This window comes from Spermophilus citellus, assembly GCF_964194105.1.
Source record: "Spermophilus citellus genome assembly, chromosome: 16".
Taxonomy (NCBI): domain Eukaryota; kingdom Metazoa; phylum Chordata; class Mammalia; order Rodentia; family Sciuridae; genus Spermophilus; species Spermophilus citellus.
Window position 1 is genome coordinate 13,151,149 of NC_138196.1, and position 144,179 is coordinate 13,295,327.

Below are 144,179 nucleotides of genomic sequence, written 5' to 3' on the forward strand. Positions count from 1 at the left end.
GTTGTGCAGGATTCCCCTCTACTGTCTTCCAGGTGTTGTGGAGGGTCCCCTCTACTGTCTTCCAGCTGTTTTACAGTTCAGTTCCCGTCTGGCAGCTTAGGGTTTCTGTATTTTTTCCTATTTATGATATCAGCTTTTTTTATTAAACTTCTAATTTTTTTTAATTCATTGTTTTCCTGATTTTATTTAGTTATTTATCTGTGTCATCTTGCATTTCATTGAGCTTCTTTAAGATATTTATTTTGAATTCTTTTTTGGTTAATTTGTTTATTTCCATTTCTTTGTAGTCAGTGATTGGAGTTTTGAGTTTCTTTTGGTGGTCTCATGGTTGTGTGATTTTTCATTATGCATGTAGCCTTGCATTGGTTTCTGTGCATTTGAAGGAGCATGCCCTTCTCTCAGTCTTTAAAGATTGTTTTCTGCAAGTACAGCTTTCCCTTTAGTCTCTGGGCTAACGGACTCGCCCATGGGATCACAATTGAGTGGGGTTTGATCCAGGTCATGTGGTGACAGCAGACCATAGTTGGCAGGCCTATTCCCAGGGTCTCTAGGGGTACAGGTGCTATCTTGTGCCCAAGGGGATTGTTGTGTCTCTAGGAGTTTGATCTGTGGGGCAGGTGCTGAGATAATGGTCCCCATGATGTTCACTGACTATGGACCCATTACCAAGTGTGCTGACGGATCTGGCCTCCTCTAGGTCTCTGGAATAGCTCATTGGATGGGACCCTAGGCTGGCTATACTGCCAGTGATCATGACTGAGTTGGGCTGCAACTGAGACACAGGGAGATCATGTGGCTGGCTGTGAGCTGCGGTTTGCTGCCATTGCCCAGCGTCCAGAGAATATCCTGCCACTTACCACTAGCCAGAGGAAAGATCAAAACTCAAAATTCAAGGTGTGTTTTGTACTGAATGTGTACAACTGTTGTAGCATCATAAAGTTGAAAAATCATAAGTCATCATAAATCAGAAACCGTCAATGATGATAAACTTGGCATAGAGGAAGCAGATAAATGAAGAATAGTGATGGGGTGGAAACTGCTCAAGTTAATAGCTTCCAAAGAAATTCTAATCTTTAGTATAGAAATAGAATTATTTGCATTGAGATCATAAGTTTTCTGAGCTGCTCAGAGCCCTGACACTCAGAGAGGTGTCCCATATACATTCCCAGCCAGTTTGCAAAAATGTCATCTTCATGACCCAGCACAGTGCATGCATCATCACAATTCAGATTCTGGCACAGAGTAAGAAGTATGTTCTTTTGAGTCATAGCATTTTTCCTCATTAGATACCATCTACACAGCATTAGCACCTTTTGAACATTTGTAATTGTTATAAGTAAAAGAAATCACAGAGGGGAACGTAGCTCAGTGGTAGAGTGCTTGCCTAGCATGTGCCAGGCCCTAGGTTCAATCCCAGCACTGAAAAAAAAAGTTGGCAAAGAAGGCAAACGTGACAGAGGGAGGGCTCAGACTCAGCGCTTGCTTTGGTTAGAAGGAAGACTTGAGAAAGGGCAGAGTCTTATCTTCTGCACTAAACAAAACAAAACAAACCTGACGGAGAGTGTTTTCTGACCATTAAGGTTTGTAAAACGTTATTTTTATCGTTTTTAGATATTGCTGGACCTTTATTTGATTTATTTATTTGTATGCAGTGCTGAGAATCAAACCCAATGCCTCATACATACTAGGCAAGAGCTCTACCACTGAGCTACAGCCTCAGCCCCTACAAATCTTTTAATAAAAAAAATAAAGTAAATCAAAAGCCTTGGAGTGCTCATCATAAACTACTTTTTCAGATACAGAAACTAACTTTTATAGAGCACAGCTTATCTCTCAGGGGTTTTGCTTTGTATTTTACACATTTAAAAATTTTAAAATCCCTAAGAGAAGGTTGGTTATACAGTCCACCTCATAGACATGGACACTAAGGCTCAGAAAGGTTGAGTGACGTGCCGACATTCACACAGTGGAGGTGTAGCCTAGGCTTCAAGTCCAAGGCAATATGTGTCCCTGCAGAGCCTCCCAGGCTGTCAAAGGTGGTCTGTGGCCTGGATTTTGAAGCTGCTTTCATAGAACATGCTTACTTAAAAATACCAGGAGCCAAATCTCTTTACACATAGTGTCAGAGTAACAGTCACAGGTGGTCTTGGCAGGATGTAAGTCACCATCATCACCCTTGGAGTCTGAACACACTCTGCAGATTCCTGTGACGGCAACACCAGCTAACACAAGAGTAGTAAACTAGTGCAGTGTAGAACAGCTTGCAACACACTTTCACACCTTCTCTCTGTATGCCTATACCTAGGCTCATCGCAGGTTCCAAGTTCAGTGCCAACTCTCAGATTGTAATTCTGTACTGAAGAGAACTCTGAGGATTATTCCAGAGTCAGTAAGAATCGGGGCTATGGTTGATTAGTCATGTCTGCCATGACAAGGGAGCTGGGACTAATGGTACATCTGTCAAATGCCTGCTATTGCTGTCCTCCTTACTAATGAATAAAGGCTTTGTCTATGGTCACGTAAGCAAAACTCAGGTTTCCTTCAACCTGTTGTCATTGCCATTAAACCACATTGCACAAGGACACAGGTGAGTGCTCTGAAGTTTAGTATTCAAAGACACTGGAATTGACTATGAAGTTTTGAGCTCAGTAAAGTTTAATCTGGCACAAAATTAAATATTTTCTACAGTAAAATGTCAATAAAATTCAGGAACAGTCATTAGGAAAGGCCTCAGGTGTGGGAGTACAGCACGGACAGGAGAGACCAGCTGGCCATCTTCAGCGGCCTGCAGTAGCCTGGCTCACTCATCTCTGGGCCCTCTAAGGAGCTCAACACACCATCGTAAAGGCCAACAACCGTTTGGACAGTGCCAGTGGGGTGTGGACACGACCTGATAAATCGCCTCTGGGCTTCAGGCTGACGCAGCATGGTCGCGGCCAGTCCTTTAGTGAATTTAGAATCTCCAGCCCATGGCAGAAGCCCGGTCAGCTTCTCAAAGAACTTTCTCCTGAGCAGCTCTCGGCTCTTCACCGGGGATGCCACTGGGAACCCAGCCCACAGCACCTGCTGCCACCTCTGAGGAACGTGGGCAGCAGGGCCGGGAGGGCAGGAGGGGTACCCGGGAGAAGGTTTCTCCATCTGGAGCACCTTCCAAGCACGCTTCAGGGTTGCCAGGGAGCCCCCTGGGCCTGCGTCACATCAGCATCCTCTGCCCTGCTCGGCCACCGCAGGGAGGGGAGAAGTATGAGCTCTTGAACTGGCCCAGTTCCTGAACACCGCATCCCACCAGTGGCAGGACTTCCCTGGTCCCTTTCTTAACAGTGCAGTGCGCAGGAAGACGTGCAAGGGTCAGGTCCCAGCCTGTAAAGGAGGACTCTCGTCCACCAAAGAAGAGCGCAGGCATGTGGCTCAGTGGTGGCGAGATTGGCCAGCATGTGCCAGGCCCTGAGTTCCATCCCGTGTGGTGTGGACAGACCAGGGCAGAAACAGGGAGAAGAAAAAGAAAAGGGAGAGCAAACTGTCTTTCAGGGCCCAGAGACCACCATTGCCACAAATGCTCAGTCTTTGAGGGCACCGTTTGGAGGGGAACCCTGGTTTTCCTCATGGTGGAGACTGCTGCAGTCTGGCTGGGCACAAATCAGGAGCCACTCAAGCAGGAACAAACTTTATTTCTGAACTCACAGGAACGCCACCCACGCGGCCCTTCCAGGAACATCACACACCCACGGGAACTCCCTCCACCGGAACTTCACCAACCAAGGTGAACTCCCCAGGAATCCCCGCCAGAACTCCAAAGTAGCAGGCGCCCCAGGCAGACAGCAGGGGTCTATATACAATTGAATACACAGCTTAACTTAACCATCAATCTCAATTGCTCACCTCTCAACCACTCCTTCTGGCAAGATGCCATGCATCATCCCGACTTGGCTGTGGCCCTCAACAGGAGACAAGATAGACAGGCTCTCTCGTGTGCTGGCGCCACAAGCCAGACTGTTGGCCCATGGACACTTCCTCTGTGGCGCTCTCCCGGAACCTCTGCACCGGCCCCTGCTGCATCTCATAGTACAGTCCATGGCCACAGCCACGGCCTGCTCGACCTGCGGCCGCTCACCATGGGCCTCTGCTCTCTGCTCTGTATGCGAGTCTGTTTCCCAGGGACTGAAATTGGCTGGGCAGGGCCACTTCTCCCGGCCTCCTCCCGGCCCTGCAGTGGCTCTTCCTGGGGCAGTTCTTGACCCTGAGGGCTCGTCAGCCACCTGGGGCCCATGGGATTGTGTCCTTCTGTGGTGTCTGGTTTAGGTGAAGAGGTCGCGGGTGCTTCTGTAGGGCAGGCTCTGTGCCCCACGGGCAGGAGCAGGCTGCGAACCTGCGATCCGGGAGTGTCCTTGGGCTGGAGTGTCCTGGAAGTCCTGATACTGTGTGTGACAGAGAGGAAGGAAGGAGATCAAGGAGGAATGGGGACTGCTTAAAAAGAACCCTGGAAGGACGTCACTTGTTCCTTCACTCTTCCTGTGCGTGAGGGGCAAACCAGCCCACAGAGCTGGACACTAACTGCCCCGCCCCTGCCAACCCCCAGCCCACAGGCGCTGGACACTACTAACTGCCCCACCCCCACCCACAGGAGCTGGACACTAACTGCCCCCCACCCCCACCCCCACCCACAGGAGCTGGATACTAACTGCCCCCCATGCCCCCACCCATCCACAGGAGCTGGATACTAACTGCCCCCCTGCCCCCACCCCCACCCCCAGGCGCTGAACACTAACTGCCCCCCCACCCGCCCCCACCCACCCCACAGGCGCTGAACACTAACTGCCCCCCACCCCCACCCCACCAGACTCGGCCCTGGGATAAGGGAGCCAGCGAGGTGGGAGGCAGCCAGCCGCACCCCTCAGAGGCCCTACGGAGTGGCCAGGTCACATAGCTGGAATGCCTGCCAGCCCTCCCCCATTGCCAGGGAGACCCTGGGCAGAGAAGAAGGAGGGTCTCCTGGTGTGTCCAGCGGTTTCCAGAGGCTTTCCTCTCGGCCTGTGTGCAGCCCTTCCCCAGCTGCAAACACCACCCACACTGGAGCCCAAGGAGGTCAGGGGAGCAGCTGACCCCTGGGCCCCTGGGCTAAGGAGGAGGAGCTGGCTCTGCCTCAGGGCTGCCAGGCAGAGCTGCCACAAGGAAATTATGAGGTGAATTAAACTTTAATTTGATTTTTATTTGGCTTCAGCCACCAGTAAATGCACAGCAATTTCCCGAGCCCAGCCACTGGTTGGAGGAATGTGTGGAGAACATCTGTTTGTTAATAGCACAACATAAAAGCCAGGCTACGTCGGCAGAGGGGCTGGCTTCCCGGGCCACCCGCTCTCTCCTGTCCTCTGTGCCTGCAGCAGCCCGGCAGCAGGAGCCACCGCACTGACTTGTAATCAGCTTAACTGCCCGCTGGCCTGAGGCCTCTGGCTCCCTGCTGACTGGTGTCTGCAGCAAGGAAGACCAGCAGGGTGGGCGGGGCAGGACAGGCGAGGGAGGAGGGTGAGGCACCCCTGCTCCTTGCTGGCCCGCTCTGCAGTGTGCACTGGGACCCGGTGCCAAGCCAGGGCAGCGCAAAGAGACGGGCAGGCACAGGGAAAACGTGGACCACGTCTGGTTTTGCACGGAATTCTTTCTGCAAGAACAGAAAAATAGAGAGATTTCTTGTTTCCCCCAAATCTCTCCTTTTGCCCATTCATCTTGCTGAGATGCTAGTCACAAATGACAGCAGATGTTATGAGTAAACTTGTATGAGATACCCAAAGTATGCAAATTCACACAGAGTAGATCAATAGTTGCCAGGCCCTAGGAGGGGAGAGAAATGGGCACGAATGCTCATGGGTGTGAGGTTAGGGTTAGGGTTAGGGTGATAATGGACTGCAATCAGCTGGCGCTGACAGTGGAACAACCTTGGGCGTACATTCAAGAACCACAGAATTGCACCCTTAAGCAGGTGCACTTCATGCTACATGAGCTCTATCTCAGTAAAGCCCCAGGAAGGGCTGGCGAGTGGCTCCAAGTGGAGCTCTTGTCTAGCATGGGCAAGGTCCCCAGCTCAATCCCCAGGCTCCTCCTCTCCCAAGAAAAGCTGCAAAATAATTTTCGACCCTGATAACTGAATGTGACCCAAGGGTCTGAGGGTCTGTCCCACCTGTCGGTCATTTAATTCTTGACCCTTCATCTCCAGTTTAAGGGATTTGGAATGGCTCGCTGTCCTCCACAATGACGGGTAAATGTCCACCCTCTGCACCGGACGCACAGAGCAGCGCGAGCCGCTCATGCTGACCGGAGGTACGCTCTCAGGGGCCTCTACGCCAGGCATCCCGGCAGGATGTTTCCCTGGAGGTCCAGGACGTACGGGTGCTGAGGCTGCGAGAGATGGGACAAGGGAAGGAAGTTATTAAAACTTTGCAGAAAAAAATTCTTAGAAAAGAATCTGGGAAGATGACCCTAAAGAACAACAAAAGGCAAATGTGACCCGAGAACCCAGTGCCCAGGTCGAAGGTCAACAGGGAAGAGCACCCACTGTGAAAAATCAAAATTACCTTCTCTTAAAGAACGGCACAAATTCAAAATGTAAATAGGTTCATTTATTTCCATTCCTTTTGCCCAAGCATAGCCTGTTGGTTATTGTCGTTATTTTTAAAGGGACAACACACTATAACCCAATTGTAACCCATGGCTTTCAGTTCCTGTTGTACAAAGCGATTGTTCACGTCACCACACACACTTGATGAATATCTCATTAATCAGGCAACTTTTTGATCAAAAAGAGTTGGCGTGAGTTGTCGAGTGGGTTGTTTTAGCTCAAGGCTGAAACAATAGTCTTGGACAGAGTGCCAGAGAGTGGGAAGGTTTTATAAATTCCAAAAGCTGGCTTTGAACATCAAAAGTCAAAGCAGGAAGGAAGCCTGCATGCGGTTCATCCACGAGGCCCAGAATAGGTAGGAATGCGTGACGAAGCCGGCAGCCTCCCGAGGCCTGGATTACTGAGATGAGGCACTTACTGCAGACCGTGAACCCACTTCATCCTGCCGCTGCTGTGGAGCAGGCACTGGGCTGGCTGTTTTGTAGTGAGGCTTTGGAGATGGAGGAGGGAATGTTGACTGCTCTGCTGGTGCAAACCAGCACTCAGCTTGGTGCCCGTCAGCACTCTGAGTAGCACAGAGAGGACCGAGAGGGTAAGCCAGAGAGAAGGACACTGCTGAGCTCTCCTGGGGGCACTCTCAGAGTCCTGCCTGCCCCAGCCCTGTCCTCACAGGCCTGATCCAGCCTGGGGGTAGAAAGTGTGTGTGGACCCACCTGCAGGGTTTAAGAGGCAGGCCTCCTGCCTTGTTCCTGGGGAGCCGGTGGGGGCAGGCATGGTGAGGCCCCAACAGAAGTATCCTCCCCCCACCAATCTGGCTTGGTGCCAGAGCATGGTCACTGCAGCTTAATTAGCTGAATCGAGGACCACCTCCCAGTGTCTAACAGCCTCCAGGGCTGGAGATTAAAGTGGAGGAGGGTGAGCCGGTTACCTGACCCAGGGGCCTTGGGTTGGGGTGGGAGGGTTGCAGTAGGGCACCTGGTGTTGGAGGCAGGGGCTGCCTCGGCCTCCTCAGAGCAGGAGGACAGAGGCCCACGCCCTGAGGGTTTGCAGATGAAGAGACAGCCCCAGGCAAAGGTCAGCCACCTCTCTCTCCCCCCTCCGCAGAGCCCTCCAGGACTCCTCTTACTCCCCGTTTTCTTAGCGTGGCTGTGCTCTGCCCTCCTCCTCAGGGGCAGAACTGGAACAGACGGGCTCTTCCCCACCCCTAGATGGTAAGACTAGATCTTCCACTTGGCAAAAAGGTCAGTTGCACCTACTTAAGGGGGGTTAGGATGCACTTTCCAGCACGGCCCCTCTCAGGCAGGAGAGGCCTGCAGATTTCAGGCTCACAGTGCATCTGGCTGGGCTCAGCGCCACCCTCTTCAGGACCTGTGCCAACGGAGCTGGGTCTGCAGCAGTTTGGAAGAGCTGCAGGGTCTCCATCAGTGACCAACGTGCCACCAGGTGACTCACGTGGTACCACTTCCATCTCTTCCACTCAACACACTGGCCTGAATTAATCACAGTGTCTCTGTTCTCCCAGCTGGGGCCAGGAAGTGGTCCTCCTCCCAGTCCAGGGGTCGTCATCTGAAAATATGTGGTCAGCTCTGATAACCACCTGAGTGGAGGAGGAGTTCTTACCCACCACTGGAACTAGGATTATTAGTAATAATAGGGCTGGGCTGGGGCTCAGCGGAGGGCGCTCGCCTAGCGCGTGTGAAGCCGCGGGTTCCATCCTTAGCACCACATAAAAACAAATGAATAGCGTAAAACTGTAGAAAAGAATGATGATTTAAAAATAAACAAGATCAGTCCAGCACACCTGTATAGAGCGTGGAAACTGTGACCTTGATTTTGACCTGCCTTTGTAGAAGGCAGTCTGATCTCTGCCTGATTATTCACCCTCTTTGACTCTTGCAGTTTCCTTAGGGTTGGGGCAAATATTATATAAAGAGACACAATGAGTAGTTATTATTTTTAACATGTTATTTTTTGTTTTTTCTTTTCTTTGTAGTTTACAGTCCTAATTAAGTAAGAGCACTGGGTGGTTGGACTCCAGCTAAAGTATTTCTTTTAAAAATTCAGTCGGATACCAATATTCAGCCTGTCACATATTTCACAGTGGTGGCTTCGGGGGATTTTCTGAGTGTGGGTACCTTGCCTGCATCCTGAATGGTCAAAGCCATCAGGTAGAACCAGAGGTCCGTGACCGCAGGTGGTCTGCCTCCATCTTGTGAGCTGTGTGGCGGGTTGTTGGAGTGATTCCCTCCCTGGCCTTGACCCACTACGTGAGATTGGGGAGAAGGGGAGAAGGGAGGCCCCAGGGGTGACCAGCCGAGTGCAGGTCACACACCACAGGCCAGCCTCTGGCGACAGGAGTGTGGGTCCCAGCGGACACTGCCAGGACCTCCACCTGTCAACAAAGGACCTCGGATCAGACCCAGGCAGTCCAGGCCCTGTCCTGTAGGGCATGGGGGTCCCCAACGGAACCTGGAGACCAGCGCCGTCCACTGCTCCCTCGTGGGCTCTAAGCAGGGAGTGAAGGCTCGCTTTCCTCCCTGAACCCCCCAGCCGGTTGCTCTCCTTAGGCCACTTCCCTCTGCCCTGGGTCCTAGGCCCCTGGCAGAGTGGGATGGAGACCAGCCGGCCCTAAACTCAGAGGAGAACTGTCAGATACCTCCCTCCTTCTTTGCTCTGTCCTCAAGGAAGAGGTCCAGCTTGGGCAGCAATGCAAGGGACAACTTCTGGAAGGCCCTCCCCTGTCAGATTCTGTGTGTGTGTGAGTGTGTGTGTGTGGTGGGGGGGCGAGCCTCTGTGTTCTCTTCAGTCCCTGAGGACCAGGTATCACAGTGCACACAGGATGCTAGACACCGACAAAGGTGCCCGTCAAGGTGGCAGGCTTGGCCTAAGGTGACGTGTTCGTGTGGAGCCGCTGCTGGTTCAGGAAATCCTCAACCCGATGGTGCTCTATGCTGAGCTCAGGCAGAGGAGGAGGAGGCCCCTCAATTAGTTCTGCATCAAACCACCCATCCCCCACACACCCCTAGGAGTAAAGCAGAACAGAGGCACAGAGAGATTCTCTTCTGTGGACCAGTCCCCAGCTCACACTCTGCAGAGGGAATAAAAGATGTCCTTCAAGGAAGGACAGCCTCAGAAACCGCGTCCGTTCTCTTTTAAAATTAATTTTAAAATCCAGTGGCATGGCTGGAGAGAAATCTTTTAGCCTATCATACAAAGCATCGGATCAGGTCAACCATAAATAGCAGAGTCCGTCTCCTAACTTAGTTTGAAGGAGCCTATTTGGGGTGAAGCAATCTTTCTAATGAAGTGAATTAATTTTTGGCACATTGGCTCTTGGCAAGCTGATCATTTGGTGACTTGACTTCTGGCAAATTGATCTTTTTTCTTAAAATTTTTTTAGATGTGGATGACCTTTATTTTATTCATTTATTTATATGTGGTGCTGAGAATCGAACCCAGTGCCTCACACATGCGAGGCAAGTGCTCTACCACTGAGCCACACCCCTAGCCCGCAAATTGATCTCTGATAAACTGATTTTCATTAGGTTTACCAGAACTCCTTTGGGTGTGTTACCATTGTTGGCCAGGCTGGGGCTGAATCTTCTGTAGTCGCGGCCACTCCTGGCTCTTAGATGATCTGTGAATCCCTATTTGGAGGGCAAGCACTTAACTCCTGGGCCACTGGCCCTGGCGCTCAGCCACCCCCTCTGTGCTGCTGAGCTCTCCACCCCACAGAGCCTAAGCGACAGGCCTCCCGGGCTCGCCTGAGGCATTGATTCTCAGTGAGGTCTTCCCACAGTCTGGGAAAGGTAGAGGAGCATCTAAGCACCAGACTCTCATCACGGTGATGGACGGGAGAGGGGACCAAGGGTGCTCCTCTGCCTGAAGTGCACTGGGTAACCCCCCAACTATTCTGGGCCCCCCATGCCTTGGAGACGTATCAGTGAAAACCCTGCAGATGACCATCTGGGCCTAGACTGGAACTCTGCTTTACTTGTGAACAGAACACATTTGGTGTGGTTTTAACATCTTAGATTTTCTAGTATCATGACCACCATGTGACTCCGGGAGGAGAGTATTTTGTTTTGTTTAGAATTTCACCAACAGTCGTTCAGGATTTTGGAAGCTCGTGTCTCTGACAGCTACGCTTCTGGAACACTGAGTCACCCATTTAACCCTAACTCTGTCAGCCTGCACTCACCGCCCTTGCACCATCATGACTTTAAGTGAAAGGACAAGCAGGTGACTCCACCTTGTCCTCTGGGCTCCCTGGGCACTGAAGCCTTAGGACTTAGGTGGATTTCCCTGACCATGATTTTCCTTTATTGTTTCTTCATGTTACAGCAGGACTTATAATAGTGGCAGTTATGTGTGTAGTCAGGCTAGGTACAGAATCTCACTTCCAGATGATAATGTGGACACTGTGAAATACTTCTCATAGAAGCAAAGGATTGTCTGAGGGGTCGTGATCCTGGTGGGACCAGACTGATGCTGCACTCCTGTTGGCTGGGGCTGCAGAAGGCTTTAGTGTTAGCTATCATACCCAGGGATCCTGCCAGGGATTCCTCTCCACTGCTGGAGGGTGGTGTGTGGCAGGCTGTGCCCCCCCCTCCCCCCCCGCGCCCCCGACTTCAGCTTGCAGCTTGCAGCTGACCACCGACTTCTCCTTGGGTTTTTTTTCTTATCTTGCAAATGTGAAGACTGGAACTCACGGGCTTCACTCTGGGATGACCCTACAGCTCTCCCTCTGCCACGAAGGAGCCCACGCAGCACCCAGCGTCCCCCGCAGCTAAGATGACTTCAGAGATTCTATTTTGAGTTTCTATATGGGTTTCTCTGGGGTCGGTGTGGACCAGCCATGGCTGGAAGGGGACCTCAAGGTGGCCACTGGCTGTGTCACCTGGGCTTGGCTCTCCGTCCTGTCCTCAGGATCCAGGCATTCTTGAATAGACTGGCACCTCTCCCGAGGCACCAAGAAGCCATGTCAGGAGCATGGCCAGAGATAGTGGGCAGCTGGCCCCCAGGGGGGTTATTCAGAGAGAAATGGCCATCATGTGACACAGCTGGGCAAATTGTGGCTCAGAGCTGGTCATCAGAGCCCTACCAACTCCCATTAGTACTCCGCCTCCCTCCTTGTCTCTTTTATAGTGACCACTGATTTTTGTGGGCTTCAGCCGTAGAATATCCCTTACCTTCCATCAGGTATCAACACAGATTCTGCCTCGAAATCGCCTGCATTTCTCCTTAAATATCATTTTCTTGTCCTTTCCCACCCCGTCCTTAGCCCGCCCAGTCCCTCCACTTTGGTGTCAGTCCCAGCCATTGCCTGCTGTGTGAGGGTTAGGTGTGACATCCGTGGGGTCCTAGAACTGAACAGTCAGAGCCGGCAGGGCTGCCTCCAGGAAAGCCCAGGCCACTAAGGAGACCTGCTTCCAACTGGGAAAGCCACCGCACTGCCATCCCGAGATGGGGCACGTGGAGGACTGTGCTCACAGGGTACCTGTCTGGGCCTGGAGGGCGTGGTGGGGTGGAGGATGGCGGTTGGGATCTGCGTGGGAAATGCGGGCATGTTTCCTGCCTTAGAAGTCTGGGCCACCCACCTTTATGAAGGACTCTGTTTTTCTCCAAGCTACACTTTCCCTTAGTTAAAAGCTGATCCCAATTTCAGGACTGCTTCCTTTATGGCCTTCCTGCGTGAAAACTTCTTATCTCATTCTCCCTGCCGGGGAAGACCCCAAGTTCGGCCTGCAGTTCTGTGGGTACAGACGTCTTTGGTAGCATATTTCCTATTAACCAGACTTGCAGAAGACAGGTGTAGGAATCAGGACCGCAGATTGTTTCATGGGGATGCACTTAACTGGCCTCTCCAGGGACTTCTTCCTGGCCCATGGGGCCCTGGGAGCTGCATTCCACTGTTCACAACTGGCCCTGGAACAATGGCAGCTCTAAGAAGGTGGACGTTGATTTTTCTCTCATGTAAATGAATTTTGGATATGGACAATCAACACCATTAGCTGGCTCTGCGGGGTCATGATGCGCCGCTCCAGTAAGCCATCTTCCTCTGTGGCTCCTGTTCTCAAGGCCACTGCAGGGTCACAAGTTAGACACTGCATTTCCCGCCATTGAGTCCATTGTTCTGGGAGGAGGAAGAGGAAGAGGGAAGGCCTCTCAGTTGCTTCAACACTCCCTGTAAGGTTTTCCCCTGGAAGCTCTGTGTATGAGGATCTAGAAGTTAGTCAGAGAGTTCTCAGTCTCTGTAAGAGAAGCTGGGAAAGGCAGTTTTCCACTGGGCATATTGCTGCTCCCCTCTCGCCCCAATCAGAATTATGTTACTACAAACATAGATAACAGCAATCTCAGCCATTGTGTGGAAATAGGATTGGACCTCGACAGAGCCCCGGTCAGATGAGAGATCAGCCACCCGGGTGTCTGGAGAGAAGCTGTGCTGGGGCTGGGGAAGAGATGGGCTGGCGAGCACCCGAGCACCCGTCCCCCTGGAATGCAGCGTCCACTCCTTCCTGGGTGACTGAGTAAGCACTGAGAAAGTGTCACGCACTCCCCGTGGGCTCTCCCCTTAGGCTCTCCCTGTGGGCTCTCCCCTTAGGCTCTCCCCGTGGGCTCTCCCCTTGGGCTCTCCCCTTGGGCTCTCCCCTTAGGCTCTCCCCGTGGGCTCTCCCCTTAGGCTTTCCCCTTGGGCTCTCCCCGTGGGCTCTCCCCGTGGGCTCTCCCCTTAGGTGCGCCACGCACACTGAGCCACACAGACGGTGAGCCTGCGCTGGCCTTGCTCTGAAGGGTCCACGGAGACTCCGTGTGGCTGGGAAGAGTGCCTGAAGTTTCCTCCCTGGCTGACAGTGTCACCCTAGAAGAGGGAGAGAAAAAGCAGACCCTCATGACTCATTAAGGAGGTTTTAACCCTCCTTTCCACACAGTCTTTAATCCAGAGATCAGTGACCATGGAGGAGGAGGGACTGGGCTGGGATGAGCTGAGAGAAGCAACCCTTCCCCTGGGCCTCCGGGAGGAGGGGGCTGCTCCAGATTTGATTAAAGTGCATGGGACACATTTGCAAGCTAGAAGCCACAGGTCTGCACCCTGCGGGGATCCTGTCCCTCCCTTGGCCTGCCACTCTCAACCTGCCCCTCAGGGTGGGAGCGGCCTCTTCTCATGGTTTCTACTGGGCACTTGAGGAGATTATCTAGGCTGCCAGTGTCTGCGCCCACCTCACTGGGTCAGCCCATGCTCTTGGGCCGGCCTCGTAGGTGCTGAACAGAGGAACTGGAACTTCACACACCACACACTCACTATACTCACAGAAGGTGTCCCACGCCTCGCCACTCCACAGCGACTGGCCAAGCTGGTGGGGAGAAAGGCCTTCTCCTCGGAGTCTGGGTCGCAGCCTGACCAACCACTGCAGTCAAGGGGAACACCATCTGGTGGTTCCTCTCGAAAAATGCACATGAATTTACATTTTCCTCTTGGTGTTGTTGGGTTTACATTAATTGTTGAACTCAGCCGTATGCCACAGACACTTGGAAGTGTGGCTTTCTGTGTTGTGTGTGTGCTCCAGGGTGAGCAGCATCCAGTGTGAGCTCTCTGGTGGCTTCAGACATGTCCTGAGACTGCTCATAGCTCGCTGGGTTTCACAGAGTGTGTAGTTTGTGTCAGAATCACCCACCTCTACCACTGGAGTGCAAAGACAGCACAGACGTGCCTAGCGAGTGTGAATGAGCAGATCTCCGTGGTTTCCACACAGCAGCAGGCACTGGGGAGGAGATTCTGGGAGATGGCAGAGTAGGAATCTGTGTCCTCAGCCGGACAAGAAATACCCCGGCAGAATCTATCCTGTGGAACTGTTTTGGAAGTCGAGTATGTGGAAGGCTTTTGACTTCCAGGGAGGCTTGGGCAGGAAACTGCAGTTGATATTGGTCCATTTCAGCTCTTAGCAGAGTGGTAGCTACCACCCTCCCACCCCGGTCCATGGCAGGCAGGTGTCCACGTGTCCCCGAGCGTCGTGCCTGCAGCTTGTGGGTCCTGTCCTGATGGCTGATGCCGACCCAGAGGCATGGGTCCCCCTCACTGCCACATCTCACCCTGGTGCAAGCCTCGCTGTCCCCTGAAGGGATTCTCCAAGGGTCCAGAGACCAGAACCCAGGTTTCCTTCCCTCTTTTTTTTCTTGAGTCAGATACTAAAGACTAAGGTGTTCACGGCAACTGTACATGTGGGGGAAACAGAAAGTGACCAGGTGTGGCCAGGACAAGACCTGAGAAGAGCTCAAGTTCACACCTTAGGCTGATCCTCATCACAAAGAGCCTAAAGTAACAATAACAAAAAAGAGCACACTTCAAGGAAAGGGAGGGGCTCGTTTCCAGGGTTACTACATTATCAGATTCAAACATTTAGTTAAAAAAATCACAAGGCATCTTAGCCATGATTATTGAAAAAAAAGAAGAAAAAAAATCCCACTCATTTAAGGAAAAAACCAAACCAAGAGAAACTGTTTCTAGGCTGCCAGTGTCAGAGAAAGATCTGATGGCAGATCTCCTAGACAAAAACTTCAAAACAACTATTTTGAAGACACCCAATCAAGAAAAGGAAGTATGAACAAAATGGAAATATCAATAAAGAGACTCACCCTGAAAAGAAATAAATAAGAAACTCTGAAGCTGAAAAGTGCGATAATTGAGACAAACAAAAATCATCAGAGGGATTCAGTGACAGATTTGAGCAGGTAGACGAAAGAATTAGTGATCTGGAAAGTGAGACAATGATGCTGTTCACTTTGAGGAAGAGGAAGAAGTAAAGTCTAAACAGAATCATGTAGAACATAAGCAGCAGGGACAAGGGAGGAAATCAGATGGAAGAAGAAAGAACGAAGTGGAATAGAAAAACAAGAGAGTCAGTCTTCAAAAGCTTGTCTTAAAACATCAACAAAAGTGACAGAACTTTAACCAGATGAACCAGGAAAAAAGAGAGAGAACAGAAAGACATCATTGCCACCCTCATGGGATAAGAAAGGCCCATAAGGAATTTTATGAACAGCTGCAGGACACGATGAATCAGGTAACCTGAAGGAAATGGACAGATTCAACTACTGACTCAAGAAGAAAGGGAAACCTGAATTGACCTGTTAAGGTGGGCTGACTGCTCATTTAACACTTCCCCACAAAGAAAAGTCCAGGCCCAGATGGCTTCCCTGCTGGATTGAACCAAATGTTGAAAGAAGGATTAATACTGATCCCTTACGCACTCATCCTCAAGAGGAGGAAGGAGCACTAGCCAAACACCCGCTGTGGCCCGTGTGTACACTAATTCCCAAACCCAAGAATGCTGTCCCAAGAAAACACTCCAGCATCGGGGCAATATTCAAGCCTTCACCCGTGTCACAGACGTCCTTGTCTTGCTGATACAGAATTCACACACACTTTATGGAAAGCAATTTGGCCTCACGTCGCAGATGTTTTTGTTCTTATTTTAAAGTATATGTACACTGAAATAGTAACTTCATCTGGATTTATGCTGAAGAAATGATTGGGCAGACCCACAGCCATGCAATTCATCTCAGTGTTGTTTATAACAGAAACCCAGAAGAGATCATCGCTCAGTAACAGAGAAGATAAAATAATTTAGTCCTAGCCAAAAGATCAAGCACTATAAAGTTACAAAAATTCATGTTGCAAGGAGATGTCTCATATGGTAAAATGTTAAGTGAAATTCACTTTAAAAATAGCCTATATGATCTCAAAAAGTAAGATTTTATATTCCTCAATAAATGTCGATTGTGGTCATTGCCCAGTGGTATAATTACAGGTAGTTTCTATGTCTTTCCTTTTTGTGTTTTTCTGTATGTTCTGCGTGGGTTTCCGTGAAATTTTCTTTTTTCTCTTTTTTGGAGGGGAGAAAGTCAAAATTACGGAAAAAGGTAAAAGGTGTGTCACCGCAGCTCTCATTTCAGTACCTGTATTCTCTGGTTGATCCAACTGATATCAGTGTTAGTTTTGTCTTTTCCAACCAGAAACTGTATGTCTTACAGGAAACCCTTTTGATAGGAGAAGTTTCCTATTCTTCTGAGTGTTTTTCAGAGCAGCTAAATTAACCCCTTTTAAACAGAGCTCTACACAGTGAAGCGGAAGGCTGCAGGAGTTACTGATGGCACCAGCACCCTGGCTGCAGCCTCCTGAAATTCAAAAAGGAGATCATGACGGTCTGTGATGGACACAGACCTCTCCTCTGGGCACTGGAGCAGGGCAGTGACTGCAGAACAGCACCAGGGGCTCCAGGCTCTCTGTCCATCTCAGGTTCCCGAGCACCCAGGGCCACAGCTGCATCAAGCCCGCTCACGGTGGATCACTCAAAGGCCATTTGCACTTGACGTGCATATTCTCAACCAAGAGTCTTAATGTTTGTGGCAGGCATGAAAAATCAGAGGACACCTATGGAGAACTTAAAACCAAATGAGACACACTTCCCAGGAAGTACAGATGCTCACAAATCAAATACATACCTTCCTCCAGAGAAAACAAACCAACAAGCAGCAGGAAATAACCCCAGATATGATCTGGACAGCCAACCAGGGAGCATCAATATTATTACCAACTGAAAACTATGTGTCCAGGTTTATTTATGGTGGTAGCCCTTGATCTGGGGACCTGGGGATGGCAGAGAGGCCTGAGTTCTTCCACACTCCACTCCACGCCTGCGGAGCGTTTGGTAACTGTCAGGCCGTGGGGGTGCGGGAGGCATCGGCTCTGGGTCGGGCCACCCTGACAGCCTAGATGACTGAGATTCCACCTTTGCTTGTGGCATCTGTGGCTACGGACGTTACGTAGAGTCACAAAGCAGAGGCAGGTAGACTGAGAGAGTTTATGGAAAAACACAGGTATGGCTGGGGGTACAACCAATGTAGCTAAGGAGCCCTTGGCAAGTTCAGGAAGGAATTCCTGAACATTGCCATAAAACTTAGGTGTAGACTAGCATAATTTTATTTAAGAACAAGAAGCATGAGAGTGTCATGTCTGATAGCATTTTAACTCTGCGGTCATCTTGACTTTTCCTTGCCTCTGTTGGAATGGCACCAACACGGGGTCCCAGTCACCCTCCGTAAGTAGGTGCACCAGTTGGCTCAACAGCATCTCCAGGCTAGCAGGAAGGACGTCTTGAAGGATCTCGGTGCCGTCACACTGCCCGCCTCCCGTGTCCTGTTTGGTACCACTGCTAACCTCCGGCGGGGTCAGGAGGGCATTCGTCTGGACAGAACTCGGTCTGCAGCTGAGACATCAGTGAGACTTCCAGGTCAGGCCTGGGTGCCCAGGTCAGGTCATTATTACAGAGCAGTAAAGGTGTTTATTATTTTGGTACCTGCAACTTTAATAATCATCCAGTTTGCAATCGTGTTGAGAAAAAGGGTCCCGTGACCATTCTCACCTACAACTGCTTGCTCTCTGATCCAATCGGAAGCCTCCATCACCGTGGTTCAACAGCTGACATTTGGACTTGAGAAATGGGTCTGCTCCTGGTACTGGGGGGCCAGGATGAGGAAAGGGAGCTGTGTTCTGTCCTGCAACCCCCCAGGCCCTGCAGACCAAGAAGGTTGAAACAAAGGGAGGAAAGGGGGGGGTCGGAGCCCTTTCCTGACCTGCAAGGCCCCAGCTGTCCTTGTCATTCTTCCACAAGTCACAGGCTCCAGACCCTCCACTTTCCTCCTTGTAATTCACTTTCTGCGTGTCCTTGTCATCCCAAAGGAACCTGGCTAACGCATGCTACCAGATGATCCCAAATCCACAGCCATTTTAGCGGTGGCCAGGGCTTTAACTGAAAAGGAAGAGCCTCGCTGGGATTTCAAGCCCAGGGCCTCCGGGCTCCGAGCGCCCTCCTCTGTTGAAGAACCCGCTAGATTTGCAAGCAAAGTCCTCAGAGGAAGACAGGCCCTGGCCCAGAATTTGCATTTCTTTGGCTTGACCCAGGGAAAGAAGGGGATGGAGAGGCTGGTGGGGGAGGTCTTCGAGGGCTGGTTTAAAATTACTTCTTGTTTGTTTATGAATAAAATATATTTTAGTGCATCTCTATTGATAGGCTTGTTTTCAGACCTAATTGTCTAAATTTTGGCCTTGCCTGGGATCCTCATTCATCTTGACTCCACTACTATCCAACAGGCAGCGACGCTGGGGGATGAAGACTGTCCTAACATTTCTCTTTGTCTATACACACATGCACACATGCATGCACATGCACACACATGCAGACACATACATACATGTGTGTGCGCGCACACACACACACGCAGAACATCTGTGTCCTGTGTCAGCTCTGCTGAAGCCCCTCCTACTCCCTGCCGCCCACGGCAGCCTTTGTAATAGATGGAGAACTACCTTGCACCTGTGCTGGCAGCTTTAAAAGAGAGAGAGCTGTCTGAAAGACGCACAAATATTGTGACTCCCCGCGATGAGAGCTTCTCTCCCAGGAGCGAGGAACAGAGTGCAGACGTGCAGATGGAAATCTTAACCTCTTTGAACATCCCGTCTCTAAGTACAGCTCCTGTTTGGAGCAGTCCCTGGGGCTGTGGGCTTGTCATCTTCCCGAGCTGCGCTGTTTATTAGTGAGTTGGCTGCATGCTGCCGGGAGGAAGGCCAGTTGTGCTTTGTTCGGGGACCAAGTCTTCTGAGTGGCCAACTGGCCCCAGCCCTGCCTCCACATCCAGATTTCTCTACAATCACAGTGTTAACCTCTCCCTGGGCAAAATGGTGTGGTAGAAAAGTGGTTTTAAAGTCAGATACATCTAGGCTCAGATTCTTGCCGTCCCCCTCCTGTGTGATCCTGGGGACATGACTTCAGCCCTTGCCAGTCCCTTCATGCTGCTGTAACAAAAGCACGTAGACTGGGTAATTTATAAACAGTACCCTGTGCTGCTCACAGCTCCGGGGGCTGTGACCCAGGAGCCAGTAGATTCTGCGTCTGGGGAGGACTCTCGCTTTCACGGAGGATGCAGCAGGGCGAGGCTGGATGGGGAGCAAGCACCATTCCACGGGTAATGATCCCGTCCACAAGGACAGATCCTCAGGGCCTGCTCCCCTGTGGAGGACCTGCCTCTGGGTGCCATTGACTACTGCATTGGGGATTAGCTCTCAATATATGAATCTGGGGGACACAGCGCACAGCACCCCTCTCAATCGGAGGCTTCCATCTGTAAGGTGGGATAGTGACCCGTGTCACAGCCTTGCCATGCTGGGCAGTGGAGCTGAGTGAATCTGACCACGTGGTCGTCACTGGGCTTTTCAGATGGCATCCCCGAAGGAAGTGCCAGGAGGGTCTCTCTTGCTGTGCACCTTCTCTGGGGCCCCTGGGGCTGGGTCCGGGACGTTACTGGCATTGTCTTTGAAATGATCCACCTGGTCTCAATGTCCCACAAAAAGCAGGGAGTCCTGCCTGCTATCTGTCCTTCTGCCTGTGAATGGGCTTTTAGTCCCTCTGGGTTCCTGTGAGGAAGGCTTGGTTCCTCCAGAGGCCCTTGGCAGTCTCCTGGGCGAGAGGCCCAGAGCAGGGCAGGACAGTTGTTACCAATGGCCTCTGGAGCCAAGCTCCTTCCCCTGTCTCGTCCTCCTCCCTGTCTCTGCTCTGCCTGGAGAGCAGGACATGGGTCAAGACAGGCTGTGCTGGAGAGCTCGCAGCGTCCCCGGGCCCGGACAGTGAGGCTTCCAGGAGCGCCGGCTCCACGGCCAGCGCGGTGAGCAAAAGCGGCTATTCTCCAAGCAGGTGGCTGAACCACTCCACCCTGGACTTGAGTCCTGCCTGGAGTCCCCTCCAACTATGAATCCTGTGACATTCTCTTCCCATTACACCTAACCGTCTTGCTCACCCATAGGGAAGAAAGAGAGCGAGCAAGTCAGAGAGAGAAGGAAGGAAGGACGGACGGACAGGCACTCTGAGCCTCAGCAGAGACAAGCTGCCTCCTTCAGGCCCCAGGATCCTTGCTGAATCAGCCAGTGGACCCTTAGCCCGTGTTTTCGGTTAGATGCACAGGCACCCTCCCAAGCACCCTCAGAGGCTGCCTGCCCTGTGAGGTGCGTGGTCTGAAGTCAGACTCCAGGGGACTCCCTCAGGCTGGGCATGGAGTAGCCCTGTGGCCCAGGTAGTTCATCATTCCTCCTCCCAGAGCCCCAGGGTCCCAGGGGTTGCCCAGGGGAGCAATCTTTCCCCTGGGCCCTGGCCTGACCGGTCCAGGTTTCCTGTCACCTGCCTGAAGCCATGCCACCCCATACCTGTCCCCGTCACTTCCTTCAGAGTATTTCCTGTCTTCATCCAGAGAAGGCTTGGTATCAAGTTGTGGGAGATGCAGCTCAGAATGACCCTTTCCCCAGGAGCTTCCCTGCTAGTGGGGACAGACACAATGCACAGGCCGACAGACGTGAACAGTGTTCTAGATCTCGAAAGGCCTGTTTGTCCACTGTTTCCTGTAACAGGACGGCCAGCTCCCTGAGGCCAAGTTTGATCTGCCTTGATTTCTGCTGAATTTCCAGTGGCTGGCACGGTGTTTGTCTATCATGTGCTTCAAAAATTAATAATAACCAAGGATAGGATTGGGGAGAGATCAAGTTGATAACAGTAGACACAAAGTGGATAATCCTTGCTAAAGCTCTCAGTGTAGTGCCTGGAACTCAGTAAACACTTTGTATAAGTGTTGGCAGTTTTTCAATTAGATCACAAAGCTGTGTTCTTAACTACTTACCACACCATGTCTATAATAACAATTATAACTGATCATTGTTAGAGAATTATATGGAGCCACGTGGAACCACTAAATTCCCCTGCGTGCTATGAACGGCCTCGGCACATTAAAATAATCTTACTTAATTGTAGCACCACAGACATGGTGAAAGTTAGGGAGGTTGAAGTACCAAATGCCTATGAAGAAAAGCAGACTGGGGTGAGCCCACAGTCAGGCACAGAGTGCTGTGTGACGTTGGAGGAGGAGGAGACTGAGTGGCCCAGTGGCTTGGAGGGATTTAAGTGTGGGCTGCTGCTAGAAGGACTTGGAGGGCAGCACCCCAGCAGGGAAACAGGGCAGGGCCACACAGAGGGACAGCTGAAAGTGCTCCAGATGGGGCCCACATGCAGCCAGAGGGGGACGGACGGTGGCCATGCACAGGAACTTAAGACTCCCGGGTTGGGAGACCTCAGAGTCCATACACACAGTAGTAAACAGAAACAGAATTGTGAGCTGTGGGGAGATTAATTGGGTCCTGGGATAGGGAAGGGGTGGTGAGGTGGAACTAGTTTATAAGTCCACTGCAACCGCCAGGGGCGGGGAAGAGGCCTGGCTTTGGGGGGTGGTGGCAGAATGAAGGGAGTGGACTCGTGGAGGAGCCATCCGGCTGGCCCAGGTGCAGGTGGGAGTGAGGAGGTGGGAGACCTGGCCGGGCTCTTCTGATTCGCTTGACAACTCTTTTGTTGTTGCTGTTGCTGGTTCTGGGAGGCGCTCTAGGTCTGAACTACCTCCAGCCCTTTTGAGTTTGTATTTTGAGACAGGGTCTCACTAGGTTGCTGGGACTGGCTTGGAACGTGCCACCCTCCTGCCGTGGCTCCCAAGTAGCTGGGACACAGGTCTGCACCATGGCACCTAGCTGCTTCTTGTGAGGGACTTGAGCCTTTCCCTGACTTGAGACTGTCCCCTCTCCATGGCTTCATATGGTGTTCTCTTGGTAGCAGCAGAGCAGACGACCCTAAGGGACAGGTGTGGCACTCAGGGTGCTTCTCACAAGGCAGCTCTACACATACTTTAAGACAGATGGTGGCACGAATTTGTTCTTCAATTGTCATTGGTTAATGACTCTCCAGGGGTCCGCCTCAGGGAGCCCAGAGAAACACACACTCTTCTGGTGACATTCCAAACACTGGAAGCAGGTTCTCCCCACCCTGTTATCAACACTCTCACGGGCTGACTGACGCATGGATTTGCGGGTAGGAGGCAGGCAGCCGCCAGGGTAGGAGAGGCTGGAGTTCTGTGACTCCGTCCCCAGCCCTCTCTGTCGCTGGGGTTCCTGAGGGAGCTGCCCCTCCTGGCCCAGAGGTGGAGCCCAGCCCTGGGTGCACAAGATGCCTCCGGGTCTCCCAAACCAGCTCACAGCCAGGAAGTCGGGAGTTTTCTCCAAGTGAGCTATAGTACCTTAGGAGAGGGCAGAGGCCAAACTTCAGATTTGTTCTCCTTATTTGTTTTCTTGTAAAACAAACTCAGCGTCTCCAACAGTTGATTCCATGTAGCTGAAACTCGGTGCCAAGTGCTGATCTTAGGGCGGGTGGGTTTTGTGTTCAGTGCAGAGCGTCTCCCTCATCCAAGACACGTCCTTGGAAAGGGCTGCGTGATGTTCTTTCCTCTCAGTGCGTCACCCTTGGTGTGGTGGCGCGGCCTCTCCAGACCCACTTTTTGTCCCTCAGACTCCTCCACTTACTGCCTTCAGTCAGGTTTGGCGGTGGGAGCTACTACATGAGACCACAGTGGGGGGACAGGGGTCGGGACATTTATTTCCCTGACCTCCAGGTGGTCAGGGGCCCCTCTCCCTTGGTCATGGCTCTTGTGGGGCTCTGGAAACAGCTTCCTCACTTTGTCCCTCAGCACGAGGGTGGGGCCACTCTCTCCCTCTGACCCCTTTCCTCTGGTGCTCTGCAAACGTCCCACCTGGAGCTCTCCTCAGTCACCACTGTGGATGTTCCCGCTGCTTCCTGTGGGGCTTTTACCAACAGGCAGACAGCACGCGGGACTGCCACTGTCACCCTCGGTTAGGTATGATGCAGAAGTCACACTTGGGAGTCTAACAGTTCAATCCCAGATATTTCCTCAAGTTCATCATAAATCAGATACAATTGTTATTGATGTGGTTTCCAAAACTAGACTCTGGACTCCAGGAATAAGCCGAATCCAGAGTCTTGAATTCTCAGACAGACTCCCTGGGCGGCAGGGTCCCCAGCAAGGCCAGCAAAGGACCTCTCTGGCTTCCCCTGCTAGTAAGCCAAGCTGGTCTACAGGTGCCCCTATAGCCTGAAATCTCAACACAAGTGGGCAGTGCACATCCCGGCTGGAGGAAGGCTGGTGACTCTTCAGCTCCACACCCCTCAACTGCTTGGTCCACATTCAGAGAAGTGAGTTGGAATGGACCAGGAGTGAGTTGTGAGATTTCTCCTCTACCTTGACATGACGGGGACCCATCTGTGTGTTGTGTGAGTGATGTTAAAAATGAGGCCTGGGCAGACACCTGGGTTAACTGGCTCCGTGGAGACGGCACAGGGCCCGTCCAGTGAGATCCTCAGTCCTCCCTTCAGAAGATGCTCCTTTTGTGGGTGCCCAGCTGCTCATGCCTGGGTCAGAAGCCTCCCCACAGCATGAAGGAGAGGAAACCCCGAGCTCCTGGAGGCCCAGGGCCCGTGGGAGCAGCCTCTTGGTGCAGAGGGTGCCAGAAGGGCACCTTTGTACACAGTGGGAGTACACAGGCCCAGGGGAGCCCACTGAAGCCATGGTGAACAGGGAGAAGGAAAGGGGGGAATGGGGGGAATGGGACAAAGACTGAGCCCCCTGCCCCTCCCCAGCAAGCTCCTGTCGATCATGAGGGGAGATGGGGCCGCAGCAACTGAGCTGCAGGTACAGGGAGGGGGAGGCAGGAAATGAACTCAGCGGCTCCGACAGCAGCTGCATGCTGTACAGGGATCGGGCATCATGCTGGCACCCTTCACCCGAGCATTTTCATCTTTGAGGCCATGAGGCACGTGATGCTGAGCCAATCCATGCAGGAAGGCTTCCTCATCTCCACGTCCCGGGCAGCTCAGGTTAGAGAAAGGGATCCCAGGATCACCAGTTACTGTTTGCCCACTGGTGGATTCCTCCTTACTCTTGCCCTCTCAATAATCAAGTCACGGCCAGCTGTGTCCCTGGGCTGGTCTTCATGGTTACTAAAGACATCTCAGACCCCTGCATGGCACAGGCCTGTTCAAATCTGGCCAGGGTCTGTGGCCCCACAGCAGCTCTGGAGAGCATCCCACCAGTGGAGGTTGTAAGGTGTTCAAAGTCCTCTGCTTGCTCCAGCAACCCAACCTGTGTCTTAGGGGCAGAAATGTCTTGGTGATAAGGGTAAAGACTTCTGGCCAGCTCAGCCCACCCACAGGGCAAGGAAGGACCAAGTACACTCTCATTATCCAATCAGTCTTCAAGAAATGAAAGCAAGGATGGCCGCAAGGTTTTATAAAAACTCACCTCCACCTGGTACTGTTGGGCTTTTCTGGTCTCCCTCGGGCTGGTTTTGTGTTCCTGTCATTCCAAGGGACCCTCTCTGTACCCCAGACCTTGCCGCTCACACACTAACCTCACTCTTTCCCTAGTTCCTTCTGTTGCTCCCAGGCGAGGTGGGAGTGGGTCCTGAAATGGCCTCTCAGCTGCCCTCCATCCTGGACCACATCTTCCTTTATTGTATAACAACGAGACAGTGGTGGCATTGCCTGGAGGCACAGATTTTGTGAAGCAAGGTGAGGCTGGCCCATAAAAACCCACCATGACTTCTGAAGTGAGTTTCCCCTAACATCTAAAGAGCTAAAGTGACCAGAGTGCAGAAGGAAGATTTCACAACAAACCAATTTAATGGAGATCCAAGATATTAAACAGAGCTGGGCATTGCTGACAGATTTCCTGAGACTTCTTATGAAACCACTTGAACAGAACCAAGTCCTGCCTTATGGCCTTCTGGATGTACACTGGACTCTCCAACAAACTGCAATTCCTTTCACACTCTCCTCTCCAGTCCAGGACACACACTGTCGAACACATAAGCACCAAAGCACAGAGGGCCCTGGATGACAGAAAACGGCCCGAGCTGGCCCAGCATGGCTCCTCTCCTCCCACCCTGCACCCCGGTGTCCTTCCACTCAGGCACTGCCACTCTGCCTATTGGAGAGATCCTCTCTGCATCCTCGGCCCCTGAGGGGTGGTGGCAGGGTGTGCCTGAGCCCTGTGCTCCGCTGAGCGGCAAGTGGCCCAGGCCCTGTTCAGTCCTCCCTCCTCCTCGGCAGCTTAGTCCTGGTCTCCTCTTGCCGGCGTCTCCAAGCAGCGATGATGGCTTCCTCGTCCATCTCCTCCTCTTCCTCTCTGTCTGTGCTTCTCCGATACTGGCTCCTCTTCCCAGAGGCAAACCTGCCCTCCTCTCTGTTTTCTGTCCTCTCTTTCTCGCCTTCCTCTTCAGACCTCATGAAGCTCTGGGTGAATTTCCTCTTGGCTCCGAACTCAGAGAAGTCCGACTTGGATGACTCTTCCACGTCCTCCCAGTCCCTGGGCCTAGCCCAGTCCCAGCGCCATGGCTCTGGGGACTCTTTCCCTTAGGAGGGCTCAGGGGTCCGGCAGAAGGAGTAGGGCTCCGGGCTCTCCTCTCGGGAGCTGGAGGTCTCACTGAATGTGGACCTGGAGAACTTGTGGGTCTCTCTGCCCTCCCTGGTGGAGGACGAGGAGAAACGGGAAGTGCTCCTCACAGAGCTGCCTCCGTGTCGTGGTAGGAGGAAGTGTCCTGCTCCTCTGACCGGGATTTGGAGAACTTGTAACTGCAGGATTTGGACTCGGTTTCCCGGTGCAGGGAAGATCTGCTGTACCTCTCCCTGGATCTGCCAGACCAGTCACTCTGGGGAGGAGAGTCTTCCTTGGTCCTGAGGCCACTGAGCCACTTATTGATGCTGCTGTCCATCTCCTTGCCATTTCTGCTGCCTCTCCTACAGTGGTCAGAGACCACCAGGGAGGAGGAGGCATCCGTTTCAGGCTTTTGGGAGTTACTGCGGGAAGAGAGTCGGAAGCTCCTGATGGCGTTGTCTGTGTCCCCATCCCTATCACCGGCACCATCATCCTCTTCCATGACCTTCTTCTTCTTGAACAGGGAGCTGCGTTTGTTGTCAGAGGCCAGCTTCTCCATTTTGTACTCGGACATCTTCTCCCTCAGCTCCATCTGCATCTCCGTCTCCTTGCAGCCGAGCTCCTTTAGGTCCACATTGTCAGCAAAGAGGCTGTAGATGGGCTTGCTGGTCCCCCTCACCCTGCTCCCAGCCCCTTCGGCCCTGGAGCTCAGTGAGGTGCTGGAGGACAGCACGGACTGGGAGTCGGAGCTGGGCCTTCCCTGGCTCTGACCCAGCAGGTGGTCACCCAGAAGGGAGCTGCTCTGTCCACTGAGAATGGAGACTTGGTTGTCCCCCAGGCAGCTGGTGGCTGGACCTGCCCTCATGCTTGCCACGGACGGTGAACGAGACAGCAGCAGCATTTCACCCTTCTTCTGAGCCAGGGTCTCACTGACCACGCTGGCAATCCAGTTCTGGATGCTGGCGATGGAAATGGTGTCTCTAGGCCTCACTGGCAGGCTGGGCAGGGGGGTGCTGGGGTTGGCGGCTGAGCATACCCCAATGCTGCTGGCAGCCTGGGACAGTTGTGAGTGGTGTCTCTGGGCGCTCAGTACTGACCCTGTGTCCCCATTAGACTGACCGAGCAGGATGCAGAGCAGAAGGCGGAGAGGGGATGCTCCCACTGGCCACGAAGCTGTCCACCTCCCAGCTGGCCGTGGACTCCTCTCCAGCAGCTCCAGCCTCCGCTGTCTCTTTTTGGCCAGGACGGCGCCCTCCGCCTTGCCCAGCTCCATCACCTCCTCCTTGTTCTCTCTGCTCACCTTCTTCTGGTGCCTCAGCTTCCAGGCCTGGTAGGCCGTCAGGTTGACGTCCGGGGGGTTCCTCTCCCTGGGGGTATCCTCAGGGCCCTGCGCCTCACCGCTGCCCTCTCCCGCCCCTAGGTCTTTCTTGTGAAATCCAAACTGGATTCTCTTGATCTTCTACCTCTCCAGGGCAGTGAGCTTGTCCTTGTTCCTGCTGCAGAAGTTGTAGAAGGAGCTGGCCTCGGAGCACACGCTCTGCTGGTCATCCTCGGGCACCGTGCTCCCAGCCTCCGAGCGCGCGTCCTCCTCCTCCCTCCTGCTCCTGGAGCAGAACTCCCGCGTGGCCTCCCTCTCAATCTCCAGCAGCTTCTTGTTCCACAGGTCCCACGTGCTCTCGGTGGACACCGAGTCCGAGCGGCGCCAGGTGCCTGGGCTGGGGCCGCCGAGTTCCAGCTGCCGCAGGACGCGAGCCTCCCGGCTGAGCGCGCTCTCGCTCTCAGAGACGCTGCTCTGGCTCCGCGAGCGCCTGCGCCTCCTCGCGGACTTGCCCTCCTCCTGGACCTCCTCGTCCTCCTCCTCCAGGGCCCACCGCTGGTGGCCCTGGGCGTGGTACCTCTCGTTCCAGCTCTGCCACTCCTGGACGATCCTCTCCACACCCTGGTCCTCGAGCTCCTGCTCTTGCTCCTGGCTGGCCTGGCGCGAAGAGGCCGGCCCTGGACACTGTCCACCCCCGGCCACAGCTCATTTAGTACATGGAAATTTTCTTGCTAACTCTTAAAGCACTGATACAGAAAGCTGTTCCTGTGTGACACAGCTTAGAGCTACTTTGACCAGGAAAAACCACAAAGAGAAAACTGAGACCAGATTGTGTGTCTGAAGGTTCAAGCAAATAGTACAAACCACATTTGATATGTAGCTCTATTTCCATCCCTCTTTATAGTGCAAAACAAAGTAAAACCAGAAAATTCAAACTGTTCTTGTGTGCAAATTTTTGATTCTCAGAGTCCAAATCTTGGGGGATAAAGTGGGTTTAGTGAAAGGGTGAACCCTGCCTATTATCAAAGAAATCCAGTAAAAAATTATTGCAGCTCATTCAGTACATTGGGATTCTCCTCCTAGATCCTCAAATGAGTTACTAATAATGGTTCCTGTAAACATTTGATTTGAAATACTTAAACCAGAAAGAACAACACATTGAGCACTGAGTACTGATGGTATATGTCAAGTTTCAATCAGGTAGGAGAAACAGTTTTTGATTTGCAGCTTTATATCCATCCACCTGCATAGTGCAAAAGGAAGTGAAACCTAAAATTTCAAACTGTTCCTGTCTGCAAACCATTGAATCTTGGAGAATCAAACATGGAGATCAAAATGTGTTTAGTGAAAGGAGGAATACTGCCGAGTATCAGAAAATCCAATGAAAAAAATTTTTCCTTTTTTTTAGTACATTGGAATTTTTCCAGTAGCTCCTAAGTCATTGATAGAGAAAGCTATTCCTGCATACCTCTGTTTAGAGATAATTTTACCAGTAACAAACCACAGAGGGAACACTTAGTCCTGATTGTGTGCATGAAGTTTCAAGAATCTAGCAAAAACCATGTTTGATTTGTTGGGATCTTTTTATTTAACTCTATTGTGCAAAACAAAGTGAAACTAGAAAATTCAAACTGTTCCTCTATGCAAACATTTTAAACTAGGAGTCCCAAACTTAGGGTACACTGTGGGTTTGGTGAAATGATGAACTCTGCTAAGTATCATAGAAATAATTGAAAAAAATTTGCAGCTCTTTTATATATTGTGATTCTTCTGCTAGCTCTCCAAACAAGTTAGTTAAAACTTTTCTTGAATGCTTCTGCATAGAAGTAATTCAACCAGAAACAAACCACAGAGTGAACATTAAAAATTGATTGTTTTTGCCATGTTTCAAGCAGCATCACAAACCTTTTTGGATTTGTAGCTCTATTATCATCCACCTGTATAGTGCAATGTGAAGAAAAACCTGAAAATTCAAACTGTTTCCATTTGCAAATCTTTTGTACATAGGAGAAGCAAAATTGGAGAAGGAAGTATGTTTAGTTAAAGGATTAATCCTACCAAGGATAAAAGAAATCCAATGATTTTTTTTTGCAATATTTTTCTGCAAACTTCTAAACTGCTGACAGAGAAAGCTTTTCCTCTATGACACTGCTTAGAGCTACTTCGACCAGGTACACACCACAGAGTGAATACTTAGAAATGATTAATTGTGTGTGAAGTTTCAAACATCTACCACAGTGTTTAATTTGTAGATCCATTTTCATCAAATTTTATACTGCAGAACAAAGTAAAACCTGAAAATTCAAACTGTTTCTGTTTGAAAACATTTGAACCTAGGGGTCCCAAAAATGGGGTACACATTTGGTTTAGTGAAAGTGTGAAAAAAGCTGAGTATCAAAAAAATTCTAATAAAAATGTGTGGCAGTTCTCTCAGTAAATGGGAGTTTTACTGCTAACTCCTAAAATGATGACAGAGGATTCTGTTCCTTCATGCCTCTGCTTATAGCTATTCTGACAAGGAACACACCACAGAGATAAAATTTAGAACTGATTGAGCGTGTGAAATTTCAAGCATCTAGGAAAAACTATGTTTGATTTGTAGCTCTATTTTCATCATCTCTACAATGAAAACTGAGAGTTAAAACTGTTCCTATATGCAAAATGTTAAACCTAGGAGACACAAAATTGAGGGAAAAGTAGGTTTAGTGAAAGGCTAAACCCTGCTGTGAATCAAAGAAATCCAATGAAACAATTCTTGTACCTCTCTGTACACTGGGATTCTCCTATGCACTCCTAAAGTGAGTTAGTAAAAATGGTTCATGCGTGCTTCTGCTAAGAAGTATTTCAACCTAAATAAACTACAGAGTGAGGACTTAGAACTGAGGGTTTATGTCAACTTTCAAGCAGCTAGCAGAAACCTTGTTGATTTGCAACTATATTTTCATACAAATGTATAGTGAAAAATGAAGTAAAACTTATGAAATAAAACTTTTCTTGTCCGCAATTTGTTGAGTCTAGGAGAACCCAAATTAGAGAAAAAAGTGTGTAGTGAAAAGATGAATTCTGCTGACTAAATAAGAAATCGTAAAAAAAAGTTGTTTCAGCTCTTTCAGTACATGGGAATTTTTCTCCTAGATTCAAAAGATCTGATAGAGAAAGCTATTCCTGTGTGCCTCTGCATAGAGCTACTTTAACCAGAAAAAAAAAAAAAACACAGAGTGAACACTTAAAACTGATTGTTTGTGTGAAGTTTGTAGCACATAGCAAAAACTGTATTTGATTTGTAGGTCTATTTCAATCAATCATATAATGCAAAACAAAATGAAACCTGAAAATTCAAACTGTTCCTGAGTGCCAATAATTGAACCTAAAAGTCCTAAACTTGGGGCACAATGTGGGTCTAGTGATAGGGTGAATGATGCCAATTATCAATAAAATGCAAGCAATGATTTGTTGCATCTCATTCAGTATATTAGGATTCTCATTCTAGCACATAATGTGTGTTTTTAAAAGCTGTTCCTGAGTGCTTCTGCTTAAAATTCCTTCAATAAGAAAAAAAAAAACATAGAGCATGCACTGATAACTGATTGTTTAAGTCAAGTTTCAAGCAGCAGCAAAAACCGTGTTGGATTTGCATTCACCTCTATAGTACAAAATGAAGTGAAAGCTGAAAATTCAAACTGTTTATGTCTGCAAACCCTTTGTACCAGGACAACCAAACATAGAGAAAAAAGTGTTTAGTGAAAGAATATATCTCCCAGCTCCTAAAGAACTCATAGAGAAAGCTGTTCTTGCATGGCTCTGCTTGGGGTTACTTTGTCCAGAAACAAAGCACTGAGAGAACCTTTAGGTCTGATTGTGTTTTCGAATTTTAAATCATCTAGCTTAAATCCTGTTTGATTTGTAGAACTATTTTCATGCCTCTTATAGTGGAAAACAAAGTGAAACCTGAAAATTCAAACTTTTCTGGTGTGAAAAACATTTAACATAGGAGTCCCAACCTTGGGCTACAAAGTGAGTTTATTGAAAGAGTGAACTCTGCTGAGTATCAAGGAAACCCCACGAAAAAATTGTTGCTGCTCCTTCATTACATTAGGTTTATCCTGCTGGCTCTTAATGTGAGTTAGTAAATTGTGTTCCTGTATGCTTCCACTAAGAAGTCCTCCCACCAAAAAAAAAAAAAAAAAAAAAAAAAAAAAAAAAAAAAAAAAACAGAGTGAGCACTCAGAACTGATTGTGTTTGACACGTTTCAAGCAGAAAGCACAAACTGTGTTTGAAATGCAGCTCTACTTTCATCAACTTGTATAGTGCAAAAAGTAGTGAAACCTGAAACCTAAAAATTCAAACTGTTTCTTTGTGAAAACCTTTGAACCTAGGAACCTCAAAATTGTGGTACAAAATGTGTTTTGGGAATGAAGAAAACTGCCAAGTATCATATTAATCAATAAAAAAATTGTTTCAACTCTTTCAGTACTTGAGAATTTTCTTTCTACCTTCTAAAATGCTTTTAGAGAAAGCTCTTTCTTTTTGCCTCTGTTTAGAGATTCTTTGACCAGGAAAAAATTCCAGAGTGAACCATTGGAACTTATTCTGTCTGTGAACTATCAATCATATATGATAAACCATGTTTTATTATTAGCTATATTACCATCAATCTATATAGTGCAAAACAAAGTAAAATCTGAAAATTCAAACTGTTCGTGTGTGCAAACTGGTTAAACTAGGATTTCAAAAATGGGCTTTAAAGTGGGTTTAGTGATAGGGTGAACTCTTCAGAGTATCAATGAAAACCAATTTTTAAAATTGTTGCACTCTCAGTATATTGGGATTCTCCTACTAACTCTTTAAGTGAGTTACTATAAGCTATTCCTGCATGCTTCTGCTTAGAAGTACATCCACTGATAACAAAAACAGAGTGAGTAATGAGACCAGTTTGTGTATGACAACATTCAAGCAGCTAGCACAAACTGTGTTTGATTTGCAGCTCTATTTTCATCACCTATATAGTGCAAAACAAAGTGAAACCTAAAAATTCAAACTGTTCCTGTCTGCAAACCCTTGAATCTAGGAGAACCAAACTTGGAGAACAAAGTGTGTTTAGGAGAAGATGAAAACTGCCATGTATTCAAGGAATACAGTGAAAAAAATTGTTGCAGCACTTTCAGTATATTGAAATTTTTCTGATAGCATCTAAAGCCATGATAGAAAAGGGCGTTTCTGCATACATCTGCATAGAGCTACTTTGATAAGGAACAAACCACAGAGTGAACAGTGAGAATTGATTTTGTGCTTGAAGTTTAAAGCATCAAGCAAAATCCGTGTTTGATTTGTAGCTCTATTTCAATCCATCTCTATAGTGTAAAATGAAGATTAACCTGAAAATTCTAACTGTTACTGTCTGAAAACCATTGAATCTAGGAACATTAAATGTAGAGAACAAAATGAGTTTAGTAAAGGGATGAGTCAAGCCAAATATCAAAGTGATCCAATAAAAAAAATTTGCACTTCTTTTGGTATGTTCAATTATTTCTGTTAGCTACAAAAGCACTAATAGAGAATGCTTTCCTGGGTGCCTCTGCTTATAGCTAATTTCACTAGGAACAAACCACAGAGTGAACACTTAAACCTGATTGTGTGTATGAAATTTTAAGCTTCTAACACAAACCGTGTTTAATGTGTAGCTCTATTATCATTCATCTCTTTAGCCCAAAACAAAGTGAAACCTAACTGTTCAAACTGTTCCGGTGTGCAAACTATTGAACCTAGAAGTCCCAAACTGAGGGAACAAGGTGGATTTAGGGAATGGGTAAATCCTGCTGAGTATCAAAAATCCAACAACAATAAAATGTTACACCTCTTTCATTACATAGGATTTCTCCTGCTACCTCTTAAAGTGAGTTAGTAAAAATGGTTCCTGCATGTTTTTGCTTAGAAGTGCTTCCATCAGGAAAAAAAAAACACAAAGAGAGCAGTGAGACCTGATTATGTATGACATGTGTCAAGGAGCTAGCACAAGCAGTTTTGATTTGCATTTGCATTTCATGCAAATGTATAGTGAAAAACAATATAAAACCTGAAAAATAAAATTAAAATATAAAACCTGAAAAATAAAAATAAAAATGTTCCTGTCTGTAAACCATTTAAACTAGGAGAACTAAACTTGCAGAACAAAGTATGTTTAAGGAAAGCATGAATCCAGTTGAGTATAAAAGAAATGAAATGAGAAATGTGTTGTAGCACTTTCAGTACATTGGAATTTTCTTTTTAGCTCCTAAAGAACTAATAGAGAAAGCTGTTCTTTTCTGTCCTTGCTTAGAACTTCTTTGATCATGAACAAACCACAAAGAAAGCAGTTAAAACTCATTGTGAGTTTGAAGTTTCAACCATCTCGCACAAACCTTGTTTGATTTATACCTCTATTTGCATCCAACCCTATAATAAAAAAAGTAAAACCTGAAAATTCAAGCTGTTAATGTGTGCAAACCCTTGCACCTAGAAGTCCCAAATGGAGGGGTATAAAGTATGACTAGTGAAAGGATCCACCGTGCCAAGTATTAAAGAAATACAATAAAACTATTGTGGTAGCTCTCAGTACATTGAGATTCTCCTGCTAACTCCAAAATTGAGTAAATATGAGCTCTTCCTGCGTGCTTTTGCTTAGAAGTACTTCCAATAGGAACAAAGCACAGAGTGAACAATGAGAACTGATTGTGTATCCCAAGTTTAAGAAGCTAGCACAGACCATGTTTAATTTGCAGCTCTATTTTTATCAACCAGTATAGTGCAAAAGAAAGTAATAACTGAAAATTCAAACTACTTTTATCTGACAAAGGTTGAACTTAGAAGGATCAAACTTGCATAACAAAGTGTGTTAAGTGAAAAGATGAATACTTCTGAGTATCAAAGAAAGGCATGAAAAAAAATTTGGAGCTCATTCAGTATATGGTAATTTTTCTGCTAGATCCTAAAACACTGATAGAAAAAGCTGTTCCTGCAAGCCTCTGCTTGGAGTTACATTAATCAGGAAAAAACCACAGGGTTAACAGTGAGAACTGATTGTGTGTGTGAAGATTCAAGAATGTAGCACAAACAATGTTTGATTTGGAGCACTATTTACCTACACCACTATAGTGAAAACAGAGTGAAACCTGAAAATTCAAACTGTTTCTGTGTGCAAAACCTTTGAACCTAAGAGCACAAACTTGTAGTACCAAGTGAGAATAATTAAAGGCTGAAACCTGCTGGGTATCAAAGAAATCCAATGAAAAATATGTTGTGGCTCTTTCAGTACATGGGAATATCACCGCTAGCTCTAGAATGCTAATAGAGAAAGCTGTTCCTTCATTCCTCTGCTTAGAGGTACTTTGACCAGGAACAAACTACACAGTGAATACTTAGACCTGATTGTGTGTTTGGAATCTCAAGCTTCTAAAACTAACCAATTTGATTTGTAGCTCTATTAATATATTTCTCTATAGTGCAAAAGAAAGTGAAACCTAAGAATTCAAACTGTTCCTATCTGCAAACTGTTGTAACTAGGAGTCCCAAACTGGAGGTATATACTGGGTTTAGGGGGTGGATGAATCCTGTTGGGTATCAGAGAAATCCAATAAAAATATAGTTGCAGCTCTTTCAGTACATTGGAATTCTTCTGCTAGTTCCTAAAATGAGTTAGTAAAAATGATTTCTGCAAGAATCTGCTAAGAATACTTCAAAAACAAACAAACAGAGTTAGCACCGAGAACTTATGTGGAATGTCAAGTTTCAAGTAGCTAGCAGAAACCGTGTTTGATTTGCAGATCTATATACATCCATGTGTATAGTGCAAAATGAATTGAAATCTAAAAATTCAACCTGTCCCTGTCTGAAAACCCTTTAACCTAGGAGAACGAAACTTGGAGAACAAACAGTATTTAGGGGAAGATAAAAAAAGTTCTGAGGATACAAGGAATCCATTGAAAAAATTGTTGCAGCACGTTCAGTATATTTAAATTTTTCTGCTAGCTCCTAAAGTGGAGATTTAAAAAAAAAAAGATGTTCTTGTGTACATCTACTTAGACATACTTTAACAAGGAACTAAGCACAGATTAAACAGTTATAACTGATTATTTGTGTGAAGTTTCAAGTATCTAGCACAAACCGTGTTTGAGTGGTAATTCTATTTTCATACATCTGTACAGTGCAAAATGAAGCAAAACCTTAAAATTTAAATTGCTCCTGTGTGAAAAGCATTTTATCTAGAAGAAATGAACTTGGAGAACAAAGTGAGTTTAGTAAAGGAATGAGTCATGCTAAATATCGAAGCAATCCCATGAAAAATATTTTGTAGCTCTCTCACTATATGGGAATTTTCCTGCTAGCGCCTAATGCACTAACAGATAAGGCTTTCCTGTGAGCCTCTGCTTAGAGCTACTTTGAACAGGAAAAAAAACACAGAGTGACCAATGAGACCTTATTGTGTGTGTAAAGTTTCAAGTTTGTAGAGCAAAGCATTTTTGATTGGTAGCTCTATTCCCATCCATCTCTTTAGCGCAATGTGAAACCTTACAATTCAAACTGTTCCTGTGTAAAAAACATTGAACCTAGAAGTCCCAATCTGAGAGTAAAAAGTGAGTTTAGCAAATGGATGAATCATGCCGAGTTTCAAAGAAATCCAATGAAAATTTTCTTGCAGCTCTTTCAATTCATAGTGATTCTCCTGCTAGCTCCTAAAGTAAGTTACTGCAAATAGATCTGGCATGCTTCTGGTTAGAAATGCTTTCATCAAGAACAAACCACCGAGAGAGCAATGAGAACTAATTGTGTATGACAAGTTTCAAGGAGCTATCACAAACAAGGTTTGATTTGCATCTCTATTTTTATGCAACTCTATAGTGCAAAACAAAGTGAAACCTGAAAATTCAAACTGTCCCTGTATGCAAAACATTGAACCTAGGAGAAATGAACTGAAGACCAAAGTGTGTTTGAGGAAAGCATACTTCTAGCTGAGCATAAAATAAATTAAACAAAAAATGTGTTGCAGCTCTTTCAGTACATTACAACATTCCTGCTAACTCCTAAAGCACTGTAGAGAATGCTGTTCCTTACTGCCTCTTCGTAGAGCTTCTTTGACCAGGAATAAACCACAGAGTAAACACATAGAACCGATTGTGTGTGTGAAGTTTCAAGCACCTAGCACAAATTATGTTTGATTTGTAGCTCTATTTCCTTCCAGCACCATAGTGAAAATCAAAGTGAAACGTGAATATTCAAACATTGCCTGTGTGCAAAAGTTTCAACCTAGGAGTCTGAAACTTGGGGTACAAAAGATGTTTAGTGAAATTGTCAACCCTGCCAAGTATCAAATAAATCCAATGAAATTATTGTGGTAGCTCTCAGTACATTTTTATTCTCCTGCAAACTCCTAAATCAAGTTAGTGTAAGTTGTTCCAGCATCCTTCAGTTTAGATTTACATCCACCAAGAACAAAGCACAGAGTGAACAATGAGAACTGATTGAGTATGCAAAATTTAAGCAGCTATCAGAAGCCTCCTTGAATTGCAGCTCTTTTTTCCCACTGGTATATTGCAAAACAAAGTGAAAACTGAAAATTTAAACTGTTCCTATCCACAAACCATTGAACATAAAAGAAATAAACTTGCATAACAAAGTGTGTTAGGTGAGAGGATGAGTCCTCCCGAGTATAAAAAAAAAAATGCAATGGAAAAAAATTTGCAGCTCTTTCAGTATATGGGAATTTTTTCACTAGCTCCTAAAACACTGAAAGATGAAGCTGTTCTTGCTAGCCTCTGCATAGAGCTACATTAACCAGGAAAAAAAAATACAGAGTGAACAATGAGAACTGATTGTATGAGTGAAGATTCAAGAATGTAGCTCAAACAATGTTTGATTTATACCACTGTTTCCATTCATCGCAATAGTTCAAACACAGTGAGACCTGAAAATTCAAACTGTTTCTGTGTGCAAAGATTTGAATAAAGGAGCACAAACTTGGGATAACAAGTAAGTAAAGTAAAAGGCTGAACCCTGCTGAGTATCCAAGAAATCCAATGAATTAAATGTTGTAGCTCTTTCAGTACATGGAAATTTTACTGTTATCTCTAGAACACTAATAGAGAAAGCTTTTCCTTCGTGCCTCTGCTTAGAGCTAACTTGACCAAGAAAAAACCACAGAGTGAACCCTTAGACCTGATTGTATGTGTAAAATATCAAGCTTCTAGAACAAACCAAGTTTGATTTGTAGCTCTATTTCTATCTTTCTCTATAGTGCAAAACAAAGTGAAACCTAACAATTCAAACTGTTCCTGTCTGCAAACTGTTGAGCCTAGGAGTTCCAAACCAGAGGTACATACTGGGTTTAGGGGTTGGATGAACCCTAGTGGGTATCAGAGAAATCCAATAGAAAAAAAATGTTGCCGCTCTTTAAGTACATTGGAATACTTTTGCTACTTTTTAAAACGAGGTGGTGAAAATTATTCCTGCAAAAATCTGCTAAGAGTACTTAAAGAAGAAACAAACAGAGTTAGCACTGAGAACTTATGTTGAAAGTCAAGATTCAAATAGTTAGCAGCAACAGTGTTTGATATGCAGATCTATATTCATCCACCCGTAGAGTGCAGAATGAATTGAAATCTGAAAATTTCAACTGTCTCTGTCTGAAAACTCTTGCACTTAGGAGAACCAAAGTTAGAGAACAAAGTGTGTTTAGGAGAAGTTGAAAAGTACTGAGGATCCAAGGAATCCAATGAAAAATTTGTTGCAGCTCTTTCACTATATAGGAATTTTCCTGCTAGCTCTTAAAGTGGAGATAAAAAAGCTGTTGCTGCATACATCAGCTTAGAGCCACATCAACGAGGAACAAACCACAGATTGAACTGAGAACTGATTGTGTGTGTGAAGTTTCATGCATGTAGAACCAACCATGTTTCATTTGTAGTTCTATTTCCATTCATCAGAACAGTGCAAAATGAAGCAGAACACTAAAATTCACACTGTTCCTGTCTGAAAACCATTGGATCTTAGAGAAATAAACTTGGAGAACAAAGTGAGTTTAATTAAGGAATGAGCCATGCTGAGTATCAAAGTGATCCCATGAAAAATATTTTGCAGCTCTTTCAATACATGGAATTTTTCCTGCTAGCTCCTAAAGCACTAATAGATACGGATTTCCTGCGTGCCTCTGCTTAGAGCTATGTTAAACACAAAAACACACAAGGTGAACAATGAGACCTGATTGTGTGCATAAAATTCTAAGCTTCTAGAGCAAAACATATTTGATTGGTAGCTATATTTCCCTCCATCCCTTTATAGCATAAAAATGTGAAACCTAGCAATTCAAACTGTTCCTGTGTGCAAACCCATGAAACTAGAAGTCCCAAACTGAGGGTGCAAAGTGTGTTTAACGAATGGGTGAACCCTGCTGAGTATCAAAGAAATCCAATGAAAAATAGTTTTGAAGCTCTTTCAGTACATAAGAATTGTCCTGCTAGCTCCTAAAGTGAGTTACTACAAATGGATCCTGCATGTTTCTCGTTAGAAATGATTCCATCAGGAACAAACCGCAGAGTGAGTACTGAGAACTGATTGTGTATGACATTCTTCAAGGAGCTATCACAAACAAGGTTTGATTTGCATCTCTATTTTCATGCAACTGTATATTGCAAAACAAAGTGAAACCTAAAAATTAAAACTGTCCCTGTTTGGAAATAATTTACCTAGGATAAAAGAATACACAGAACAAAGTGTGTTTGAAGAAAGCATTAACCCACATGAGTATAAAATAAATGAAACAAAAAAATGTGTTGCAGCTCTTTAAGTATATTGTGATTTTCCTGCTAGCTTCTAAAGCATTGTTTAGAAAGCTGTTCCTGTCTGCCTCTGCTTTGAGTTTCTTTCACCGGAAACTAACCAAAGAGTAAACACTTAGAACTGATTGTGTGTGTGTGAAGTTTCAATCATCTATCACAAACTGTGTTCGATTTGTAGCTCTATGTCCATCCAAATCTATAGTGAAAAACAAAGTGAAGCATAAATATTCAATCTGTTCCTTTTTGCAAACCTTTAAACCTAGAAGTCCCAAACTTGGGGTACAAAGTATGTTTAGTGAAATTTTTAACCCTGCCAAGTATCAAAGAAAAAAGTGAAATCAATGGGGTAGCTCTCAGTGCATTTTTAATTCTCCTGCTACCTTGTAAAGCAAGTTAGTATAACCTGTTCCATACTGCTTCTGCTTAGAATTACATCCACCAGGAACAAAGCTCAGAGTTAACAAGGGGAACTGATTGTGTATGCCATGTTTAAGTAGCTATCACTGGCCATGTTTGAATTGCAGCTCTATTTTTATCCATTGGTATAGTGCAAAACTTTTGAATCCTGAAAACTCAAAGTGTTCCTATCTGCAAACCATTTAACCTAGGAGAACCAAACTTGGAGGACAAAGTGTGTTCAGTGAAAGAATAAATCCTCCCAAGTAAGAAACAAATTCAATTAAACAATTTTGCATCTCTTTCACTATATGAGAACTTTTCTGCTAGCTTCTAAAACACTGATAGACAGAGCTGTTCTTGCTAGCCTCTACTTACAGCTATATTATCCAGGAGAAAAACACAGAGTGAACAATGATAACTGAATCTTTTTGTAAAGGATCAAGTATCTAGCACCAACAATGTTTGATTTGTAGCACTATTTTCATCCATCACTACAGTGAAAAAAGAAGGAAACCTGAATATTCAAACTTTTTCTGTGTGCAAACCTTTGAACCTAGGATTTAAAAAGTGGTACCAAGTGGGTTTAGTTAAAGGGTCAACCCTACTGAGTATCAATGTAATCCAACAAAAATTGCTGCAGGTCTTCAGTACATGGGAATTTTTCTTCTAGCTCTTTAAATAATTCCAGAGAATTCTGTCCTCTAATGCCTCTGCTTATAGCTACTTTGACAAGAAACAAACCACAGAGTTAAAACTTAAAACTGATTGTGGGTGTGAAGTTTCAAGCATTTAGGAAAAACCATATTTGATCTGTACCTATATTTCCATCCATCTCTACAGTGCAAAACAAATTCAAACAGTTTCTGCATGCAAACCATGGAACCTAGGAAAAACAAAATTTGGGGAAAAGTGAGTTTAGTGAAAGGATGAATGCTGCTGAGAATCAAAGACATCCAATGGAGCAATTCTTGTACCTCTCAGTACATTGGGTCTCTCCTGCTATCTCCTAAAGTGGGTTAGTGAAAATGCTTCTGGCATGCTTCTAATAAAAAGTACGTCAACCTGAATAAACCACAGAATGAGGACTGAGAACTGATGGTGTATGTCAAGTTTCAAGAAGCTAGCACAAACTTCATTGATTTGCAGCTATATATTCATACAAATGTATAGTGCAAAGTGAACTAAAACCTATACAATTAAACTTTTCTTGTCTGCAATCCCTTGAATATAGGAGAACCTAACTTAAAAACTTATAGTGTAAAGATGAATTCTGCCAACTAAATAAGAAATCCAATGAAAAATTTGTTTTAGCTCTTTTACTACATGGCTAATTTCCTCCTCAATCCTAAAGATCTGACAGAGAAAGTTTTTCCTGTGTATGTCTGCTTAGAGCTACTTTGACCAGGAAGAAACCTCAGACTGAACACTTAGACCTGATTGTGTTTTTGTGTGTGTGTGAAGTTTGTAGCATCTTGCACATACTGTATTTGATGTGTAGGTCTATGTCCATCAATAATACAGTGCAAAACAAAGTTCAAACTGTTCAGGAGTGCAAATCATTGAACCTAGGAGTCCTAAACTTGGGGAACAATGTGGGTCTAGTGATAGTGTGAACCTTGCCAATTATCAAAAAACCCAAGCAAAAATTTGTTGCATCTCCTTCAGTACACTGGGATTCTCATTTTAACACCTAACGTGTGTTATTAAAAGCTGTTCCTGTGTGCTTCTGCTTACAAGTGCTACCATAAAGAAAAAAAAAACATAGAGGAAGCACTGAAAACTGAATTTTTGTGTCAAGTTTAAAGAAGCAGAAAAAACTGTGTTTGATTTGCAGCCCTATTTTTATTAAACTGTGTACTGCAAGATGAAGTGAAATCTGAAAAATTCAAACTGTTCATGTTTGCAAACCTTCTGAACCCAGGACAATCAAACTTGGAGAACATAGTGTTTAGTGAAAAGATGAGTCTTGCCAATTATCAAAGTATTCCAACAAAAAAAATTGCAAAAAGTTCCTCCCAGCTCCTAAAGCACTCAAAGAGAAATATGTTCTTGCATGGTACTGCTTATAGCTACTTTGACTAGGAACAAACCACAGAGGGAAACATTAGGTCTAATTGTGTATTAAAATTCTCAAGCATCTAGAACAAAGCCTATTTGATTTGTAGCTCTGTTTTCATTCATCTCTATGCTGGAAAACAATGTGAAACCTGAAAATTCAAACTGTACTGGTATGGAAAACATTTAACATAGAAGTCCCAACCTTTGGCTAAAAAGTGGGTTTATTGTAAGAGTGAACCCTGTTTAGTATAAAAGAAATACAATTAAAAAAATTATTTCTTCTCCTTTATTACATTGTGTTTCTCCTGCTGGCACTAAATTCGAGTTAGTAAATGGGGTTCATGCATTCTTCTGCTTAGAAGTATTCCCACCAGGAAAAAAACATAGAGCGAGCATGCAGAACTGATTGTGTTTGAAAAGTTCAAGCAGCTAGCATAAACCATGTTTGAAATGCAGCTCTATTTTCATCCACGTGTATAGTGCAAAATGTACTGGAATCTGAAAATTCAAACTGTTCCTGTGTGCAACCCTTTAGACCAAGGATCCCAAAATTTGTGGTACAAAGTGTGTTTGGGGAATGATGAAACTTGCCATGTATCATCTTAATCCAATGAAAAAATTGTTGCAGCTATTTCAGTACATGGGAATTTTCCTGCTAGCTTCTAAATTGCTGATAGAGAAAGCTCTTTATTTTTCTGCTTAGAGATACTTTGACCAAGAAACCACAGAGGGGACCTTTAGAACTGATTGTGACTGTGAAGTTTCAATCATCTATGACAAACCAGATTAGATTTGTAGGTCTATTACCATCCAGCTCTATAGTGCAAAGAAAAGTGAAACCTGGAAATTCAAGCTCTTCATGAGTGCAAACTGTTGAACCTAGGATTCTTAAACATGGGTTACAAAGTGGGTTTAGTGAAAGTTTGAACTCTTCTGAGTATCAAAGAAAGCCAATGGAAAAAAAAATGCAGCTCTCAGTATATTGGGATTCTCCTGCTAACTCTTGAAGTGAGTTAGTATAAGCAATTCCTGTGTGGTTCTGCTTAGAAGTACTTCCACCAACAACAAAAACAGAGTGAGTAATGAGACCAGATTTTTATGACAACCCTCAAGCAGCTAGCACAAACCGTGTTGGATTTGCCGCTCTATTTTTATCACCTGTATAATGCAAATCTAAGTGAATCCTAAAAATTCAATCTGTTCCTCTCTGCAAATCCTTGAATCTAGGAGAATTAAACTTAGAGAATGAAGTGTGTGTGGTGAAAGAATGAATCCTTCTGAGTGTCAATGAAATCCAACAAAACAGTTGTTGCCGCTTTTTCAACTCATGGGAATTTTCTTGCAAACTCCTAAAGCACTGATAGAGAGAGGTATTCCTGCATGCCTCTAGTTAAATCTACTTTGACCAGAAACAAACAATAAAGTAAATAGTTAAAACTATTGTGAATGTTAAATTATAATCTATTTGCCCAAACCATGTTTTATTTGTATGTCTATTTCTATTCATCTCTGTAGTGCAAAACAAAGTGAAACCTGAAAATTCAAACTGTTCCTGGGTGCAAACCATTGAAACTAGGAGTCTCAAATTTTGGAATCAAAGTGTGTTTAATGAAAGGGTGAAAAATGCTGAGTAAAAATGAAAAAAAAAAAACTAGTGGCAGGTTTTCAGTACATTTGGATTCTCCTCTAGGTCAAAATCAAGTTAAAAAAATGCTTAGAACTACTTCAACCAGGAAAAAACCACAGAGTTTGCAATAAGATTTGATTGTGTTTGAGAAGATACAAGCAGCAACAACCAACCATGTTTAATTTGCAGCTCTATTTCCATCCACTTTGTAGTGCACAACAAAGTGAAACCTGATTATTCAAACAGATTCTGGGTGCAAATTTTTGAACCTAGGAGTTGCAAACTTGGGGTACAAAGTGGGTTTAGTGAAAGGGTAAAGTACCAATAATATCCAATGAAAAATATATGGTACAGCTCTTTCAGGACATTGGGATTTTCTTTTTAGCTTCTGAAGCAATTTAGTAAAATGTGTTCCTGCATGGTTCTACTTAGAAGTACTTGAACCAGAAAAAAAAACACATTGTTTGCACAAAGAACTGATGGTGTTTGAGAAGATTCAAGCAGCTACAACCAATGGTGTTTGATTTTCAACTCTATTTCCAAACACCTATATAGTGCAAATTGAAGTGAAAACTCAAAATTCGAACTGTTCATATCTGCAAACCATTGAACCTATTGAACCAAACTTGAAGAACCAAGTGTGTTTAGTTAAGGGATGAATTGTTCTGAGTATCAAAGAAATCCAAGGACAAATTTGTTGCAGCACTTTAAGTACATTGAAATTTTTCTGCTGGATCATAAAACGGTGATACAGAAAACTGATCTACCGTGGCTTCACTTAGAGCTACTTTGACCAGGAAAAAGACACAGAATTAATACTTAGAAGTGATTCTGTGTGTGTGTGTGTGTGTGTGTGTGTGTGTGTGTGTGTGTGTGAAGTTTCAAGTACCTACCACAAAGTGTGTTTGATTTGTAGCTCTATTTCCATCCATCTTTATAGCACAAAACAAAGTGAATCCTTATTATTAAAACTGTTCCTAGGTGCAAACCTTTGAACCTAGGAGTCACAAACTTGCAACACAAAGTAGTTTTCATGGAAGGGTGAAGCCTGGTAAATATCAATAAAATCCCCCCCCCCTGCAAATTATACATCAGCTCTTTCAGTACATTGGGATTCTCCTGCTAGTTTCTATTGCGAGTTAGTAAAAGTGGTTCTTGTGTGCTTCTGCTAAAAATACTTCAACCAGGAACAAATCTCAGAGTAAGCATTGAAACGGATGGTGGATGTCAAATTTCAAGCAGTTAGCAGAAACTGTGTTTGATATGTGCTCTGTATTCATACACCTGTATACTGCAAAATGAACTGAAACCTAAAAATTCAAGCTGCTCTTGTCTTAAAACTGTTGAATCTAGGAGAACCAAACTTGGAGAAAAAGGAGCATATTTTGAACAGATAAATCCTGCAGAAATTAATAGAAATGCAACTAAAATTTTCTGTCAGCTCTTTCAGCAGATGGGAATTTTCCTGCTGGCTCTGAAAATGCTGATTGAGAAAGATGTTTCTGTGTGCCTCTGCTTTGACCTACTGTGACCAAGAACAAATCTCAGAGTGAACACATAGAACTGATTCTGTGTGTGAAGTTTCAAGCATCAGCACAAACCATGTTTGATTTGTAGCTCCATTTCAAACAACTCTATAGAGTAAAACAAATTGAAACCTGAAAATTCAAAATGTTCCTGGTTGCAAACCTTTAAACTTAGTAATCTCAAAATTGGAATACACAATGGGGTCCTTGAAAGAGTGAATCCTGCCAGGTATCAAAGAAATACAATGAAAAAAAATTTGCAACTCTTTCAGTCCATTGGGATTCTGCATCTTGCTTCTAAAGCAACTTAGTAAAAATAGTTCCTGAGTGCTTAGAAGTACTACAAGAAAAAACCCACAGTATGTAAACTTATAACTAATCGTGTATGTCCAGTTCCAAGCTGCTTGCATAAACCATGATTTATTTGCAGGTCTACTTAAAAAAACTGTACATTGTAAAATGAATTGAAACCTGTAGATTCAAACTGTTCATGTCTACAAACCATTGAACCTATTGCATCAAACTTAGAGAACAAAGAGTGTTTAGTAAAAGGATGAATCCTGCTGTGTATCAAAGAAATACAAGGACAAATTTGTTGCAGCACTTTAAGATCATTGGAATTTTTCTGCTGGCTCCGAAAATGATGATAGAGAAATCTGTTCAGATGTGGCTCTACTTAGAGCTACTTTGACGTGGAAAAAGACACAGAGCAAATACTTAAATCTGATTGTGTGTGTGAAGTTTCAAGCATCTACCGCAAAGCATGTTTGATTTGTAGCTCTATTTCCATCCATCTCTATATAGCAAAACAAAGTCAAACCTGAGAATTCAAAATGTTACTGGATGCCAACATTTAAACCTAGAAGTCAACAACTTGGGGCACAAAGTGGATTTAGTAAAAGGATGAAACCTGTCAAGTATCAATAAAATTGAATGAAAATATATGGTGATGATTTTTCAGTACATTGGGATTTTCCTGCTAGCTTCTGAAGTGAGTTAGTAAAAATGGTTTCTGCATGCTTTGGCTTAGGAAAACTTCCACTGGAACAAACCATAGATTGTGTACTGAGATGTGATGGTGTTTGGGAAGATTCAAGCAGCTGCAACCAACAGTGTTTAATTTGCAGCTCTATTCCATACACCTATCTAGTGCAAAACATAGTGAAACCTAAAAATTTAAACATTTTCTGTCTGCAAACTGTTGAACCTAGGAGAATCAAACGTGGAGAACAAAGTTTTTTTTTTTAGGGAAAGAATGTATCCTGCTGGGTATTAAAGAGATCCAGGGAAACAGTTGTTTCCACTCTTTCAATTCATGGGAATTTTCTTTCAAACTTCTAAAGCACTGATAGAAAAAAGGTATTCCTGCATGCCTCTGCTTAGAGTTACTTTGACAGGAACAAACAATAAAGTCAATAGTTAAATCTATTGTGAGTGTGAAGTTTTAGGCAAATAGCACAAACTGCATTTGATTTGTAGGTCTATATCTATTCATCTCTATAGTGAAAAAAAAGTGAAAACTGAAAATTTAAACTTTTCCTAGGTGCAAACCTTTGAAACTAGGAATCCCAAATTTTAGATACAAAGTATGTTTAATAAAAGGGTGAAACCTGCTGAGTAGCAATGAAATCCAACAAAAAACTAGTGGCAGCTCTTTCAATATAATTGGATTCTCTTGCTTGATCTGAAAGCGAGTTAGTAAAAATGGTACATATGTGCTTTTGCTAAAAAGTACTTCAATCTGGAACAAATCAAAAAGTGAGCACTGAAACAGATGGTGTAAGACAAGATTTAAGCAGGTAGCATAAAATGTGTTTTAATTCATGCCCTATATTCATACATCAGTATATTGCAAAACAAACTTAAACCTGAAAATTCAAACTTTTCCTGTCTGAAAACTGTTGAATCTAGAAGAAGCAAACTTGAAAAACCAAGAGCATTTTTTGAGAGTATAAGTCCTGAATAGGATATAAGTAACTCAATAAAAAAAATTGTATGCCTGGTGTCTCCTAAAACTCTGATAAAGAAAGCTGTTTCTTATTGCTTCTGCTTCGAGCTACTTTGACCAGGAACAAAACTCAGAGTGAACATTTAGAAGTGATACTGTGGGTGAAGTTTCAAGCATCTAGTAGTTCTGTTTCCAAAAGTATCTATAGTTCAAAACAAAGTGAAAACTGAAAATTCAGACTAGTCAAGGATGCAAACATTTAACCTATTAGTCTCAAAATTGGGGTACAAAAGGTATTGGTGAAAAATTGATCCCTGCTGATTATCAAAGATATCCAGTGAAAAATTTTGCAGCTCTTTCAGTCCATTGGGATTCTTCTCTTAGCTCCTAACGCTAGTTAGTAAAAACGGTTCCTTCATGCTTAGGCTTAGAAGTATTTCAAGAAGAAACAAACCACAGAGTGTGGACTTACCAATGATTGTGTATGTCGTGTTTCAAGCTGCTTGCAGAAACTGTTTTTAATTCACAGCTCTATTTTCATCCAACTGTATAGTGCAAAAATGAAGTGAAACCTGAAAATTCAAACTGTTCATGTCTGCAAATAGTTTAACATATTGAACCAAACTGGGAGAAAAATGTGTGTTTAGTGAAGTGATGAATCCTGCCAAGTATCAAAGAAATCCGAGGACAAATTTGTTGCAACACTTTAAGTACAATGGAGTTTTTCTGCACACTTAGAACTGAGTATGTGTGTGAAGTTTCAATAATCAAGTAAAAACCATGTTTCACATGTAGCTCTATATTGATCAATCCCTATACTGCAAAACAAAGTGAAACCTGATTTTTGAAACTGTTCCTGGGTGCCAATCTTTGAACCTAGGAGACACAATTTGGGGTACAAAGTAGGATTATTGAAACAGTTAAACCTGAAATGTATCAATAAAATTCAACAAAAAAAATATGGTGCAGCTTTTTCATTACATTGGGATTCTCCTTCTAGCATCTGAAGCAAGTTAGTAAAAACGGTTTCTTCATGCTTCTTCTTAGAAGTACTTCCACCAGGAACAAAACACAGACTGCACACTGAGAACTGATGGTATTTGAAAAGATTCAAGCAGCTACAACCAATTGTGTTTGATTTGCATCTCTGTTTCAAACCACCTGTATAGTACAAAATGAAGTGAATCCTGAAAATTCAAACTCTTCATGTCTGCCTACCATTGAACCTATTGGACCAAACTTGAAGGAAAAAAAGTGTGTTTAGTAAAGGGATGAATCTTACCAAGTATCAAAGAAATCCAAGGACAAACTTGTTGAAGCAATTAAGTACATTGGGTATATTCTGCTGAAAGAGAAAACTCTTCTGCCATGGCCCCACTTAGATCTATTTTGACCAGGAACAAGACACAGAGTGAACACATAGAACGGACTGTGTGTATAGAGATTCAAGCCACTAGGAAAAACCATGTTTCATATCCCTATACTGCAAATAAAACTGAAACATGATTATTTGAAATGTTCCTGGTTGCAAACCTTTGAACATAGGAGTCTCAAAGTGGGGTACAAAGTGGGTTATTTGAAAGGGTAAAACCTCCCAAGTTTCAAAAAAAATCCAATGAAGAATTATGGTGCAGCTCTTTCAGTACATTGGGTTTCTCTTGCTAGCTTCAGAATCAAGTTTGTAAAAATGAGTCCTGCATATTTCTGCTTAGAACTACTTCAACCAGGAACAAACCACAGAGGTTGCAATGAGATTTGATTGTGTTTGAGAAGATTCAAGCAGCTACAACCAATCATGTTTGATTTGCAGCTCTATTTCTATCCACCTTTATAGTGAAAAAAAAGTGAAACCTGATCATTCAAAACAGCTCCTTGGTGCAAACTTTTGAACCTAGGAGTCACAAACTTTGGGCACAAAGTTGGTTTAGTGAAAGGGTGGAACCTGTCAGTATTAATAAAATCCAACAAAAAATATGGTGTATCTCTTTCAGGACATTGGGATTACTAGCTTCTGAAGCAAGTTAGTAAAAAGGGTTCCTGCATGCTTCTACTTAGAAGTACTTGAACCAGTAACAAAACACACAGTGTGCACTGAGATCTGATGGTATTTTAGAAGATTCAAGCAGCTTCAAACAATGGCATTTTATTTGCAGATCTATTTCCATCCACCTGTATAATTAAAATCAATGTGAAACCTAAAAATTCAAACTGTTCCTGTCTGCAAACTGTTGAACCTAGGACAACCAAACGTGGAGAACAAAGTGTGTTTAGGGTAAGGATGAATCCTGACAAGTATCAAAAAATCCAACAAAACACTTGTTGCTGTACTTTCAATACATGGGAATATTCCTGCTTGCTCCTAAGGCTGATAATAAAAGTAGTACTGTATGCCTCTGCTTAGAGCTACTTTGACCAGGAACAAACAATAGAGAGAATACTTAGAACTATTTAATAGTGAAGTTTTAAGCATCCAGCACAAACCATATTTGATTTGTAGCTCTATTTCTATTGATCTCTATAGTGCAAAGCAAAGTGAATCCTAAAAATTCTTTCTGTTCCTGGGTGTAAACCTTTGAACCTAGGAGTCCCAAACTTTGGGTATGAAGTGTGTTTAGGGAAAGAGTGAAACCTGCTGAGTAACAAAGAATTCCACCGAAAAAAACAGTGGTAGCTCATTCAGAATATTGGGATTCTCCTGCAAGTTTCTAACTCGAATTAGTAAAATTGGTTCTTGTGTGCTTTTGCTAAAATACTTCATCCAGGAACAAATATCAGAGTAAGCATTTAAAGGAACGGTGGATATCAAATTTCAAGCTGGTAGCACAAACTATGTTTGATTTGGTGCTCTGTATTCATATACCGGTATTGTGCAAAACAAACTGAAAACTGAAAATTCAAACGTTTGCTGTCTGACAACCATTGAATCTAGGAGAAGCAAACTTGAAAAACAAAGACCATTTTTTTGAAAGGATGAGTGCTGCAGAGCATAAAATAATTCAATGAAAAAACTGTATCTGTTTTTTCAGTACATGCTAATTTGCCTTCTGGCTCCTAAAATGCTGATTAATAAAAGCTGTTTCTGTTTGCTTCTGCTTTGAGCTACTTTGGAACTAATACCAATACTTTTCAAGTTATTTCAGGAAATGGAAAAAGAGGGAGCTCTTCCAAATTCATTCTATGATGCCAAATTCACCCTGATTCTGAAACCAGACAACAACACTTCAAAGAAAGAAAACTACAGACCAATATCAAAAATGAACCTAGATGCAAAAATCCTCAATAAAATTCTGGTGAATCGAATACAAAAGCACATCAAAAAAATTGTGCACCATGATCAAGTAGGATTCATCCCTGGGATGCAAGGATGGTTCAATATACAGAAATCAATAAATGTTATTCACCACATCAATAGACTTAAAGATAAGAACCATATGATCATCTCGATAGATGCAGAAAAAGCATTCAACAAAGTACAGCATCCCTTTATGTTCAAAACATTAGAAAAACTAGGGATAACAGGAACTTACCTCAACATTGTAAAAGCTATCTATGCAAAGCCTCAGGCTAGCATCATTCTGAATGGAGAAAAATTGAAGGCATTCCCTCTAAAATCTGGAACAAGACAGGGATGCCCTCTATCACCACTTCTACTAAATATAGTTCTCGAAACACTGGCCAGAGCAATTAGACAGACAAAAGAAATTAAAGGCATAAAAATAGGAAAAGAAGAACTTAAATTATCACTATTTGTGGATGACATGATTCTGTACCTAGAAGAAACAAAATGTCTACAAAAAAACTACTAGAACTAATAAATGAATTCAGCAAATTGGCAGGATATAAAATCAACATGTATAAATCAAAGGCATTTCTGTATATCAGCGATAAAACTTCTGAAACAGAAATGAGGAAAAACACTCCATTCACAATATCCTCAAAAAAATAAAATACATGGGAATCAACCTAACAAAAGAGGTGAAATATTTATAAAATGAAAACTACAGAACCCTACAGAGAGAAGTAGAAGATCTTAGAAGATGGAAAAATATACCCTGTTCATGGATAGGCAGAACTAACATCATTAAAATGGCGATATTACCAAAAGTTCTCTATAGGTTTAATGCAATGCCAATCAAAATCCCAACAGCATTTCTTGTAGAAATAGATAAAGCAATCATGAAATTCATATGGAATAATAAAAGACTCAGAATAGGAAAAGCAATTCTAAGCAGGAAGTGTGAATCAGGCGGTATAGTGATACCAGATTTCAAACTATATTACAGAGCAATTCTGCAATCTGTATTGGGGGTAAAAATGGGAGTTCATAACCCACTTGAATCTAATGTATGAAATATGATTTGTCAAGAGCTTTGTAATGTTTTGAACAACCAATAAAAAAGATGTAAAATAAAAAATAAATTAAAAAATTAATTAATATCAGAGCCAAAATTATAAAATATATAATTTTAAAAAAACAGTAATAATGAAACAAATAGGTGGTTATTAAAATGGTAAGTAAAATTGATAAACCCTTGGCCAAGATAGTTAAAGAAAGAGAAAGAAGATATAAATGAATAAAGCAAGAAACAAAAACAGAAATATTAAAATGGATACCACTGAAATCCAGAGGATCTCTAGAAACTATTGGAATACTTATATTTCAATAAATGAGGAAATTTAGATTATTTTAAAGAATAAAATTGAAACATAAATAAATCTAGAAGATATTTATGAAATATGGCCTAAAATTTTTGAATCAAAGGGATAGAGAAAAAAAGAACAAGCAATTAGGTTGAAGCAATAATAACAAGCCTCCTGGAACAGAGGTGAATGCATGGCTAAATTTTATCATATAGTTAAAGAAAAACTGATATTAATCCCCCCATTACATGGAAGAGCAAAGGAAAAATGCTTCCAAAGCAATTCTGCAAATTATTACCCTGACTGAAAAAGTGAATATTGGACAGAACAAGGAAAAACTAGAGAACAATATCCTTGAGGAACATAATATAAAAATTCTCATAAAATCTTTGCAAACCACATTCAATAACGCATTACAAATAACATACAGTATCAGGCATGGTGGAATATGTCTTTATTCTCAGAAAAGCTGCAGGTTGTTTGAGGAGCACTGTAATTTCAAAGCCAGCCTGGAAAATTTAGTGAGACCTGTATTAAAGTGAACAATAAAAGGTGTGGGGATGTGGCTCAGTGGTACTGTGCTTCTAGTTTAAGACTCTAGTCACATACAAAAAAAAAAAAAACTCCATAAAAGCTGGTTTTCTCCAGGATAATTCAATACATGCAAATCAATAAAACTAATATATCACATATAGAATCAAGGGCAAAATTTCATGATCATTTAAGCAGGTGCAGAAAAAGCCTTTGTCAAATTCAATGGCTCTTCATAACCAAACCCTGATAGACTAGAAATAGGAGAATTTTATTACAAAATAATAAAAACCAAGCTTATCAAACCCAAAGCCAATAGTAAAATGAAGAGAAACATTTTCTCTAAAATCAGGAAAAAGACAAGAATGTTCATTGCACCAATCTCACTAATCACAGTACTTAAAATTTTAGAGAAGATAAAGAAATAAAATAGATTCAAATAAGAAAGTTAAAATGTTATTTTTATATGCAAATGATATAGTCCTATTCTTAGAAGAACATAAATGATATATCATGAAGATTCTACTTCTGATGAATGAATTCATCAGAGTAACAGGACACAAAAGAAACATATAAAAATAAACTGGTTGTCCAAAACTAGTGAGAATGAAGCAAGGGTAATAGGTCATTAAATACCTAGTACTAACCCTTAAAAAATGAAGTGAATGACCTTTGCAAGAAAAAATTACAGATTGAACAAAAAGGAAACTAAAGAAGGCAATAGGAAGTAAAATGATCTCCTATGTTCACGGAGAGGCAGAATTATTATTGTGAAAATGGCCATAGTACCATAAATGAATTATAGATTCCATGTATTCCCATTCAAATTCAAATGATATTTTTCACAGAAATGGGAAAAAAAAGACTACTCCTAAATTTGTATGGAAGTAAAACAAACAAAAAATACTTAGACAAAGTGATACTGATCATAAGAGAAACAATGGATAAACCACAATGCCCAATTTCAAAATATAAAACAGAGCCATAGTAATAAAAGCCATATTCCTGGTGCAAAAAAAGACCCATAGACCAATGAATAGAAGAGAAGTCAGAGAGCAAATCCACACAGCTACAGTCATGTGCTACTAGGCAAAGACACCAAAAACATATTTTAGAGAAAAGACAGATGGCATTTTAAAAATAGTGTTTGAAAAACTAAATATCCATATGTAAAAGAAGAAAACTAGATGTCTATTTTCTAACACTTTACAAGAGTTTATTAAAAAAGGACTAAAGACATATGTACCATACTAGAAGGTTTACAACTGCTACAAGAAAATATATGAAAAACACTTCAGTATGAATAGAGCTCCCTACAGCTCAGAAAATAAGATCAACAATGGATAAGGGGGGGTGCACCAAACTGAAAAATTCCTGCATAGTATGTGAAACACTAAACAGTAAGAAATGGTAGCCTCCAGAAATAGAGAAAAGCTTTGCCAGCTACTCTTCTGACAGAGGATTAATAACCTGAAAATATTAATGCAAATATCTTAACACCAGAAACACAAAAACCTTTTCAATCAATGAGCAAATGCACAGCTAGTTCTCAAAATAAGAGAATCAAATGGCCAAAATTTTAGTGAAAAAAAAAAACCCATAACATCTTTATCAATCAGACAATGCAAATCAAAACAACATCAAGCTCCCATTTTCCAACATTCAAAAAAGCAATCATCAAAAAAGCAAATAATACTGAGAAGAAAAATCTCTTATATGTGATTGGTAGGAACATAAATTACAATATCCCTTTGGAAAACCATATGAAGGATACTCAAAAAACTGAACATAGAACTACTTTATTATTCAATTATACTAGTCAGTACTTAATGGAAAATATTAAAGTCAGCTTACTTTAGATATACATTTGCCCATCTTTGCCATGACACTATTAATAATAGGTAAGTTATAGAATTAGGCTAGATACTTGTTAATAAAAGAATGGATAAAGAAAATGTGGTATATATACACGAGGAAGATTTCTATGCATAGAGAACAACAAAACTAAGTTAATTTTAGGAAAATTAATGAAACAGGGAAGCATAATATTAAGTAATATAAGCCAGACTCAAAAAACAAGTATCATATATTGCTCTCATATGGAAAACTAGAGGTGGACATTTTCAACATAAACATAGATGAATAATAAATTTAGACATTAGCATACATAAAATTGGAAGTATGGAGAAAAGAATGTTGAAGATATTATTGGGGGAGTATAATTAATCTATATGTATGTACAAATATGCCACCATGAAAATTCTGTATAATTAATGTGTATCAATTTTTTTAAAATTGGCCACCTTATTTTTTTAATTTTTAGAAGTTAATTTATTTTTCATTTATCATGTTTACTACCAGTATTACTTTTTGTTTAGATTTATATTTTTTGAATAGCAGTACTATTTACATATATGTGTATATATATATATATATATATATATATATATATATTTATCTTATTGATTTTTTTAATTATATGTGACAGTAGAGTCCATTTTGATATAATCCAACAAGAATTGATCATCAATAAATTAAGTATATATTAATTGTTATTAAATCTAAATTACTTGAAGCTTTAATAAGAATAGAAGCAAAGAAAACATTGATTTCTTAAGCATCTAAAATATGCCACATTTATTGCTTATTTTTCTATTCATTATAATCACAAAATGATTTTGATTGTAATCCCATACCCTGTCTCCTAGTCATTCAAGGATGTAAAGAGTAAATGATGGACAAATATGACACATTCTTCTATATGTCCCGCATGTACTTCCCTTAACATTCCTATGGTTGGCCTAATATTGAGTTGCTGCTCTTATTAATTTCAATATTTCTTATTTTAAGTATCAGCCATCTTGACTCTATTATTTATCTGGACACTTAACTTTCCCTTCATAAAATAATTCTTTTATGCATCCCCTTTTCTCAGCTTCATATTCATAAAGCTGTTCTTTTGGCTTCTTTTCCATTTCTTTCCTTCCATAAGGGCACACTGAAGAACTGTTTATTTTTACCACATTCTGTCAATGTTAATTCCATACATATACCTCTCCTGTTGCTATCCTTGTTTTCTACTATAACCTTGTAGCCTTATTTCTTTCTAGCATGTTCATCATCATGGAAGATGATATATTTAAAAAAAAATTACCTTTGAGTCAGGTGATGGAATGGAAGGACAATCATTTTTTATTCTGATTGCCTCCACAAGTATGGGTTCAATTACTTCCTTTTTTGACTGGCAGGATTACTGTTGTCAAGTAAGTTTCCACTCTTTTGGTTCCCAGAGTCATATTATACTTCTGACAATAAAAAAAAAACAAAATAAACAGTATATAAAAATTCTGTAATTTAATGTCAATAAGCAGCACAATTTCATGCAGTCTTCAAATAGCTTACCATCTTTCATGGATTGTATGGAAGCTTTAATTAATTCTTCTCCTTCTTCTGAAATGTTCTACATAGGAGTTACATTAAGATAAATACAATCAGGTAATCACATGCATTTACCTCTTTACCTTACATGTTTAATGTCACACACATACACATACATTTTTGGTCAAATTTTATGAACAGTAAATCATGATTCATATCAGTTATTCAGATAGGATGGTAGGACTCTTCGAAGTATCAAGGAAAGAGTATTTTTGTAATCTAAATATATCATAGGAAAATAAGTATAGAGTGCTAATGGGTAATGACCAAGTCTTAGCAGTATTGTTATTTTCATGAATAATACAAATATATTAACATTTTGATATTTCAAATACGGATATGGAAGACAGACTATTTGTCCTAAAAAACCCAGCTAATTTACATTATAAGCCTACTGTATGCATAAAATAATTAATTTTAAACTACAAATTCCTGAAGACAGATTTCCTTGTGATGAATGGACTTTGAAAGCTTGCAATGAACATTTTCTAGAGGTAGCATACCCTGGGGCCAAGTTCTATCTCTGCTGTTTCATCTTTTCTCATTTCCTTTTCTAGATTCTGTTTCTTTGGGTCATAAATTCCTATTAATCATTAAAACCACTTCTTTGGGTTTATGAAATTCAAGTTTAGTTCATTGGTTTAATTGCAAGTTAACTTTTTGAATGAAAATACCAGACACATGAAGAAAAATTCAAATATGTATGCTTTCATTATATAGAACTTACAACATATTTTTTTTCCCATGAGAAAACCATGGTTCTTCCTTCCCATTGGGACATTTAACTTCCAAAGTGTCTAGGACCACATTTCATGAAAATTTGCTATATTCCTAATTATATTCAGTTATGTCATTTGCTGGCTCATCTGCAATAACTGTTAAAATGAAAATAACACAAACCATTAAAATCATTTAGCAAATATTTTCATAGGAATTTGATATCTTTTTTTCTATTAAATCTTCCTGAGAAGAAAATCTGGGTAACTAATTTTATCCCTATCTGGGAGGGAACACAGAGCCATGTAATTTCCACAATTATTTTAACAATATCAAAAGTGAGAAGGGCTGGGGATGTGGCTCAAGCCGTAGCGCGCTCGCCTGGCATGCGTGTGGCCCGGGTTCGATCCTCAGCACCACATACCAACAAAGATGTTGTGTCTGCCGAGAACTAAAAAATAAATATTAAAAATTCTTTCTCTCTCTCTCTCTCTCTCTCTCTCTCTCCTCTATCACTCTCTCTCTAAAAAAAAATTTAAAAAAAAGTGAGGGCTGGGCTGTAGCTCAGGGGCAGAGCACTTGCCTAGCATGTTCGATCTTTAACACCATATACAAATAAAATAAAGGCACTCTGTCCATCTACAACTACAAAAAAATTTTTTTAAGTGAAAGACAATGGAAAAATACTATATTACTATCAGTTTGCTTCCATAGAATCCAATTTTCCAAACCCAGTATAAAATTTGCCCTTTGTGCCTAGGCTAGTTCTTATTTATTTTTTCTTATTTTTATTTGTTATTTAAAATTTAAAAATATAGATTTGTCTAATAATCAACCATGATTTTAGTGTTGTCTTCTCAGTAGCACATTAAATGTACAAATAATGAATGTGACAAATTATGCTCATGTCATTATAAATGTTAGATTAAAATAATGACAGATGTACTTAAAGGATAATTCACCTTGCATGGCCAGACTGTGTAAACGATAGGTCTCTGGGCAATATGGAAGTACCACAAACCACTATTAATAGCTCCACTGTTTTTCCTGGAATGGTACTGAAATTACCTACATCATTTCATGTAGTTTACCAGCTTCGTAACACAGTTCAGTGTGGAATTCTTAAGTAACCTAGAATGATAAGGGAAGGCCAGAGAGAAATGCACTGCAATATCCCTAACTTAGCCCTATGCACAACTGCTTGATATATTAATTAATCTTAATTCAGTGTCTGAGATTTTGATGTTGAAATGTATTTATTTATTTATCCTCCAGGCTGGGTTGGTTTCTCAAACTTTCCTTATCTTTGAAACTATATTTAAATGGGTGGGTAAAATTAGTCACCATTTCTGTGTTACTGGGTGGTTAAAGACCTTCTGTGGAGCACAAGTTTTATCCTAATACAGGTTTTGATAGCAGGGGTATAAGATTGTTTGCTAAAGTTAAAGTCCTCCAACAAGAAATGTGATCAATCCATAGATCTTTTCATTCTGTGATCCAGCGTTAAGACTTTCAGAGATGATATATAAAGAAACTAAGGGGTGTATCTCAGTGGTAGTGTGTACCTTGTATGTGTGAGACCCTGGGTTCAATCACCAGCACTACAAAAAGAGAGAGAAGGAGAAGGAGAGAGAGAGGAAGATGGAAGGGTGTGAGAGAGAGAAATTTGTTCAGCTTGTTCACATTTAACACAAAGAAAAAAAATCACTTTAACACTTAAAAGAATGAATTACTAATAAGGTCACTGCTGTTTTCTTTTTAAATATGATATATATTTATTTATTACTTTGCAGTGATGAGGGTGGAGCCCAGGGCCTCATTTATGCTACTCAAGCACTCTACCACTGAGCCACATCCCCTGCCCCATGGCATAGTTTTCATGTCTACAACAACCCTCTTTATGTGGTACTTTTAATTAATAGTTTTCTGTAGCTTTATTGCATTGCATGTCAATCAAGACTTGTACAACTGGCATAAACAGGGTTGGGAACAAATCTTTGGCACAACCAGAAGGTTAAAGGTTCAACGCCAACTGGGGAGGAACATGGATAAGTGTTGGGCACCACTTAATCTATTTTCTAGAAATGAGTTAGGGTTTGGTTCATCTAGGGAGCTGGGAAGGGAAGATATATATTTCTAGCACTTTCTACAGAGCACCATCGTGAGATAAAATGGGGCAGCAGTAGAGGTATTCTGCTTATTCATAGCTCAGGACCAAAGGATCCAAAAACTTAATGGCTTAAATTGGCCATTTTACTTGGCTAATGATTTTGTGAGTCAGGAATTGGGGAGAGTTGAGCTGGAGTAAATTTTTCTGTGATCCATGTGGTATCAGCTGGGGTGGCTGGTACTGGAGGTACACTTCCAAGATGGCTTCTTCTCCCATGTGTCTGGTGTCCTGATATCTCTCTCTCTCTCTCCCTCTCTCTCTCTCTCTCTCTCTCTCTCTCTCTCTCCCCATCCCTGCTCCCTTCCAAGCACACACTTTTTTTTCTCCCTTTCTCCCTCCTCCCCCTTCTTTGATTCTCCTCCTACCCTTATTTGTTGCCCCATAATCCTGCCATAATCCTCACATGGCTTGGACTTCCTTAGAATATGGCTGAGTCAGGGCAGGCAGACTTCAGCCCATCATGACCTAAGATGTCTGGCCCTCAGAAACATCAGAATGTACCTCCATCACATTCTATTGGTTCAAAAAGTCACTCAAGCCAGCCTAGGTTCAAAAGGAAGGAAACAGCTTCCCCTTATGATAGAGGAATAGAATGAGTATACAGGAAGAAGGAAGTGATGGTGGCAATCTTGGAGATGAATTGTCTTCATTTCCTAGGATTGCTGTAACAAAGGACTGCAAAATCCAGGGGTATAATCCTGTAACCCCAGCTACTCTGGGGGGCTGAGGCAGGAAGATAGCAAGTTCAAGGCCAGTTTGAGCAAATTAGCAAGACCTTGTCTCAAAATAAAAATAAAAAGAGCTGGAGGTGTAGCGCAATCTCTAGTACTGCCAAAGAACAAAAGCAAACAAGCAAAACCAACAAACAAGGCTCCAGAACTGGGGGGGGGGCTTATCAAGGCAGGGTGGTGCACATCTGTAATCCCAGTGACCTGGGAAGCTGAGGCAGGAGGATTGTAAATTGGAGGCCAGCCTGGCAACTTAGCCAGGCCCTAAGCAATTTAGCAAGACACTTTCTCAAAATAAAAAAGTCTGGGGATATGGCTCAGTGGTTAAGCACCCATGGGATCAATCCCCAGGACCAAACCAAACCAAACTAACCCTAGGGGACTTAAAAAAAAAAACACAAAAACAGAAATTGATTCCCCTATAGGTCAGTAAACCTAAAGTTCAAAATCAGGGTGTTGTTATATCAGTGTTTTCTGAAGCCTTGGGGGAGAGTCCATCCATGCCTGTCTCCAGCTTCTAGTGGTGGCCAGCAATTCTTGCTGTTTCTTGGCTTACAAACACATGGCTCCAAACTCTGTTCATGTTTGCACGGCCATCTCCTCCTGAGTTTCTTTGAAACACGACTTTATTTGCAGCAAATGAACAAGGGGAAAATCCCCTCTGAATTAGATCACAAGCAAATGGTATCAGTCAGCTGTGAAATTATTTTTCCTATCTTAGTTTGGTTTTAATCCTATCTAGCACACTCAAAACTGTACCTAAGTTTTCTACCTTACAAAGTTTCTTCTGACAATTTAATACTAATGGAAAGAGGCAAGTTTAGTATATAGGCATTTTTTTTCTGAATCATTGGAAAAGTTGCCAATGTGATGTTTCATCATCACTAAATAATTTATTATGTATTTTCTATAAATATAAGTTAAGCATTCTCTTACACAGCATGATACAATGCTGAAAGTCAGGAAATGAACATCGATAAACTACTACCATCTATTCTCCAGAATCCATTTGAATTTTGTCAGATGTTCCAATAAGGTCCCCTTAAGCAAAGAATACAGTGGAGAACTGTGCTTGGAACTTGGTTTTCATACCTCATTAGTCTCCAACATTTCCTCAGTCTTTATTAGATTTTCATGACCTTGACACTTTTGAAAGATTCCAGGGCAGTGATTGTGTAGAACCTCTCAGTTTGGGATTAGTTCAATTTTCCCCTAGGATTAGGCTTAAGATGTGTGTCTCTGGCAGGAATTACACAGACACTGTGCTCTTCTTACTGTATCCTATCAAGTGAGCTCAATTTCACTTGGTCTCGTCACTGATGTAGCCTTTGATTACTCAGTACGCGCCAGGTTTCTCCACTGTGGAGGTATTCTACATCCCTTGGTAATAATGCCTGCTTTGAAGGAAGGCACACTGAAACTCATGCAAATATCATATTCATCCTCCAACTCTCAATATATTCATTTATTTTGTCAGTTTGGACTCACTGTGTCCCATTTTAATTCACTGGTATCATTATTTATTTTAAGGCTCAAATTGTCTCCAACTTAACGAGTGCTTTTAAGCTGACTCCGGGTGCTTTTGCTGACCCCATCATTTTTTAGCCCTTCTTTACTTTTAGTTCTATGTTTTGGTCTCACGTTGTACATTTTTGGCCCTCGCCCTGGAGTTTGTTATTTCTCTTCCTTATAGTGGGGAATGATGTTTAGAAGCCAAGATCTGAGCCACGGGTGTGCTCATGGCTTTTGGGTAATATCTGCTCCCGAACCTCCAGCAGACAGAGCTAGGGACTCTGTCCCCACTGGAGTAGATGCCCACCTTGCTTGTCTCCTCAATGACTTTAGGACTTCATTGTCTGTCCTAAAGTGAAAGAGAAAAGAAAAAAGCTATATTTTTTCTTTCTTTCTTTGTTTTAAATATATATATTTTTTGGTTGCTGATGGACCTTTATTTATTCATAGATGATGCTGTAAGTCGAACCCAGTGCCTCACACATGGTAGGCAAGCACTCTATATTTTGTTCTTCAGGTCTGTTTTACTCAGTGTGTTCCCTGGGCTGATAGAGCTCCTGTGAGTTACTTATCGTTCTTGGTTGGCCAACATCTTTTCTCTGCCTTTGGTTGCATATATTTGGGGCAAAATTGACTTCAACCTTGCTCCAGTGGTGGGGATGTGATTCAGTGCTGGCCAGTTTACCACATTCTCCTTAGGATAGTAATTAGTATTACCTTTTATGTTGTTGCTTAGACAAAAAGAAAAAGGGGGGAAAAAGCAAGAAAAAAATTCAGGCATTCAGCTATAACTTCTTTCTTTGTCTCATAACCCACATCCTGCTCATCAACATTGTCTTTCTTCAAAACACTCTAGATATAACCATTTCTCCCATTATAAGGGAAGAGAGGAGCCCTTAACCAATCCCCTGCTTCCAGTCTTATTATACTATAGAATATTCTTCACACAACAGCCAAAGAGAGTGTTTTAAAACTTTAAGATAGATTATGTCACCATGCTCAAGATCCTTTGTTGGCTTCCCCTTACACTTGGAAGAAAATCTAATGTCTTTTCTATGACCAACCAGTGCCTGCATCAGGGCTATATCATCTGAGGAACTTATAAAACTACAGATGACTGGATCCACTCAAGAGAGTCTAACTTAATTGACTTGAATGGGGTCTGAACATTGGTTTCTCTTAAAAACTTCCCATTTAATTTAACGTTCAGTCAGAGGTGAGAGCCACTGCCTACATGATCTGGCCCTACCTACCTGTCAGGTCTCTTATGTTATTCTTAGCATATGTGTTAGTCAGCTTTATGTTGCTGTGACAGAGTACCTGTGATAATCAACTTAAAAGGAAAAAGGTTTATTTCAGTTCACAGTTTTAGAAATTTCAGTCTATGGTTGGTTGGCCCCGTTGCTTTGGGCCTGAGGCAGCATAGAACATCGTGATGGAACAGAGGAAACCTGTTCACCTCATGGCAACTAGGAAGTAAAAAGAAAGGCAGAAAGGGGCCAGGATTCCAAAATCCCCTATAAGGGTGTGCCTTCAGTGACTTCATTTCCCGCCCTGTGCCTTTATTATATATCGTCCTGTTACTAACTTTTTGAGTCCGGAGGCTGGGCTCTTTTTCCCTCTTGGAACTGAAGAAACAATGACAAGACTGAACACTGATGGTGGTGAAGGAGACTGTTATTCTCGGCCAAGAAGAGGAGAAGTGGGAGATAAATGCAAAAATCAACTTCTCGCCCCTTGGAGTCAAGAGGTTATAGACATAAGGTAAAAGAAATGAGGGAGAGGGATTGGCTAATAAGGGGGAAAATATCCATGTTTTATTATAATGAAGTAAGAGGCCATCTGGTAACACTGTGGCAGCCAATACCTTTCAGCCAGCCCACCCCAAGAGAACTCGCCACTGGGCATCCTGTCCTTGAAGTCAAGCAGGATTAGGTCAAGGCAAAAATTCAGCCTTGAGCTCTAGGCAGGACAAGACCAGGGCTGGGTTACATGATTACTCAGGATGCCCAGTCCCTTCTTTCTGTTTATCAATTTGCACGGATTTACCTCTTCCATGCCTTCTTCTCTAAAAATCCTAACTGGAACCAATCTCTCACTACTTTGGCAGTGAACACTTTCTACTTCTCTAATGATGTCACATCTTGCTTATTAGTACACTTAAAATACCTTAATTAAACCAATATCTAATGAGTTCTTATAACATTCAAGAGTCCAGATAAATATAATTAGTTTGTGCCCAAAGCAGCCAATTATTTAGTAAAAGGGAAAAATATACCTTTTATCAGTTGATTTTTATCAATCAGCCATTATCTCTCCTAATATTTTGTTTATTCTCATATCCTTTTTATTCCCACCTTCTGGAATTCCTGTTAGACCATCATTGAAGTTGTACCTTACAGGCAAATCTCAATGCCTTATCATGTGTTCTATTTATTTGTCTTTTTCCTTTATACAGGAATATTTTTTTTTCAAATTATCTTCCATTTTACTAATCCCCCCTTCAGCTGAGTCTAATGTGATTAACCTATTCCTCTGGATGTACTTAAATTTAAATTTGTCTTTTTCTCATAGTAAATTATCATTTATCTTTTTGGTGGCTTTTATATTTTTTAAGACATAAAATACACACTTAGATTCTGATCTATTTTAGATTGTTTTTCTCAGTATCAAGTTGCAAGATAGAAGACCTCCTGTTCATTATAACCCTGATTCCCATGCGCTCTTGATAAACTTCTCTTGTAAGTCCCCCTTCAGCGAGGAGAGTTTTGTCTGTGGTCATCCCATGCATTTCCTCAGGGTGTTCCAGAGGAACCACTGGGCCAGGACTGTGGAAATGACCAGGCTTGAGGTTTTGTGAGCAGAATCAGGAAGAGTAAACTCAGACTACAGGCTAATGAAAGCCACAGAGTTGGCATTTTTATTGCTCATAGAACACTTCATTTTCCCCAAGAGACCTAATGGCCATCCTCCTGGTCTTATTGCCTGATATTTTTAGTATTCTGTTGGCTGGGATTAGAGCTTTTGAAGGGTGTTAGTTTTATTTGGACATTGCAGTTCCTGCTTCCCCTTCAGGTGCTATGACAGATCTTCTCTTCCTGGTGGGTATTAAAACCCGGTCATTGTCAAAGCAATACCACCCCTTCCACCCACCTTCCCAGCATCAATTCTCATTTTTAATCAGACTATCTTTCAATTCCCTCTGTGATCCCTGCACTTTAGAACTCTCTTGCTTTCTGGAAAGATCAGCTAAAAATTAACTTCTTTTTTCTTTTTGGGGGTACCAGGGATTGAGCTCAGGGGCACTCAGCCACTGAGCCACATCCCCAGCCCTATTTTGTATTTTATTTAGAAACAGGGTTCTCACTGAGTTGCTTAGCACCTCACTTTTGCTGAGGCTGGCTTTGAACTTTCTATCCTCCTGCCACAGCCTCCCGAGCTGCTGGGGGGGAAAAAAGGAAAAAAAAAACTTCTTTCGATTAACTTTTATCCCATGTTTATAAAGGAGTAGTCTATCACATTATTGGAACGAGGAGAAAGACTAGATAACTATTCAACTATGTAAGATCTACCTCACCAGAAAAAGGCAGTTTGATACAAGTCATAATAGAGAAGTGAAGGAAACCCTATGGTGATTTGGAAAAGTGAGTGAAATTGCAAATTAGGAATGAACAAACATGTCATTCTGTGAAGTGGATTATAGTCCTGTGTGTGGCTGGACTTGAGTTGTGCCTGTTGGAGGCAGTCTCAGAGAATCTGGCTGGAAACACACCAGTGTTTCCATACAGGATCTCTCCCAGAGGTCGGCATGTTATGCATGATAAATCCTGACTGGAGGAGCAAGTATGTATGAAAACATGCCACCAACATAAGCAATGGAGCCTGAATATATAGAATAATATACGCCTCACTGTCTCAGCTTCCTCACCTGAAAACGAGAGGCTAAAATGATAGGAATTCTAAATTCCTTTGGGTTCTCATATTCTATTCATTTGACTCAGTGCCAATCCTAATTAGTTACAATTTAAGCAAGGAAAACTTGTGGATAACTTTTTGTTAAGGGTAAATGAATTTCACTGTCAATCTGCTACAGGGAAAGGAGAAAGGCTGTCTTGAAAACTGCTGTTTAATGCATTGAAGAACAAAGAGGATCTGAGGCTGACCCATTAGAGAGCGACACTTTTGTAACCCGCTCAAAGTAGCTGCTATCCTGGGCTAAAGAGACGTTGCTTAGAAGTTTCCTTTTGAGATTCCGGATTTCAAGAGCTTTCTCTGTACGCAGCCTTCAGGTTCTAAAAATAAACAAAATAGGAAGACTTCTCCTTGGAGGAAACATTTAGCAACAAAAACCACAGGAGTTTGAAAGGGAAATTCATTGTCCAGCAAAGGAAGGAGAAAAATCGTGCTTTCTTCCTTTAAAAAAAAAATGCCGAGTTTTCTAAAAGTTCCTTAGATTAAAAACGAAAAGGAAACACGACAGTGGAGAATAAAAGAGTTTGCATTTGTGATGTGGGAACAACCAATCACCCCTGAGCCATTTAGGAATACTTTTATTTCAAAAGAATAAAAGAAAAAAAAAGCCGTGAAGTTTCATTTTTATGTATCCATAATACACTTATTCATTGATTCATTCTTTTATCTAGTACATTTTTTTTTTCTGCTTTGCAATGTTTGTTTGAACACAACAAAGGGATTGAACCCAGGGGCACTTAACCTCTGAGTCACATCCCCAGCCCTTTTTGTTTTATATTTTATTTTGAGATAGGGCCTTGCTAAATTGCTAAGGCTGGCTTTGAACTTGCAATCCTCTTGCCTCAGCCTACCAAGCTGCTGAGATTACAGGCATGTTCCACTGAGCACGGCCTGCTTGTAAGTGATGATTGAACTCAGGGCCTCACACATGCTAGGCAGGGGCTCTATCGCTAATCTACACCCCAACCTCTATCTATTAAATATCTTTTGAGAATTTAATACATGTCAGATGTTGTACCAGGCACTAAGCTGGAGATGTGACCTGACTTTTAGTTCCAAAGTGATCCGTCAACATGGTGACCTCAGCCGTTCCCTCAGGGTGGTAGACCCTGTGGCCTGGCTGGTTTGATTTTTTATTTCATCATTCTTCCAGGATGTTTTTGCCTATTGCAGAGTTTAAAGAGCTGAAAATTTCATTTCTCAAAATAGATTCCTCCAATTTGATATATCTGCATGAGATTTTGGAGGAGAAAACGAAGTGGAGATCATTTTCATGACTTTTGCCTAATTCCATTGCATTACATGTGGGGTTTTCTGGGTAGTAAGGGTATTGTGTTCATCCTCCAGGTTTCTACTTATTGAGAGGAGCCGCCATGGAGAGGAAGCTGAATGCTGTATTTAGCTTCTTGGTTCCCACTTCCTAATTTCTCCATGACAGCTATGACCATATGTTGTTCTTGAACCTGATTGTCCAGGTTGTATCCTCAGCTTCCCAATGAGGTGGTTCTAAGGAGTGTCCCTAGGACTCATTTCTAGAGACCAACCTCTGCCAAAGGTTTTATTAACAACTAATTCCATGCATTAAATCCATTTTTGTTGAAAATAGGAAGAATCAGTTGTTTCCTGTACTGAAACACACTTGGATGATGTTGTTTGTAGATAATCATATTAGAAATCTTGGAGGTATACAATCTTGAGCTGTTTTTATTGTAAGGGATCCCTCTATATTTGGTTTTTATTTTCTTATCAAATATTGCAATGATGATTATTATATACACATATGAGACGGTCACTGGAATTGACCATATGCAGCAGGGATTAAGAGAACGAGTTCCAGTTGGAAGAGCTGGAACTTTGGCTCACTCTGGGTTTCCCAGGTTCTAGAACCACACCTGGAACAAAACAGATCCCTATAAAAATTTTCTTTTGGGCTGGAGATGTGGCTCAGGTGGTAGCGCGCTCGTCTGGCATGCGAGCGGCCCAGGTTCGATCCTCGGCACCACATACCAACAAAGATGTTGTGTCCACCGAGAACTAAAAAATAAATATTAAAAAAAATTCTCTCTCTCTCTCTCCTCTCTCACTCTCTCTTAAAAAAATTTCTTTTGACTGTATTAGTTTGATTCCTGATCTAATTCGTAGAAGGTAAATGACATGGCCCTCTGGGAAAGCCAGATTTTGTACCCAGAGGTATATGCTACCAGAGCAGGAATCCTGTGGATCCAGGCAGGGTAGGCAGGGTACTAGGACTATTGTAGGTCCTGCCATTATGGGAGAACTGAAGATTGTGCCCAGGCCTGACCCTCCCTCACCTGGACTCTGGGATAACTCAGAGAATTGGGCAAGGGCTGGGGCAAGCAGATAGAGCCAAATGTGGGGTACACATGTAATAATCCTAGCACAACCATATGTGTTCACATGTGGGACATTGATATTCAGTTATGCAGTTCTTCTGCCAGCCTAGCCTGGGAAAAATATAGTGTTTGCATTCCCTGGGGAGCAGAGTGTTTGTGTGTCTGCTGATGATCACCTGACTGTCCCTGGTCAGCCACAAATATTATTCCAAAGAGATGGAGTATTTTTCATCAACTAAAACGACTTTCCAGGGCTGGGGCTGGGGCTCAGTGGTAGAGCGCTTGCCTAACACATGTGAGGCACTGGGTTTGATCCTCAGCACAACATAATAAATAAATAAATAAAATAAACAAAATAAAGATATGTGTCCATCTACAATTGAAACATTTTTTAAGTCCTTAAAAAAATAAATTAAAATAGCTTCCCAGCATGATGTAAAGTAAGGATTGGAGCATGACATGTCAGCAGATCCCAAACTAATCATGTGGCTTAAGCAAGTTTTTAGATGTCTTTAAACTTCAGTTTCTTAATGTGCCAAATGGGGAAAGAAGTACCAGGTAGTTGTGAAGATTAAATTTATGTGCACAAAACACAAGCTCTCCCCCATTCTCCAGTTTAAAAATGACCCCATGATGAGCGCTCCCCTCCCCCTCCTCTCTGAGGATCCTTAATCACTCCCTGGACCTCATCTCTTTGCTGTGTGCAGTTTGGCTCTCATGTGAGATGCTCATGCATTATTCATCGAGCACCTACTACTGCATAATATAGACTTCAAATGACACAAAGATGAACAATAAATAATTCTTTATAATACAGCAGTAAATCAATACAATAGTCGTTTGTTGCATTATATGAGGTTGCTGTTTTTGTAGGTTAAAAGTGGCCTGATGATTCTGATATCCCACAGTTCAACTTATCTATTCTCCCCCCCCCCTTTCTCTCTTAACCTGAAGTGCTGGGTTTTAAGCCCAGACCTTGTGCATGCTAGGCAAGTGCTCTACTACTGAGTTACACACCTGCAGCCCCTACTTATCTATACTGGAGTGCTCACAATCCAGTGATACACTGGGAAGTAATTTAGAAACTGCTTTAGTTTCTTATTTTTGCTCTCTAGGGCATGGTTACTGCTGCTCCTGGTCATTTTTCTGTTAGGAACCAGACCTTAGAAATTCTTTTTTTTTTTTTTTTTTTTTTAAAGAGAGAGTGAGAGAGGGGAGAGAGAGAGAGAGAGAGAGAGAGAGAGAGAGAGAGAGAGAGAGAATTTTTAATTTTTATTTTTTAGTTCTCGGCAGACACAACATCTTTGTTGGTATGTGGTGCTGAGGATCGAACCCGGGCCGCACGCATGCCAGGCGAGCGCGCTACCGCTTGAGCCACATCCCCAGCCCCAGACCTTAGAAATTCTAAATGGGGCATCCTGGCAACTCTGAGCTGAGACTCCAGCTAGTAGCTCTAACAATTCTCTGAAGATACTGATCTTTTTCCAGGGTGATATTTTCTATCCCTTTTTATTCCTCTGTGCTTCTCTGGCTATGAGATCCAGGAAGGGTGATACTGCAGACAGGTACTAGCACAGTGGGATCTGAGAAATCAGAGCCGGTATTTTTAAAATATAAAATGTGAATGATGGAGAGGACAGAAGGTGATGGTGATTCCTAACTAGAAGTAAAACTCTCAGTGTGTCAAATATTCTGTGGGCATTTAGTTGTCTTGCTACTAACACTTTTGGACAGAGGCCCTTGTACGAGGATCTGAGATTACCTGGGAAGCGGCCAACTCCTTCTGCACCTGTGTCTCTCCCAGGGGAGACAGCGTGTACCATGGCTTGGGCCTGTCTGGAGTTAGAGAGCTAATTTCTTAGCTGTCTTTTAAAGAACTCCTGGAGATAGCCAAAAGGAGGGAGGTATGCTTCTTGCCTTCAGAAAACCATAAATTCAGTCTTTTTTCACTGACTTTAGCTTTTTGATGAGCTACAAATGTGATTCAAAATCAAAACTCTTGGTTTTAAGTTTTGCCTTTATTACCCATTGTCCTCCAGAAGGTTCTGCATTTAACATGTGAGAAGATATCCCACATATGTATGAGGATTAACTGAAAGCAGAACAAGAAAACACGTTGTAACATGTGTTATACTTTTCTAAAATGAGGGGCTGTTGTGTTCTTTATCCTGTCTTGAAATCTACCTCCTCAGTAAGGAGTGACAGCTTTATCACTTTTATCACTTTGTTTATCACTTTTATCACTTTGATCATCTAACAGACAGAATAAAGCTTGTCTTATCTGCTTCTTACTTTTTTGACTAGGAAACCACTGGCCTCTACAAAGTACATGAAGCAAATCAGCAGGTGCTGACAAATTATTAGTATGAATGATATGGACTCATCTGCTTTGTGGTACTGTTCAGTGGTTAAGGCTCCAAAGGCAGACATGTGTGGCTTCTCATTCTAGTTCTGCTGCTTACTGTTTGTATGAAACCAGGCAAGACAGTTCATTCTTCTAAATCGCAGTATATTCATGAAGTATGAGTAGGTGTGAAAAATAAGTGAGGAAATTTATGCAAAGCATAGAGTATAGTCCTCAATAAATGATAATTAGTTTTTTTTGTAATTTAGTGTGTGTGTGTGGGGGGTAGATTTCTTACCATTGGGGAAATGTGGAGGATATAGTCAAATAACATAACACTTTTTGATAATAATAATAATAATATTTTTTAGAACACTTAATATATCTTAACCATAGCACCAGGGACCTCATTGAAATATTTAATCTTTATAAATTTATAGGCTAGGTATTTTCTTCCTGTTGATAGATAGATAGATAGATAGATAGATAGATAGATATAGAGAGGTCCAAATAAGTTAATATTTCTAGAGAGAGTGGGGGATACTGATCCTTCCCTGAGCTATTCTCCCTCACGTCTCCCTCTTTATTCCGCTTGTGCTCAGAGTCACAGTCTGGACAGGTGTACCTGTGCATTGTCTCTTTCCCCGCTAGAGTGATGACTCCTTGGGAATCCCTACACTACTCTGCCTGGGAGGAGCAATGTGAGGGTCTGGCATGTGATAGGGGCAATAAATATTCAGGAAATTAATGAATAGATGAATGAGGAAATCATTCACCAATGCCCTTCTAAGCACTACTGACTCCATGGAGTCCCTGGAGGCTGTTAATGTCATTATTATCTTCTGTCTTCTTTCTTTTTTGTTACATAAAATCTTGTTAGCAGGAGTAACGTTTCATACATATTTTTATCTATAGCACCAAATCAGGGTTTAGCATTAAAAAAATGCTTGCCGTTAAAAATTAAAAATCAATATGTGAAGATTCTTTATCAAAAGAGACATGACAGATCAGGTAAATTATGGCAAAGACCATTTTTCTGAGGGACAGTCTGTTATTCTGAAAAATAAAAAGTTGTTGGCTATATTGTCATAAAGAACTTAGGAAAATTAAATAGCCAAGGAGATTCTAACTTAATATGATTTATGCTGAGTTCATTTCCCGTTACTAGATGTTGATTGATACTGTGTTAATATATACTAAAGTGAAATGGGATTTGCCTCTAAAAGGTACAAATCTCATTCTGACAGGTATTTTTGTTCTGTCTTATCTGCTTGCTGTCACATTCAATCATTTGTGGTTTCTCTTTGCAGAAAGTTATTTCTCTCGATGTCATTCTGCATCTATAGATTATAAATTTGTCTTTTAGAGCCTGTTGAAATCAAGGATTCTCAAATGTAATGGGAAAAGCATTTTCTCTAGGGGATACAGAGTTAAGATGAAGGAAGGGATATATTAGTTGCTAATTTAGGCTGCTTGTGATAAGCTTGCCGTTTGCTCTTTTGGTTTTATTTATTTAATATGTTTCTGCCATTTATTTACTGAGCACTTCTCATGCACCAGTACCTGTACTAGGTGTACGTTTTCACAAGTAAACTCTGAAACAGGAATAGTTCAGGAGTCAGCAAACTTTTGCTGTAAAGGGCCTGGTAGTAAATATTTTGGCCTCTGTGACATTCAGTCACATCATACTAATCAGGTCTGCCATTGTGGTAAGAAAACAAACAACACATAAATATATGGACATGGCCATTTAAGTTCTGTCAACACTTTATTTAGAAAAACAAGCAGCGGAGCTGCAGGTCCATGGCCATAGTTTGTCAACCAATGGAAAATTTGAACATTTAATAAATCAGAACAGTGACATATGACCTATTTCAAACTACTACTGTGATTTATGGCTATTTTTTCCAAGTTGTCTATCTAATTACCAATGAATCCATGAGAAATTTGAACCAAATAATTGTGGTTCTCAACTCTTGGACCAAAGTTTTGATTTAAAATTTGATTTTTCTCATGACAAAATCGTCATTAGCATTGCTACTCCACTAACTCCTAAAAATATCATGGTAGCACCGTGCTTTTAATAATCTTGGTGTCTACTTTTCCAAAAGATGAGGACCTTTAAGAATGCCAAAATCAGAGGTCATGTAGAAGCCAGCACAGAAGGCTCTAGGAGAGGGCCCATCTACGGATTACAGCAGGTGGCCTCATGGCCCTGCGGTAAACCATTTCCTTGGCTTCTCTATCACACTCTTCTCATTACTGTGGGAAAGGCTTTCCTTTTCTCTTCCAGCCACTTTGGGCTGTTGTCCTGGCTACAACACTTACAGGTTGTTAAACCTGGGGGTGTCACCATTTCTAAGTCACAGTGTTTCCTTATGCAAAATGGGGACATAAATTTTACCTATTTCATAGGGTTGTGGCATGGATACATGCTGTGCTATAAGGGCTCATACCAGTGCATGGAACACAGTGAATTCCAGAGAAATGAAAGCTATTTTTGAAACTAATAACAGAAAACACTCATTACTCATTTTGACTATTGTGTTAGGAAGAAGGTACTATCATTATCTCCATTATAAATGAAGAAACTCATGCCACTCACAAAGGATAAACTGGGATTTGAATCAATCAGAATAGTGTCTCATCCTATCTCTTCCTAAAACGTTCATAGATGAGGACTGGGTAGAGATTGTCATTCTTTCTCTTTTGGAAATGAAGAGAGCTAACCTAATATTTAGGTAAAGGAACATTTATCACAAACTTTTCTTGACTGCTGAGCTACCTAACAGACCTTATTCCAGCACTGGGGAATGTTTCAGTTCTGAACTAGAACACAGAATGCATTTTCTTTTAGAATGAATGTTAGAAAAGTTTATGAAATGTAATTGAATAGTATCATTAAAAATATACTTCCTGTGCATTAAAGCCAAATGACCTTTGTAGGTCAACCTGGTGTTTTAGCATTGCCTCAATCAAAAAAACTTGGTTGAGTTTCAAGCATTAATTTATAAATGACATTTGTCAGTGCCTGCTTTGGTATAGTTTTGATATAGGATCAAAACACCACCATACTTTGAAAACAGGCCATTGAATATCTCTAACTGCCCTATTTAAAATGATACCTTTCCTACTTCAACATGTCCTTATCTCCCTGTTTTCCTGTTTTATCTCCACAATCTTATGTGCTATGATTCAATATAATATGTGCATTCATTTTTTGATATCCTTTCTCTTTCCTTCCTCTTAAAAAAACAGCTCCATGGGACAGAGATCTTTGTCTTATTTGTTCATTGTTGTTTCCCAAGCCCCAAGGCACTGCCTGCAACATTCAAGCAGGTTTCAACACATTTTTGTGGAAAGAAAGAATGAATTTAGCTGTCATGTATATAAGGAAAAGTTCCCTTTTCTTGGGCAGATAGAGCCCACTCTGTAACCCATTCTGAGATATTAGTACTAAGGGCAAGTGTGTGAGGATGTAGAATAAAATGTTGCTGTCGGAGGCTTTGAATTAGAGGCTAAGCTTAGATTTTTTGCTCGTCAGTTTTTCTTGAATGAGTGACTTTGAGCTCAATGTTGTCAAATCTCAGGCCCCTCATTTATAAAACTGAGAAGATAAATTATGCCTGTGTCTTAGATGCAAATGAGATAATGTATGAAAATTCTTTAACATCATGCCTGGCACATAGTAAGGCCTGAATAATAAAAGTTAATCCAGACTGGAGCCTATTCAAATGAGACAGGCTGTTTCCAAGGTTGCATTGCTAGAAGACCATCAGAAAAGTCTGGTGCATATTAATGGAAGAATCTAAGTGAGAATGTTTACACTGTGGTTCTTGAACGTGGGTGAGAAAGTTTTAAAGAGGCTTGTAAGACTCATTTGGGGACATTTTCAAGAGTCTCCATGCTCTAGAGAGTCTACAATGTTGGATACATCTTAAGAATTAATGTTGTGATGTGATTCTGCTGCCGAGAGAGGAAAAGGTCTGTGCCTCTATGGTTTTGGGGTGAAATAAATGTTGATAACAATGTACATTATAAAGATATTAAATGCTCATCTTTTCATGGTGCCCATAAACATGACAAGCACATGACATATTGGCTAGATATGACACAAGGAAATGACTACTCCTTTCAAAAGCTTTTTGCATACAGCATTTCTCCCAATGCTCCAAAGGAATAGTTTTCCAGGAGATTTTACTTCTGAATGAAGACACTTCTATTTTAGGGAAAATGGTTTCTTGAATTTTATGCTTGCTAATCATCATTCTTCAAGTTGTCTTTGTGACAAATTGTTGGTGTTTTTCAAAGAATACTTTACATTTCTCAATGTTATCAAATAACCTGGCTCCCTACCCTCAATATTGGAGATCATGTGGGGTCAGTTTGGCTGAGGCAGAAAGGTGACCTTGCCAAATGAACAGAATTGTAATGATAAAAGCTTTTTTTCCCAGTAACTCTTTAAAAGAGAGCAGAATTATCTGACAGTGGGCTTACATGCAGGTGGCAGTTTGCAAAATTTAATGGATCTTCCTTTATGCTACCACGACCTTCTTAATTACCACTAAAAGTTACTTGAAATAATTCATTTTATTAATGCCCAGAAGTTTATATTTTTTGACTATAGGTGCCTAATAAGTACATGAGATTTCTTCTGGTGCTGCAGTATTCATGACTTAAAAAATAATAATAAAAAAATCAAAATTGCTTTCTCTATTTGTAGCATGCATATACGTGGATGTCAATGTGATTTAATAACGTCTTTTAATTAATTATTCTGAGGACAAGGGTGAAGTTGAGGAGGATCCAGGAACAGAAACTGTTATTCATTAGCTTAAAAGCCACGGTCGATAACAGCAGTTTTCCACCTGTCTGGATTTTGGGTCTGCATTGGATTTTGAGTGGCTGACACAGACTCCTTGAGATTGGAGAGCACCCCTCGGGAATAAACAAACATCCTGTGATGCAGAAGTGAGACCAGTGCATGGAGAGAGAGCTCCTTTCTGCCTTTTGCCTTTAGTGCTCTCAAAGGTTTTGGGGAAGCACAAAGAAACCAACATGCTTGCTTATGTAGGAGGCTTCAAGCACTCTTGAGCTTGCTGATCCCTATTTATTAAAAGAATCTGGACCCCATGATGCCACATTCCTTTGAGGTAAAGTCAATAGCAAAGTGAAGTCAAGAACTGTGGGCAAAATGGAGTGTGTTGCTTTTTTCCCCAAGACTAATTGCTTCTAAGTGTACTTCCAGAATTCTCCAAAGATAAAGTGGAAAAAAAAAAACAAGGTATTAGAGCAGAAGGAAAAAACAGATTGTGCACATCAGACGTGTCTTCTGGGAATGCTGATAAAGGAGGGACCTGGCTCAAAATTGTGGAAAATAAATAAACAAACAAACAAACAAACAAATAAATAAATAAATAAATAAATAAACCACCCTGCTGTAATCCATCCAATCTGACCCAGTCTGGACCTCTCTCAGAAGAATCTTGTCTCAGTGAAGGGGGAGAAAGCGTTACTTGTGAAATGCTGCTTGATGTGAATGTGTCATTCACTGCTGCAGAAAGGAAACAATCTTAGTTAGGGACAATGCCAGCTAGTTTTTGGTCAGTGAAATGGTTCATCTGAATATGGTTTATTGAGAATGAGTCCCAGAACAGACCCACTGAGAGGTGTTTAGAGACCACTAAGAAATTTGGATAACCTATCACTTACTACTACCTCCTCAGTTCATTTTTTTTTTTCTAAACAGCCATGGGACTTAGTCTGTTTATCCGCGTATCTATCACTTCCTTCTCTCACTTCCTACAATGAACACTCAAGTCTCTCCCAATGCCCCCTCTTCTTGCCATCACCCTCAGTACCCTTAATTGAGGACCCTCCATTTTACCAGTTTGTAAGAACTCGCCACTTTCTGACCCATATCTAAGATTGATCTGCAACCAGGATCATCTTTATCTCTTTTCCTGTTGTATTCATGCTTTTTTATTGACTTGTTTATCTTTTTACTTAATGACACACATTTATTTCACATATACTTCCATGTTTAAGACACTGTGTGGGTCTGCAGATGGCTCAATGAATCAGACACAGTTCCTACTGAGGAGGAGTTGTATCCCTTTCACCTCCTCAGGAAACACACCTCATCAATACTGAGTCTTCCTCGTGTATCCACAGAGAATTCTTCCCATTCCACTCTTTCTCATCAAGATGTAAAAGGCTAAGGTTTTTCTATCTTAAGTAAATCAAAATAAAACAATCAAGAATGCCTGGCCTTATTTCTCTGTGGCTTGTCTACTGTTACTCTTCCCAGTTTCTCCCCATTCATTATTTGTCAGCTGTATGAAATTTGATTTATTTCCCCCAACACTTTAAGGACACTGCACCCACAGAGGTCACCAGTGCCCCCTTGGATGGTTTTTAGTCCTTATCATTACTATTTTCTAATGATCATTGCTGAGATAGTCTCTTCCTTGGGTTTCTGTGACTCTGCTTTCTTCTTTCCTGGTTTTCTTGCACTGTCTGTGGCTATTTCTTTTCTCTATTTGAACAGGCTCTTCACCCCATTCTAGCTACTCCAAGGTTTCTGTACCACAAAACCTTCTTCAGTGATAGCATCTAATCTGGTGTTATCCACAAACAAACTGTATACTAATTGTTTGGAGATCTGTAACTCCAACCTTTTCTTTTTTCTGTGCTATGAATCTATAACTCGACCCTGGTGACTACAGACATTTAAAATACAACACAGGCAAAACTAAACATGTCCATTCCATTGAAATCTATTTTCCTCTCCTTATTGTCCATGTGTAGCTAAGTTATATTATTCAATTAAGAAGAGCTGTAGCTAATATTTACTATTACCATGTTCTAGGTACTGTGAGATGTACTTTATATAGGTTTTTGCATCAAGTCCTAAAAACCTGTCATTTTTTTTACAGATATGCAAACTGGGGCTCAAGGTTATAAATTCTTTGGCCACATTATACAGTCAGGGGCCAACTCTGGCTTTGACCCCAAGGAACTAGATTTCAAAATTCAATCTCTCCACTGTCACACTACTTTCTATCATTGGCTCCAGTGTTACCTTTGACTCTTTTCTCTCTACATCTGCTCACAGGAACTCTATTGATTCTGTTCCAATGCATTGGTGTCTTTCTTTCTATTCTCACTGTGGCTTACTTTATTGTATTTTGCCTTTGCAGGATGATTCACATGATCTTGCTTGTGTGTGTGTGTGTGTGTGTGTGTGTGTGTGTGTGTGTGTGTTGCAGTCCTCTCCTAACTAATGTTGAGTCAATTCTTTGTCTACATTGAAGACAGAATGATCTTCCTCAAACTTGGATTGGATTATGACACATTTGCCTTGCCTTCACTCAATGACTTTTCATAGCCTTTAGAATCTTCTCAAAATCTTATACTATAGAAAAATCTATTTCCTGCTTCTCCTTATTTTATTCTTCTCCTCTTTTGCTGCCCAGACTTAAGGGGCTGCTGGCAGTTCTCAGAACTGATTGTATTCTTTCTAGACTTCTGGTCTTCATCCATAGAGTTCCATTGCAGAAACCATCTTCCTTCCCTTCTTCATCTACAAAATAACTATTAATTCACAAGGCTGAGCTTAGGAGTCCTAGTTTCTCGAATATTTTTCTGTTGCCTACCTCTCACCAAGCCATCTAGGTCCAGAGCCATTAATGTATGTTTTTTACTATAATACCACTTATTCTTCTAAGGCTTTATCACTTTACTTTTCCATGTTTTTGTTCTACTAAACTGCAATCTTCTTATGAGCAGAAACTTTCTGATTTTTTTTATATTAGTGCCTACCACAATACCTGGCCTATAATAGATTTTCAATTAAATCAGAGGTGAGGAAATGCAAATGTGTCCTGAATTTATTCCCTGTTCCTTCCTTTCCTGTTTCACCTTCTCATGTAACAATGCCCTCCGAGGGAAAGTAACAAGTTAACCAGATCAAGCTTGATCCAGGATAGCACCTCCATCATGCACTGTGGTGGGTCTAGACAGAAGAATTGATTTGATTGCTCTTAACTTATGGAGAGAGATGCCTAACTGATTCCTAAAGAAATCCCTGGAGGTCCATCCTAGTACTTTATAATCTCTAGTGAAATATTTCTCTTATGCATTGGTCCCGAATCTAAACCTCATTCTATCTTTTGTGATAAAACCACAAATGTTTAAGTGCATTCCTTTTTCTCACCCTCTGTCACCCAAATTTTATGTCTGCATAACTTTTCAAACGTTTGCCAAACAGAATCAGTCACATTGTGGAGCTCCTATCAGAGGAAGCATGGCAGGATGTCACTCCCACGCACTGGCAGTGGAAGGATCACTCGTTACAAATGATCTTTTAAAATTCATGGAGTGCTCTGCGTTCGCCTGGCCTCTCCTCTCACAGTGGTGCCACCTCTCTCACTGAATCACTTCCTTGTTTTCTAAGCTAAGCACTGCTGCCTGCAGAAAATACACCAAATTCTCCCAATATCGTAAATCCCCATAAAACTCAAGCAGCAATGGCTCTGAATAGAAGGGCACAGCATGCTTCATTCACTTGCAGAAACTCTACAGTTATGTTCACGATGATTCATCCAAGGGGCACCGACAAAAGTCATCAGGGCTCTTTATGAAGGGTTACAATATTTTCTTTTCCAAAATATTTTCTATTTGTATTCAATTAAACATGGCTGTCAGTGTTCGAATTATTCATTCTATTCCTTGTGTATATGGATTTTGGTCTTGTCTAATTTTCAGAGTTAATTCAACTTTGAATTTATTCGAGTTCTTCTCACATGCCACCATACCGCTCTGAAATGTGGTGTTTGACCCCAGTGGCCAGGCCACGAGTTCTGGTTCATATACATCTACTTATTTTTTTTAACTGCATCTTCCTTTACTTCTTGGCTCCTTTTTTTTTTCTTCACTGTCCTTCTCAACAGGAAACATCCACTAAAACTCTATCCTTACCCCACTGGCTATGTTCTGAGGGGAACCAGTCTTCATTTTTACATGTCTTCTATCCTCTTTTAGCCTCTTAAGTCTTAAATTTTTCTAGACTGCAGTTTTTGTTACTTTGGCCTTCCCTCTTTCTGAATTCAATCCTAGTCATGCCTTCTTTCCATTATCTTAATGATTCCCAAATCCATGTCTCCAATGCTGGCCACTCACAATCTAATATTTCCAGCTCCCACATGTGATGCCTTATCTTAAATGAATATTTCTGACAGTGCTTTAAACTCTCTTCTTCAACATTTTGTCAATAATTCCACCATTTTCAGTCCCCTGAAAAAAAAAATCTTAAGGGTCCTATTTGATCATTTCATTTTCTTTATATTTTACACCCAGGCTTTACTAGTTTAGTCACTTAATATTATGTTCATAAGCAGCATGAAAACCATCATGGACACAAAATGGATGGGATAATGTTTCTGCCACTGTGGAAGGTAGAATCTGGTAGGAGATGTAGATATTTGATCAAATTTTTTTAACAGCAACGTGACCATACATATGAAAGTATAAAGTGCTACAAATCCAAGAAAGAAAGCCCAAATCCTGCCAGTTGGAGGTCAGAAAAACCTGTTTTGAGAAGTGACTTATTAGTAGATTGGAAGTCCTAGAAGGAGCTACAGAATGTTAAGATTAGGGAGTAAACACACTGGCTTGGAAGCATGATAGAGTATATCAGTGAAGGAATTGCCTGCAGAGGATAGGGGAATGGGTTTGGGAAATTAATTAAGATCATAAATGTCTGAGTATGCCATGATAATGACTTGGAATTCAGTGTATAAGAAATAAGAATATTGGAGATTTTCAAATACTATTGTGATGGTATGGCTTGCATTTTAGATAATTCTGGCAGCATTCTGGGAGATGAGTTGGAAGATGGGATTAAAAGTCAGGGAGATTAGTTAGGGGGCTTCCACAAGTTTGGCAAGGCAACTTTGTACTCTGCTTACAGTATAGAGGAAAAAACAAGGAGTCTGGGATTAAGGCAGTAGTAATAGAAAGGAGAGGTTGGCTGTGAGAGGGATTTCAGAAGAAAGAATTCCAGGTAAAATGATTTGAGGAGAGTAGGTATATTTGAAATTGACACTTAAGAAATGAAAAGAGGGAACTGATTATGGTTCTGCAAATAGATAGCACAGATAGTGAAGACTCATTTGGAATAGAAGCTTCAACAGTGAAGTGTCACATTTTATTGAATGTGAATTTCTCTGACAGTGCTCAATGGCATTATGAAGGAACCAAGAAGGTGGGTGTTGATGGTGACTTGGTTTTATTCATCCAATCTCAGCATGTATATCCTCTGAATTTACTTCCTATTTTTCCTTAAAATAAACATTGATTTATATCCACCACCTTTCCTTAGATAGAATATACTTATTGTAATTCTGAGATTTTTTTTCCTGTTGAATGATTCTTCCCTTTCCCCCTTTATTTGAAATGACCTCTCTTCTTTCACTTTTTAAAATCATTTCCATCTCTACACTTATTTCATGTTACCATCTCTAAGAAATTTACTTTAACCTCCACCAATCTCATTTAAAAATATTTATTTTTTAGTTGTAGTTATGAATACCTTTATTTAATTTATTTATTTTTATGTGGTGCTGAGGATCAAACCCAAGACCTCGCATGTGCTAGGTGAGTGCTCTACCACTGGCCACAACTGCAGCCCCACCAATCTCATTTTTATTTACTTGTTTTTGCCCTCCAGGTTGAAATTATAAAAGGTTTGTAACAGGAGTGCTGGGTTAAAATCTTTTTTTTTAAACCATCTAGTTTAAAAAAATAAACATCTATTTAAACTACTAGTCAATGATATTTAGCTGCTGTTATGAGTGTGACTTCTTATTGTAGATTTTGAGCTAATTTTGAGCACATGATAGGAGCTCAAAATCTACCTCTGTTATAACCTCTATACCAGTATATATTTTTGATATTTCATGAATAAGAATGAATAAATAGTACTTAAAATATAGTATGTAATTTACATGTAGTAAGTATGAATTTTTTAGTGTTTAAGTATTTCCTCATAGCAACCCTATAGATATTATTAGTATCCCATTTTACCTATGAACAAACTAAAGAATCAAGAAATAAAATAACTTACCCAAAGATATAGAGACTGTATTATAGTTTGTATGTGAGATGTTCCCCTAAGGCTCATGTGTTGAAGGCTTGATTGCCAATATGGCAATGTCCAGAGATAGGGCTTTGGGAAGTGTTTGGATCATCAATAGATCAATCCACTGATGAAGTCATAATTGAACGAACTGTTGGGAAGTGGTAGAAATTGTAGGAGGTGGAGCCTAATTGGAAGGTGTAGATCACTGGGGGTATGCCTCCTTAGGGCATATACTGTTCTCCCCCACTTAACCCCACCCCCCGCCCTGAGGTTCATGGTCACTATGAGAAGCTGTGCTTGGCCATACCCCTCTGTCATGTTCTGTCACACCAGAAGTCCTGGAGCTCAAACTTTGACTCTAGAGCTCATGCTCAACTGACCTCCAGTGTATGTCCAATGCTTGGAACCTCTTGATCTAATTGCAGGCTGAGCTTGAAAGCTTAACTGAATATTTTAGAAAAGTATGAAAGTGTCAAGAGTGGGGAAGGCTTTAAGAGGAGAGAGAAATTACATGAGCAAAGTCACAAGGTACAAATGAGCTTGGAGATTCTTGGTGATATGTTTGATTTTGGAGAAAGAAATGAAATTAGGTAAGACCATTCTTCCCTTGTATTCTGTGCCATAATTAATAATACCACTGCCTACCCCAGTTCAGAATCCAGAATTCCCTTTAGGAAAATCTCTTTTCTTTATCTATCAAATTAATCATTAAACCCTACTGAATTTGCCACCTTAATATTTCTCATCTATCTTCCTTCCTAACCATCTCTACCTACCCCCTAACTCAAGCCTTCCTTGCTTTTTGCCTAGATTACAATAGCTTCATCCCTGTTTCTCTGGTTCTGGGCTGGCTCCATCAAACAATTTTAAGAGCAAAGCTCCCAAGAGTCAAGTTGCATTTGTCATTGTGAGTATGAAAGGCTTTCAGTGGTTGCCTGGTACCTAAAAACCAAATTTAGATGCCTTCAGATGACTTGCAGGGCCTTTCATGGTCTTACTCTGTGCTCAACTTGGTTTTGTGAATGACTACTTACTGGTATGAAGGTCTTGGTTTTGTATGCTGGCTTCAAGAGTGGGAGTTTTGTATGCTTCTTCAAGAGTGGGAGTGAGTCTTGCTCCATAGGAGGCGTGCTCTCCATCCTGAGGTTATGGTCATCCACACTGTTGTTGCCTCTTCCATACACCTTACAAACTAACTTCAGGCTTCCCGCTTATTTTTTCATGTCAATCTTTTGTATATCACTGTAAGTTCCACAAGATAGTGACTATCATTTGGTTCTCCAGAATATTGCTTGGCATGAAACTGGCACTTAAAAAATGTTTATTAAATTAAACAGATAAAGAGTAAGCAAAGCCAGAACAATGATAAAGGGTAATATTTTATAGGACTTTGAAAGCCAGAGAGAATTGGAGATTTAAAAAATACAATGATGTGTGCAAATCATTTTAGGAAAATTAGTCACATGGGACACTCAAATAAATTTATTATCATCTTTAAACCTGTGCTCATATTGTTTTCCTTCCCTGGGTTGCCTCTGCTCTGCCTCATAATCCCTCTGGCCAACACTGTCTCACAAGAAAGACAGAATGATTTTTTTATATAACAAAGAGAATTATTATCTGAGTCTGCCATGTTTCTAAGTCAGCCTGACCTGTGTGGTGGGGAGAAATCTTCCTAAAAGTTCTTATCTACTCACTTAATCACTATTACACAGGTTAGTTGCACTTTGGTTAGTTTGTAATGCAAAAAGGACTTGTTAAAAGACAGGACTGAGCAGATTATGCTAAGTGAAGCTAGCCAATCCCTAAAAAACAAATGCCAAATGTCTTCTTTGATATAAGGAGATCAACTAAGAACAGAGCAGGGAGGAAGAGCAGGAGGAAAAGATTAACATTAAACAGAGACATGAGGTGGGAGGGAAAGGGAGAGAAAGGGAAATTGCATGGAAATGGAAGGAGACCCTCATTGTTATACAAAATTACATATAAGAGGTTGTGAGGGGAACGAAAAAAAACAAGGAGAGGAATGAATTACAGTAGATGGGGTAGAGAGAGAAGATGGGAGGGGAGTGGAGGGGGCATATTAGAGGATAGGAAAGGTAGCAGAATACAGCAGTCACTAATATGGCATTATGTAAAAATGTGGATGTGTAATCAATGTGATTCTGCAATCTGTATATGGGGTAAAAATGGGAGTTCATAACCCACTTGAATCTAATGTATGAAATATGATACGTCAAGAGCTTTGTAATGTTGTGAACAACCAATAAAAAAAAAGAAACAAAAAAATAAAGTACTGATGGAAAGGGAAAACAACAACAACAACAACAACAAAAAGACAGAACTGAATAAGGATAAGGATATTGCCCAAACAAACAGCACTTTTCTCAGGAAGCAAAACAGTTTTGACTTGACCAAGCCTCCAAGTATGCAGGCATTTATCTTTCATTTATTATATATAAATGATTACTTGTTTGAGATATAACCACACAAAGAGGAGTGTGCTGGTAAATATTTAACAATCATCTCTCCACAAAAAAAAATGAGGGCTGGCTGGATCATTACATTTACCGATTTCTGTAGTGTAAATAATCCAGCCACAGCCAACTTGAAGCAAGCATCATGATGGCACTGACTGCAGAGTTGGGAAGGAAGACTAACAACCTGTTCTTGCAAAGCCTGTACTCCCTGGCTGGGTATGTACATGTTGGGGATCCAAGTGTATACCAAATTCAGTGCTGTGGGTACTGGGAACACAAGACCTTACTCTTAAGGATGCTAGTGGGTATAGGGAAGACAAGACAAGCTAATAACTATGATACATAAGAATTACTAAACCAGAAACATATGCAAACTACAATGAATGCATAGGAAGAACACCTAACTTATATAGTTTGAGTTAGGGATTTAGCTGTATAAACCTGCTTGAGAAATTCGGGGAAGTCTTGATGGGGTGCAATGGGGCATAATTTGAATTGAGACTTGAAAGATAATTTGGAGTTTGCCAGATAAAGGGTGTTCCAGCTGAGAGAGCATAGCATGTTCAGAGAACTACCAATCATTCAATGTTACTGGAGCATAAAGTGTAAGTTGAGAGAGCCATGAAAAGATAAAGCCGAAAATGAAGGGAATGGCCAAGATCTTATTTGTGATGGGAAGTTTAAACTCTAGGTCTCAGGTCTCTCTCTCTAAAGATTATTTTGATAATATATATCTGTGTTGGAGAGATTCCCTCAGTCAGCATCATGCAGAATGACTTGTGGGGAGAGAGGAACTAGAGTTGGAGGGGCTGGAAAGTTGTGTGCTGAAATGGGGTGGTGAGAGGTGGTGAACTGGGGCACTGGCAGTGTGGGTGGAGAAGCAGGTCAGCTACCAACACTATTAGCCAGAACGACCAGAACTGCCTATTGCTTAGATTTGAGTGACGGGTAATGGGGGGAAAAAAAGGCCTTTTGAAGGACTCCCAGGTTTCTGGCTTCAGAATGTAAAATAAGAAAGAAAGAGATAGAGGTCTATGGATTTGATGTTATTACGTGACATCCAAAAGGTAATTGCATATGAAGACCAGGTAATGTGTTTTCTAGAACTATGTCCTGGGGACTCATAGGTGGTTGATTTCAACATGTGTATAGAAGAAGTATGAAGAATGTACAGGTAAGGCTAGGAGGGGGCAGGCATGTGCACAGCAGGGGCCACAGCATAGCTCAGATTTCTCTCCCCAGATAATCCCCTACCATAATCTACTCCAACCATATGAAGACCATTCTGAACATACCCAGTCATCTCCCATCTACTCCTCCTCCTTTCTGTTGAATTGTCTTCCTCTCTTTGCTCCCTATCTCCTTATTACCATTTTCCAACATTTAGCCCTTTTCTACAGGTGCAGCTCAAATCAGGTGCTCCATGAAGCTGTCTCCCATTTCACTTCTCCCCTCACTCTGCATGTTCTCTTTTGTGAAAAGAGATTACTAGTAGATACAGCCAGCATGGATTCCTTGCAGGGGAAGAGTTTGTCTTCATATCCCCTGCAACCTTCATACCTAGGGCAGGGCAGGTGCCCTTGGAGTTATGAGTGTTTAATAAAATTGCAGAGGACATTAAATGACCTACTGTGAAATTTTACATAATGCCAACCCAACTCCAGCTTTACACCTTTCACCTTTCCCTCAGCTTATTTATAAAAGAGCAAAGGAGGCTAAAATGTTAGTTACAGCCCAGGCTTTGCCTGTCGGGAATTTGGGATATCTGCATTTTGAAGAATTCATGAGATGCTTTATAAAATAGTTTCTAATTTTCAAGGTTAACTGGTTTTCAGATATATTTTTATGTGGCCAAATTGAGAATTCTGTAAGAGTGCAGGTTTTCTTTTTCTGTAGCCATGTAAGAAAATTTATTTTTCTCTACCGGTAGAATTATGGTGCAAAGCTGAAAATCTAAAATTGGGAATAAACAAGATCTGTTCAGCTAAGACAAAAGACCCGAAGCACATTACTGCAAAGGATTATCATTTAGTCAATTTATGGGATATGTGAGAAGTCTTTCCTTATACAAGATGTGAATTGGAAAGTGGAAAGCCAAGTTTTATAAATGAAAATAAAATGGCATGTTTTGCTACCTGTGTGCTAAGTGACAACACTGTACTTTTTTTCCAACTTCGTATAGATCTTTATGCTATTAAGGATATAGTTGAACCCAGACAATCAGAACAAATAAAACAGTTAAAAATGAAAGATGGGCCCTTAAACTAGGGTAGGCTCTGATTTAGGGCCAATGCTGCAGACTCCAGTCTTTCTGCCTTGAAAAGTTCATCACTGGTTAAGCTGCCTGGAGGGCAAGGAGCAGGAGTTCCCTAGGATGGAGGTGGAGTTGGCTGCTGTGTAAGTCACACAGCCTAAAGGATTTTGTACTCCCAAATACCAGCTCTGCTGCCTGACATTCCACCAGCCTGGCTCTTTTCCTTTGTGTCCACAGGAATTTTCCTTGTTTAAGATTTTAAGAAGTTAAGTAGCACTGTAGTCAGAAATTAGAGGGAGATGAAAAGGGAGGACAAATCCAAGCCATTTCATTATTTCAGCATTCTTCAAGCACAGCCTGTGAACAGGGGTGGCTTAAGAGAGGGTCATGAAGGCACGAGATGGGGTCATTGAGGATCACAGGCAGGAGAGAAGAGGATCTAATTAAACAGGAAGAGAGCAAATATGAGTTTTTTTCTGATATGTCTTATTTGATCTCAGCAGTAAATCTGTGAGGTAAGAGGTAATTGTTTTGCCCATTTTAATGATGAGAAAACTGAGGTTTAAAGTAATGGACCTAATCAGTATCTTTTACTCTGTGTGTTCTCTTTGAGAAAAATAATCCCATCATGTTGTATGACAAAGCAGGAAGCAAGTGTATCTATATTCTGACTATCACTATCTAAAAAATGATCCGACGAAAACAGGAAGAGACACGACAATGTGGTAATGATTTTGGTCTTTGAGAGGAGGGGTAAGAGATGCCTTTTTTTTTGTTTTTTTCTCCTTTTCCCTAGTTTTCTGTTTTCTATAATACACATGGTTAATTTAATATCATCACCAAAAAGGCATATATTGCTTTAAAAAGGGAAGTTTTTGTTTCTTGGGCTATCAACCTTCTTTCTAGTTGGGTAGAAATCTTTAAAGCATTTTATAGGAATAAAAATCGATACTTGTAAGGATTGATTTGTCAAATAAAGCCACTAATAAATTTTTTGCCATAAGTTCTTGGACCCTCTATTAGGACTGCTCTTGTTTCCCTAGAGTTATACTATAAGAAAAGAAAAAAGACACCAGAGATTCCACTGAAAATAAAAATTGGAAACCTGATCTCTAAGACAGTCTGAGTACATATCCCTGCATCCTGTGGAAACAAATATTCAAATTGAAGTAAGTATTCACATTATAGTCTTTTACCAAGAGGTTCCGGTGTTTTTTGCTTTCAAAATACCAAAAGAACCAATCAATTAAACAGACTTATACAGTCAATGATAGAGATGTTTTATCTACATAATGCTCATGGAGCTAAGGGATCTTTTGGCGTTGTATACACAGAGCTGGAATATAACAAATGTGGTCATTTAAACTGTGCCCCTTCAAAATCAAAAAGTCCAATTATAACACAAAATATTTAATCAGTCAGATAATTCTTTTTCTACTCATTTTCAAATCATAAATTTGAGTGATTTACTTTATTGATTTTACCTGATATTAAGGTGGTTTCCTAAAATATAATTGAATCTCTAAAAAAGAGGAAGAAAGAGATTTCTGGCCTGGGTTTGCTATGTGAGGGATGTGAGTTAAAAATAAATAAGCAAACAAAAACTCATATTTGTCCTTTACAGATAAATGCTCTCTTATTTCCTTTTAAAAATGTAGCTCCTTTAGGCTATGCATATTAGACTTTAATAACTTGGTTAGAAAGACCTGGCCCAGAAGAGTATTTATTAAAATGTAAATTAAACTTGCCTAAAAGAAAATATGTAGAAAAAAATATTAAAATTCCTTGGGTTATAGAAGTTAGAGGTTTGAAACTTACGAAAATTTAAGAAAAGAACTGTTTCAGAAAAGGGAAAATGCAGATCATGGGTCACTCCTTTTGGCCCAAACTAACTTCCCTTCCTAGCTTAGGTTCCCATTCACAAAGGGTGACACCATTCTTCCAAATGTGGAACTCTGGTGTCATATTGAATTGCCTTCTCTTCATCCTTTGTGTCTAATGTTTTCATAGTCCACTCATTCTTTCTTTGAAATGCCTCTTGGGTTATATCTTAATTTAAATTCTCCTGATAGAGGATCTTACTACGTTAAGCCTGCATCACTACTAATAGCCTCCATAGAGGTCTTTCTGCCACCAGCCTGTAGACCTTCAGAACTGCCTTTGCCTGTAGCTGTCAGATATCTCTCATTCAGACACCACTTTCATCTTTGCTGTTCCCTGCTTAGTACTCACATCTTTTGTTGCTTCTGCATTAGATTCAGATTCCTCTCTGTGTGTGTCATGGTTGGGTCCTCCAGGTCTCTCTTTCTCTCTCATAGATATTTCTATCAATTCAATCTTATTTTTACTGTCTCCTCAAACACATTATTCATTTAAAGTCAACCAAGTTGACCCTACTTTTTGTGCCCCTTCTTGTCCTCTTTTCGAACCTATACCATTTTTAATCCAGCCACCATGTCGTGTCTCTTTTGCATGGAGTGCTCTCCCTCTCACTTTTGCTTTTCAAATGCCACATCTTCCATGTAGACTTCTATGATCCCTGCCACCCTATCCAAACTCCCATCCCATCTATAATCAAGATTGAATTACATGACACACTTAAACACACTCCTATTGATTTATATGTCATCCCGTGTTTCTCAACCAGGGTGTTATTGGTATTTATAATGGTCCACTTCATCATGGTGCAGGGCTGTCTTACACATGGTGTGACATTTGGCAACCCTCACTCCTAGTTGCTGACACTGATGTTATGGTGACAACCCCCAATGTTCTGAATACATCTCCAAATGCTCCGAAAAGTTCTTTAGAGAAGTTACTATACCGTTTATGTATTGGCTCAACAAATAATCTTTAACAGTGAATGAATATTTTAAAGAACAAATCATAGTTCCCATAGAGTTGCACAAGGTATTTTAAAAGGTGGAAAGGAACATAATTAGCACTGAGGTGTTAGTCATTATTCCACTTTAGGTGTGTTTATAAGATAATTCACTGGACCCTCACACAGATCCTGATGTTGCTATTGTGAAGAAACAAGCTCAGAGAGTCCCATTTTTCCAAGGTCATATAGGTTGACTGGGATTCTGGCATTTAAGCCTGGAGTTGTTTGGAGCCAAATCTTTACCTTTTTCTTCTATCACACAGCCTCTATAAAGGTAGCTTTGAAGTAACACTGTGAACATGTAACCTAATTAGCAATTTAAAGTGCATTATTAATGCTGATAGGTACTAATGACTGTAATTGAAAGAAAGGACGTTAGACCAGACAAACGTTTTCTTTTCTAGAATTTATAACAAGAATATAAATTGGAGTCTAATGAATGAATTTTCTCACTGACTGTCTTTGCTGCAAATGTTAACCCATGTTTGGTTTCTAATTGAGATGCACATATTCTTTACTCTCTTATTGCATTCTTAATATTTGTCTGAGCAGATGATCAACAGATCTTTCTACATTTTAATTATTCAAATTTGGGGTAGTAAAGGGCTAAACACACCTATTAGGTAGCATTGCTAGATCCAAAGCAACTGGAATCTAAGAACTAGAAATAATTGCTCAGGTCTTCTATTAATCTGGGTGGCTTTAATAATAAATGTTATCTGAATCAAGAATTGCAGTATCATTTATAATGTTGCATAAGTTTTTTTGTTATAGTTTATTAATTATTTTGTGTCTATCTAAATGTCTAAAGCATCTACATTTTAGTAGTGTGTATTTATATATGTATATATATATATATATATATATATATATATATATATATATGCATATATATTCAGTTACAATTCTTCATATATTAGCTAGCCTAGAACTTAAGAAGTCGTAGTGTGAATGATCCATATTTGTACTTTAAAAAGTACACTCAGGTTCTATCTATGCACACTGTATTCCTTGCAGGAGAAAGAGAGAGAGAGAAAGGGGCAGTGGCAGGTGGGGTGGGGTGGGGTGGGATTCAAGCCACTTGAAAGAACTAGTATTTTTCATTTCATGTTTTCTCTTTTAGCAATGACAATACATGTTTATCATTTGTTTATTATGTTCAACAAAGAAGGAAAGGATCTAAAAGCTAAGTTTGTAAGTTCTTGGAACCATTGTGTAAATATATATAAATGTGTGCATAATGTAAAAACATTTTATTCTTATATTGTCTTATAAATAGTATCTACTGTAATGAAGTTACACCTCATTTGCTAACAAAACCACGTTCAGTCAGAAAGCCTGCACTAAAGAACATCCTCAGCAAAATATTCCAAGAAGAGGAAATGAAAGACAATGATGACAATCAGCAGAGGGGGGATTACACTAAAGGAAAATCTAATCAGAGGAGAAACCAAGTCATGTTAAATACCAAAAATAAACAAAAATGGGTGGGAATACAAATCATGTCTCAATAATAACCCTGAATGTTAATGACCTAAATTCACCAATCAAAAGACATAGACTAGCAGATTGGATCAAAAAAAAAGACCCAACAATATGCTGCCTGCAAGAGATTCATCTCATAGAAAAAGACATCGATAGACTGAAGGTGAAGGATTGGGAAAAATCATGTTAAATACTAAAAGGTAAGAAACATATGATCATCTCAATAGACACAGAAAAAGCATTCAACAAAATAAAGCACCCCTTTAAAAATTAAAAAAGGATAAAAATTAAAGGGATACACATAAGAAAAGAAGAACGCAAATTGGCACTATTTGCTGATGATATGATTCTATAAGACCCTAAAAGTTCCACCAGAAAACTTCTACAACTAGTAAATGAATTCAGCAAAGTAGCAGGATATAAAATCAACACCCATAAAGGCATTTTTTTATATCAGTGACAAATCCTCAGAAAGGGAAATGAGGAAAACTACCCCATTTTCAATAGCCTCAAAAAAAAAAAAAACCCTTGGGAATCAACTTAATGAAAGATATGAAAGATCTATATAATGAAAATTATAGAATCCTAAAGAAAAAAATTAAAGAAGACCTTAGAAGATGGAAAGATCTATCTTGCTCTTGGATAGGCAGAATTAATATTATCAAAATGACCATCCTTCCAAAAGCACTATACAGATTTAGTGCAATTCCAATCAAAATTCCAATGACATTCTTCATAGAAATAGAAAAAGCAATCATGAAATTCATCTGGAAAAACAAGAGACCCAGAATAGCTAAAGAAATCCTTAGCAGAAAATGTAAAACAGGTGGCATCATTATACCAGACCTTAAACTATACTACACACCAATAGTAACAAAAACAGCATGGTATTGTCATCAAAACAGACTGGTAAACCAATGGTACAGTATAGAGGACACAGATACTAACCCACAAAATTACAAGTATCTTTTATTAGACAAAGATGCCAAGAACATGCATTGGAGAAGATAGCCTCTTCAATAAATGGTGCTGGGAAAACTGGAAATCCATATGCAACAAAATGAAATTAAACTCCTATCTCTCACCATGTACAAAATTCAACTCAAAATGGATCAAGGACCTAGAAATTAAATCAGAGACTCTGTGTCTAATAGAAGAAAAAGTAGGCCCTAATCTTCATCATGTGGGATTAGGTCCCAACTTCCTTAATAAGACTCCTGTGGTGCAAGAATTAAAATCAAGCATCAATAAATGGGATAGACTCAAACTAAAAAGTTTTTCTCAGCAAATCTGTGAGGTGAATAGACATAGCCTACATCTTGGGAGCAAATCTTTACCCCTCACACATCAGATAGAGCACTAATCTCTAGGATATATAAAGAACACAAAAAGCTAAGCACCAAAAAAACAACCCAATCAATAAATGGGCCAAGGTCCTGAAAAGACACTTCTCAGAAGATGATATACAATCAATCAACAAATATATGAAAAAATGTTCATCATCACTAGCAATTAGAGAAATGCAAATCAAAACCACTCTTAAGATTTCATCTCACTCCAGTCAGAATGGCAGCTATTATGAAGACAAGCAATAATAAGTGTTGGCCAGGTTATGGAGAAAAAGGTACACTCATACACTGCTGGTAGGACTGCAAATTGGTGCAGCCAATATGGAAAGCAGTATGAAGATTTCTTGGAAAATTGTGAATGGAACCACCATCTGACCCAGCTACCCCTCTCCTTGGCCTATAACAAAGTACATCAATGTTTATAGCAGCACAATTCACAATAGCTAAACTGTGGAAATAACCTAGATGCCCTTCAGTAGATGAATAGATAAAACAAATGTGGCATATATACACAATGCAATATTAATCAGCAATAAAAGAGGATAAAATCATGGCATTTGCAAGTAAATGGATGGAGTTAGAGAAGACAATGCTAAGTGAAGTTAGCCAGTCACCAAAAATCCAAATGCCAAAAGTTTTCTTTGATATAGGAGGCTTGATTCATAGTGGGATAGGGAGAGGGATCATGGGAGGAATAGACAGCCTACTGAGACACCATTTCATAAAATTAGTTTTATAATGACTACAAAGAATAGAGTATTAGTGCTCCACTCCTGCTAGATAGGGCAAAGGGTTGGAGGGAAACAGAGGGTGCATGGGGTTATTAATGATGGTGGAATGTGATGATCATTATTATCCAAAGTACAGATATGAAGACACGAATTGGTGTGAATATATTTTGTATACAACCAGAGATATAAAAAATTGTGTTCTATATGTGTAATAAGAATTGTAATGCATTCTGCTGTCATATGTAAATAAAAAATAAAAAGAATAAAGAAAAGAAAGTCACAGGACTACTGAGGAATTTTCCTTGTCTTTAGAGGTTCCTGCAAAATGCTGGTTGTCTGTAAAATGCTGGTGGTCTGGCTACTGCTGAAGCTCTGTTTTGCATTTCTATAATTTTGGCACTCTACTTTCCACCAATTACTTGATTATAATTTTTTTTATTTTTTGCTTCATTCTACAAAGATTATAATGATGATGTAAATCCTGTGAACAATTTTAAAAAATATCATATTAACATATGCCATAGAGCAGAGCTTTCCAAAGGTATGTACCTTTTTTAGGTATACAAACATTGATCTCTTGCCTGTCTCAGAAGGAAGGAAAGAGGGAAAGAAGGAAGGACAGACAAACCTTATAAGGTGCTAAAATTACAAGATTCCTACTGGCCAAAGCAAAAAAGAAACCAAAATAAGGATTTTTAAAATATGTTTTAATGAATGGGGGAACCAAAATTTTCTCTGAGAATAACTTCTCTAGTGTTCTCCTCTATGTAGTGAATAATGAATGTCTTCCATAGAGCCCTTACACTGGATACAGTGGTAAATTTTGAATAAATATATTACAGTGTCTTTCAATAGTAGCCAATGGCATAATACTGAGACACCATTTAATAAAATTAGTTTTATAATGATTACAAAGAATAGAGTATTAGTGCTCCAGTCCTGCTAGTGTTGCTTGATCAAAGAGGAAATGTGGAAGTATCTTAAAGACTTTAAAGTCCTTTACAAAATTTTCCATAAATATTAGCACAAATGAGAGTTTTCAAAAAACAATTAGTCATCAAAAAGTTTAAAGAACATTCTCCCAGGAAAGTATTCAGTTCAAATATTCTGTACTACATATTTAAAAACCAATTAGGCAGAAAGTAAGGTAAACATGTTTACATGAAAAATCTAATCAGGACACAGGTATTATGATAGGCTGCCTCACACAAATGGACAAGAGATTACTTATATACAGTGCCAACATCTGCCTTTGATAGACAGCCTGGTTTCAAGCCACAGATAGATGAACAGTCAATCAAAGCTTCAAACATGTAGATCTATGTGCATGTCTTATGAAGTTTAGCTTGGAAATTTTTTAGGCAAGAATTGCCAATCATCTCTCATGATAGTGGAAATGTGATTATAATGACTTTTGATAAGGATGATGTCTCATGTATTAAGGTAAGTTTTCAAAGTAAATGAGGGATTTGTCTTGCTGTACCAAATTGTTGGATATAGACTAATTAAATATCACCTGACATCTGCAAAGTAGATGGTTTGGATATCAGAGTGCTAATTTTAAACTATCCTTTCTGGAAATAACATACAGCAAGACTGAATATGGATGGTTATTGTAGGGGGATGACAATAAAACTTAATCATTAGACATTGCTCAAAGTAACTGGCATTGTTGAGTGTTTACAACATGTCAAGCTCTGCTCTAATTGCTTTCCACGTATTAACTCATTCAATCCTCACAGCTCTTTGAAGTAAATGAGATACTTTAGTATCTCCATGTTACAGACATAACAGTTTAGATGCTAGAAGATTATTTCCCTTAAGATCACATAACTAGAAAGCTAGGGAGCAGGGATTCCAACCATAGCAGTCTTGTCCTCAAGTTCACATTTTTACCATGAAGAAGTATCTTTATACTTTCACTACCAGAACATACCTATTCATCTCAGCTAAGTACCATCATATCATTAACATAAAATTTCAAAGGCAGAGAAAGTAAAAATGACATCACTACAAATTACCATCATATCTGCCTTCTCTATGGACTATCCTTGTGTTTTCTGCAAACTATGATGCCTAACTGCTCTCTTCTTCATTCTTTTGTACCATAAGTGGTATATTTGTTGTTGGATTTAAGTTTTAATAGGTGTTCCACCTCAGGAAGGGTGGGACAAAATGTCCTCAAATTTCATGCAAACAAACTTAAGCAATAATCATGCAAGAAATAAATTCTGAAAGAAATTTTTTAGTAAGCCCATGCCATGCTTTGGAAACAAGAGTGATAGCCTAGAAAGTCCTTCTCATATTTGGGTGAAAAGCAAAGATTGTCATTGAATTAACCACCCTTGTTGTCAATGAAGTCTTCATGTTTTCTAAAACTTGCATTTGGAGTTAAAACACTTTCAGTGAGAAATTTTTACTTCACAAGGTATTTTGTCAAGGTTGAAGGGCACTTCTGTCCCCTGCCTCCTTGTTTCCAACCTAACAGAAAAGAGATAACAGATAAGGTGATAGAAAAATCACTAATAAATGGCACAGGGGGGAAAAATGCCTTCCTGGCATGTGAAAAAGAGTTCAGTTGAATGTCTAACAACATCCAGGAAAGTTTCATTAGCAAGTAAAATCTGCTTCTTATTGTTAATGGAAGAATTATGTTGCAGTAGAAGCACATTTTTATGAGATTCTTTATGGCAAAGAATTGTAGTTGTAGATGGACAGAATGCCTTTATTTATTTGTTTGTTTATTTATTTATTTTTATGTGGTGCAGAGGACTGAACCCAGTGCCTCATGCATGCTGAGCAAGTGCTCTGCCACTGAACTACAGCTCAGTCCTTTAAGTAGTGGCATTTTTATTTACTAAGACAGGGGACAGCTAACCAATGCACGAATCAGATTTATTTACCTTATATTAACTTACACAATATCAGTTGCCTCAATTTTTATCTATTTTGAGGTATTTTACTAGATATGAGGCATGAAATAGTCTATGAAATCTGGGCTTTGCTCTCAAGTTGCTCACATTTACAGGGCAAGTGCACTAAATAAATAATGAATTCCAATTTCACAGTCATAGACCCTTTTGTGCAAAATTAGAATTTTCACCTCAATACCCTGGCCTGAAATATTCTTCAATGAATTTTGCCCAAAAGAGAAGGGAAAAGAGAGAAGGAAGGAGTACAGGGGAAAAGGAAATCACAAGTAAGTGAATTAGAGCAAATTATATTTCATGCCTAATATGATAGTGTCAAAATGGACCCTAACATCATTTATAACTAAAATGAACTAGAAAAAGAAAAAGAAATTTTTTAAAAAGTCACCTGTACAATTGTTGGAAGACCAACACTGAGAGTTGATGTGGAGGTGACACATTACCTGTGCAGAGAACTGTAGGGGAGAGATCAGCAGTGAAGGGGCAGTATCTGAGAACTCTGAACATGAGGGTCACTTTAAACTTCTAGCAAAGCCAGGGCAGTGTCAGCTCAAAACATTGCTTGTCTAGTAAGTCTTTTCCTGTCCCTCTGCTGTCCTCCCCATTTCCAACCCTACCCCTTCAGTTCTAGGAAAGCCGACTAGTGGCTGGTGAGTGGAGGAGAAAAAGAGAAGTGCTAATGGCAAAATGGATATAAGGATATCTCTCACCTATAAAACCTGGTCTATAGCAGCTCCAGAGGAGAAGCTTTAAAAGGAGGGCAGATCTCAGGAAGATCAAATTTTCAGATCTAGTGCACATCAAGTTGACTATAGTCAATAAGACTATATGGCATATTTCAAGATAGCTAAGTATAACTTTCAGAGGTCTCACTACAGAAAAAGATAAGTAACTAAAGTGCTAGATAATGCTAATTAGCTTGATTTAATCATTTCATATTGTAAACATGAACCAAAACATCAAATTAAATCCATAAATATATGTATGATTACCTCTTAAAAACAAATTATTAATAAAAAAGAAAAATAGCAGTTAAGAACAAAAATTCTGTTTTAAAAATATATGTATGTGCATATTAACATAAGAATCATATAACATGTATACTTTGTGAAAATTGTAGATATTTATGTTGTAAGTTACAAATATGTACAATTTTTATTTATCAATTAAAAATAAAATCAAAAAGAAAAGAAAGCTTACATTTGATTATTATAGGATGTAGAACTGCAATGATTTGCTGTAAAAATGACTAAAGGACATTTCTTTTTAATCTGAGCATGATCAGTGATGAGAACTACCCAAGATTTGGTTGAAAATCAAGGATAGTATTAACCACCAAAGAGTGTCTATCTGGGTATGAGTGGTGAGAAAGTGAAGCTCTTTTCAGCCTGCACCTTGTAAGTCTCACTTGCCTTAAATATTGAGATACCTCAAAGTGGACAAGGTCCCACTTTCTCAATAAGTGCCTACATAAGAAGAAATGCAAAGGGAAAAAAAAATTGTTCCCAAAGTACTTTTTATATTCTCAGGGTTAAAATATTTTCTCATGACAAAACACACACACACACACACACACACACACACACACACACACACACACACAAATTATCTTAAAAATTGTAAAGGACTCTGTTTCCAGGTAAGATGGAGAAAGCACATTTCATCCTGTCTTTCCCATTAAATGCAGCTAAAATACCCTAGAGCAGACACACAGAGTAGTTGTTTGAGAACTGAAAACTGTTAGCAGCCAGTGGATTGGGGCGGGGGGGGGGGGGGAATACCAGAATGCAAAGTGCCATCTAGCTAGCAGTGAGTTTACAATTTCCTTCTCCTCTGCTATCACCCAGTTGATACCTGGAAGTGATATCAGCCTAGAAATTGAGAGTAGAGGAGAAGCCATCTAGTTGTTACTGAAGAAGAAAGAGGTTCTCACATCAGCATAGAGAAAATTTCCCTATAAGATTGTGAACAAATTTCACCACTCTCATTCAAAATTACATTGCAGGGGCTGGGTTGTGGCTCAGCAGTAGAGCGTTTGCCTAGCACTTGCAAGCTCTGGGTTGGATCCTCAGCACCACATAAAAATAAATAAATAAAATAAAGGTACTGTGTCCAACTACAACTAAAAAATAAATATTTTTTTAAAAATTACATTGCAAATTGTAATAAAGCAAGACAAAATAAAGTTACACAACTGCACACATATGTACAAAAAGACCAATTCCAGGGGCTGCGGATGTGGCTCAAGTGGTAGTGTGCTCACCTGGCATGCGCGGGGCGCTGGGTTCGATCCTCAGCACCACATAAAAAATAAAAATAAAAGATCTTGTGTCCACCGAAAACTAAAAAATAAGTATTAAAAAATTCTAAAATTTTTTTTTCTCTCTCTCTAAAAAAAAAAAAAGACCAATTCCACTCCATTATTTCAAAAAAGGAAATAAGAGGATGGAGAAAGTTGTTGGGAATTTCTTATTCACTCCCTTTACCTTCTGGTAATAGACAATAGCTTGCCAATATTAACTTTTAGCCAGGCTGGATTATCCTACCAGACATGCATTAAATTGTCTAGCCGAGATGTGTCTCTTAATCATATGAGCACATTACTGAAGGTGTACTCCAAGAATTACAGAAGAACTTCCAAAAAATTTGCCAGAATCAGAACTGCCAAAAAAAAAAAAAAAGGAAGAAAAAGACACTCAGGGAAACCAGACTCTGTTATTCTTGGGAAACATAATTGCCAAACCAAACCCGGCAATTATGAGATAACATGGGGTTGGGACGATTTCCTTTCATACCAAGGGAATGCAGCACTTACCTATTGCTCATTTAAATACGTCAAACTGAATGTCATTTCTCTTAAAAAATAAAGATCTCAATTTCACTTGCTCAATTCTTATTTCAAAGTTAACTTTACCATTATAAAATTGCAAAACTGGACCTCTTTTTAAGTACAATATGATCACGTAAAGAACAGATTTGGTTTAAAAAAACAAAGCTCAGGAAAATCTATTATTTGATCATACTTGTGGGTTGGTAAAAACATACATTGATACAATTTCTTTCCTAGAATAGTATTTAAAATTTCAATGAAGACATAAATGTATATATGTAGCTATTAATTTGTTCTTAAAATGAAAAACAGCCCTAGGAAAAGTATGTTGTCTTTTAGAAAAAATCAAAGAAGATTGGAGTTTGGGTTATTATAGTGATCTATATAATAATAAAATAAATGCAATGAATTGAAGTAAAATGCAAGAGTATTTCTTAACAGTAGTTAGGAAACATCTATTCTCACAAGAGTAGGGCTTTTAGGAATGGTTCAGCTTTAAGAAGAAACAGCAATGAGACTATAGTAGTGTCAATAGTTCAATGATCACAGCTCCTCACCCAGCTGATATGGTTCTTTCCAAAAAAATGTATATAATTATTTTAGTAATTATTTGAATGCAGGTTTATCTCCTAATGCCATTAAACCATTTCAGGTCTTGGTCTCCTCTCCTATGCTTTGCTGATACAGATACAATGAAGGTGAACATATAGCCCAGTAGTAAGTGGATAACCACATGTGACAAAATATTCAGAAGTCCCCTGTTATTTTTACAACCAAGTTTCAGGATCATAGTGTTGGTCTATTAACATTTATATTGAGCAGGTAGTTGGATACATATTAAAGGCTTTGCAATGTGAGTAAATATTGGTATGTTTCTTTCCCCTTTTTTTTTTCCTTGTGGGGATTGAGCTCAGGAGTGCTTTCATATTGAGCTATATCCCCAGCCCTTTTTATTTTTTGAGTTTGAGACAGGGTCTCCCTAAGTTGCTGAGGCTGGCCTTAAACTTGTGATCCTCCTGCCTCAGCCTCTGGAGTCCCAGATCCACTATACAGGGCTAGCATTGGTATATTTGTTAAAGTTCTGCCCTGACTTGGTGGTTTGAAGGAATACATGAATGTAAGTATTTGTGCATGTAGAGAGTAGCAAGGTGGTGGGGGGAAATACTAGAATTCAAAAGGTCACCTAACTAGTGAGTTCACACCACTAGTGTGAAACAAACATGCACATCAGGCACTGATGTCTTTGTTTGTAAATGGAGATTTACTTTCCTATGTGTTGGAGAGATGGGCAAAGGAAGGGATTGCTGCACTCTCTCTTGACAGATGACTCCACCTCTGTCATGTCACTTATACTATTTAGTCCCAACCCTTTGCAAATGATCTCTCCCAATCTGGGAGAACTCACTGCCAACACTCCACCTTCGATAATAATTCTTTCCTGAATACACCTCTGGATGTCTGGTTTCATCACATTTTTTAGATTAAAATGTAATTTATTAGATTAAAAATCATAGTCAAATATGTTTTATCTGACAAAATCCTTAATAGTTAGCAAAATATAAAGTTAACAACAACTAGCAAAATCTTCCTATAAATTCCATTTCTGTCCTAATTGCCCAACATTCAATGTTTTATAAAAATGAAGACAGATTAGAAATGATAATGGAATGTGATGGTCATTATTATCCAAATATGAAGACACGAATTGGTATGAACATACTTTGTATACAGCCAGAGATATGTAAAATTGTACTCTATATGTGTATTAAGAATTGTAATGCATTCTGCTGTCATATATAAATAAAAATAAATTTTAAAAAAAATGAAGACAGAAATGGGAGGGGATTCTTTTGCTTTAGGATAGTCTCAGTCCCTTCCCAGGCAGGCTTTCCCTCTGCTATATGTATCTAAAGCAACTTCCATTTACTTTACACCAACTTGCACAAAGTCCTGTACATTATTATTATTATTATTATTATTATTATTATTATTATTTTATCCTGAGGAACAGGCCAGAGGCACAGCGCTCATTGATTCTCTTCCACTAACAGAGAAATTGAGCCTCATGGAGACTGCATAGTGAGGGTGGTGTGTCCAGTTGGCCCTTAGGAGTCCTGTGGGGATTCTGGCCAAGGTCTGAGCAACACCACTTTACCTAAGACCTGATGGACTCCTATAGCTGTGACTGACAGAGTCCTGGTTCTAAGTCCTGGTTCATGTATGTTAGAGTTTTATTCTAGAGCTGAGACACGCCCACTGAGAGATCTCACAGTTGAAGTGCTGCTATTGCTGGGTGTGGGGGTGGGGGGAAGGATAGTTAATAAGGGCTTCCAAAGGCATGTTTCCACTGGGTTTGGGTTGTTTTTTTGTTTTGAGGGTTTATTTTGTTCATATTCCTTTGTTTTTATAAAACAAGGAAGGAAAATTTGAAAAAATAAGAAGGAAAATTGGACTAACATTTTCTGAATGCCCATAATGCCAGCCAGTGCTATGCCAAGACTTTTATGTGAATGAATTTCTCATCTTACCAATGAGAAAATTCAGGTTCAAAAGGATTAAAGAACCTTCCTGGGACCTGAGTAAGGACCCTGGCCTCTATGAGTCTGACCCTTGTTTTACTTTCCTTCTAACACGTGGTCCCTCCCACTTAATTGCAAATAGAACACATTTATGCATTACTATAAAAAATTGACTGGATCAAAAGCTACATATTCTTTATTTAAGGAATTTGTATTTTTCTGAGGCATTCTTTACCTGTGTGATGTTTGCTGTATCACAAAACCATGAATTGACATCCCACAGCATGGGGACAACCTGGTTTTCATTTATTTCTCCTTTGTTTTGTGTATGGTTACCAGTGGTATGTGTGCCCTTGTGATCAGTTTCAGTTATTTGAGTTTTGGAATGGGGCACCTTACTTAGCAGAGAATTATACTTTTTAATAAGATAATTAAAAAGTAACAAAGTAAAGCTTCCCTATAAAATATAAAAATACTAGTATTTACTCAGCATTCACTATTGTATTAGCCTACAATCACAGTTTGGGGATATTTAAAATAAGTTCTTTAATGATTTCTTTCAGATATGTATTCTACCTGAAGCATCCATGGACTGAGAAGATCTCAACCTGTTGTATATACTAAGAATCTGCAGGGGATCCTGAGCTACAGTAGAGAAGGACAAGCCACATAGGTCATTGCTAACAGAGTAGATCTTAGAAGATTTTAAATGTTTACATTGCACACACACAAAAATGATAAGTATGTGAGTAATGCACATAAAATTAGCTTGATTTAGCCATCCTGCAATGAATTTATGCATCAAAACATCATGTCATATGCCATAAATATACACAACTTGTTTGACAATCAAAAACAGTAAATAATTAAAAACAGACAAACAAACCAGAAAGGTCATATTTCCACCAGTTTCCCAAGTTGTTCAATGCCAGCTAACATGCAGGCTGGGCTACTTTTCTCCACCATTTTCTGTCACCAGCCTTGAAACTGATTGTGGTCTCCTGTCAAAAGCAAAAGGCATTTCTGTCTTTGTACACTGTGTTTGAGAACCCAATTCCCATGTGAGTTTGGTGGTAGCCCTTGGTACAATCCCCTCCATTCTTCCCAACCCTCTATTTATACAAAAGTTCTGCTTCATGGTCCCTGCAGCACTTTTGTGAATCCAAGACACTCCAAGTGAGTGACTCAGAATGTTTCAGCAGCTGAAATCAGGGCACCGAGCTTCTCTTCTCGGGCCCAGCTGCTGAAACAGGCTGCTGTCAGCCAGGTTCCTCTGGAGTCTATCCTTTGACCTTGAATTCATGAAAAGGAAGCACAAAGCTGAGTGGTGACCCAGGGAAACTGTGAAGTAGATACTAAGGTCCAAGGTCTCCCCTGCAACCCCTTCCACAGCAGGATTCCATTCTTCCTTATCCCAGGTGGAAAGAGAGCTTTGGAAGAAGTGCAATGGAATAGGAAGAATATTGGTGAAGAGACTGGGCTATAGTTTTAGTTCTGCCACCAACTTGCTCCATGACCTTGGGCAAACTGCTGCAATTGTCAGATGCTCAGCAGCTTTGTTATCAAACAAAGGTGAACTCTACTTTCCAAGTTTCCTCCAGCTCAGGAATTGCAGGATTCTCTGATTAACTGATCTTTATTAATATACTATTAACAACCTCTCTCCCATCCCCAACTACATATAAGCACCAAGCATAGACATTTTGGTGTGTCTGTCTCCCATGAGATGGAGAGCTCCTGGAGGATCCTGTCTACCTGATCTACCTACATGCCCTCAAATCAGTCATGCTCTCTGATATAATAGATAATCAGGAAAAGGACCCAGCTATTTCTTGGTTAACTGATGTCTGTATCTGAAGGCTATTTAAGAAGGCAAGATGATACAACTAATCATTAGCAGCAGAGTAACTACACAATAAGAAGTAACCTGCATTGCCTTTCAAATCTTATATCAATGACACTCACTCTGCCACTCTAAGGTCAGCCTTAATCCATTACCTAACAGTCTTATTAGTGTACCATATGGCTATTTTCTCTGTTTTATTTTTTATTTCTTCAACCTATGACATGTATATACATGAGTATGAGAGGGAAGTAGGAGAGATAAGGGAAGGAGACCAAGAGAGAACCAGAGAGGACACCTCTCATTTGCTATTATTTCAATGTGGAACCTCCTTTCTTACTGTCCAAAAGTAAAACCTGGGCAGTGATGCTATTCTCTATAGCCAAGCCCATCTCTATCACCTAGTAGTACTGTAATATATTCATTTGGTTCATTAATTATTTTTTTAATCAGAAAACTTATTGGAAGAACTAAAATGACAAAGGAAAAGACTTGGGAAAGTAAGAAAAAACATTAAGTCAATAACTCATATGGGTCACTAAATAATATTCTGTTTGAATTTAATTACCACTGCCCAGGCTTCTGATGAGTAAACTGTGACAGTTGACATACCAGAGTCCCCAAATTAAACATACTTCTTCATAATTAAATATCACAGCTTCATTGTTCCGATAACAGAATTGAAATATTTTCCACCATCATAATATCCTTAGCAGATAATGTCATTGGAATAGAATGATGTTACCACATGATAATAGGCTCTCAATGCCAAAGTCAAGTTATACTGTTTATTTTCAAAGCAGATCATTACATTGACTTTTTTCCATTACCAAGTGATTGATGCAGCTTTAAAGGTAACCAACAAAATTTCATAAAAAAAATGATCTAACGATGGGGTTATATGCTGAATGATTCAAATACCAAGGGAGATGCTGCATATAGCAGCAGAGAATCCATTTAAAAATTAACCTTTGCCAAACCTTCAACTGCAGTTTGCTCTGCAAAATGAGAGCAGTTAGTTGTCAGAGGCTCCAAAGTGCTTCAACACACAATAAAAGCCTGTGTTGACACAGTCCACTTCTTGATAACTATGGAATTCTGGATTGGAACAACTGCCAACAAAGGAACCTGGTATACAGCTAACAGACATGAGCCAACATATCTTGACAAGCAGCCTGAAGAAAAGGTGTGCTGCAAATACTAGGTCTCATAAAACAGGCTCTCATCACAGACCAAAAAGCCTTCCCACAGGTCTCCCAGACCACAGCCCTTCCAGCCTCTTAGAGATAAAACCTTATCGGTGAGGTCATCTTCAAATACAAAAGACTAGCAATAAATACCTTTCTCTGAGACAATAAATCCCTTTCAGCTGGAACATGTTCAGTACAAATGACTGAATTATCACATTTGTCTCTTTCCCCCAGAGGAAGGCAAAGGGACAGGGCACTATCTTGAAAATAAAAATGCTGGGCCATTCGACTTGAACTAGTTGGCTTTCAAAATCAGATGTGGCATTAGAAAAATACACCAAGTTCTGAATACTTTTCATTTCCAAAATATTTCATTTTCAGCAGTGAAAAAGACTGCTGGAGGCAGGGGTGGCAGGGGGGAAGCCTACTCTACCCAGATCACGCTGACTGCTCACTGTTATTTATTTTCTCTGCATGAAGTCATTTGGGCTGGGAGTACTTTGTACAGTCAGTGCTTGCTCCCTGTGTGAGATGTGTGCCATGCACAATATTTTTGATGAAGATGTTAATTAGTGTTGAATACAACTTATTTATAACTCTCAAGAATTATACATGGGTTATGGATGCCTGCAGTTTCAAAGGCCTAGGTTGCATGTTAAAGATTGAAAGTGACATATTTCTGAGCTGGACCTTCCAGTAAGCTGACACTAACTGATCATTGCATGTATGAAAGTCATGGTATCTGAGAGGAAGTATTACCAAAAGAGAAAAATTTTAAATGATTGCTCATTCATGAAGGAATGCACAGTAACACAGAGAAGTATCTCTTATTGTCATATATTGTGCTAGAAAAAAAATCTTGCCCATGAGGATCTAACCTAGAGCAATTCAGCCCTGCTGATGCACTAGTACCACAAATCCATAGTGATATTCCCATGCCAAGCCCCTTTCCAGCTCTCCAGCAGCTTCTGCTGCAGCGTCCTCTGCCAGCTGAATATTCTCCTGTCAATACAGTTCCTAGTTCTGGGCATGCTTTCTCTGCTTTTGATTTCTCTGTAACTTCTGTCTGGGTCTCTTACTCCTACAATTTTTATGCTACCTTCTTAGCACCTTATACTTCTCTTCAGTGGCATGTATCCCACTTGTTATTGATTTAATGTCTGTCTTCTCTCATGCAGTGAGCACCAAGGCCAGGGAGTTAACATATGAACTGGTATTCAAATAAGAAGAGGTAAATTGAGGTATCTGATTATTTTCTATTATGTTCATAATGCTCAGCACAGTCCCCAGCGCTTCCCCTTAGGGTATGCTTACTAAATATTTTCTGACTGTCTTGAGCCCTATATAGAAACATTTCCCAAGGATCTGAGACCTGTTTGTGGACATGGAGGAAAAAGTTCTAGCTTAAAACTCATGGGAATCACAAGTAGGTCAAACTTGCTACCAAGGTAATTTTTATCTTCTATTATCTTGTAGAAATTCAACATCTGACATTCCTGAAAAAAAAAATTAAAATGGACCTGACCTCAGACCCTAGTTTTGGTGGTTGCTATTGTTAGTTTCTGTCTTGGTGGAGGTAAGCTCAATATACCTACCTGCTGACAACCCCTGGTGGAAGACTGCCTAGTCTCACTCTCTAGATTCCACCCATTAGTTGGACTTCCTGTTACTTTATCTTGGACTTCACTGGTGTTGTTTGAAAAGACATCTTCCATTGTTTAATCCTTACACTCTGATTCATTCAAAGTCTGGTTTAGGCTCAGCCAACTTTACTATTCGAGATACCATGTATTACTGTATCAAATATACATATATGTTAAAACCCTATGTCCCTTGTTCCTGGTGAATAATACAATATGTTAATATAAAAATTTGAAAGAGCTTCATAATTTTATTTAAGAAATTATGTAGTACACTTAATTTGAAATTAGCAACAACTTCCCTATAGTCATCACTCATTCTTGATGATTTGGGCAAGGGAAACATCTGGTCTACAAATTGTTTTCAAATTTTATAAGCTATTTAACAGGTAATAGAATAAGATGATGTTATACAATGTTTAATGTTTAGTAATTTTGATTTTACTATCATCTTTTCATATTTGGAACTAATGCTTTTGTTTCTTTTTTTTCTAGCCTTTAATATGTTTATAGGTACCTGGAGAACACACAGTCCCTCAGTGATATTCTTATACTGACAAAGGCACAAAACAGCCTCCATCTAAAAAATCTATTCCCCTTCCTCAGGAACCAAGGAAAAGTTCCACAGCCTGGCCTTTGTCAGTCTTCTAAGACCTGCAAAGCTGAACCCTTCAATTTACATTGGTGTCATGGGTAATAGGTTAGTGAAATCTCCACACTGTCCTGATGCCCCTGATTCTCATAAAGAATTGGACCTTAGCCAGGGATTGCCTATAGAAGCATTTCACCACACAAGTGTTTCCTGAGGCCATGTCATGTGGATCCAGAATTCTGCCCCAAGTATAGCTACTAAAAACCTATAAATAAGTTTGCTTTACCTCATGCAGTACACAATTTATTCCCTCACCAGAGTCTGTGCTGAGTGTGATTAAGTCACTTTCGAATATACTGTTTCCAAACAGTATCAACATTTTCATCCAAGCATTGCTGTTCCGCTGACCTCCATAGGATGGGGTTGAGTGACTCTTTTTCTAAGAAGTGTGCTTATTTTTTTCATTCATCCAACCAAGAAGCACCTACTATAAATGAATAAGTAGACAATTAGTTATAACTTGGGAAGTCACAGATGTGCTGTGACCAACTAGAAGTCCCTCAATCAATCAGTAATGCCAGCTTCCAACAGGCTTGGACAAAGCACTGTCTCCTGCATAACACAAAGCCTAGCACAGACTTTCTCCTGGTAACCAGGCAGGCACACAAGAACAAACATGCCAAACCAAGTGTAATTGAACTTGGGTCCCGAATTAGACATTTCTGGTTATAATATTAATTTACTTCAAATTACATATGCATCTCTCAAGTATTACTAAATAATATGTTTCACAGATATTGGAGATGAGGAAACCTCATTAGATCATGCAGTTCTCTCTCTCTCTTTCTCTCTCTTTTTTTCCTGATGTCCAAATGATTTCTCCAGTACCCTATGATTAGTGGGATTTGGTCATGACCAAACTGTCAACTGTTTGGAAGCACTTACTTAATCATGTTAGCAAGGGACAGGTAAAAATGTGCTAAAACTAAGACTATGCTTGCTCTTCTTAGATATTTATTTCTATCCATTGGGTTATCCCTACAAATACAGATTATATCATATGGTTACAACAATATGCTGTTAACGAGTCTTTCTAATCCATTTGAAAAGTATTATTTATTTTAAATCACAAGAAAGTTCTTCCTCATCCATCCTAAGATCTATCTGCTCATTTACAGCTATATCAGTGAAACACAAGTAAGTGAATTGGCCCACTAAAGGCTGACAGTCCCTTTGGACCAAACCCACTGAATTTCCATGTGGCTAGCTTCAATCTTCTTTGGGCAGATGATTGGTTAATGGGAACATATTGTTGAATCCATAAACTACAGAGACTGAGAATATGGCATCTCCACTTTGACTAAGTGACTTAAAGTCTGGGATCTACTATTTACTATATATGAGATATTGGAAAATTTATGCAATCTTTCTCTCCTTCACATCTTCATCTGGAAAATAGTACTGATAATAATACCAAACCACAGGGTTGCATGCAAATATTAGATGAATCAGAATAATAAGATAGCATCAAATAAATGCTCAATAAATGAAGTGCAATGATTAATTTTATGTGTCACCTTGATTGGGCCACAAGTGCCCAAATATTTGGTCAAATATTGTTTTGGGTGTTTCTGTAAAGGTGTTTTTGGACAAAATCAACATCTCAATCAGTAGGCTGAATTAAACTGATTGGTCTGCCTAAATAGGTGGACCTCATCCAAAGATATGAATAAAACAAAAAGGCTGACTTCACCCTAAGGATGAGAGAATTCTTCCTGTCTAACTGCCTTCAGGCTGGGATGTTGGTTTTTCTGGGTCTTAAGTCTGCCAGCCTTTGGAGAGAACTACACCATCTGCTTTCCCGGTTCTCAGGGTTCCATTCTGGGACTGGAACTAAAGCGTGGGCTCTCCTGGGTCTCCAGCTTACTGAATCACCATGCAGGTCTTGGGACTTGCTCACCCTCCATAATCATGAGTCAATTTATTATAATAAATCCCTTTATGTGTGCTTGTGCTTGCTACAAAAGGCATCCCATGCTTCCCTCCAAACCCACTAAATCAGAATCTGTTTTTTTAACAAGATCCTCTCATTAACTTCTGAGTCTATAATCATCATTTTTTGGTCATAATATTATTATTCATTCTAGCCACAGCTACTCTGGAGGTTGTCTTGAGGTGTCCTAATACTGATGTTATAATGACTCTCGTGTTCCTCCCCTTTCAAACTTCTTTCTGCAGAACTTTAAGAGTCCTTAAAAATGTCCCAGTATATACCTCAGAAATGAGGGACACCTAATGCACGTGAACCTGCTCCTTCTTGAGACATCCTTTCAACCAGGATAGCTATTGTAGGTTGAATTTTGCCCCCCTAAAAATCACATTCAATTTTGAAGCCCTAGAAGCTATGAATGTGACTTTTTTTGAAGACAGGGTTCTTTGTAGAGGTAAGCAAGTTAAGATAAGGTCATAGTGGATTAGGATAGTCCCTAATCCAATGGTAGATATTCAAATAAGAGGGAGATCTGTGTAGTGTCACAGAGGAAACATACTAGGGAGAGCAGCATGGAAAGGTAGAGACAGAGATTAGGATGATGGGATGTGTCTAAAAGTCAAGAAATGCCAAAGACCACTGGCAACCACCAAGAGCTAGGAGTGATGCAGGACCCTCACTCAGATCCTCACTCAGAGCCTTCAGAAGAGACAGCTCTGTTGACTCCTGAAATTCATACCTCCAGCCTCTATAGTTTTGAGAAAATACATTTTAGTTGTCTTCAATCACCCAGTTGGTAGCACTGTTAGGGCAGCCCAGAAAATGAGTACAGTAACTATCCTTTCAAATGTCTTTTATCTTTATAAAATGCTCTTTGAAGACAGAAGTGCCTCACTTGTGAAATGTTTGTAGACCATGGCTCTCCTCCATGGATGGTGATGATAGGTGAAGGGGAGCAGTAAGAAAAAAATTACTTCTTCCCTTTAAGTAAAACTCTATTAAGGTAGCAGTGTGTAATGGCTTAGATGTAAGGAGTCCTCCAAACGCTCATGTGTGAGACAATGCAAGAAGGTTGAGAGGAGAAATGATCGGGCTATGAGAACCTTAACTCAACCAGTGAATTCACCCTCTGATGAGATTAATTGTTAACTGAAGGTGAGTAGGGCATGACTAGAGGAGGTGGGCATTGGGAGCGTGACTTTAAGGTATATATTTTGTATCTGGCAAGTGGACATCGCTCGCTGTCTGCTTTCTGATCATCATGTGAGCCACTTCCCTCCACCACACTCTTCCACCATGATGTTCTGCTTCACCTCAAGCCCCAAGGAATGGAGCCTACTGTCTATGGGTTGAGACCTCTGAAATCATGAGCCCCCAAATAAATGTTCCCTCCTCTAAAATTGTTCTTTTCAGGCCTTTTTGTCACAGTAGCCAAAAAGCTGACTAAAACACAGTATGTCTTAGGTGTTCTAGAGCACTTCTAGTAATATGCTTTTTCATTTAATAAAAACTTCAACTGCTGTTCCCACTCTTCCTTCCTTGGCCAATAATCTTTGTGCTTATAGAAAAAAAATGCAGTTTCAGTGATACCACATTACACTGCACCTTCATAAACATTCTAGCTAATGGACTAAGTGCCTTGACTCTCCTTCCCTTCATATGAGTTGCATTTCAAGCACTGTATTGCCTGGGAACTCAGTAGGAACCATTACCCCCAAACTGTTCTGGGGCCACTCCTCAATCCCAAAAAGCCCACCCATGTATTTTACCAGAAGGGTATGATGCATAAATTTAATTTTAGATAAAATGAAGAAAGATTAATTGCTATTTTTTACATTTGAAAGAAAAAATCAGCAACATTACTATATAAGTTAATTAAGGGGTGCATATCTATCAAAATCTAGGAAGTCATAGTTTTCTATGGGAACTGAGCTAAAAAGCAGAAGTCAAAAGAAATAATGGAGTTAATTAGGATATTTAAATTATTATTTTTATTCCTTTCAGTTAAGAATATTTTTTCATAGTAGTATTTCAACATTGCAGTTATGGTTTAAACACATGAAAGAATGTAGAGAATTACTCAAAGGACATATCATAATATTTTTTTTATATTTTTAAAATTTATATCTACATTCAGTGGATTTCTGTGGGATTTAGTCAGTTTATTTCTTTTTGGTTTTAATTAGGAAACCCTACTGGAATTGTGGATAGATGTATAAGCTAGAGGAAAGACTATGTAGTGATTTTTCATTTAATAAAATTTCAGAGATGTTATGGTGTTGGTTGGATTTATTTTAAGAATGGAGGAAATGAAACCAAATATTTACTCAAAGTCATTTTGAATGTTGCAAAAGTATGTGCTTATTGAGAAAATTGAATTTTCTCTAAGGAAAAACCTCTACAATTTTTATGGTTTTATTGCCTATTCATTCTAGACCAGGGTATTGTGAAACCCCAAGTAAACAAAATAAGTATTCAGAAAAGCATTCTTTTATTTGTGGTGATGAGCAGAGGCAAGACAGAGGAGAAGGAACTTGGAATAGATGGAATTATCCCCTCAGATTTTCTAGAAGGGCCTACTAAGAATTGTCTTTGTGTTTTTTAAGCATAAGAATATATCTAGGCACTCTATCAGCTCATCATCCAAAGCTGAGGACCAAAAACCCATCAGCAGTATACAGTGAGCAAAGAAAATGAGGTCTTCAGTGATCAGTGGCCACACCAGGGTTCCAACACAAACTTTGACCCTAAACAGTTCTCTCTCCAGCAGTTGTTAACTCAGGACTTCATCCCTACCAACTTCTTATTAGATGACATTATATCCCACAGCTAACCTCCTTCATCCTGAAGTACACAATGACTGCCCCAAACAAGAGCACTTCATGAGCTTTCTTCTCATGAAATCGTATTTTTATCCTGCTTATCAGAGTTGACTACCCATGTCCTCTACCTGTCCACAACCTGGCTTCACTTTTAGACCTTATTCTACTCTTTTGAGTTCACAGTTCAAATACAAAAAGCATTCTCAAATACTGACCTTTTTCTTCTCCTCCTCTATTTCACTGTTCTTACCTAAACCTGAAATCCTTAAATTTGGGGAGTTTAAGGGATCTTATAGACCAATTTGCCTCACCCTTTTCTTTTATAGATGATTCTAATGAAGCCCAGAGAAATTAACTGTTTGAGGTTACTCAATACTTAGAAACACCACTAGAAGTGTTTATACTACATATGCCCCTCAAATTTGTTAATATTATGATAATAAAGTGAGTTATATTTTATATTATTTTTATTAAAGCATCATATCAAACAGTGGAAATAAATCTGATGGTGATGTGATTAAATTAATTCATTTAATGAACACTTTTTTTTTTCTTTTGACAGTACTGGGAACCAATCTTGGGCCTTTGAACATGTATACAGGCACTCTACCACTGAACTATATATATCATTACCCCAACACATTTATTTTACCATCCACTATATATCAGTAATTATTCTACATACTAGGGATTTGGTTGTTAATAAAGTAGAAAAAATCCCAATATTTAAGAACTTTTGTTCTGATGGTGGAAGAAAGATTCTAAACTGACACAGAAGTAAAATAAAAAATGATTCTGATAATGCTTAAAACTGAAGTAGGGAAGGAGTAAAATTTAGGTAGAAGGTTATGTGGTTTCATGTCTGCAGCAGGGTTGGTGAGGGGTAAAATCAAGGCTTTGGATGTGATGAAACTGAATATGCTAGGACCAAATCCAAAAAAGGAGAGACCCTTCTTTTTTTTATAAATTGATTTTTATATTTTTATTGGTGTGATATGAGAATTTCCTTTATTGACAAATACAACTTTGTTTTTTTATAAATATATCATGGTATTTTATACTATATATACAAGGTAAAATGACTAAATAGAATGCATTAACACAATCATTATTTCATATAATTATCAATTTTGTTCTTACAAGGTATTGTATTTCTTCTACTGGTATTTATGAAGAACATAATACACTCACTATGTGGTAAAATAAAACTCTTGAACCTATTATGCTCAATAAAATAAAAATATGGAGACTTTGATTATAATATCAACCCTACACAAAACACAGTACCTGGTGAACAAAATTTTGCTCACTGAATTTCTGACTTCCACATGTGAATCAAATGCTCCTACAACTTAATACCTGCCTGCCACCTTTCACTTAATTCAAAGTCCTGCATATATTTCTTATAAGACTTTAAGAGAAAAATATTTTTATAACTAAATAATAGTAGTATATAAGTACATATTTTTACACATTTGACATTGGTGGGCACACACATTGAATCCCTAGCTTTAATAATGAGAAAAATGTTTGCACTAAACACAAAAGCAGAGGTATCTCTTCAATTTTCTGATTTAATTGTTCATGGATACATATTTAGTACTGACAATTCTGGATCTTTAGGTCATCCAACATTTAATGTTTCATGTGTAACGCTAGAGATTACCCAAAAAATTCTATATCACGAACAACAACACAAGTCTTTTTAAAATTGTTAGAGCTGTTTCTAAATTTCTGTGACTTCAAGAGACCCTTCTTGATTTAATTTTTCTAATGAAGAAGGATTATGAAATATGATCCTTCCAAAGTTTTGTTTTCTTCTTCCTGATATGAGTAGTGTGAAGTTATGATCAGAAGTAATATAATGAAAGGTGGTTTTGTCCTGGTTGCCACCATCATCACTACCTGCATTTGTCTCTGAGAATCTCATTTATCGAAGAGGCATGATTTACTCATTGGTAGAGAAAGAACTAGCTAAATTAATTGAAATCTAGAGGATGCCTTTCTTCATTTTAAAGAACTGAACTCCTTATTTAGAAGTAAAAAATGTTCAATCAACTCTGCCCGTAAGAGAAAAAAATAAAAAGGAAGAGGAAGGACCTGCAGTTGCCAGAACCTTAGCTCAAATATTCATGGAGAGGGGTACAGCTTGGAAATTTTTGTACAGGACAAGGCTGGAGAGGAAATTGGTTATAGAGAGCTGGAAAATAGAGAAATAAAAACTGTCCAGTTTTCTTTGCTTTTCCTAATCGAGTAAGGGGTATACACTTTCAAAACTAGATGAAAATCCTTTCATTTATGTAGGAACAGTTGGAAAGGGAAATATTGATTCCACCAGTCTTTAAATAAGACTTACAATACCACTTGTTTATGGGAAGATGATTATTTTACATTAAGAAAACCAGTTGATGGGAGGCTGGCACACATCTTAATAATATCCAAAGCTACAAGGCTTGTGGGAACCATGAGGAGGACACACACACACACACACACACACACACACACACACACACACACTTACTGTAGACTATAATCTGTGAGCTGAAAGTGAGCATTTGTAGAATTGCTAGACTTCTCTCCCATCATTTACAGAATAGAAAGGTGAGGAGAAAATGGAAAAAGGAAACTAAGCAAGAGACAGCTTAGAATGTAGGTACAAAATAAGGAGAAAATTGTTGGAGTATTCCAAGGAAGAGGATTATTCAAGTTTATCAAGTGTTTCTTACAAGTTAAGTAACATGAAGACACAGAAATGAACATATAAATAAAATTAACTCCATCTACAAAAAGGCTATATATAATGTAAGAAAAAAAGAAACAAGTATCCAAAATTTGCTCTAAAAATAAAATCATTGAATCATTGCTAGTAATGTCAATCAACAAGTTGGTGTATGATATCTTAGTAAATAATATAGTACATTTTTGTAACTAATATCATATATTTTTCTGCCACCAAAATAGGCTTAAATAAATATTTCATAGACCAGATCTGATGAGTACCACAAAAATATAAAATCTCAAGTCAGCAGGTGGATTAGACTACAAGTATCCTGAAGCATTTTCTGGTGGGAGATAGCAACACCCAGAAAAGTAATTTTGTGTCCAGTTTCAGAATAAGTGCACAAAAATAATGCAGTGAAACTGTTTGCTCCAATCACTTGCACCTGTTGAGAAAAGATTTGTTGCCAGAATTATGTCCAAGTAGGAGGATCTAATAGATGTATTTTTTTAAAAGAAAAAAAGTAGAAAAATTCTAAAGTTGATATGCTTAGCAAAATTTTTATTCTCTGAATGATACCATATATATAATATATGGTAACTGATACTATATATATACACACCATATATATAATATATGGTAACTGATGTGTGTTATCATATTAACTGCATAAATTTTATTTTTAATAAAGATAGTTAACAAAACTAACTGGTACTTCCTTTCAGAGATGAATAAAACAGAAAGACCCTTAAAATATTTTTAAATGTAAGAGAAAACAACTAGCAATCAATTACAGATGCAATGGAGATTTTTAAAATAATAGAATATTATTAAAAATGCATGCCAAGATAGTTGAAAATCAGGCTTAAATAGATACAATTCTGGGGAAAATATAAGACGCCAAAATAAACCTAAGAAGAAATACAATATTTGAATGGATGAATCATCATTAAAGACCTGGATACGTGAATCAAGGATTTCTCCTCCAAAAATGACCAAATGTTGGTCCCACATGGCTTTGCAGTTGAGCACTACCAAACTTTCAAGAACAGATAATCCCTTTCTCATAGAATTGTGCCAGAAAAGTAAAAGAAAAAAGAAAGTGTCCCAACTCATTTCATAAAGCTAGTATAGCCTTAATTCCAAAAATAGATGAAAAACAGAGGAAAAGAAAAATTTTAAATATGCTCAATTTACTAATATTTTAAGCATGCCAAAATTTATAAACAAGTGATTATACATCTGAGTCTATCATTTGATTTAAAATTACTTTATTGATCCAGTATGATGTATTCAAACCATTCAACAAAGCTTAACATCAGCAAACCTACTAATGCCATTGAAGCAATAATAAACTGAATGAAAAAACATCATGTGATCAACTCAGACTGTTATCTTTGATAACAGTCAATACATATTCATGATTTACTTCACAGAAAACTGAACGAAAAGATCTTCCTTAACTTGATAAAATTCAGTTACTAAAAACCTACAGTTAACTACATTTCCTTTAAGAGGTAGAACAAAATAAGAATTTCCCATGTTCTTTGTTACTATTTGCCACAGAACTGAACATCCGAATGTAGTATGAAAGTTAAGTGGTATAGTTGGAAGGGAAGGTTCTGACATTATGTCCCCATGATATCATCATTTAAAGAGGGGGGATGGGGGTGGGGGTGGGAGGTGGAAAGGAAACCACAAACTATTGGAATCAGTAAAAGAATTCCTCAAGGTAATAAACATCCCATCACATTACAGAATTCAAAAAACAAGGTGAGGTTAATCTAATGAAGAAGGGACAAAGCATTTGTGATGAGGAAAATGTTCAAGCACTTAAAAAAATAATTGGATCAATATATTATCTTTAAATTCTATATAGTGACAGTTATAAAATTCTGCAGAATTTTATAGGAGAGCTTCAAAAACATTAAATGTTTATATGGGAGAATAAAAATCTCCAAATAGCTATGATTCACTCCTCACCCTATCAGGTATTGAGACAAATAAGAAGGTGTGGCAATAAAAAAGAATGGAGCAGTTCTTAAAAAAGAAAAAAACAAAAAACAATGGAACAAAATAAATGGACCAGCAGCAAGCCTATGGATTTTACCTTTATATCAGATATAAAATACAAATTCTACTTTTTCCTCACTATATTTTTTTCAAAACATCTACAAAATGCCTTGCCTTTTCTACAAATGTGTATTGAGGGAGATTTATTGGAAAAATAAAATGTTTTTATATCTATGGCTGACTCAATACATGGGTTATATTTGACACAATGAAGATTAGGAACATCTTGCCACTTGCAGCTTGGGCAATTAACATAATAGTGAAGCCAAAGACTCTTAAGGTTTGAATAGATGTCTAGGAAAAACACACACAGGATTTGTAAGAGAATTCAAATAGATTCATGATGAAACAAAAAGGAAATGACTGCTTTGGGGTCATCAGTCTTAGAGAAGAGATCACCTAAGATATTTTTCTGAGACAAAATAGTTTCCTTAACATGACAGTGAGTACTTAACATCATGCTGAAAGTATTCATTCATTACTAAGTATCATGGAATTTCTGGTGTGCAGGGTCCCATGTCATTTTAGAGAATGGCTAAAAAGTTTTCAAAGGGCCATGCACTTCTGGAGTAGATAGAGTTTTTGTCCATTTTTGTTTCTATTTCCTATTACTAAGTAAAGTAAAGACTTTTGACATTACATAGAATTTAATCAGAGATAGATGGAAAGAAGGTAGCAGACATGATAGGGTCAACAAAACCCAAGAAACAATATGGTGGTGAGTACCCTGGATTTTCTTTTTGCCTCCTAGATATCATATTTCCAAGCAAGGAATCCAGCAACCCAGAAACACCAATAAGCATAAACAAAAAATGAACAAATCAAAGCAAAGCTTACTGTGTGTAGGTAAAGGATAAGGAAAAGGCAGTTTATTAAGCAAGAAAACTTCTACAAAATAACCATCTATTCCAGGAAAACTCAACAGAAATAAATTGTGACACTATGCCCACACATAATAACAGAGGCCCCCATGGGAACTTTAGTCTTTGACCCTCACAGGCTGTAATGAGTTAGCACAAGCCTGCTATATACAGTGTGGTGGCAGAGAAGGCCGAGTATAGGGCTGGGACTTTCATCCCCACTAGGTAGCAATAAGACTCTTCATCCCTCCCAGTGTCAGTACCCACCCATAAGTAACGAGGTACATCTTTCTCTCCCTGATGGAGTGGCATCAGAGGAGACCTCATACAGAGTCAGTATTTTTCCATCTCCCAGTAATAATGAAATAACCCCTCCACCATGGTGTCAATGAAGGATTTATGGAGAGCTAAGCTAGACTTCCCACCTTCACCCAGTAGTAAAAAATAGAGCCCCACTCAGGTGACCAAAAAAAGGGCCACAGGAAGCAAGGTACAAGAGGAGGTTTAAACAAGATCCAGGTTTTCATTATATAATGCCCAAATGTTCAGGTTTTGTTTCAAGAGCCAGGGAGATTTCCTATTAAATGAATAAAAGACAATGGTAAGTGCTAGCATTGAGATAACAGAGATGTCAAAACTATCTGACATTGATTTTAAAGTAACCATCAGGGCTGGGGTTGTGGCTCAGAGGTAGAGTGCTCACCTAGCACGTGTGAGGCACTGAATTCGATCCTCAGTACCACATAAAAATTAAATTAATTAATTAATTATTTAACCTTCATAAAAATTCTTCAGCAGACTATTACAAACATGCTTGAAACAAATGAAAATAATAGAGAATCTGAGCATGTAAACAGAGATACAAAGAATAGGCAAGTGAAAATTTTAGATCTGAAAAATGAAATAACTGAAATTCTAAAAAGTCAATGATCTGCTCAATAGCAGAATGGAAAACAGAAGAAAAAAAAATCAGTGAACTGTATGATAAACAATAAAAATTACCCCATATAAGCAATGAAAAGAAAAAATATGACTTTAAAAAAACCCTGTGGTATTACAACAGAAACAAAAAATCTAATATTCATATCATTGGAATTCCAGATAAGGGATAAAGAACAGAGAGATAGAAAATAACTCAGGGAAGTAAAGGCTAAAAACATACTAAATTTGGCAAAATACAGAAACTTACAATTTTGAGAACCTAAGTGAACTAGAAATCCACTCTGAGATACATAGTCAGACCTGTTTAATCTCAAGACAAAGAAAATTATTGAAATATAAAAAGACAAACAACACCTTAGAGGCTGGGGAAAAGCAATTCATATGGTAGCAGATTTCTCATTAGAAATCATGAGAGCCAGAGAGAAGTGGAACAATATTTTTCAAGTGCACAAAAAACTGTCAACTCAGAATCTATAACCAGTTAAAATATCATTCAGGACTAAAATATAAATGGTACATTCACCAATAAAAGAAATCTAAGGGAATTTGTTACCAGAAGACCTACCCTAAAAGAACGGCTAAAAGAAGTGCTCTAACAGAGAGTAAATAATTTTTTTTTTGGTTTGGGGAAAAAAAGGAACCTTAAATGTCAAGAAAGAAAAGAGCATATAGAATATAAGCAAAAATATAGGTAAATATGATATTCTTTTCTTCCTCTCTTGATATTTGTACATTATGTTCAAAAATTGAAAGAAAACTTAATACTCTCTGATATGTTTCGAAATTATTCAGAGAAAATATTTAAGAAGGCTATATTAAAATAGAGTAGAGGAGAGGGACATAAAGGGACATAAAGACAGAGAAGTTTTCTAAATTTCACTCTGCCAAATGATGACACTAGGAGATTATGCTAAGTTAGGTAAATATAATGTGACACCTAGGGTAACCACTAAAAATGTTATACAAAGACACACTCAAAAATACTAGAGAGGGACTGGTGTTTGACTCAGCAGTAACACGCTTGCCTAGCATGGATGAGGCACTGGGTTTGATTCTGAGCACCACATACAAATAAATAAAAATAAAGGCCCATCAACAACTAAAAAATATTTTAAAAATACTAGTGAGACATCAAAATGAAAACCTATATATTGTGTCAGTAACCAAAATGGAAACCTACATATTGTGTCAGTAAGCAGCACCCTCATAAAGGAAACAGAGAGATGAAAAAGAGAAGAAAGAAAACAAAAGGATGTTGTTTCCATGCCCATGAGAGTACATATGAGAGCATCTAACATTCAGCAGATTCTGGAACTGACCTCCAAGGTCAGTTTCAGGTCATGTGACATTGTATGGCTCCTTCTAGAATCCAAGTGCTTAAAACAGCTCATTATAGTATTCTCATTAAAAAAGAAAAATAAAAAAAAAACTTAAGTGAAAAATATTGTTAGCATTAATGTTGTAATTTGGTTGATAGAAAACATGAATAAAATAACTCCTAGTGACATTCTTGCGGTTCCCTAAGATTTGCAGTGATGACAGGCATAAACATTTGGTTTTGTCAAGGAAGTTGGTAGATGAGATTTGGCAGATTTACAGAAAGCATTTACTATATATGTAGTAACAAGATAATAGTTCAGGGCTCCTCTGAAACTCAAGAACATATTCAAAAATCACACTCTTCAGCATGGGTGGTCTGTGCCTTAAGACTCCTCAAAACCAGAGACTACTTACTCTCTGGGTCACCTCTGATTTGGTGAGGGTATTTAAGACTTGTTATTTATATCACTTTTAATGATATAGATTTAATACTAGTAATGTTAAATGGAACTCAGATTCTGTTCTCCAAAACTGTGATAACAAATTTAAGCAGACATTGGTTTGTTTGTTACCACAGATTGAACCCAGGGGCTCTGAACCACTGAGCCATGTCCCCAGCCCTTTTCATTTATTTATTTATTTTGAGACAAGGTCTTGCTAATTTGCTGTGGCAGATTGAAATTCACCAATATTCTTCCCCACAGTTGCAAGATAAGGACAGGAGATTTGAAATTGGGTAGTTAAACAATACTTGAATTAGAGTAGGGAAAGGAGACGGGCTTGGGGAAAGAAGAGAAGTCAAAAGCAGGTAGAAGGGGAGTAGAAATGATCACGCTATGATATATGCGTATATCAAAATATAACATAAAAACACATAAATTTGTAAGATTAATATGCATTTAATAGTAAAATAAAAAGTAAACAGATAAAATAGAACTTGAATTAAATTGTAATCAGGCGTACCAATCATACAATTGATCCCAATTTTTAAACAAGTCTTTTCTATTTTTTTCTGCAATTATGTTGAAATTCATTAAAATCAACATGGAAATCCTTCACAAATAAAAACATGAGGTGAGTGCAGCTTGGGAACAGGCATTTTCTTCCATATAATTGTATTCTCAGTTTCTTATTTCTCAGTATGGGATGGTGTATCCTCAAATAGGATAAAGAGACCAGAAAGTAGATGTAAGATCTCAAAAATGGGCTGTGGTCCAGGGTTGAATAATACTGGTATTTTCTAGGAGGTCAATTTTTTATAAAGTCAAAAGCATTTAGGTTTTTTGTTTTTATTTTTTTAAGGCATTTACGAATGTTTCTACAAGCTGCTTTTACTACCTCTTCTTTGCTGATTTTTATCTAGGAAGGAGGGTGACAGAACTGAGGTGAACTGAGGGGGAAACATGAACACATGATATGCCCATGTCACTAACATACATATTCACAGCCTCCCACACATGCTTCTTCCACTGATTCCTTCTCTGTCTTCTCTCCAACACCATACATTGAAAGATATGTGTGAGTGGGTTAATATTCCATTCCTGGGGACTCTGGTGAGGACAGAGAAGACATAGTGTCAGGAGCAAGATATTCATGACCTCACATTGTTCAGGATACAATAGCACAGCCAACAGCCACTTGTAACAGATAATGGCAAGGATCCCAGAAGTTTGGGGATAACAAATATTAGAGAAGATAAGAGACTTTAATGATAGTTATGTTGGTTTATGTCCTTCGACTGCCATAAATATTTGTAAGAGATGGAAGAAATGGCTGAATTTCCTGTCTGCAGTCTGCTTATTTATGCTCCAGCCTTGCCCTTGAGGTTTGGAGAAAGGATAAATAGAAGGTGCTGGGCAAGTCAACGGAATGAATTGAAAAGAGATGAGAAAGTGTTGAAGTCCCAGAGAGTTCAGCTGTGTTGAGAGGGATGATTTTTTTTCTTTCCACATTTTTATTGGTGCATTATAGTTGTACATAATGATGTTATTTCGCATTCATAAATGCACAAAATAAAACAACATAATTTAACCAATATCACTCCCCAATACTTCTCCCCTCCTTCTCCACTTCCTACCCCCAGATCACTTTCCTTTATAGATTTTCTTTTGATTTTCACTAGATCCATATCCCCCACGCATAACTTTCTTTTCCTTTTTTCTCTCCAGCTTCCACATATGAGAGAAAATATAGGATCTTTGACTTTTTAAGTTTGGCTTATTTCACTTAACATAATGGTCTCAAGTTCCATCCATTTTCCTGCAAATGTCATAATTTATTTTTCTTTGTGGATGAATAAAACTCCATTGTGCATATAAACCTCATTTTCTTTATTCATCCATTTGTTGATGGACATCTAGCCTGGTTCTGTAGTTTGGCTATTGTGAATTGTGATTCTATAAACATAGGTATACATGTATCACTATAGTATAATTACTTTAATTCATTAAGATAAATACTGAGGAGTGGTAAACCTAGGTCATATAGTGGTTCCATGCCTAGTCTTTGAGGAATACCCATGCTTATTTCCATGGTCATTGTACTAATTTATAGTCCCACCAAGAATATAACAGTGTTCCTTTTTCTTTGCATCCCCTCTAGTATTTGTTATTGGTATTCTTGATGACTGCCAAACTGACTGGTGTGAGATGAAATCTCAGTGACTTAGTTTTGATTTGCATTTCTCTAGTTGCTAATGATGTTGAACATTTTTCATATATTTGTTAGCCATTTGTATTTCTTCATTTGAGAAGTGTTTGTTTAATTCACTTGCCCATTTATTCATTAATTGGGTTATTTGGGTTTTGGTGTTAAGTTTTTTGAGATATTTATATATTCTAGATATTAACATCTATCAGAAGAGTAACTAGCAACGATTTTCTCCCATTCTATAGGTTCTCTCTTCACATTCCTAACTGTTACCTTTGCTATTCAAAAAACTTTTTAATTTTATGTCATCCAATTTATTAATTCTTGACATAATTTCTTGAGCTTTATGTGTCCTATTGAGAAAGTCATTTCTTTTGCCTGTATATTAGAATGTTGATTCTACATTTTCTTCTAGCAGTTGTGTAGTTTCTGGTCTAATTCCTTAGGTCTTTGATCTATTTTGAGTTGATTTTTGTGTAGGGTGAAAGGAAAGTTTCTAGTTTCATTCTACACAGGGATAACCTGTTTTCTCAGTGCCATGTGTTTAAAAGGTGTACAGTTTGGGCATCTTTTTCAAGGATCAGATAATTGTAGATGTGTGGGTTCTCTGGGTCTCCTATTCTGTGCCATTGGTCTATGTGTCTATTTTTATGCCAGCACCATGAAGTTTTTGTTACTATAGCTCTGCAGTATAATTTGAACTCAGGTATTGTGATGCCATCAGCATTGCTTTTTCAGCTTAGGATTACTTTTACTATTCTGGATCTTTTATTCTTCCAAATGAATCTTAGTACAGTTGAAGAGTATCATTGTGAAGAGTATCATTGTTATTTTGTTGGGGATTGCACTGGATCTGTATATTGCTTTTCATAGTATGGGCCTTTTAACAATATGAATTCTGCCTATCCATGAACATGAACACAAAACCTTTTTGTGTTTTTCAATTTCCTTCTTCAGTGTTCTGTAGTTTTTATTGTAAAGGTCTTTCACCTTCTTAGTTAGATTTATTCCTAGGTTTTTTGTTTGTTTGAGGGTTTTTTTGTTTGTTTGTTCTACCACACGGCCTGCGCAGTGGTTTCATTAATGAGGTTCTAGGCATAAAGTTAGTTAGAAGAGATCAAAATAAAACACACAGACAGTACCTTATTTTACATTGCTAGGTCTGAGAAGGCTCACCTCCCTGGTTCCCACCTCTAGCCGCCCAGCAGGGCAGCGAGGATTACTCAGGGCTAGCAGGAGAGAGAGAGTTTGAATATGCCTGGGAGTAGCCTTTTATTGGGAAACAAGAGATTCAGGGGAGAATTCCATCCAATGAAGGTTGAGGGGGGGCTGCACTCCAAGGTCAGGGTCAGTGATTGGGTCCCCGGGGTCAGTGGTCACGCACACCCCCACACGGATGGGCTCTCTCATCAGGAAAGGGTCGGGAAAGCTTCGACAGAGCCAAAGCGCCTCAGGCCCTTAACGGGAGTCACCCAATCACGTGTCAGAATGGCTCCCCACAGTTTGTTTTGAGGCAGTTATGAATGGATTCCTGATAATTTTCTCAGCAGATTAATTGTTGACATATAGAAAAGTTCTTGTTTTTTTCTTGTTGTTGATGATGATGTTGTTGATAATATAACCTGCTACTCTGCTGGATTTGTTTATTAGCTCTCGCAATCATTTGGTGGGGTTTTTTTGTGTTTTTATTTTGTTTGTATTTGATCTTCTAAATATAGGATTATGTCATCTGCAAACATTGATAATTTGACCTTTTCTTTTCCCATTTTTATTCCTTTTATTTCCTTCTCTTGCCTAATTTCTCTGGCTAGAATTCCTAGCACTATATTAAATACAGGTGGCGAAAGTGGACATCCTTATCTTGTTCTAGATATATAAAATTTTAATTGGTTTTTTTTGAAAAGATAAACTAGATTGATAAGCTCTTAGTCAAAGTAATCAAAAGAATAAAAAAAGAAGACTGAAATTAATAAATTTAGAGGTGAAAAATGAGAAAATGCTTTCAGTTTTTCCCCTTTTACTATGAGTTTGGATTTGGGTTTATCATATTAGCCTTTGTGATGTTAAGGTAGGTTTCTTCAGTGTTTTTATCATGATAGGGTGCTGAATTTTGTCAAAAGCCTTCTCTGCATCTATCGAGATGACTGATTTTTATCCTTAATTCTATTTATATGGTTAATTACATTTATTGATTTGTGTTTGTTAAATCGTCTTGCATCTCTGGGATAAAGCCAATTTGGTCATGATGTGCAATCTTTTTACTATATTGTTTAACACGATTTGCTAATATTTTATTAATAATTTATGCATCTAAGGGATATCAATCTGTAGTTTTCTCTCCTTGATGTGCCTTATCCAATTTTGGTAAAAGTGATACTCATGAATGAATTTGGAAATGTTCCTCCCCTTTCTATTTCATGGAATAATTTGAGGAGTGTTAGTATTGGTTCTTCTTTAAAGGTCGAGTAGAATTCAGCTGAGAAATCCATTTGATCCTGGGCTTTTCTTTGTTGGAAGACCTTTTATTATTATTTGTATCTCATTACAAGTTACTGATCTGTTTAGGTTTTCTATATCTTCTTGATTCAGTTTTAGCAGATTGTATGTGTCTATAAATGTATCCATTTTTTTCTAGGCTTTCCAATTTATTGGAATATAAGTTTTCAAAAAAGTCCTTACTGATATGCTTGATTTCTGTGATGTCTGTGGTGAATTCTCATTTTCCATTTCAAAATTTATTAATTTCAGTCTTCTTTTTTTTTTCTTTTGATTAGTTTGGCTAAGGGCTTATCAATCTAGTTTATCTTTTCAAAAAACCAGATCTTTGTTTCATTGATCCTTTGTATGTTTTTTTAAAAATCTCAATTTCATTGATTTCAGTTGTGATCTTAATTATTTACCTCCTTCCACTAGTTTGGAAATTGGTTTACTCTTCTTTTTCAGGCCTTGAGATACATCATTAGGTCGCTAAGTTGCTTAAGGTCTTGCTAAGTTGCTGAGGCTGATATCAAACTTGTGATCCTCCTGCCTCAGCCTGCCAAGTTGCTTGGATTATAGGCACATGTCACCATGCCTAGCTTGTTTCAGTTTTTTATATTTTCTATGAGTTGCTTTGTGGCCTAGAATATGATCTATTTTGGAAAAGTTTCCATGAACTGCTGAGAAGAAAGTATATTCAGCTATTGTAGGATAAAATATTCTATAATGTCTGTTAAGCTTATTTAATTTATAATATTTTCAGGCCCATAGAGTCTTTATTGAGTCAATGTCTAGATGATCTGTCTAATGGTGAGAGAGCTATGTTTAAATTACTCAGTATTATTGTACTTGAATTCAATAATACAACAGTATTTTTGAGGCTTCATTTTGAGTAGTCTCTTTCATGTAACAATTTGTGCCCAAATAAATATTTATTATTGTTATATCTTCTTGGAGTTTTCCCTTTGTCAGTATGAAGTGACCTTCTTTGTCTCTTCTGATTAATCTTTGTCAAATAAAAGAGTAACTACTTTTGCTTCTTTGGGAACTCAATTTTTATGGCATATCAACTTCCATCCTTTAACTTTCAGCCTATGGCTGTCTTTGCCAATAAGGTGACTCTCTTACAGAGAACATACAGTTGGGTCTTGTTTTTAAATCCATTCTGCCAGCCTATGTCTTTTAACTATAGAGTTGATATCATTTATATTCAGTGTTAATATAGAGAAATGTGTATTAATTCCTGACATTTTAATTAGTGGATATTGTTTAATTTCATCCTGTTTCTCACTTGCTTGGCTACTCTTCAAGTAATATTTGTTCTTTTGTGAGCTATGAGGTTTGTCTGTTATTTATGAAGAAATTCTTTAAATTCTGTAGTGCTAGCTTAGAAGTCCTGAATTCTTTTAGTTTCTGCTTATCTTGGAAGGTTTTTCTTTTATTTCCTTTTTTATTTTGAAGGATAGTTTTGTGGGATACAACAATCTTGACTGACAGGCCTTGAAACACATCATTTCTAGTCCTCTTGACTTTTAGAGTTTCTATTGAGAAATTAGAAGGATACTTATTGGCTTACCTCTAAATGTGATTTGATATTGTTCTCTTAAGGATTTAAAAATTCTACCCTAATATGTATGTTAGCCATTTTAATTGTAAAATCTCATGGAGAGGGAGAGGTTCTTTTTTGATCTTGCTTTTGGGGAGGCCTACATGCCTCCTGCATCTGGATGTCCATCTCATTCTCAAGGTTAGTAAGTATTTCTGTTATTTTTTCCCTGTTGAGGTTATCCATTCCATTGGTCTGCATCTAACAACCCTCCTCTATTCTGGTGATTCTTAAAGTTGGTCTCTTAATGTTGTCCCAGAGTTCTTGTACATTCAGATCATGGTTACTTATATTTTCATTTTTTTAAAATACTGTCTGAATGTTCAAGACTGGTTACTTCATCTTCCAGCTCTGAGATTTTATCTTCAACATGGCCTACTCTATAAAGAGATTTTTCAACTGAACATCTTATTTGATTTATTATGTCTTTAATTTCCAAATTTCTATTTTGTTCTTTTTCAATATCTCTATATCCTTATTACATTTCTCATTCATATCCTATACTCACTTCCTTAACTCATTCAGTTATTTTCTGTGTTTTCTTGAAATTCATTGATCATTTTTATAATAATTCTTTTGAATTCTTTATCTGGCATTCATACACTTCAGTACCTTTGAGGTCAGTTACTGATGAATTGTGAAGTTTAGGAGGTGTCATGTTACCTTGTTTTTTTCATATTTCTTGTATTCTTGTGTTGAGTTTCATGCATCTGTTACAATGGATGTCTCTTCCACTCTTTTAGGGCATATCCTTCACTTGCCAAAGTGTTCTAGAATGGTCTAGATAGAGACACTCCTTGGTATCATATCCACTCCCTTTGAGTTAGTTCTCTCTGATTTTGCTCTTGCGTGGGACCTGAGTGCCTACCCCAACTATTTTTACTTGGGACCTGATTGTTAGTTTATGTCTTTGTCTCTTTCTATTCTTTGTATTAAAGTATAGCTAGAGATTGAGTGTTGTTAATTTGTATATAGAGTAAGGCACACTATCTTTTGGTTGAGCTCAGCAGCAGAATCTCTACTCTGGGAACTTATAGGGTCTGTGCAGTTTCCTAGCACCTCAAAGAATAGAGGTAAACAAACAATAGCGACAGCCAATACAAACAATATATTCAGAATTAAAATAAATACCTGGTTCCTACTATGACATTTGCAATGTTAATTACCACAGAAAATGGGAATTCTGGGATCAGCAATTCCTAACAGTAAAAAACAATAAGTAACCATGAACCAGATCTGACACTAAAGCAAATAACAGGTATCAGCTATAGTCATCCATATCAGTAATAAGAGCAATTGCATCAATGGAAGGGGCAAAAGTTATATAAACCAATTAGATCTAAAAGTTGTTAAAAATACAGTTCATTAAGAGAAAAGAAAATGTGATAGAAAGGTAAAAATAAGTTTACAATTACAAAAGTAAACAGAAAATGCAGAAGAGATAAAAATAGATGATGGTTTAAGGAAGAAGGAGAAAATAGGAGAAACAAAGTAAAGGGAAAGAGAAAGAGAATAAGATAAGTTGGCTATTGGCAGGAGAATAAAAGAGAGAAATAGAAACAGGAGTAACAAGCAGAAGAAAACAAAACAATACAAAAGTAAACAAACCCCAAACCCTAACCCTCAAAAGAAAAATAACGACACCTTTAAAAAATGCTAAAGGGCTGGGGATATTGTTGGAATAACATACGGTTCACAGCTAGTAGCTACGAGCAGCTCGGAGTGCTAGGAAAACCTACACTTGTACATGCCTGACAGGAACACCTGCAGGACGGAGTGCTCTGTTCTAGCGGGCTGTCTGTGAAACCACATCCTCAGCACTTGTGGTCAGCGTTGCCAAGCTACCAGACTACCAGGTCAGGAAAGGGAGAGTCAAGTGCTTCAGGGTATGTAACCCCCCCCAACTCATAAAGTCCCCCTCCCTTAGGGACAAAGACCCTTCCATACTGCCTTCCATGGACAGCAATATTTAGTGCTTCCTCCTAGTGCAGTTACATTAGGCATAAGAGGATTGGCTTATAGATGTTAAGGTGCTTATGTGTGATTGGCAGTCTCGCCCTACCTGAACCCTATAACAGCTGTATGCATTCCAAAAATAAATGAGCTTGAGCTTCCTGAACATCAACTGAGCTTGTTGAACATTGTCTCTGGTTTCTCATCAGCCAGCTTTCTCACCAGCTCCCAGTGTACGTGTGTTGCTTTGACATCGCGTCTCTACCCCCTACAACTGAGGTAGCCAGTGACCAAAGTCCACACCAGTGACTAGGAACACTTACAGGATATAGCTCCGTGGGTAGAGTGCTTGTCTCCCATGCACAAGACTTTGGGTTCAATCCCCAGCACCACAGAACAATAACAACAAAAACCCTTTGAGGCTGGGGTTGTGGCTCAGTGGCAAAGTGCTTGCCTCGCATATGTGAGGCACTTGGTTGGATCCTCAGCACCACATAAAAATAAATAAACAAAATAAAGATACTGAGTCTCTCTATTAAAAAAAAGTTTAAAAAATTCCTTTAAAAAATGCTAAAAATTAGATGAAAAAAACACCCAAATATATCCATGTGTATACGTCCATGAGCCAATTAGCAAGACGAGAACACCAAAACAACAACAAACAAACGAATAAATAAGGAAAAGAGTCTTAAGGAATAAATTGTCTCCACCAAGGTGTTCAGAATAGTTGATGAGAATGGTCACTGCCTATGCCCATCTGTCCTTCTTTCCATTTCTTCTTGGGCTACTACAGAGAGGTAGAAAAAGTGGTGGATGGGTGGGTGAGGAGTTGCTCATCATGCTGCCAGCAGGAGCGGCCTAAAACGGAAGCTGCTTGAAACAGTTCTAAGCTTCCCATCTTACCAGTGTAAGGTAGGTTGGGATGCGAAGTCCATTTAATTGGAGCTTTGTCTGCACAGACCAGGTTAAGGTACTCCCAAGGTGGGGCTATTGTGGCCACCCAGGCTTAGATCTAATCAGGCCTCAGGGGCTTTGTTGGGTGGTGTCTGCTCTGAAGAGAATAAATCAACATATACCCCAGCAGTTTCTGATTTCAGTCAGGAGTCTGGATCTCAGAAGACTCTGAAGAGTTCTATTAGCAGTGCAGGGGAAGCAGTTCTCCACACACTCTGCTACCTAGGAACACAACCTTCCCACCCTTAGTCCCTGGGTATATTCACACCCACCTGCTCAGATCCTGACCCACTTCAGCTGGTCACGTGAGCCACCAGACTCAAAGGGAAAGTGAGTTGGGCTCCTTGGGTACAATCTTCCATGTGCCTATTTCACTCATGTCCTGCTAGGTACACCCCAGGCCCCAAGGTGGGCACTTGTTGTGATGGTGTGGCAGTGTTTGCTACAATCTCCCAGCTCCCATACCAACAGCTACAGCATGGCTGCTTCAAGATGCTTCCCAACTCAGCTGTCCTTGGCCAATTGTGAAACAGAACGCTCTCCAAGCATCAGTTCACAATGCAGTCTCTGGAATAGCCAAATTCAGAATGCTTTTCTGATCTCAGGTTTTTCCACATTAAATCTGTCAGTCCATGAGTTTCTTTTTGTGTTCTTCCTCTCTCTGTGATAAACCAGTGCTGCTATAGTTGACGCTGCCACAACTAGCTTGGCTCAGCTCCAATGTACTCTTTCTTCTTTATTCAATAAACTCAAATTTCTGAATTTCTAAGATGTTCAGACTGAATTTTAGTGAAATCCATCTTTTACCCACCTTGATGAGAAGCAGTACTCCTGCTGTTTGAATCCTAAGTAATGGAGCAATTAGAAATGCAGCCTTCCTCTAATCTGCCATCTTGAATCTCCTTTCAGGGAGCTATTTTTAATATAAAAGTTATTATAATGTAAACAAAATTGTAAATTTTACATATTTTTATTCACCAAAACTTTATAATCCTAATGCTGGGATGATACATTTTATTTCACATGGTTGAGACGTAGAGATGAATTTATGGATTTCTAGGTAAATTCCCTTATCTTTAAAGTCCACATCATTAGAAATCATGTACTTTTTTGCTTCCTTCCCAAAGCAATATTCAGGAAGCATCTAGACATTTAGCTAACATACCCCAATAACTTCCATGAGTGTTCAGCTCAATATGTGTCCAAAATTCCCCATTTAAACAGTCCTTCTTACATTTTCCCAAAAGTATACAGTGTCCTAGATTGAGATTAGACATGGTTAATCACTTCTTTATTTTCTTTCTGTAATAATTAACAGTGGTCAGAAAAATTAATTTTTTTACTTCTTTAGATATTGAACAGAGAAAATATGAAAACTAAAATTAAAAATTAGCATCCAGGTGTCAACAAGTGATTGGAGTTTTTAGATTTATATTGTGAGGTGAGCTAGTCACCACTCCCACCATATATCAGTGACAAGAAATATTAGAATAAATCATAGGCTTTAAAACAGGGTTATAATTTATTCCATTTGTGTGTGTGTAGTTTAGAGTAAGGACCTAATTTTATTTACTTTTTTTTTGTCTTACAATGAGCCAATATAGCTCTGAAATAGTCATTGAGAATGGCAGTGGTGGGCTGGGATGTAGCTCAATGGCACAGCATTTGCTAAGCACGTGCTAAGCCTTGGGTTCAAACACCCCCCCTCCAAAAAAAAAAAAAAGAGAGAAGAGTAGTGGCTAAGCTTATGGACACTGAACCCAAACTGCCTGGGATGAAAGTCCTGCTTGGAAATCTCCCAAGTTATCCAATCTTTCTGTCTGTACTGCAGATTGATCATATGTAAAACAATACTAAAAATATTCATATATTGTGGTGAGACCAAGTCAATCTATGTTCCAAATGGAGCAGTGCTGGGACATAGTGAGTATTCAATAAGTATTAGCTATCATTTTTGTTCTTGTTATTATTATATGTCAATATAATTTTTAAGCATCTTCTATGACAAATTATTAAAATAGCTCATATATCCTTAACAATTTCCTGTATGTACCTAGGCATGGTTTTGGAACTATTGTATTCAAATAGTCCATTTGTCCATTCTTGTGCCAGTGCTGGAGTAATTAATTACATATTTGTTATATACTTTTATAACTTAAGGGTTGATTTCACATCTTTTCTCCTCTTTTCCAAATTTTTTTAGATATTCATAGATTTTTATTAAAATTGCATTACATTTATAGATAGAGAAATAAGTATTATCTTTACTGCATTGTCTTTCCATTCAGAGATATATTGTTATATGACATATTGTTAGAAGAGGTGTCCCCCAAAAGCTCACGTGTGAGACAATGTAAGACAGTTTGGAGGAGAAATGGTTATATTATAGCCTTAAACTAATTAGCAAATTGATCCCTGGGATTAATTGAGTGGTAACTGGAAGCAGATGGGGTATGGCTGGAGGAAGTGGTTCCTTGGGGGCGTTGCTATGGGGTATATATTTTGTATCTGGAGAGTGGAGACTATTTCTCCTCTTTCTGATCATCATGTGAGCTGTTTCTCTCTGCCACACTCTTCTACTCACCTTGAGCCACGAGGAATGGAGCCTGCTGTCTATGGATTAAGACCTCTGAAACCATGAGCCCTTAAATAAACTTTTCCTCCTCTAGCATTGTTCTAATAGGATATTTTAGTCACAGCAGCGAAAAAGATGACTAAAACCCATATATTCTCCCATTTATTCAGATCTTTTGTGTTCTCCAGTGATATATTAAAGTATGTCTCTGTAATAAAACTCATTCACTTTTGTTAGTTTGTTGCCATTACATATGGTATTATATTTTCTTGTTAATAGCAACTGGTAAAGATAAACACAATTGTTCTTAGGGTATAATGTGCCAGTATTTCAAATGGATTTTGTGGGGCTGTATTACAAATATAGTTATTATTAAATGTTGAAATTAATAATGAATTTTCTACATTGGTCAAGATGATCATATGATTTGTTGGGTTTTTTTTTTATTCTGTTAATATGCTAAATTTGATTTGTGTCCTAATGTTAAATCTATTTTTTCTGCTTGTTGATTTTATGTCTAACCATGTTATTAAATTGTTTGTAGTTTGAACAATGTCTTGCTGATTCTTACAAATATTCTACATAAATATTTATATCAATTTTCTTTCCAATCCTCAAATTTATTTTGTAGTCTCTTTATTGCATTGTATGATCTCTGGTGTAATATTAAATACAGAAATAAAAAAATTTAGAAATATAAAACACTATCTTTACAACATCTGGAAGCATCTTAAATAAGATAAAAATGCACAAACGTATAAAAGGAAAGTTTGATGGGTTTGATTATATATGATGACAGATTCCAGAGAAGATATTTGCATCCTGTACAAAGAATATATATCCTGTACAAAGACCTCCTACAAATAAGCAAGAAAAGATGGAAAAACCAATAGTAAAATTGACAGATAATATAAATATACAATCTACAGAGAGGAAAATGATGGCTCTAACTCTAAACCAGAGAATGGATTGTGTGAAGTAAACTTAAAATATCTAAAGAAACTATCCCCAAAAGGTCTAAAGAACTGGCAAAAAAAATAGGGTAAGAAATACTTGATACCCTGCAACTTCCATCCTCTAGTTGCTCCCCTTCCACCACCCCACCACCACCACCACCTAAGCCATCTTACCAACCCTGAACATATGTAGATCTTTTCCACCTGAGTAAAATATTTAAGAGTCTTTCAGTAGCCTTAAAAAATGGGCAAATGGTGTGTGTAGTGCTATATTTTAGGCAATAATTCAAGTTTGCTGTTTTGTGGTGACTTAAAATGATGAGGGTTTTCTAATTTTGGTCATTGGTAGCCTTGTTTAGGGGAAACTGTACTAGTGTGACTGATATTTTCCCAGGAGGACATTGTCTCTCCCTACAGAAGCTTCCCTTAATCCTCTCTACTCCTCAAAAGAAAATCTAGTCTACTGAATCATCTTATTTTTCTTACAGTCAATTTTAAGCTTATAATAGGAAAAAATAGTTGTACAATTATGATAAACTTCTGGACAACACACATATGTGCAAAAGAAAAGAAGAGATGACTGGTGAAAACAGCTAGAGTCATAGGAAAGAGCTGGGTTGGCTTAAGTAGGCATCATGAAGAGACCAGATGCAGAGAAAAGTAATAGCTTAGCAACTTAACAACGCAGTCCTAAGAAATTAAAAGTTTTCAAGCCAGCAAGAGTGGCAATCTCCCAAAGGAGGGACATTCATAAGTCCTTGTTTGATCTTTCTGAAAAATGCAATTATCACCTTTAAATGAACAAGATTGAACAAAACCATAAAGTATTTCCTTTCTTAACTTGTATGATGTTCTAACTGGGAGTACTCACAAGGATCAAGAATCTGAATCTCTCTCCTAAGATGGCACAATGCAAAACACATCTTTCACTCACTAGCATTTATCTCAAAGTCCAGTTCCAAAGCCAAGGCCTTGACTTAAAGACTCTAGGACTCTCCTCCCCTTATTTTCACCTGCTCATGTACATATACACTAACAGTCAAATGTAAAACTCAAGGTTATATAACGTCAATCTTGGTCCATTTGGTGTTCTCCATCTCAAGTGCCAAGTGCCCTATGCATCTAAAAGCATCAGAAAAAGGACTTCAGAAGAAAGGACTGAAATTTGAAAGAGCCTCCCAACTTAGTCATTTCCTACCCTCTGCATTATCTTAGTAACTCCCCACAACTACAGTAAAACTATGCAGTATGGATTATCCCATCATAACAGATGAGGAACCAAAGCTCAGAGATGGAAAGCCATGCCCATGATCACAAAGCAAGAAACCAGGGGTACCTTCCTCCACCCTCCTTGTCATTCTACCTGCTGTGCTCTTCATCCTGTAGGATGCTCAAGAGATTTGATGGAACAGGATACACAAAAATAAAATCACTTCTCCAGCAACAGTAAATTGCAACACAGATTTCAAGTCAACTATCCTTGGCTCTTCCTTTTTCGGTGAACAATAAATGGCATAAATGTCCCTTAGGCAGTAGCAAGTTTTCATTGACATTTTGCTCACCAATAAAATGAGAAAGTTGGCCTAGACAATGTCTAAAGATGTTCTACATTTAAGAGGAGCAAAGGCAGAGGTATACTTCACCCCCATGCCCATTCTGCCCATCCAACCCTCCACCGAACTCTGTGGAGACCTTCAGTGAGACTGATGCCCTGCTTTCCAGGAGTTAGTGCTTTTTAAAGTCCACAAACCAGCACATGATTCCTGGTGCCTTCCTTCCCAGCCTCAGCACTCAGTCATGAAGTCACAGTTCCACAGAACTGTGTCTCTTGTTTCCCTTGTTTCTGATCAATGTATCTTCACTTCTATAGCCCATATGGTTTTGTGTATGGATGGAGAGATCTATACATCATACATCTTATACGAAGCATATTATGAATGGGGTCTTTATGATTGTGGTTTCAGAATTGAGTTTCTGTTGTAAATTGTGTGTGTGTGTGTGTATGTGTGTGTGTAAGAGAGAAAGAAATAATCAAAATACTTGCAATATAACCTCAGACAATATTTTTAATCCAGAAAAGAAAAATAGGGGGAAATAAGTGGAGTGGCAGGTGTCTCCCCACCCTACTTTAGTCTGAAAATTCTCCCAGAATCTAAGCAAATAGGCAATTTTAATTCTTCCCTTTTCTCCTCCCTTTGGTTACTACAAAGTAACATGTCACATCCACCTATTTCAGTGCTTCCTGTAAGCCGGTGCAGGGTTGTGTGTCAGCACCTCCCAACAAGTTTCTAATAAATACATGTGGATTACAGAGATGATAGAATCAGTTTGTAGGGAGATCTGCTCTGCATGCATGTAGCTGGCTGCCACCCAGCACTGTGCTCCCTTATCTCTATGAAGAATCAGACTTCAAATAGCCTTGGGATTTTTAACCCTAGTGAGTTTATTGGCACAAAGAAAAAGTACAGGACTTTACCACAGAATGGTTTGTTTGGGGGAGTTGGGGGGAGTTGTTTTGTTTTTGCTACCATTTATTCCCTAGCACATAGAATGATATTGGTGAAAACAATATCCTAGGAATTTTTAATTTCAAAGTTAAATAAATGAGGTTATTTTAGAGGGAAGAAAGAATGCTTCCTGTATTGGGGAAGAAAATTATACAAAAGACCTTGATCTTTAGGATAGCCAGAGGCAATATAATTTTATATTTAAAGCAAGCTAAAGAATTTGCCTTCCATCTACAGAGACCAAATAAAAGTAAAATTTTATTACAAAACAAAAGGTTCAGGACATGTCTGTACCAGGGTTTGCAAATACCTTATCACAACAGTTTAAGTCTGAATCCTCTTTGGAATCTAGTACTTCATGCATTTGCTGGAATGTCAAAACTCCATCATTATACCCATTTTGCTGCTATCTTCTGCCTACCTTTCAGTGATCCATACAGGACTTCTGTTTGTTTGCAGGATCTGTAAATGAGGGAATTAGCAAGAAACCAATAATTTGTGGGAAGGACCATAGGAGCAATCTGCTGGATGGAGTCCAAACAGCATCTCCACTTTTTGTTTCAGATACACTTATGTGGCTTGTACGGAGCCAAAATAATAGGAGGCACTCTTCCAGGAAATCTGGGTTTCACACACAAGAATAAAACCTTGGGACACTCTCGTCATTGCTGAAAATCTTCACTTGGGTGAACTTTTCTTGCTTTGCTAGGTTTGTCTTCACGGCCTCATTTATTCTCTTTTTTAACTCTACTTTTGAGGAAGCTGTTCTCTCCATCCTATTATTACATTCACTGAGTCCTAGATTTCTGAGATGTAAATTCTTCCAACTTGTACTGAACTTCAGAACATTGAAACATAGTTATGATTCCCATAAAAGAATACAGAGGGAAGAGACACAACATGTTAATTATGGAAAACAGAGCCCAAAGAACCTCTCATGGCCCTTTAGTTGACATAGAAAAAATAATTTTTTTAAAATCATAGACTAAGCCCTCTGTTTCAGAGGTAGTGAAATAAGTAGTATTTCTGCTCTTCTTTCCAACACGCTGGTAACAGTTTCAGATACAAACCAAACTCCTGTGGGGCCTTAAGCTATTCATGTGGAAGCTTGGCAACACCAGATAGAATAAAAATAGTACAAGAACTTCTTTGTAACTACCTCAAAGCATATCATAGGATACCTGTGCAAAGGAAGCCATGGATACTACAAAAAGGGAAAAATCAACCCTGTTGCAACTTTCCCAGAAAAGAGCTGAGCCTTAAAGTATAAACAGAAGGGGCTGGGGATGTGGCTCAAGCGGTAGCGCGCTCGCCTGGTGTGCGTGCGGCCCGGGTTCGATCCTCAGCACCACATACAAACAAAGATGTTGTGTTCGCCGAGAACTAAGAAAAATAAATAAATAAATATTAAAAATTCTCTCTCTCTCTCTGTCCCTCTCTGTCCCCCTCTCTCTCACTCTATAAAAAAAAGAAAAAAAAGTATAAACAGAAGAGAAACCTGTCTTATTCTAAGGGGAAACAAAGAAAAGTGAAGGCAAATATGAATAGGATTCAATCATTAAGAAAATATATGTTGAGCACCTTATCTCAAGCTTCATGAGAGTATACAGCAGGGGTATTAACCTAACCTTAGCCCTGAGAATTTATCAGAGGAAACCAATGTTCAATTCTTTCCTGATGGAACTCCTGATGGAATTTAAACATTGCTTTCTTCCCCACCATCCTGGTATACATAAGAGAATAGTGATAAATAGCTGAAAGGCTGATGACCAGATTCAATGGAAAAAATAGAAAGTGAATTCAAAGAGATTTTCAAGTCTTCCATCTGAGACATAGTCTTAGGAGGTAAGATAAATATCCTGATTGGCAGCCAAACAGATCGATACTAAATATTCTACATGACTTTCTACTATGTACAGGGAAAAAGGAGTTAAGAGTTGACTCAAGATTTTCAAACTGAGTTCTTAAGATATCCAAGAGTCCATGAACACATTTACTCATTTCTATAAATGTTTGAACAGAATTTAATTTTATAAATATAATTTGAACAATTTCTAAAATTGTAGTTAAATTATATTGGTTATATACCAGATTTTAAAACATTGGAAGCCAGTAATTCCAAACTTGCTGGAATAAATTATATCCAAGGTAGAATTCTTTTATAGCATAATGTTTTTCAGGAAAAAGAGCTTTCACTGAATAATATGATTTTTCCTGAAATTTTTGTGTCATAAAAATTAACATTTATTGTCGTTAACTAAGTACCAGGTAACTGAGCTACAGCTTTTCATATAAGATAATTTAATGTTCACAACACCCTTATGAGATAAACACTAGTAACCCAATTTCATGTTGGGATAAATACATTTTAAGAAAGAATAAATAATGGGCCTAATGTGAATAGTGAAGCCAGGATCATTACCTAGAGAGTATGACAATGGAAGCCCAGCTTAACATTAGCAATTACCCCACACTACCCAAAAGATATAGCAAAATTCAGCAAGTTAGGCATTGGCCAAGTGAATATCATGAATTTTTACCATCAGTGGTAACAGAACAATGTCTTTGTTCCCTTAACCAATTATCTACCCAAAAACTAGACTAGTTAAAAAGCTTCAGTACTTTCCACAGAACAAATCCCTTTTTTGTCCTCAAAGATGTATGGAGTACTTAGCCTCTCATGCATATTGATAATGAAAAAAGTAAAGGAATTCTTTTAAGATGTAAGCTTTGTAATTCTTCATTCTTTATATAAAAATTATGTATTTTCATGTTGTTTATGCTCAAGGTTATTTTTTCTCATTGCTGAAAAAAAGAGCCATTTTTAGTTTGTACCCAACTTCAAGATCTTTAATAAGAAAGATTTTTGATTAATCATAGTGTAGAAATCATATACATTTGTATTTATTTGTTTGTTTGTTTGGATGCTGGGGATTGAATCCAGACCCTCATGAATGCTAAGCACATGCTCTACCACTGAACTACATCCCCCACCCCAGGAAATTTTTAAAAATAAAACAAAATAGCCCATGTCTTTTCAACTAGTGAAAATGCCTTGGTTTCAGTCCAGCCAGGATATGTCACTCACAGCTCCAAAGTTAGTTTACCTTTTTCCTCAGAAGCTTTAACTTATCACCTTCTGAAATCTATGGAGTCGAGAATGCAAACTACATTTCATATCCCTTACACCTCAAGTTTATCTCCGCCATTTAGATGATGTAATATTCTGCCAAATTGCAGAATTTAAATGCGTTCAACAGCCTAGGTTCAAGTAGCTAACTTTTTCTAACAGTTTTTGCTTTTTTTTTAAAATCAAGCATCAGCAAGATATAAACATAAACTGTTAAAGAGAGTTTTCAGATTTCAGTGACATCATTTTTATGCACCGTTTACGAGGTTTCGTTTATTTTTTAAAATCATTTTTTACTTTTATTCTGATAACTAATCACATGGTTTTAAGTATCCAGTTCAGAGTCTAAAATGGACAATACCTATTAAATGTTTTATTCAAATAAAATTAGAACTTTAAAGGGTTTATCTATGAATAGGATTCTTTTGTATCCTTGCACTGGAAAAGTGATAAGAGTATGATTTGAAGTCTTAGTTTTCATTTAGTTTGAGTTCTGCAGACCTCACAGAAACCAGAAACATCAAAATGTGATCTTTGAATTGTTAGCCTACAAAAGTTGTTGTTTTTTTTTTTTTTTTTTGTAAAGCCATCATAAGACTTGGAATTTATAACTGTTAAAGATTTAACAGAATTCAAAATAATGTGAACCTCGCTTTGTTTAGGTGGTATTTTAACTCCAACATCATGTCACCACCCCAGGGCTAATACCTTTTAGATACATTAACTATTTCTTTCTTGTTCTCTTATCTTTGACCTTCTGTTTTCTGATCCTTCATCTAATGGTTGATTTCAGATAACTTATCCTGCAAAGAACTCCCTCAGTACATAGTACTTACTCAAGACAACTAGACCAAACATTTGTTTCCTGAACATGGTACCAGATATTATCCTTCGATAAAATAAGGTAAAATCTTTTAGAAAATGACTTTCCCTTTCAAACTTATTCCAAAAAATGAGAAACTAATCATGCTAAAAAAATGTGTCTTAATTCTCAGTAATGAAACTCAGTCCCAGTTAGGACAGGGCAAAACCCACTTCCTGTATTCTTTCTCTCTTCTCCCAAACCATTGTATTCCTAATGCAGGTACATTCATGAGAAGTGGCAGCAAATCAGGTTAAAGTTGAAAAAAAGCTCCAGATTTTTAGCCAAAAGACTTATAATAGTAATATCACACAATGAAAATAACCTTTAGGAATGAAGGTGAAATATGTTATTAGAAGAAGAAAAATTAAAAGAATATATTGTCAGCAGATCTGCCTGAAATAATTGATAAAGGATGGGTTTTGTCAAAAGAAAAAATGATAGCAGAAGGAAATTTGGAACATCACAAACAAGGAAGAGCAATAGAAATAACAAATATCTATGTCAGTTTATTATTTGCTATACATATTATTATTTTCTCTCATGCTCTTTAAATTACCATAGTAGGTAGCCTTCTCAAATGGTTCCAAATGTGATCCCTTTCCTGATATTCAGGAGGTGGTTTAATTCCCTCTCCCTGAGTGTGGGCAAGAGTTCCAGTTACTCCATACCCTTGAAACTGTCAGGGCGTTAAACGTTAGTCATTCTAGTGAGTATGTATCTCATTTTGGTTTTAAAACAAAGGTATAGTTTTTTAAAAAAAAAAAGACATAGTTGCTCCAGAAAAATTTGGCATTGTTCTAGCAAGTTGAGTAGATACTTAAAATATGATCCAATACTTGCAATCATGGCTATTTACTTTAAAGAAAAGAAACATTTTCACACAAAAACTTGTAAAGGAATTTTTATACTAGCTCTATTCAAAATTGCCAAAAATTGAAACATAATATTGTCTTTGAACAGGTAAATAGATACATTTTTGCAAATTTACATATTGGTATATTATTCTACAATTAAAAGGAATGAATTATTGGTGTATGGAATAACCTAGATGAATTTCAAAGGTGCTATTTTCAGTAAAGGAAGCCAACCTCAGAAAGTTTCATACTCTGTGATTCTATTTATAGTACAGTCTCAAAAGAAGAAGATATAGTGACAGAAAATTGATCAATTGTGCCAAAGAATTAGGTGGGAAGAAGGTAAATCTAGTAGGAACAAGATTTGGTGGGTAATAGAATGGTTCTGCATTCTGATTGCAGTAGTATTTTAAAAATCCACATTTGGTAAAATTAATAGAATTGCATGCTGAAAGAAAACTAATATCATAGTTTATTAATTTACAAAATACAGTTTAAAATTTTTTTAAAAAATGGTCTCTGCCTCAAAAATACTTAAAGCAATAAGATGTGATTGAATACCTAAAACACTGATGACAGAGAATCTCATTATTCACTGCCTTTAACAGAAACAAAATAATGTATTCTCACTCTAAGAAACAGGTTTATACTGACCTTCTTGTACCAGAGATCTTCTTCCTCTTTAAATTAGGCCACATTCTTTAAACACACACTCTTTAAACCAGGTCTTTCACTGCATTGCCACCCAATTGCCACCCCTAAAAAAGAAATCCCATCAGAAATATAAAGAAAGGTGTTATTAGCTTGGGAACATCAAGGACTCAAGCTTCAACAATAATGAAATTTCTGGGATAATTTAGCTAATTTAGATTTTCATCTTACCCAACTAAAGTACCCACCACCATCATAACTATACTCCTGTTCCCTCCCTGCCCTTTCCCAAGTAAGATGATTCCTCCCATATTGGTCTAGAATAGTTCCACACTCTACATTCTAATTCCCAATCTCTGTGTGGAAGAATCAGGCTATCTTTTAAATGATTGTGATAGGACTGCATTGTATATGTGGGTGGAAATCCAAGAGGAAGATCTACATAAATGAGTTTGAGAATGTGTCAGATTGTATACTCCTAATCATGTACCACCATCCCCACTACCCCCAAATTTTTAGGCTTATTCACCATTTAAAATCACTTGTGTCTTTTCACAGGAATTGTCAAGTTACCTATATGGTTGAAATCTCCATTACTTTCTATTCCTTTCTGCTCTATTACTTTCTGCTATTCTCTTTATAATACATAAAAATCATGAATTTCAGAGAACTCTGGTCTTGGAGAAGCAGCATGGTAGAGCAAGGAGAGCTTGGCTTATGGAGTCAAACAGATGTGGATTTAAATCATAGCTCTGCAATTTATTTGTATTATATTTTAGCCTCAATTTCCTTTTTTAAATATAAAAATATAGATTTCTTTTGAGAATTTAATCAATTCTATGTAAAACTCTAGAATATCATTTGATATGCAGGAGGTGTCCAATGAATGTTTTGTCCTTTCTAGCTGGATGGGTAGTATCAAACTTATCTAAATCAATGAAAAAAAAAAAAACTCTAAATCAATTGTATATTTCTCCACAACTTAAGTTTGCCTCACAGAAGTGTTGAGATGAAATTTTATTTTCATTGCATCTTTTATCTTGAGCACTTTCCATGAGCTAGGATCCATGCTATACAATTTACATTCATTACATAATCATGACAAATTCTCTGTAATTGATACTATCCCATTTTATAGCTAAAAAAATGCCAGAGCTTGAATTTTGAAAACAAGCCAATTACTCCAGAGTTTGCAATTTTATCTATAGGATTCTGACCTTTCTCATTAAGAGACCCAATCCTGAAAAGCTGGAGGAGAAATGCTGACTTTGATCATCTAGGTTTCATTAGGGACCTACAGAACACTTCACTGCACTTTGCTAAAATCCAGATCTGGGGAGCTTGACCACATAAACTTTTTTTGCATGAAGCAAACTTCACTACATTGTAAACTTAAGAGACTTAAAATGTCCTTAAAATGTAGTGTTTAATACTGTCAGAAAGAGCTGTAATCTCAGAAACATTATTTGGGTAATATCAAAATCAGAAAAATAAACACTAGTACCCTAAAGGATTATTCACACAGTGTTAAAGATAGGAATTTGGCAGGAAGAAAAAAAATAATTGTAGTCTTTACAAAATCAAGGTTCATTTAGGGACCTGATTTTGACAGCCCTTACATATGTAAGCCTCTGTCTTTGACAATATTAAATAGATTTTTAAACAAGTTATCTCTTACAGTTTGAACCCCAGAGAATATTCAACATGTTCAGGGACTATGCACCAAGAACAGTTATGCAACATGATATGGACTAAGTTCATATATAGGGAAACATTTATTTTTTCCAAAGGCTGACTAAGGATTGAAATCTATCCCATAAGGGAGCTCATGGCAGAACACAAAGAAAAACACGTCCATCTGAAAACCCGCAAAGAAATCCATAGGAAAATATGAAAGATGTGTCTGGAACATTAATTCACAAATATGTCTGCATTTCATAGTATTGGTAAGTTTGGATTTAAGAACCAAGATGAAAAAAAAAAACTACAGGGTACCTATGGCTAAATAATGACATTGTTTAGCTTTGTTGGTTCTTGCTAACCCTGAACAGCAGTTCTGTGGAATCTAATAAATATAGTTGGAATCTAGTTATGTTTTGTGTAAGTGTATCCTTGCTAGAGTAATCTGAGGGCAATGATTTTTCTGGCTGATTAGTCTAAACTCTTCTTAACCACATCACTGTATCATTTGAAATGCTGAATATGTAGTAAAGGACACTTGATAAACTGGTACAATGCTGAATATATACATGGTAGATGCACAATGGAATTTAACTTATTGACCAATATCTTTTGGGGTACTAATGATTTTTTAAGAGGGCAGAGTTTAGTTAATAAACTTCTGTTTCTCTGCTTTATACTTTCAAATGATCAACTTTTATCCACAAATAACTTGCAGGCAATGCACCATCAAATCTATTTTTTAAAAAGCAACTAAATGCACAATTAAACATTCACTGATGGACTTTAAAGAAAAGAACCATTTTTGAGTTTAAAAATTTCATGGAAATTCTGAAACTTTGAATAAAATACCTTTGCAGATAACTTTGAAATACATAGAGACTGTGACAAAAATTAGAGTTGTTCAAACCCATTCCTACATAATAAAGGGGCCCACTTTTATAGGAAAATAAATATAACCTTGCATCAATGTGGCAGACAATCCCAAAAAAAATCCCCAGAGAGTCATTCTCTTGCATGATCCTTTTCTCTTCAAGTCCGAGGAAACCTCTGATTTGCTTCTAGCCAACAGAATATAGCAAATGCAATAAGATGACACTCTCTTGATTGGGTTATGGTTATTTGTCCAACTGAATGGAATGTTATTCTCATGATTACATTATGATTTATTGTTTCCATTCCCTAAGGCTTCTACTGCAAAGTATCACAAATTTGGTTACTTTCAAGAACAGAAATTTATTTTCTCATAATGCTGGAGGATAGAAGTCCTGAATCAAGTGCTTTACAGCTGCTCTCTCTGAAAACTTTAGGAAAATAATTCTTCCCTCTCCTGGCTTCTAGTAGTTGCCAGAAATCCTTGGTGTTTCTTGGCTTGTAAAGCAGCCTAACTCCACTCTATCCTTCATTGCCGTATGTCATAGTCCTTCTGTGTGTCTATGTATCTGTTTCCTCTTCTCGTAACATCACAAGTCATTGGATTAGGACCTACCCTACCTGAGTATGAGTCCCTCTTAACTAATTACATCTTCAAAGATTCTATTCCTAAATATGGGTACACTGTGAGGTTTTAAGTGTAAATGAATTGGGGGGTGGTATTTAACTCAGTATATATGAGGTGCTGTTTTTGCAAACAAAAGGGAAAGAGTATCCTTACTGAGTTTGAAAAAGTAAATTCCCAGCCTTTGAGTGGGCTTATGAAGGAACCAAATAGCAAGAAGCTTGCAGGTAAGCTTCAAGAGCTAGGAGCTGCCTGCTGCTGGCTATTACTAAAAGAAAATGGTACAACCACAAGAAAATAAATTCTACCAACAACCCAAACTTGGAAAAGCTCCAGATATGAATGCACAACCCCCATACACAGACATTAAATATTTATTTCAGCCTTGTGAACTCAGAGTAGAGGACCCAAGTAAATGATGACCAAGATAACTGAGCCATGGGAAATCATGAGATAATACATATATGATTGTTCATGCAACAAAAATCTGTGGTAATTTGTTATACAGCAAGAGAAAACTAATACAAATGATTAGTGTTTTAAAGGCTCCATTTCTATTTCCAAAACTCAAACTCAAAACTTGTAACTTCAGCTCTGAGTTATAGATAACTTACCACCATCTTTTCAAGTGCATTCTCATGGATCATTGGGAAAAACCTATAAAACAGGACCATGCTTAGAAAAATCTTAGGGTCTTAATACTCAAAAAACAAAAACAAACAAACAAAAAAACCTCAGAGGTCAGATATACCTTCCTTTTATTGTACAAATAAATAAATTGGGGGCTGGGGATGTGGCTCAAGTGGTATCCCGCTCGCCTGGGATGCGTGCGGCCCGGGTTCGATCCTCAGCACCACATACCAACAAAGATGTTGTGTCCGCCGAGAACTAAAAAATAAATATTAAAAATTCTCTCTCTCTCTCTCTCTCTCTCTCTCTCTCTCTCTCCTCTCTCTCACTCTCTCTTTAAAAATAAAATAAAATAAAATAAAATAAATAAATAAATAAATAAATTGGTCCATGGATATAGCAACTGGCTCTCTTAATCACAGAGAGAGCAAGTGAAGAAGTAAATGCAGGTCTCCTGGGACTCAATCCAATATTTTTTAGTGTTTTAGGTCCTCACACTTACTCACTAGGATTCTTTGATATCACTAATGCAAAACAACAGAAGAACTGAAAACAAATCACTTTTAGAAAAATGCATGTAAATTATATAGCTTGATGAAAGTCTAATATTCACAATTAGTACTAATTAACTCCTGGAAAAGTTCTGGTCCCAGTTTAATTACCAGCTAAATATTTGATGAATAAAAATACTTAAAATCATATTTTCATATGAAATCACCATTATGAAACGTGTGAGAAAGAATCCTTTCCCTACCTGTATCTAGATCCAAAGGCAGCACAAGTCTATGGGCAAAGCCATCACTATGAAGTCAGACCCAGGAGTTTGAATGTGAGTATTCAACAGTTGTTCACTTATAAACTTGGGAGATTTTTCTCAAACTCTCAGCCATGAGTTTCTCCATCTGTAAAATGAAGATGATAACAGTGACCTCTCATTGTTTAGATTCAGACAAAGTGATACGTGTAAAATGCTTGACATTTAGAGGGTGCTCTATAAAGATTACTCTGTTTCCATCCACCAATGAATTGGTTTTTAAGTAGAAAACAGTTTTTCTACTGATCAGATTTTTTTCTGAACTATAATCTGCTTTAAGGATGTTTAATATAAATGTGCTTTTAATCCAGAAATGTCAGTGACATTTTCTATGAGAACAGTTTTCCTTTTGTAAAAATTTACTCTCTTTGGTCACAACCACTCATCCTTCATCTCCTCTCATTATCCATGAGATAATATACACATCGTGAATGTATTATCTCATGGTTTCCCATGGCTCAGTTGTCTTGGTCATCATTTTCTTGGGTCCTCTACTCTTGAGTTCACAAGGCTGAAATCAATGTTTAAAAATTATCCTGAATTTTAAATATTTTAAAAATTCAGGATAAAATAAAGTCCTAAAAGTCTAGTAAAGAAAAAAAATTCACTAGGCCTGGATTAATGGACACTTAGGAAACACATACAAGCAAATACACACACACACACACACACACACACACACACTCACACACACACCAGTGGCTCGAAGATTCTTAAATT

The 144,179-nt window shown here is 39.3% G+C and overlaps 1 pseudogene across 1 annotated transcript; it reads right to left on the bottom strand.

The window, feature by feature from the left end:
* Positions 1 to 25,093: 25,093 nt before the first annotated feature.
* LOC308635267 (serine/threonine/tyrosine-interacting-like protein 2) lies at positions 25,094 to 68,542 on the bottom strand (annotated as a pseudogene). Its single transcript has 2 exons — positions 68,482 to 68,542; positions 25,094 to 27,994 (listed from the first exon to the last, which is right to left on the bottom strand). The product of its transcript is annotated as a serine/threonine/tyrosine-interacting-like protein 2 (transcript).
* Positions 68,543 to 144,179: the final 75,637 nt, after the last annotated feature.